Source organism: Hyperolius riggenbachi, chromosome 1 (assembly GCF_040937935.1).
Source record: "Hyperolius riggenbachi isolate aHypRig1 chromosome 1, aHypRig1.pri, whole genome shotgun sequence".
Lineage (NCBI taxonomy): Eukaryota > Metazoa > Chordata > Amphibia > Anura > Hyperoliidae > Hyperolius > Hyperolius riggenbachi.
Genome location: NC_090646.1, coordinates 184,131,119 through 184,275,297, shown reverse-complemented (window position 1 = coordinate 184,275,297; position 144,179 = coordinate 184,131,119).

Below are 144,179 nucleotides of genomic sequence, written 5' to 3'. Positions count from 1 at the left end.
GAAATGAGATTGCTGCCGTTGTCACACACCACGTTGCCGATCTCCAGTTGGTGCGGGGTTAACCACTGATCCACCTATTTGTTCAGAGCAGCCAGGAGAGCTGCTCCAGTGTGACTCTCCACCTTGAGGCAAGACATGTCTAAGATGGTGTGACACCGTCGTACCTGGCATGCAGCATAGGCCCTGGGAAGCTGGGGCTGTGTAGCTGGAGAGGAGATCTCAGCACCAGTAGAGTTGAACTGCCACTCAGCCAAGGAGGAGGACGACAACGACAGCGAAGAGGATGTAGCAGCAGGAGAGGAGGTGGCAGCAGGCCTGCCTGCAAGCCGTGGAGGTGTCACTAGGTCCGCTGCACAGCCACGTACTCCCTGCTTGCCATTGGTCACCTCCTCAAGCAGTCATTTCTCACAATAGGGCTGCGACCACAGGCTGGGTGCGGGCCCTCAGCTGCATAGCTAGGGGCTGGCCATAGCAATGTGGGCTTGTCTGTCAAGCCTTTGGAAAATCTGCCACAATGCTTTTGCTGACTGGAATGCAGGCTTTATACTTCATGGTGGCTGGATAGTGTACTGGTTAAGGCAGAGCTGGGACAAGGTCCTCCAGCACCCAAGGCTGAGACACCAAAGTGTGCCCCTCCATCCCTGCCACCCCAGCCATCACACACTAATTACTATTAGACTAAGAAGCGCCACAGGGCCCACAACCTCCTCAACACCTTACTATCTAGTTATCTGGCTTGCAGTCACTGCCATGTATCCCCTTTTCTTGTTTCTTTCTGCTTCAAACACAATTAGGAATGAAAGCTGAATGAAATGTGCGCCCCCTCCTACACTGCGCCCTGAGGCTGGAGCCTCTCCAGCCTATCTCGGCCCGGCCCTGGGTTAAGGGCTCTGTCTATGACACAGGGGACCTGCGTTTTTAATCTTGGCTCTCCCTGTTTAGTAATCCATTCAGTAAGAGACCTTGGGCAAGACTCCCTAATACTGCTACTGCCTAAGGGCACAGCCTTGTGGCTGCAGCTCTGGCACTTTGAGTCCACCAGAAGAAAAGCAAGGTATACTGTAAGGCAGGGGTCACACTTGTCTTTCAGTTTTCTACACTTTGCAGAAAACTGAAAGACAAGTGTGACCCCTGCCTTACAGTAGCTAATGTAATTTACAGAGAAAACTGACACATTGCGCAAGATGTCAGTTTTTTTTCTGCATGCGAAATCTGCATTAAAGTGTGACCTTGCTTATTGATTAACATGAGTTCTCAGTTGAAGTCAGTTTTTCTGTGCAGAAAACGCGTACGAAAGCTGATAAGTGTGACCCCTGCCTAAATGTTATTAGTCTTGTCTTGTATTGACATATGGCTGGTAAACAAATACAATTTCTGGATTGTGAATTATTTATCTTTCAGAACGTTGCTTTCTATAGACGTATTGTTTATCACACTTCAGGTGCTCTTTATTGCACAGCAAATACAATCTTAATACTGCTAACTGTGAACTAAATAAGCCAAATAAACTGTTTTTTAAATTTCATTGTGGCGTGTAGTAATATATTTCTTTTTTTTTAAGTTGTATTGTAAATTAGAGGCTATTATTGCACATTTTAAATTAATGTACTATTGAGCCCAAAACAATGTGTAGTTCACTGTTAACAATTGTTTAAACAGTTTCCTTTTATTCATTTATTGTATTTTCATGCTGTGCATTTTTCTTGTCTAATGAAGGTAATTAGTCCTTGTCCTTTTTTCCTTTAGACCTTTCTCTGCAATCAATATGTAGCAACCCAGGGTCTCTTAACAATCCTTTGTGTTTTGTGTATTAAATTGGTGTGTAGGAACACCTATCACTTGGAACTGTACAGTATTCACAGAGAAATAACTTCAGCAAGTTAGTATTATTATTATAAATTTATACAATTCCCCTGTAATTTATACAGAAGCGTGAAAAGGGTGGCATATTTCCAATTCAATCCAATCCAAAAAAGCTTTATTGGCAGGACCAAATACATTTAGCATTGCCAAAGCAAAACAAAGCATTAACATGGGGGGGGGGGGGGGGGGATAAGGTAAGGGTATGGGGGTTGGGGTATGTAATCCCTAGGGTGTGGGGGATGTAAGGGACAATATGGGGGCTGGGATATACAGTCCATGGGGGGTATTGCGGGTATACAGTCCATGTGGTATCATGTTCCTCTCAGTTGGTAGCAGGCTGTGACATATCGGGCAGCTATTTGCACGGTTGTTTCCTCCTCCCCCAGTAGGATGTAGAGTTTCCTCTCCTCAACTGTGGAGGTAAAATCCTAGATGTGGGCGGAGAGTCTCTGGAAGTGGGCGGTCCTCACAGGTGCGTATTTGCTGCAGTGTAGCAGGAAGTGGGCCTCATCCTCCAAGACCTCCTGGTCACATTGTGTGCACAGTCTCTTCTCCCAGTGCTTCCATGTCTGTCTGTGTCACCCTGTCTCTACCTCCAGTCTGTGGGCACTCAGGTGGTACAGACTCAGGGTCTGTCTGTCTTTGTGATGGTGAGCCTAGGAGTCCAGGCAATAACTCATGAAAATTGAAATCAGTCATTATTTTTGGTATTCATTGTCTTTGAGTGTTTAGGGTATGTCTCAAATATGAATCCTGGTCTGTACACATCACTGCTGCTCCATCCAATGGTAATAAACACTGGGCCCCCAGTAATCCCAGCCCTGGGACTGTGGCACTGTAAGGTGCAAGAGGTGGCATGTGTTAAGTGCATGATATTTCTTGGTCTTCTATCTCTGTGTGGTTCTCCCCTCCCCCACCCAACTAGCATCCTTACTGCTCTATCAACTTCCATTTGGTTTGCTTGAAAAAAAGGAAGGTTTTCCATAAAGTGCACCAGAAGTGACATGATAAGATAAACATTTACACATATAATACTATCCCTACTAAGAAATGATCAGAAGTCCCCTTCTGTTTTCCAGTACAGCAAAAGTTAAAAAAAAAAACTTGCGTTGTTATCCATGCAGAAGCTTGTCAGTCACTTCATGAACTTGGTCTGGTTTCCTGAACATTGAATAGAAGCCAAAACAGCTGAGAAGTAATGAGATAAGGATTTGAAAGAGGTTTTACTCATTAGCTTTGTATTCTTTTCAGCTGAAAAAGCAGTACATCCAAATCCAAATCCAAAAAAGCTTTATTGGCAGGACCAAATACATTTAGCATTGCCAAAGCAAAACAAAACATTAACATGGGGGGGAGGGGGGGGATTTGGGGAATAAGGGAAGGATATAGGTAAACAGTCCATAGGAGTGTGGAAGATGTAATGGATGGTATGGTAGGATGAGATATATAGTCCATAGGTGAGGGGGGTATAGGTATACAGTCCATAGGGGAGGGGAGTATGGGGTTATACAGTCCATGTGGTATCATGTTCCTCTCAGTTGGTGGCAGGCAGTGATATATCGGGCTGCTATTTGCACAGTTTTTTCCTCTTCCCTCAGTAGGATACAGAGTTTCCTCTCCTCATCTGTGGAGGTGAAATCTGGGATGTGGCCGGAGAGTCTCTGGAAGTGGGCAATCCTCAGCGGGGTGTATATTTGCTGCAGTGTAGCAGGAAGTGTGCCTCATCCTCCAGGACCCCCTGGTCACATTGTCTGCACAGTCTCTCCTCCCAGGGCTTTCATGTCTGTCTTTGTCGCCCTGTCTCTATCTCCAGGTTGTGGGCGCTCAGACGGTACAGGCTCAAGGCCTGTCTGTCTTTGTGGTGGTGTAGCCTCTCCAGATATGGAGCCATTGTGTACTCCCTCTGTAGTGATTGATAGACAGCGAGTTTCTGGGAGTTCTTTATGTCCCTTCTCCATTCCTCTAGGTATCGGTCCTTGCAGCTTTCTATCGTTCCTTTTATTTGGGCTTTTGTCAGCCTGTGTTGGTGGTCTTGGCTGGGCTGGCTGTTGACGCTTTGTTTCAAAGCGCGTGATATGGCCTCGCCACCCTGGCTCAGTGAGGCTTTATGGTGGTAAGTTCTGGGGCTTCTGCTCTGTATATGCGCCCAGTATGAGAGCGCCCTCTGCTGGATAATCAGCCATAGTTACATTCTAAGCAGCAACAGTTGACAGTCTGATGCAGTCTTTAAAAAAGAGACTCTTAAGCTCAACACACACCATACAATCTTGGTTGTACAATCAAACCACTTTCATGTAGTATAAGAGTTTATCCAATCAATCATTCCAGGTATTTTCAATCTGTTGGCCCTTATACTACATAGATTTGGTAAATCTGTACAACCAAGATTGTATGGTGTGTGTTGAGCTTTATCTATACTACTTATGCTCTGTTTATCATCCATACTACACGTAATGGCCCATATGCAATTCACTTTTTCTCCTGGGTTTTTTCCTAGGTGATATTTTCAAACTTATCAATAAAATGCCTTTTAAATCACCAGTAAGCAAAAAAATACTTAAAATAGTTTTGATAGTATTTTCCCACCTACTTTTTTTAATGGCAAAGTACTGAAAAGTGATTCCAAATAAAAGATGAATAACTATATCCTAGAAGAAAAAGTGAATAGTATATGTGCCAAGTTGTAAAAATATCACCTAGGAGGTGAACATTTTAATTGCATATGGGCCATTATCTCAAAAGTTTATTTTTGAAGGTACTTTAATGAATTTTTACCTACTTTATTTTTACTAGAAACTTTATTGAATACAGCTTAATGAATTAAATTGCATATTTTAAAAATATTACTTTTTAAATGACCCCATTGTAAAATCTTTTCTCTCTGTTTCCTTCTTAAATTTATCACATTTATTTACTGCTGATGGGCACATCACTGCGGAATGTTTGTTTACTCTGGTTTGGAAGTCTGTAGAAAGGACACCTAGGTCCTTATTCAATTCACTTTTCTCCTTAGTTAAGATACCAAAAAAGTAGGTGAAAAAGTACAGTCAAAGTTCTGCCTTGCTGGTGGCTTAAAAGACATTTCATTGATAAAGTGTAAAAATATCATCTAGAAAAAAACATGAATTGAATAAGGGCCCTGGGCCCAAATGCAATGAACTTTTTCTCCTGAGTGTTCCAAATGCGGCCCACTAAGCCTTTTCCATTGGCCCCAAAGCTCTTTTGAGATTTTCATTGCATGTACCATGCAGTCCATTGCTGCGGTGCCGCATGCACCAATGTTTAGGGCCAACCATTGTCATTATTCTGCCTTCGCTCTCCTGCAGTTCCATAGGAATTAGTATAGAACTACAGAGAAATGGCGGTTGGCGTGTATACTCAGTATACACTGGAAAATGTCAGCCATTTTTTGAATTCCTATAGTGATTTATATGAGACAACAAAAAATGGCCACAGAAGTCTCGTTGGAGGGGGAGGAAGAACAGGTGCCTGGACTTGCTGATTGAAGGGTAGCCACTTATGCCAGCAGCAGCCACTCATTAGCAATAGTCACTATGTCAGCAGCAGCAGACGCTTATTAGCAGCCGCCACTGCACATTGAAGGATACATGTTGACAGCACACAGGGTATATGGTTTATTTCCCATATAAATATTTTATTTAGCAAAACTATAACAGACATTCTGTACCAGGGCAATCATAAAATATTATGTTTAATTTTGCTAGTTCAGCACCTAGTTATCTTAAAGGGAACCTTAACTGTAGATAGGAAAAAAAGTTTAACTTACCTGGGGCTTTCCCAAGCCCCCTGCAGCCGTCCTGTGCCCACGCAGCTCATCAAGTGTCATCCTGTCCCCCGCTGCGACTTTGTTTCGTTTTCAGCGACTGCCAGTCAGCTCCCGGCAACGCGTCCTATTGTTTGCCTTCCCCGCTGTGAAGCGTGTCATGTGCAGGCGAAGTACGCTTGCGTAACGCGCTTCACAGCAGGGAAGGCGAACAATAGGACGCGTTGCCGGGAGCCGACTGGCAGTCGCCGAAAATGAAACTAAGTCGCAGCGGGGGACCGGATGACACTTGAGGAGCTGTGAGGGCACAGGAGGGCTGCAGGGGGCTTGCGAAAGCCCCAGGTAAGTGAAACTTTTTTTCCTATTAACAGTTAAGGTTCCCTTTAAGACTGGTGATATGGCCCTTGGTCCAAAGAGTTTGAGGAATATTTTCACACTTTGAATAAAAGTCCTTTTAAACCACCAGCAAGTGGGAAAATACTCAAAATAATTTTGATAGTACTTTTTCACCTAATTTTTGGTACTCTTTCAATAGCAAAATGCTAAAAAGTTATTTTAAAAAGAAGTTGAAAAATGATCTCCTTGGAGAAAATTCATGAGAAAAAGTGAATTGCATTTGGGCCCTGGTGTGTCAGAATACTCTGTGAGGAGAATTCTGCATGGCTAAATGTCACTGGGAAGACGGGGTTACATGCCTACATACAGCTATATATAGATATAGGAAGTGTATCTGATGCCAAAACCAGGATAATTAATGTAAAAGTGGGTAGTCTGAATAATTTACTACATTCTACGCTATGTCTCTATGGTGCCTCTTTAAAGGGACAACATTGCTTGAAGAATGTGGAAAGCTGGCACTGTTGTAAAACACTGTATTTATTCAAACATGCTGTACATCGCTGGTGCATAAATAGGCATAAATCAGCAATGTAAAAAGGTGAACATACTAGATAGGTGAAGAGAGGCACACTAGATAACAGTGGGTGCAGGGTACAAACGCCTGGCAGCCGTTTTGCGCACTGCTGCACTTCTACAGAGGCTGCCACTTTAAGTGTTGAATGTTTATAAAATGGGATGCCCTCCAAGAGGGTTGAGCACATTATTTATTATTTAGTACAGTAATGCTAAACCAGACCTGGGTCCCATAAAGCTGAGTGGACAGTGTAAGTAAAAATGTAAACCGTTTTCTTTTTTTTTTCTTTTTTTTTTTTACAAATGTACCACAAACGTAAATTGAAAATGTAGTACTAAAACTGCACCCCTACCCCCATTTCCTTTTCTTCTTCTAACATTGATTCTACTTATTTGTGTGCTTGGCACTGTACATACACATGTTTATCTCGTCATGTCACATGTTACCTCATGTATCCTTTAAGCAATAGCAGCGCCCCCATCCATGAAGCCAGATACTCGTTGCCTCACTTCAGCTGCTTGTAGTCATGTGTTCCAATTTTTAAGGCAGAATTTTTCTTTTTAATCTTGTTACACACCAAATACACTTAATTGAATCACTTTGACTACTAAGCTAGTGGATGGGATATTCAAATCTCTGATTGTGGATAGGATTTAAAGCACACCTGAAGTGAGAGGGATATGGAGGCTGACATATTTATTTCCTTTAAAACAATGAAAATTGCCTGGCTGCCCTGCTGACCCTCTGCCTCTTAAAGGGAACCTGAAGCGAGTAAACTTATTTAAAATAAACACATAGCTGCAAATGAATATTATACACTTACCACGCCGTCAGTTCCTCTCAGAATCTCACCATTTTCTTATTACTGTGATCCCTTCCAATTCTGACAAGATTTTATCAGAACAGAAATATACCAGTTGCTGTGAGTTATATATCAGCAGCTGTCAGTTACAACTGAATGTGCAAGGTAATGTCTGTCATGGATGGTTTCTCTGCCGCAGACGGCGTCCTTAAAGAGGAGCTGTTAGGTATAAGGTCTCAGAGAAAATAAACACATATATCAGTAGCTAAATATAGGCTGTACTTACATTACATATGCATTTCACTGTCCACGTTTGGATTTCACAGAATTTTTATATAGTATATGCAGAGAATGATGCTCCTGACAGCTCATGGCAGGCTCCATGTTTGTCTGTCTCCTATGAAGCCAAATGTGTCGTCATGTCCTCCCTGCTTCCTGATCACAGAAAAGCTCGTACTGAATAACACTAGTTTGGGGGGGCGTGACCGGAAGCCGACTAGAATGGCTGCTTAGAAGGAGAGCTCCGGGGAGACAGGCGCCTTTCGGTGAAATATCGTAGCCTAAACTGATTGGAGGCGATGGTAAAGGAGAAGGACAAGCAGGGGAAGCAGGCTGGAGGTCAGAAAGACACCTCTCCTAAACAGACACAAAGAGGCATCCCGGAAATTTTCAAGCCGCAGAAGGCCGCTGCTGGGGCGAACACAAGAAGCAAGATGGCGCCTGAGCCTGAAAACACGCCCAAGGATATGGTAGCGGTGGCGGAGAAAATAAGGGGAGATAGTGGAGGATCGCAACCTCCTACTAAGGTACTGACCCTGGGAGATCTGACCGCGGTTGCAGGAGAACTTAAATCAGCGTTTCAAGTGGCGGTAGATTCCGTGAGGGGCGATATCCAGACGCTCACCACAAAGGTGGAAGCAATATCCAATACCACTAAGGCCCAAGCGGATGATATTAAGAGGTTGAAAAAACAATCCTCCAAGCAAGACTTCCAGATGCAGCAAGCCTTTCGCATCATGGAAGACTTAGATAACCGGGGTAGAAGGAATAACCTTAGAATAAAGGGACTGCCCGAATCAATTCAACCAACGCAGCTCATGGAAGCTCTTCAATCGCTTTTCAACAATCTCCTCGAGAAGGAAGCGGATGCCGCTATAGAATTCGTACGCTTACATAGGGCATTGAAGCAGAGAGGCAGTGAATCAGACCCTCCGAGAGATGTTATCTGCTGCCTGGCTTCTTTCCCATTAAAGGAAGAAATTGTGAAGGCAGCAAGGTCCCAAGAGAAGATTTTCTTTAATGAAGCGGAGGTGACCATATTTCAAGACCTATCGCCTATCACTTTAAGGCAGAGATGGACTCTCAAACCACTTTTAAAGCTATTACGGGATAAAGGAATCATATACAAATGGCGGTTCCCTTTTGGCCTAAGTGCCTTGTACCAAGAGAGGTGGCACACGCTGCAAACTCCAGAGGAACTGGAATCCTTCTGTGACGCACTACAAATTAAAGCTCCCACCCTGAAAGAATGGAAGTCGGAATTTGGCATTTCTTCACCATGGCCGAGATCTGGAGAGTCTAGCCGATTCGGAAATACAAATAAGCAAAGAGGCAGCCGGGAAAACGAAAAGAGAAAGTCTTACAGACAAGAGAGACAAAGAAGCCCCCGCACCTCGGATGATTCGTCGGCAAACTCTTCACAAGAGGACAGCTAAGTATAAGGGGGATTTCCACATTTTTGATTATCTCACTTTGACTGGCCCTATTCGCTGATAGTATATGTATACCACCCCCCAATTTTTTGTCTAACCCGGAGAGCCTGTTTTTGATGGGAGGGAGAGGGCTGTTCTGGGTATGCTGTTATTGACACCCCTACATGTTAAGATATTGGATTTGCACGGATCACCCCAGAGTAGTGGGAAGCGGAGGTCGTTTCATGGTCACCCTCAGGACACCGGTACATAACAAAACCTTAAGTACAAACTGTACCATCAAAGGGCTCTATGACTGTTATGCTTCTGAAGTTTTTTGGATGTTTTTGATGTTTTGAAGTTATTTTTGCTTTTGTTTTCATTTTTTGGTGTTACCTGGATTTTTGGGGCCTAACTTAATGGCTGCTGCTGGAGCTATCATAGATAAACTCCATAATGCACGTAAACCCAGTAATTACACAAAGCACAGACTCGCGGCCGTTAGGATGTTAGTTTTTTCAAAAGTGCTCTCTAGGTTTACATCCCGCTGGGGGGAAAAGTATAATTAGCTAAAGTTTATGCTATGCCTAACCTATTCTTAAGCTTTAGAAGTATCTTAGATATTATACTGCTTTTTATGTTATTTCCACAGCTGTTACTGGGTAACCGGATCCCTCTCGCCTCTTAATAAGGATATAAGGGCGCGATATTGCTGCATAGGGGATTACGGGGAAAAAAAAAAAAAAAAAAAAAAAAAAAAAAGGAAAAAAAAGGGAGGCCGCATAATTTACAATCCGTATGCAGCAATGTCAAAAAGCGAATCTCGCCCCCAAATAGATCCCACAGGGGAGCTCTTGCTACACCCGGGGGCCTCACATACTCACACCAGTAAGAGCCATAGGACTTTAATATCTACTGCCCTAAACCATATAATACCCCCCTCCCCCATATAGCCCGCTACCTCTTAAGAATCTTGCCTAAAACGACTAACGGTCAGTAAGCAAGCTACATTAATATAAATTAATAAAAAGGCTCTTGTCTCCCCAATGTGCTACATTTAAAACCAGTTTTCACATCTATATACCAGAGCATTGTATTTTAACTCCTACACAGTTAGTAGGAGTAGATATATCTCTTCTCCTCACCCCCCAACCCAAGACACGTCACAATTTAGTGACGTTGACACATCTTAACAGATTAGTTGTAGAGGTGTTTGATCTCCTCTACTCTGTATCAACACCAATAAGAGGTTGCATAGCGGTTAAAAACCTGCAAGAGAACTTCTTCTCCACATTGTTCAGAATCTTTAGAAGAGCGCACAAGCGCTGAGTGCCTCAGTATATACACACGACCCCTACCGGAGTCACAAAACCACTCCAAGGGACATGGCCAAAAACAAGATATCAATAATGTCCCTAAACACACAAGGACTGAATTCCCCCTACAAAAGAAAGTGGGTGTTATCAGAAGCGCATAGACTCCGCTGCGAGATACTATTGTTGCAAGAGACGCATTTTCAGAGGTCCAAAACTCCTAACTTAAGAGATCACAAATTTCCCATAGCATACAATGCAACAGCCCCTGAGGGAAAAGTTAAAGGTGTTTCCATACTGCTGTCAAGGAAAGTTTCCTGGATACCGCAGGACAGTAGAGCTGATGAAGAAGGGAGGTACATTTTTATCAAAGGTCTCCTTAACAACACCCCAGTCACAATCGGGAACATTTACGCCCCAAATAAAGGACAAGCCACATTCATAACGGGAGTTACTGATATTCTGCTATCATTTGGGCAAGGAATGCTTATATTGGGAGGAGACTTTAATGTGGCATTGAATCCATCTTTGGACACCTCAGATGGCAGATCTTCCACGAGATACAAAGTCCTGAACAGGATCAAACAGAATTTGGCACTGTTGAGGCTTGTTGACACGTGGAGATCTAGCCATCCCTCTGAACGGGATTTTACTTTTTGGTCTGCCTTACATGAGAAATCGACCAGGATCGATTATATATTCCTTTCCCAGCAAGATCTGACAAAATTTGTGAGTGCACGGATTGACACACGTACTAGATCAGATCATGCACCTGTGACACTTACAATTGAAATAGGCATTAAACAGGACAAAACCTTCATATGGAGATTCCCATCATACTTACTAGCGGACCTAGAGGTCACTGCAAAAATTAAGAGGGAACTGGCAGCATTCTTTGTTACTAATAAGACACCAGAAGTCAGCACAGCAGCGGTGTGGCTGGCACATAAATGTACAATAAGGGGGATTCTGCTTGGAGAGCAGGCTAGGCTCAGAAAGGAAAAGGGGAAAGAGACAGAAGCACTTTTTGAAGAGCTGCGTAAATTGGAACTACTCACAAAAACCAACGCTTCACAGACGAACATAGCCAAACTGAAGGACGTTAGAGCTCGGATTAACAAGGTAATGGACAGACGTTTCCAGACGGAATTTACCTTAAGAACAGGTATCTTTTATGAGGCAGGTAACAAACCGGGAAAATACCTAGCTAGAGCACTTAGAGAAAAACAAATAGGAGGAGACATCAGAGCTATTCGCACTAAAACAGGGACATTACTACACAAAACAACCGACATAGCAGATAGATTTGTAGACTTTTATTCAGAACTTTACTCCCTACAATCAGAAAGTAGTCAACCCGGAACTGTAGCGGATAGACTTCAAAAAATACGTCACTTTTTGTCCACCTCAGGATTGCCTAAAATTGACCCTAAAGTGATTGAGGAGTGGGGAGACTCTTTTCAGGAAGATGAGATATTAACAGCCATAAAGTCTCTCAAACCAAATAAAAGCCCGGGACCTGATGGATTCTCAGGGGCATATTATAAGGCGTTTAAGACTGAATTAGTATCACATCTGACTGATCTATTTAATGAAATCTCAAACGATAAACCTCTTCCGACAGAAATGCAGGAGGCACATATTACGATTATACCCAAAAAAGGGAAAGATGACACGAATTGTTCCAATTATAGACCGATTTCCTTGCTGAACGTAGACACAAAGCTCTTCAGCAAGGTTATCGCAAACAGAATAATTCAAATCATACCTTCATTGATAGGAAAGGATCAGGTGGGATTTGTCCCTGGAAGAGAAGCCAGGGACAATACTACAAAAGCCATCACCCTGATAGAGTTCATGTCAAAGCGAAAAGTCGAGGGCCTTCTCCTCTCGGTTGACGCGGAGAAGGCCTTCGACAGAGTAGCATGGGACTTCATGGAGGAGGTTTTAGATTTTATTGAGGTGGGGGACCACTTAAAACAGAAAATTATGTCACTATATTCTAAACCAAAGGCACAAATAAAAGTAAATGGGACCCTGTCCAACCCTTTTCCACTTAAAAATGGCACACGCCAAGGCTGCCCATTATCGCCTTTGATATTTATTATAACTTTGGAGCCCTTCATTAGACATATTAATAAGGATTCCGCCATCCAGGGAGTGACAGTAGGCAACTTGTCCTTTAAAATTGCAGCATATGCAGATGATGTTCTCTTATTTTTAACAAACCCTGAACCCTCCATAAAAGCTGTTTTAGAGGTCTTTAAAACTTATGAAATACTGTCCAATTTTAAAATGAACTTGACCAAATCAGAGATTCTTAACATTACAGTTCCAAATGAAGAGGCCTTGAGACTTGAACATTCTATGCCCTTTAAATGGAATAAGGAAGCGATTACATATTTGGGCATTAAACTCTCCAGAGATACTGGCTTGCTCTTCAGGCAGAACTTTTTAGGCATTCAAACGAAGATTTTTGCTGACCTTAAGAAGTGGGAAGGGCTCACTATGTCCTGGTTTGGGCGGATAGCCGTAGTCAAAATGAATGTACTCCCACGTTTATTATACCTGCTGCAAGCTATACCAATTCTCCTGCCCAAACAATTCTTGAAAGAAATCCAATATAGGGTGGGAATCTTCATATGGAACAAAGCTGCTCCACGAATAAATAGGCACATACTATTCCTTCCCAAACAAAAAGGGGGAGTGGCACTACCAAATTTTGAGAGATACCATATGGCCTGCATCCTTACCAGGATCATTGATTGGTCGTGCCACAAAGGGGCGAAATTTTGGGTGGATCTTGATGAACAAATCTTAGGCCAACCTGTCAGATGCATTCCATGGATTCCCAATCCTGTAGCCAAAAAGATTATATGTGAATTTACGCTTATTAATAGTATGATAACAACCTTCCAGATGGCCTGCAGAAGGCTCAAACTATCATCCATAAAGAGCCCATTGACCAGTCTAACCTACAATTTAGACTTTGGACCCGGAATTCTAGGCCCATTTCTTAAAACACAGGAAATTAACGCGGAATACAAGGTATGTCAATTCGTGGTCAAGGGGAAGATCAGTGACAGGCAGCAGAATTTCACGATCCCTCCATGGCCCTTACGTCAGATCCATTCATACATCAGCAATAGCGCCAATAAACAGCAATTCTGTAGACCCTTGTCAGGTTTTGAAGAAATATGCCAGGTAGGAAATGAAGTACCTCATACAGTATCTCTAATGTATAAGGCTCTAGAAAACCTAAACCAGGAAACGCCCTTGCCATTCACTGACAAATGGGAAAAAGGGGAGGGAGATGAAGTGGGAGAGGTGGATTGGGAAAACATTTTTATACTCACCCATAAATGCTCAGTCAATTCTTCAGTTCAAGAAGCCAATTACAAGATTCTCACCAGATGGCATAAGACGCCAGTGGCTCTGAATAAAATAATCCCAGATTACTCCACAAAATGCTGGCGATGTGACTCATTACAGGCTACATACGAGCATATTTGGTGGGACTGTCCCAAAATTTTGAGATTTTGGAAATTGGTGCATGAGTGGGCAGGGAAAATCTCTTCCTTTCATGTACCATTCAATAAATTGGCCCTACTCCTTCACCATAATGACATGGCTCTTAAGACGTATAGAAATTCCCTCCTGATCCACCTTCTCAACGCAGCTAAAACCCTTGTCCCCAGGTGGTGGAAATCGGATAGAATACCATCCATGAAGGAATGGCTAGCGAAAGTGGATTTCATATATTATATGGAAGAACTCAGAGCAACTAAATTGGATAGAATCCATAAATTTGCCATCACCTGGGCACAATGGGTAGATTTCAAGACCACAGAAGAATACCTGTCCCTCCAGGCGCTTTTATAAAGAGTCTGAAGATGGAATAGATATAGAGGCAATATCACCCTCAATACCAAATCTACTGAGCAAATTAAACTGTAACATGTGCATCTTTGATGGCACTGTGGAGATGTACCTTCTGTAACACCTAGCTTGCAACCTCACATGTTGGTGTTATATACTAACTCATTATATGCTTTTATAGGCAGCTGTTTCTAGCTATGTTTTAAGTAAACGATTGTAGTTGATGCTGGCACAAACAATAGAATCCTCCAGAGTTTGACTTATAAAATGAAGCTTTATACCAGAGATGATGTTATGATAAGTTTGCTGTTTAATATTGCGAGAGGAACAATGTTCTGTTGCCAATTTCCTTGTGATGATGATACCAAAGATGTATATGCTTGTACTGTTATACCTTTTTTTTTTTCAATTTTGCAAAATAAAGATCTCTTTGGGAAAAAAAAAAAAAAATAACACTAGTTTGTAGTGAATATTAATTAGCCATGTGGCTAGGAACAATAGCGGACTCCTGCAGTGTACTCTGCCGGGAGATTTATCAGTGCTGTGCGCTGGACTGAGTTACATGCTATTGTTACTTGACCCTGTAACTTCTCATTAGCAGCCGAGGGGAGGGCCCCAGAATGCTTTGCAGTATGGTTTGCGGCTTGCATGCTCTTAAGAGCTTGGGTCTAACAGCTTTGCTGATAAGCACACATCAAATGAAAGAGAGATTTTTATCTTCACTATTGCCTTTTTGGCTTCCGTCTAAACTGTTTAACACAGGAGAATAGAGGTTTAAATTAGCTTCTGCAGCCTGACAGTTACTCTTTAAAGAGACTCTTCAACCTCAAAAACATCCCCTGGGGGTAGTCACCTCGGGTGGGGGAAGCCTCCGGATCCTAATGAGGCTTCCCACGCCGTCCTCTGTCCCACGGGGGTCTCGCTGCAGCCCTCCGAACAGCCGGCGACAGACCCGACTGTAAAATCAATATTTACCTTTGCTGGCTCCAGCGGGGGCGCTGTGGCTGCTTTCTGCTCCGAACTACACGGAAATACCCGATCTCAGTCGGGTCCGCTCTACTGCGCAGGCGCCGGAAACTTGCGCCTGCGCAGTAGAGCAGACCCAACGACGATCGGGTATTTCCGCGTAGTTCGGAGCCGACAGCCGTCAGAGCGCCTGCGCAAGAGTCGGGAAGGTAAATAATGACGTCATCTTGTACGGAGAGCTGCAGCGAGACCCTCGTGGGACAGAGGACGGCGTGGGAAGCCTCATTAGGATCCGGAGGCTTCTCCCACCCGAGGTGAGTACCCCCCAGGGGATCTTTTGATGTTACAGATCCTCTTTAAAGCCGCCCCGAAAGGAATGTGATCGCAATCGATTTTCTGCACCGATTGCGATTGACGATAGAATCTGGATTGAATTTGAAGGGGCTGCCTGCAGCCCAGCCTGGGGTCTCTCCCTCTCTCGGGGTAAGAGACCTAGCTCATTAACCTAAGTGCAGGATGACTCTGTTGATTTGGTAATTAACTAAGAACAAACTCTTATGTCCAAGAGGCTAGTGTTTATTTTTAATTACCTGAGAACAAAGGTTCTGCTCTCTGGCAGACCCTCAGATATGTGTCAATTGCTTCTGCCATATGGTTGCCCTGCAATTAAAGGGTAGCAGTAGCCAGTGCGGCACCACTGGAGAGCAGATTTAAATGCAAGTGTTTTATGATTTCTGTTTGTTAAATGAAAACCGTGTATAGCACAGCTATGAAATTAATATAGTCTTATTCGTTAAAATCTGCCCAATATGCTGATATAAAATTCATAACAATAGCCCATCCGGTTATTGGTGTACGACCCTTCTCGGTGACAAGACCTGATACAGCCTTCATGAAATATGTCATAGGAATTGGTATTTTCTGAGGAATATGAATCCGTGACTGTTATGTGTGTCCAGGAAGCGTAAGCCGAGTGTAACGATTGTGGAATTCTCTCTGTGATCAGCGCACAAGACGTGCGCTGACACTGCGTAAATCCTCCACAAGCGTATAATTTGAGGGAACCCAGCAGCAAAAGGTGCAATGCACCTGTAGAGGGAAATTCCTGTCGGCAGGTGGAGCTGTGGAGTGCAGAGGAACAGCTCCTCTGCCCTGCCACACATGCCAGACAGGAATTGCACGAAGGGAAGAAACGCAGGGCAAGATAGCCCTGAAATAGAGAGATCAAAGCGACAGAGGGTATGTGTGTTTACCAAACTAGTCGCCACCCTGCGACGATGAACATACAACCAGGAAGATAAAGTGAGAAGGCAATCGCCGGAGATGGCGGTTGCTAACAGCGACACAAGACCGAATAAGCACAGATGAGGAATGTATGTATGTCCACCAATCTAGCCGCCAACCTGCGACGGCGGACACACAACAAAGGAAACTGAGTGAGAACGCAATCGCCTGAGAAGAGATTGCGAATGAGATTGAGCAAAGGGACAGATTGTATGTGTGTGCACCAAACTAGTCGCCAACCCGCGACGGTGCATACACAACAGCAGATATGAAGTAGGAACGCAATCGCGAGAGAGGCGATTGCCAGAGGTGACACAAGGCTACAGCAAGGCAGAGCACGAGAGTAGCAAAGGCACAGCAAATATACAATGAGAAGATAAGGAAAATAACAAACGCTAACTAAATGCGAACACCGCACTCATTCGCAACAGTGCACGCGTTTATGCGCGGTCTCCGCGTGTTAAGCACAACAGAGACAAGCACGCCTAACTAGCCACCGACAGACAAACATAAAACAGAGGACGCGAGCGCTTGCTTAACGGTTACCTCACCGAGCCTCCAGCAAGCGTTCGTAGCAGACAAGACAGATACACGAAAACAGGAATAAGTGAGAGAGACGGATCCACAGCACTAGCGCCAGGCGAGTGCGATCCAGTTAAGACAGATTAGATGAGATAGCTGGTAGCAACCGCTGCTCCAGCTATACTCCAAGAACAAAGATCAGAACGACTTCCTGTCGACCACCGCTGGAACAGGACAATCGCAACAGACAAAACAAACAGATATGCAATCCTAACTGCACTAGGGAATCTGCCTAGTGCAGTCCCAGGAATTACTCTAAGCTAATCTTTAAACAATGAGCAAGGCTGACACTCCACGAGTGTTTCACAGGACTAACCCTTATGACCAGCCCAGATCTGTGATATCACATGGTATATATAGAGCAAGCCTACAAAGGATGTGGCTAGGCAATCTGCATGACAAACGTATGCAAATTCCTCAGCAGCAAGCTGCCAAACTGACAAAAGGTCTCTCTTCCAGAGACCTGCAGAATGCAGACCTGAACAGTGGTCAAAAAACTGCCTGCCTGCGCAGGCAGCCGAGCGGATCCTCACACCGAGATATCAAAACTGTCATATTTGTTGGGCATTTGAAACCCACCCAGGAGGTTAACCGCACCCTGTCCAGCCCCTGGGCTGAACCTGAGAGTCCACCCAAAATTGTGGTTTATTCAAAAGTGTTTGCCAGGGCCTCCTCCTTCATTCCTCCAATTCTATCTCCATGTGAGCCTGCTGCTGCCTTGAGGACGGACAGTGGCCATCTTGTCTGAACTTTGGCTCCTGAACTGAAACAAATAACTGCACATGTTTTCCCAGAAAGGACATATTTCCACAAACTTAAGTATTTTCTCCCTTTTCATTTTTATACTGCACTACGATTGTCTCCATACTGTAATTGTTGATTTTAATGATTTTCTGTATATATTAATTATTTATATTGCATTAATAATAAACGACTAAAAAGTTGTTTTATTTGTTCAGCTACACCTGCTATTCAGCCACCCAGAAATAATTCTAGCTTCTGAAGAGTCGCTACTATTGTTGATAGCTAGATAAACTAGAGTGTGTTTTAACTGTTTTTATTTGCAGGTATTAGTTAGGTCTCCTATCGTTCTGTAGGAGTGGCGGCAGTTATACCCTGAAATATTGTGTAATTTGTATTATCGTAACTCACAAGCTCCCTTATAGTCGATCTGCTGCCAAAATCCCAGCGGTTTCTGCGCACCGATTGTGACCACAGATTGCATGGTCTGTGTGCTGAAACCGATTGGAAGGCATTGTGCAGTCCGGCCAGTAGGGGGCTTGTGATAATGTCCATGTTTCCCTATGGCTCAAGTGGGTGATATTACAGTTTAACAGTGTGCTGACCAGGAAGCTGTTATGGGGCAATGACCATTTTTAAAATGGAGGATGGGGAATTCCATTGATCACAGTGGACAAATGGGACGCAGGAGAGGAGAAAGAGATTGGGGAGTAGACTACACAGGAGGTAAGTATGACCCGTGATTATTTTGACTTTTTATTTTCACTTCAGGTTCTCTTTAAGTCACTTGCATCAAATAATGACATTTTTGGAAAAAGTGGGCTCAAACTAAATATAAACCTTTGCCTTTTGACATTCATAAGCACTCAATTTAAAATGGCAACTTAAGCCTGAATCTATATATTCTGGCAGAAAGGAGCATCTGGATTTATTATCTCCTATGTCTCGAAGATCCCAACAGTAACACAACCTTGCTTGTATATTACCGCTGGATATATTGAAAATGTCTTCTGAGGAAACTGCTGACTGATTATGCTGTGAATTTCAAGTAAAGGCGTATGAGACCAACATAAACATTTGTGCAAGTTATTGCTGCACTGAGGTATTACAATTATTGCTATAATATTTACTATTGTTCTGACGCACCTCTGTTAAAGAAGATATTTTGTAGGTGAAATAAAAGATTTATGATAGAAGACTGGGCAAGTCTATGCAGTCAAGCAAGTAAATATCATCAAAACAAATATAAACATGAATAATGATATAAATAATGCAAAGAGATATGCACTTAAATGCGATTGTAGTGTATATTTGTATTTCTCAACTGGGATTTACGAATGCTGCGTATTTAGTAAACGTTCCATATTTCACCAGTAAGAGGGTTTTTGTTTCATGAAGATCAAAAGTTTATACAGTTTCTGTTTTCAATCAAAATTCTTATAATGTTATACTTGCTAGCTTTATTCACATGAGGAAAGCAATGCTGTGGGGATGGGCAGGCAGAATACTTTGGGAGCAGCAGGCAATGCAGTTTGTTAGGAGCAGACAGCATCCCACTGCCAATAATACTGATGATGGAACTTTGTATGGGGTGTCCACATGGCTGTGTGCAGTGCTGCCACAGGAAATAGTGCTGTAAATGCAATGCTACAAAACACCCCAGGACAGCCACAGCAGTCACCATAGAGAGTATGGAGAGGAACTAAGGTGCATCATGTCAGAAGGTGCAAACGTGCATCAGCGCTCTTTCCATTCATTTGCCAATAACTTCATCATTACTTATCACTCGGAAATTATCGATATCTTGTTTTTTTTCACCACCAATTAGGCTTTCTTTGGGTGGTACTTTTTGCTAAGAATTATTTTATTTGAAATGCATTTTAAGGGGAATATTAATAAAAAAAAACTGGAAAAAAATCATAGTTTCTCAGTTTTTGGCCTTTATAATTTTAAAAATAAACGTGCTTTTATCCACATAAAACGGTGACAAACTTTTTTTGCCCATTTGTTCCATTTGTCCCAGTTACTACAACGTTTAAATTATGTCCCTAATGTATGGTGAAAATATTTTATTAGGAAGGATGTATTCTATCAGTTTTTACTTCATTTAGACTATGTCACTAATTACAAGCCCTTATTTGCAAGAATGATAGTAATATACCCTAATCAGGTCACAAGTAGATATGTCTACTTACTAGTGACCAGTTGCTGATCCAGGAAGAAGCAGGGACCAGGAGAACACACAGGCCGACTCCTCCATGGGTGCAGCGCACTGACAGCCTGCAGTACCGCTACAGGACATCAGGTGTCATCACGCAGTGGTGACGTGATGATGACTTGACGTCTGACACAGGCAGCCTAGGAGGAGTCAAGGAAGGTTATTCGAACTGGGAATCTTCTTCCATTTGGTTGCACCGCACATCACCAGCTTCCTAGCGGTTATGTCCTTCTGCCTGCGCCCCCTTCTTCTACTTACCCACACTGCACAAGATACGGCCCTGAGGCTGATGCTTGTGGTAAACGCACATTAAAAATGCGGGGAGGGTGGAGGTGACCAACAATATAAAACAATTAAAGACAGCTTGAAATGAAAAGGAAGTGGTGAAACTCAAGTACCAAATGGTTGAGTAGAGAACAATACAAGTGCCTCCAAGGAGTACTTGGGTACTTGCTTTTGGGTATCATTGACCTGAGGAAGCAGGTAAAGCTTGCAATACACATTGTATTACCCCTATTTTGGTATAAATAAATTGTCTAAATCAAGTCGCTATCGGCTTTTTTCTTCAGGAGAGGTGGGTCTTACCCCTGCCTCTTCATTTTAAGCTGTTTTTAATTGTTGTATGTTGTTGGGTGCCTCCACCCTCTTCCCATAATCATTTACAACTCCATTGGAGTTTGTTGTTTTAATCAGCTAGGTCTCCTCTCAGGGACTTGTGTCATAACCAGAAGTGCGACCTGTGAGGATCTTCTCATACCCAAGAGGTGGCAGGAATTCCACTGTATGCCCAATTGGTGGTTGCAATCTGCTTGCAACCTGAAAAGTGTGAGTAAATCTCCTTATGCAGATCATTACCAGATGCTTTGACATATTGCACTATTGGCTCCTGTTTTTCTCTTTTCTGTTTCCTTTTTTTGCTCTGAGAGCAGACATTGCATTTTATTCATTACTGGTTTATTCATATTGTAATGTGGGCAGAAATGCTTTCTGAGTATCTGTCTGTGTTCTGGAGTGTCTGAATTGCCAGAGAATACTTAATTGTATCAAGTGAGGAATGTAAACAAACACAAGATGAGTCCAGATTTATGTGCATGGAGCTTGTAAGTCCTGTGCTTAACTAGTTGAATGTTGTTCTAGTAAAAAAAAATGGTGGTAGTATATAATATGCTGTAAATAATCTTTTAGAGCAAAGAAGAAATGTTGGGTTTCATACCATTTTAAAGAAAACCAGAGATGACAGATATTTACCTTTTATACATACCTGGGGCTTCCTCCAGTCCATGGGCAAGGTTTCGCTCCCACACCGCTGTTCTCCGGTTGCCTGCAGCTCCGGTGCCGGGTCCCATAACTTCCTCCAGTCGCGGCCAGTCTGTGCAAGAGGAAGTGCGCTCTTTACGCATCTATCCAGCAGCTGCGGGTACGATACGTAAATAGCACACTTCACTTGCATCAGACTGGCTGCAACTGGAGGAAGTTATGGGACCCGGTACTGGAGCTGCAGGCAGCCGGAGGATGGCGGCATGGGAATGATCCGTGCCCATGGGGCTGAAAGAAGCCCCAGGTATGTATAAAAAGGTAAGTGTCTGTCGTCTCTGGTACACTTTAAGTTTATTTTACCAACACAAAGTGATAAAAGGTGCCTACTTAACCTTGAATGCACTATTCAAAGGTAAAAATATTGTATTGTTTTGTGAGGAGATAAGTAAACTAAACAGACAAAACCCATCCATATTGATTTGCTGCAGTATGGCTGGATGGTGTTATGGTTAAGGCCTCTGCCTCTGACACAGGAGACTAGGGTTCGAATCTCAGCACTGCCTGTTCAGTAAGCCAGCACCTATTCAGTAGACCTTAGGCATGTCTCCCTAACACTGCTAGTACTGCCTATAGAGCGCGTCCTTGTGGCTGCAGCTCTGGCGCTTTGAGTCTGCCAGGAGAAAAGTGCGCTATAAATGTTATTTGTCTATTTGTGTGTGTCAGTAGAATAGCACCTTCCTTTATTGTCCTTGCAGAAAGCTTAAAATACATTTTTTTACAGTGCTCTATTGCAAGCCTTGGAATGTGACCAATGATGTTTTTATAACAAGTGCTGTGAGATAATAATGCTGTATTTCTCCCGGAGCTGCAGATGTGTGAATCTCAGGACTCAACAAATGAAGTTGTTTACAGTGTTTACAGTGTTTGTCTCAAGCAGTGATAAATAGATGTGAATGGCTAATTAGAAATCTATTACCTCTATCTTGCTGGTAGTCACGCTCTGAGCACAATTGGAAGTGAAAAAGATTACCAGGTTTTACTCCACAGAAAAAGGTGTCACCTCCCGCATAATACATCTTAATGTGTCTGTCACGCAGTGCGAGGAAGATAGCATAAAGCCAAGCTGCTGTCATGTCACTTTTCCCAGGATATTTTCTGCTTTCAAAATATTCACAGCTTAAAGAGGAAAACTATATTGGTGTGGAAATTACATTTTGTTTAAAGGAAGCACATCAGGTCACAGTTTCATTTGTTCTAGATAAATGAAAAGTCACCTCACTGTGCTGAAGCAGGTATACTGCTTTATTAAATATACCCGTCTCTGTTCCCACTACGCTTCAGATTGTTAATGCTACTGAATTGATAAAGCATGTGACAGATGCGAAGCAAAATGCAGGATCATTATTGATGTCATGGGAAGGGAGCTCCTCTCTGTCGTGCTGCTGTCATTCCTCTTGAAAAGCCGTGGCTGGGATTATTTGCACCTACGGCACAAGCTCTGCCCTGTATGCACACCTCCTCGGTCGCTGCCATGCGTCCATGCATGGCAGCAGTGGCAGGGAGCATTCTACAAATGTGCAATTCAGAAATAATTGGAATCGCGCATGTGCACAATACTCGTGGAGCACGATTGAGGAGGTACGGGCTGATGTAGCAGAGTGTCAGTTATACGCAGATAGGCACCAAGTGTAACAAGGTAAAACTCTTTACTGAAGAAAACATGCATAGGTAAATCATACACAACCATCAGGTAATGCAGCTTACTTAGAACAGAGAGGAACACAGAAGGAATACAGGAAATCACAATACCATAAGGCAGTGTTCCCCAACTCTGTCCTCAAGGCCCACCAACAGTGCATGTTTTGTGGAAAACCACAGAGGTAGTTAATCAGCTCTGCTAAGACACTGATTACCCCACCTGTGCATGTGTGTGGTTTCCTGCAAAACATGTACTGTTGGTGGGCCTTGATGACAGGGTTGGGGATCTCTGCCATAGAGATCATTGCAGCATCATTTACAGACAGTGACATGTTGTGGTAGATTTACAATACTGAAGTTTAAAGAGAACCTGAAGCGAGTAAAATTATTTAAAATAAACACATGACGTAGCTGCAAATGAATATGACATACTAACCTCACTGTCTGTTCCTCTCAGAAGCTCACTATTTTCTTCTTACAGTGATCCCTTACAGTTCTGACAATATTTTGTCAGAACTGAAATATACCAGTTGCTGTCAGTTATATATCAGCAGCTGTCAGTTACAACTGAATGTGCAAGGTAATGTCCATGTTTCCCTATGGCTCAGGTGAGCGATATTACAGTTTAACAGTGTGCTGACCAGGAAGCTGTTATGGGGTAATGGCCATTTTTAGAATGGAGGACGGAGAATTCCATTGATCACAGTGGAGAAATGGGACGCAGGAGAGGAGAAAGAGATTGAGGCGTTGACTACACAGGAGGTAAGTATGACCTGTGTATGGTTATTTTGACTTTTTGTTTTCAGTTCAGGTTCTCTTTAAGTAATAATGTTGCTAAATCCAACGCGGATAAGGATAAGCATGTGTTGTAGCTGTGACTTTCCGTGACTGAGTCCAGCCAAAGCTTTTTAAGAGCAGCAGGATGGAGGAGAGTCCAAAGTTACTGAGGGGCCAGGAACACTGTGGGGGCTGGAAGAAGCCTAAAGTATGTAAAAATCCTGTTTTATTTTTTAGTTCAGATTTCATTAAAGTAATCGCAAAAGAAGAGAAAAAGTTCTATCCAAAAACCACTGATAATGGAATTATTTTTGTCATCCATGCGATATAATAATTGTATTTATTTAGGACATATCATCTAAATAAAAAAACAACTTAACATTATTAATGTAAAAGGGGTTAAGCCCTGCAAGTACAAAATATATGTTACAATCAATAATTATTGATTGTACAAATACATCGTTATTTGCATTGTAAAATAGCATCATGTGAAAATTTCAAATACAGTATAAAATAAAATCAACCAGCCTCCATTTGATTGCCATAAAAAGTAGTAGATAGTGTTTTACATTAATGCAAATTGTAAGCTGCATGCAAAATACAGTGCAAGAAAAAAGTGTTAATGCAAAAAAATAAATAAAATATGTATATTTATGTAATTCTCCAATTAATCCAATAAGGTCCTCGAAGGAAATAGCTGATGGGGTAGTATCTATGCATCAGTGAAAAAGCGAAAAAGATATGTTCTCATATAGATTATATAACTGTCCCCTGATGAAGCCCCCAGATCAGTTTCTTTCTATCATGGGGAAGCGGTGAGAGTGGCTATAACATCTAAGGCACCAAGCTGTTCTGAAATGGCTCTGCTACCGGTCTTCACATCCAGTACAGACAGTGCTGTTATTTTTGCATACCACAGGTTCACTGAGTGGGTGAAGGAGCAGGGAAATGATAGCCGCATGGCATTAACATGCATTGAGCAGTACAGATCTAGCAGAGGCAGTGGTTTAGTTGATTTTCAAATATATTTCATCTGATCTGATTGAGTAGCACAATGTGGTAAATTGATTGCTTGTGGTGTTAAATTAAGCATCAGTGTTAGTTTATAGACACTGTGAATTATGACAGGTTTCATGAAAAGAAGAACAGAAATTTTTGCATCATTATTACTGAAATAGTTGCTTGAGAGTCACTATAAGGGCCCTTTTCCACCTCAATTATGGAGTACTCACATATTGCCGATTGCAAGGGCACCATGGTCCCTTTTTCCAAAGGTGTGCTTCATTTTTTGGCCAATCGCAAATGTTCTGCATAAACATTGCGATCAACATTTGCAGAATAGTCTCAGTCAGTAACACAGTGGTTGATTAGAAGAACAAGCAAGTATGGATACACAGATGTCTACAGATAGAAATTTGGGGGACTTTTTCAGGAGAAGACAGTTGTCCATTCTGTCACTGGTGCCCTTTGGCCAATACTAAAGCACCTGAGGCATCATCTTAAACCTTGGCATTGACCAAATCCCCAATAATTAGCTGCATAAGGCAGCATTGCTAGGAACAGCTTACATCATTTGATGACGCATATACTGTAAATATCTTCATAGCCTGGGAACAGTGGGAAGTTCTTGATTTTTTGATTTGTGCCAGATCCAATCACAACATCTGACTGACTACATAAAATGTCAGTGTGTGTGTGAACATTTTTATGATTGTTATCCTTAAATATTGCTATAGACCGCAATGTATAAAGCCTTGAAATGTAGTCATCATAATGTAACATTAGGCAGGTTTCAGTATCAAAGCTAATCAGCCCGTAAAAATCTGCCTGTACTTGTCAGTAAACTTGCAATTTAATTTTTGAGATCATGTCTGTTTACTTGTAAGGTATGAACTGCGTCATTTCAGTGTGATATTTTCTTTTCATCTGAGGTTAAACGCATGTGTTATCATCAGTGGCATGATGTTTCAGCAAGTAACATGATTGATGGCACTATTTGTAGTTTCATGTTTAGAAACAATGACATTTCTAAGGTTATCAGTCTGCTGCAGACATAGAACAAAAAAGAAAGGATTTTTTACAGCATATCCACTTTTACTGTAGTAAATGCTAAATGAACTCACGAATATAAGTTCATGTGACCTTTTGTCCCATAGGAATGATCAGAGAACTCATGGGTAGCATCTATGTCCATGCTTTTGATTCGGGTGAATCCGATTTTTCCTTTTTCCCTGCTAGGCACCTTTTAAAGTAGTCCAAAGAAACCTTATGCCCCCATCTACTGACACAGCAGGTGATGTAGTCTTGCTGATAAGGCTTCCGGCATCAACTCCTGCCCCTTAGTCTACATTTGCATCTACTTAGTAAAAAAAAAAAAAATCTGTCTCTGTAAATACAGTATGTCTTTTCAGTTGTTCATAGATTATTACATTTTATTGTTAAAACAAATCATTTCAAAGACCTAAGTTTTCTCCTAGGAGATAATTTTTCATCTGTTTTAAAATAACTTGTTAGCACTCTGCAATTTAAAAAAAAGTAGGTGAAAAGTGCTGTGAAATTTATTCTGGGTATTTTCTGGCTTTCTGGTGACTTAAAAAGCATTTTATTGACAAGGGCCCATATGCTATTAAGTTTTTCTCCTAGGAGATAATGTTTCATCATGTAGATGTTTAACCACTTAACGACCGCCCCCAGCCGATGGGCGGCGGCAAAGACCAGGCCCAAACGACCGCAATACGCCCATCGGCGGGGGCGGCTGCGGGAGTGGCTGTGCGGCGATCGCGTCATTCGTGACGCGATCAGCCGCCGGGGACTGGCTCCGCCCACCGTTCGTTGTAACCCGCCGGCCGTTCGGAAGTGCCGGCGGGTTACTAGCACCCGGATCGCCGCATGTAACAAGTATAATAGGCTTTGTAATGTATACAAAGCCTATTATACTGGCTGCCTCCTGCCCTGGTGGTCCCAGTGTCCGAGGGACCACCAGGGCAGGCTGCAGCCACCCTAGTCTGCACCCAAGCACACTGATTTCCCCCTCCCCTGCCCCCTGATCGCCCACAGCACCCCTCAGCCCCCCCCTGCCCACTCCCCAGACCACTGTTTGCACCCAGTCACCCCCCTAATCACCCATCAATCACTCCCTGTCACTATCTGTCAACGCTATTTTATTTTTAAGTCCCTAATCTGCCCCCTACTCCCTCCTGATCACCCCCCCACCCCTCAGATTCTCCCCAGACCCCCCCCCCCCCCCCAGACCCCCCCCCCCGTGTACTGTATGCATCTATCCCCCCTGATCACCTGTCAATCACCTGTCAATCACCCGTCAATCACCCGTCAATCACCCCCTGTCACTGCCACCCATCAATCAGCCACCCATCAATCAGCCCCTAACCTGCCCCTTGCGGGCAATCTGATCACCCACCCACACCAATAGATCGCCCGCAGATCCGACATCAGATCACCTCCCAAATCCATTGTTTACATCTCTTATCTCCTCTAAACACCCACTAATTACCCATCAATCACCCCCTATCACCACCTGTCACTGTTACCCATCAGATTTGACCCTAATCTGCCCCTTGCGGGCACCCAATCACCCGCCCACACGCTCAGATTGCCCTCAGACCCCCCTTATCAATTCGCCCGTGCAATATTTACATCTGTTATTCCCTGTAATAACCCACTGATCACCTGTCAATCACCCATCAATCACCCCCTGTCACTGCCACCCATCAATCACCCCCTGTCACTGCCACCCATCAAACAGCCCCTAACCTGCCCCTTGCGGGCAATCTGATCACCCACCCACACCAATAGATCGCCCGCAGATCCGACATCAGATCACCTCCCAAATCCATTGTTTACATCTCTTATCTCCTCTAAACACCCACTAATTACCCATCAATCACCCCCTATCACCACCTGTCACTGTTACCCATCAGATTAGACCCTAATCTGCCCCTTGCGGGCACCCAATCACCCGCCCACACGCTCAGATTGCCCTCAGACCCCCCCTTATCAATTCGCCCGTGCAATATTTACATCTGTTATTCCCTGTAATAACCCACTGATCACCTGTCAATCACCCATCAATCACCCCCTGTCACTGCCACCCATCAATCACCCCCTGTCACTGCCACCCATCAAACAGCCCCTAACCTGCCCCTTGCGGGCAATCTGATCACCCACCCACACCAATAGATCGCCCGCAGATCTTCTCTCCTCTAAACACCCACTAATTACCCATCAATCACCCCCTATCACCACCTGTCACTGTTACCCATCAGATTAGACCCTAATCTGCCCCTTGCGGGCACCCAATCACCCGCCCACACCTCAGAACGCCCTCAGACCCCAGCCCTGATCACCTCGCCAGTGCATTGCTTGCATCTATTTCCCCCCTCTAATCACACCTTGAGACACCCATCAATCACCTCCTGTCACCCCCTAGCACACCTACCCATCAGATCAGGCCCTAATTTGCCCCGTGTGGGCTCCTGATCACTCGGCCAAACCCTCAGATCCCCCTCAGACCCCCTTCCGATCACGTCCCCAGTGCATTGATTGCATCTATTTTCCCCTCTAACCGCCCCCTGAGACACCCATCAATCACCTCCTGTCACCCCCCTAGCACTCCTATCCATCAGATCAGGCCCAATACATCCTGTCATCTAAGAGGCCACCCTGCTTATGACCGCTTCCACAAAATTTGCCCCCTCATAGACCACCTGTCATCAAAATTTGCAGATGCTTATACCCCTGAACAGTCATTTTGAGAAATTTGGTTTCCAGACTACTCACAGTTTTGGGCCCGTAAAATGCCAGGGCAGTATAGGAACCCCACAAGTGACCCCATTTTAGAAAGAAGACACCCCAAGGTATTCTGTTAGGTGTATGATGAGTTCATAGAATATTTTATTTTTTGTCAAAAGTTAGAGGAAATTGGATTTTTATTGTTTTTTTCACAAAGTGTCATTTTTCACTAACTTGTGACAAAAAATAAAATCTTCTATGAACTCACCATACCCCTAACGGAATACCTTGGGGTGTCTTCTTTCTAAAATGGGGTCACTTGTGGGGTTCCTATACTGCCCTGGCATTTTAGGGGCCCTAAACCGTGAGGAGTAGTCTAGAATCCAAATGCCTCAAAATGACCTGTGAATAGGACGTTAGGCCCCTTAGCGCACCTAGGTTGCAAAAAAGTGTCACACATGTGGTATCGCCGTACTCAGAAGAAGTAGTATAATGTGTTTTGCGGTGTATTTTTATACATACCCATGCTGGGTGGGAGAAATCTCTCTGTAAATGGACAATTGTGTGTAAAAAAAATCAAATAATTGTCATTTACAGAGATATTTCTCCCACCCAGCATCTGTATGTGTAAAAATACACCCCAAAACACATTATACTACTTCTCCTGAGTACGGCGGTACCACATGTGTGGCACTTTTTTTGCACCCTAAGTGCGCTAAGGGGCCCAAAGTCCAATGAGTACCTTTAGGATTTCACAGGTCATTTTGCGACATTTGGTTTCAAGACTACTCCTCACGGTTTAGGGCCCCTAAAATGCCAGGGCAGTATAGGAACCCCACAAATGACCCCATTTTAGAAAGAAGACACCCCAAGGTATTCCGTTAGGAGTATGGTGAGTTCATAGAAGATTTTATTTTTTGTCACAAGTTAGCGGAAAATGACACTTTGTGAAAAAAAAACAATTAACATCAATTTCCGCTAACTTGTGACAAAAAAAAAAAATCTTCTATGAACTCACCATACTCCTAATGGAATACCTTGGGGTGTCTTCTTTCTAAAATGGGGTAATTTGTGGGGTTCCTATACTGTCCTGGCATTTTAGGGGCCCTAAACCGTGAGGAGTAGTCTTGAAACGAAATTTCTCAAAATGACCTGTGAAATCCTAAAGGTACTCATTGGACTTTGGGCCCCTTAGCGCAGTTAGGGTGCAAAAAAGTGCCACACATGTGGTATCGCCGTACTCAGGAGAAGTAGTATAATGTGTTTTTGGGTGTATTTTTCCACATACCCATGCTGAGTGGGAGAAATATCTCTATAAATAGACAATTGTGTGTAAAAAAAATAAAAAAATTGTCATTTACGGAGATATTTCTCCCACCCAGCATGGGTATGTGTAAAAATACACCCCAAAACACATTATACTACTTTTCCTGAGTACGGCAATACCACATGTGTGGCACTTTTTTGCAGCCTAACTGCGCTAAGGGGCCCAAAGTCCAATGAGCATCTTTAGGCTTTACAGGGGTGCTTACAATTAGGCACCCCCCAAAATGCCAGGACAGTGAACACACCCCACAAATGACCCCATTTTGGAAAGTAGACACTTCAAGGTATTCAGAGAGGAGCATAGTGAGTCCGTGGCAGATTTCATTTTTTTTTTGTCGCAAGTTAGAAGAAATGGAAACTTTTTTTTTTTGTTGTTGTTGTCACAAAGTGTCATTTTCTGCTAACTTGTGACAAAAAATAAAATCTTCTATGAACTCACCATGCCTCTCACTGAATACTTTGGGATGTCTTCTTTCCAAAATGGGGTCATTTGGGGGGTATTTGTACTATCCTGGAATTTTAGCCCCTCATGAAACCTGACAGGTGCGCAGAAAAGTCAGAGATGCTTGAAAATGGGAAAATTCACTTTTGGCACCATAGTTTGTAAACGCTATAACTTTTACCCAATCCAATAAATATACACTGAATGGTTTTTTTTTTTTATCAAAGACATGTAGCAGAATAACTTTCGCGCTCAAATGTATAGGAAATTTTACTTTATTTGAAAAATGTCAGCACAGAAAGTTAAAAAAGTCATTTTTTTGACAAAATTCATGTCTTTTTTGATGAATATAATAAAAAGTAAAACTCGCAGCAGCAATCAAATATCATCAAAAGAAAGCTGTATTAGTGACAAGAAAAGGAGGTAAAATTCATTTAGGTGGTAGGTTGTATGACCGAGCATTAAACCGTGAAAGCTGCAGTGGTCTGAATGGAGAAAAAGGCTCTGGTCCTTAAGGGGCGAAAAGACTGTGGTCCTGAAGTGGTTAAAGAGGAGCTGTTAGGTAACACATATATCAGTAGCTAAACATTGGCTGTACTTACATTACATATGCATTTCACTGTCCACGTTTGGATTTCACAGAATTTTTATAAAGTATTTGCAAAGATTGATGCTCCTGACAGCTCATGGCAGGTTCCATGTTTGTCTGTCTCCTATGAAGCCAATTGTGATGTCATATCCTCCCTCACCCTGCTTCCTGATGGTTCGACTCACAAAAAAGATCCAGATTAAAGATCCTAAATGGTTCATGATCCGGACAACACAGAAGTGCAGTGAATATTAATTAGCCATGTGGCTAGGAACAATACCGGACTGGTGCAGTATACTCTAACGGAACATGTGCTCTGTGAACAGCACTTGATTTTTCAGAGCTTTGAGCTTGGCTGCAAGATACAGGCTGCTGTAACATGAGTCCGTAACTTCTCACTGTGAAAACAGCCTTAGGGCGGGGTAGTCAAATGAAGGGGAGGACCAGGGAGAAGAAGCGGCCCCAGAATGCTTTGCAGTATCATGCGGCCTGAAGACCTGTGGCCTCCTTAGGAGCTTGGGAATAAAGAGGCTTGCTATTAATCCAACAACAAAGTAAGAGAGATTTTTAACTTCAGTACTGCCTTTGTGGCTTCCTTCTAAACTGTTTAACACAGGAGAATAGAGGTTTAAATTAGCTTTTTTAGCCTGACAGGTACTCTTTAAGTGGATAATCCATTTTGCAGAATGATTTCTGATGATTTCTGGCCTTGCAATGCTTTTTGTCAATCAGGCTTAAAGTGTACCAGAGACGACATGTGATATGATGAATTAGACATGTGTGCATACACAGTGGCAAGCATACAGACACTTATGTTGTGATCCTTTTCATTTTTTCCTGCCTGAAAGAGTTTATGATTATCTATGGAACTGAATTTTTCTCCAGTCAGGACTCAGTCAGCTCACTGATAACAAATGACAGCAATACAACACTTTCCTAAGCAGATACCTGGGCTTTTTACTGTGAGAGGAATATATAAAAAAGTCAATAGTTCATGTATTTTAACTCTGGGACTCTTGGGACACTGCAATTGAGCAGAGACTATGAAACATTAAAGGGAACCTTAACTGAACGGGGGGTAAAGAGTTTCACTTACCTGAGGCTATTACCAGCCCCCTGCAGCAGTCCTGTCCCCTCGAAGCCGCTCTGGAATCCTCCGGTCCTCCGCTGTCACTTAGCTTCGTTTTGACGACTCACCATTCGGCCGGCCACCATGCATATTATTGGACGCATTCCCTACTGCAATTAGCGCTGTTGCGGACTGCAATGCGTACAAAGATAGATTGCCGCATATCTACGCGTGCGGAATGTGACAACGTGTATTTTTTTACACGTTGCGGTCCGCAACAGCTCTAATTGCAGTAGAGAATGCGTCCAATAATACGCAAGGCGGCCGGCCGACTGCTGAGTCGTCAAAAACCAAACTAAGTGACAGCGGGGGACCGGAGGATTCCAGAGCGGCTCCGAGGGCACAGGACTGCTGCAGGGGGCTGGTAGTAGCCCCAGGTAAGTGAAACTCTTTACCCCCCCCCCCCCCCCCCCCGTTCAGTTAAGGTTCCCTTTAAATCTGCTTTGTAAATGTTTATACATAAAATAAAACCTTGAAATATCTAAAAGAGTCATTTTTAGGAGTAGAAGGATAGATCCAATTGTTTATCTCATTAGTTTTTTTTCATCTCTGGTTCACTTTAAAGCAGTAGGATTAGCCATACTATGCCAGGGAAAAAAACATGTATAATTGGATAAATACTTAATCTACTTACATAACACATGTATTGTACTGTCCACGTTTTGATTTCAGTGAATTTTATATAGTAAATGAAGAGAATTCTGTTCCTGGTGGGAACCACGTCTTTTGCCCACAGTTTGAGGCTAAATACTGATGTAATTTCTTCCCTTAACTTTTTTTATTTTTTTCTCTAATCGCTTAGTCACCTCAGTCTTGCTTGTAAACACAAGTGAGCAGAAGATCATGTTTCAGCTAGGCAGCTAGGCAGGGAAATAAAGGGAGGAGGAGGAATATATTATAGATAAAAAGAACCAGCATGCAACTGAATGGCAATGGCTATTACAGGGCCAGTGCTCCTTAAGTATCTGATACCTCCAAATCATAACAGCAGAAAAAGTTTTGAAAGTTTTGAATGCAGGATTAGCATCTTTGTCTCTTAATACACTCAGACCAGTTGCTGTTGAAATTTGATTTTTATGGTGACACTCCCACATAGGATAACATTAGCAAGAGCTTTTAAAATCACAAAGCGCTCAGAAAAGCTCTTGTTGTGTGAATGATCCCTTATACTGTAATTGTGATAAATGTTTTTCAGATATTCCTTTGATTTTAAGCCCCTAATAAAACATATTCAGGTTTGTTTATGCATGATTTACCACTTTTTTTTTTAAAGAGAACCCGAGGTGTGTTTAAAGAATGTTATCTGCATACAGAGGCTGGATCTGCCTATACAGCCCAGCCTCTGTTGCTATCCCAAACCCCACTAAGGTCCCCCTGCACTCTGCAATTCCTCATAAATCACAGCCGTGCTGTGAGGCTGTGTTTACATCTGTAGTGTCAGTCTCAGCTGCTCCCCCGCCTCCTGCATAGCTCCGGTCCCTGCCCCCGTCCCTTCCCTCCAATCAGCAGGGAGGGAAGGGATGCAGGCGGGAACTGGAGTTCTGCAGGAGGCGGGGAGAGCAGCAGACTGACACTATAGAGATAAACACAGCCAGCTCTGACAAGCTGTTTGTCAGCAGCGTGGCTGTGATTTATGAGGGATTGCAGAGTGCAGGTGGACCTTAGGGGGGTTTGGGATAGCAACAGAGGCTGGGCTGTATAGGCAGATCCAGCCTCTGTATGCAGATAATATTCTTCAAACCCACCTCGGATTCTCTTTAAATCTCAAAACTTAATATAATGAGTTCACAATGACAAGTTCAAGTTCTTCCTAAGCCTAGCTAAAGTACCCCCCTTAGTATGCATATCAAGTGTTGAGAACCTAAGGTCTATATAAATCTTACTTCAGAGTCTTTTTGAATAGCTACTGCTGAACAGGCCATGTAACCTATCCTGATACCTGCTCTTTTCCACCACCATTATGTTTATCCATAGGCCTCTATCTTACATCATAATGTGCACTTATAATGGTTTAATTACATGTGGACTATACAAGGATTCAGAGGCATAACAAAGGAGCTTAGGGCCTCAGTGCAATTTTTACATGGAGCCCAAAGCACTGTATTGCAGAGTGTGAGAGGGGTAATCAGAGTAGGAAAGCACTTTAAGTTAAGGATTGCCACTATTCATTGCACATATAGAGGTGTTCCCTACAAATAAAGCACCAATGAAACGCTAATAAGATGGATGAAGGCGGGCCCCTAGTTGGCCCCTACAGTCCAGGGGCCCGGTGAAGTTACGACCTCTGCATCCTCTATTGCTACACCACTGCAGGGAGATTGATCAAATGAAAGTGTGACCACTGTGAAGAATATGCCCAACTTATCACATTTTACAACATGGATCTCAGGATCCCTATTTTTACTTTGCACTACCGATGAATGTTTCAGGCTATGTTACTATGTAAAGATTTAATTATTCAAAAGAATGTGAAACGCCAGCATTTAGCTTCTGACAGAGCAGTACTGTTTTTGATTCATTTTTATAAATGATGCCCTTAGTAATGTGTTCTGTTTGAAGCTTATCAGAGAAATTTATTAGCCTTTCCAAATACATAAATCTTAAGTATTCATAACAATTTACCTCTCTAGGTGGGATATGCACACCTTTGTTTTCAATCTTTTCTGCCAGTGTTTTATGAAATTACAAATGCATTTCCTGCATGTCAGAATATGGCTACAGGGATGTTCGTATCGGGTTTATTCAACCTCGATATAATGGAATCAAAATACCAAGTCAGTTCTGTGGAGTGGATAATTACATCTGCTTCTATGAGCTGTACATGTCCCCCCCAAAGCATATAAACAGAATAGATCTGTCCTTATGGTGGATAATTTACTGTTTTAATTTTCATAGTCAATCGTGATTGATATTTGCTATATGCTGTACAAAACAGGTGAAACAGTAATAATACAGTTAAACGCAATATTTTCAGTGTGGGTAATATTGGTGTAGGTGGGTTCTTGTCTTTTGTGTAATTATAACCACAGTAGGAAACCTGTTATGTTCAAAGTTGTATATGTCCACCTGGAATTAGATTCATGTCAAGCTGTCATCATATTCATAGTGTCACTCTTAGGAATGGCTTTTACTATTGTCTCCAAATCTTTGCTGTCTGTCAAAAGAGAGGCTAAAGAATATTGAACAGAAAATGCCTGTAACATGCACAGTGGGCACAAGTCTCATAGTATGACTTGCACTGTTTCAAGACTGAAAAAAAGCTTTATTTCAGGCACAGATAGAAATATACACCTGATACCTTAAAGCACACCCTAACTGACAAGGATATATATGGAGGCTGATCTATTTAAAATTGCCTGGCTGTCCTGATCCTCTGCCTCTAATACTTTTAGCCATAAACCCTGAATAAGCGTTCAGATCAGGTATTTCTACCTGAAGTCTGATTAAATTAGCTGCATACTTTTCTCAGGTGTGGGCTTCAGACACTACTACAGCCAAACAGATTAGTCACACTGCCAGGCAACTGGTATTGTTTAAAGGGAACCCGAAGTGAGAAGGAAATAGAGACTGCCATATTTATTTCCTTCTTAACAATGGCAGTTGCCTGGCCACCCTGTTGATCTTCTGGCATAGGTAGTGTCTGAGTCAAACCCTGGAACAAGCATATGGATAATCCAGTAAAACCTGAGATAGTGGAGTCCCTGATCAGCATATGCTTGTTCAGGGTCTATTGCTAAAAGTATTAGAGACACAGGATCAGGAGGACTGCCAGGCAACTGGTATTATTTTAAAGAAAATACATATGGTAACCTCCATATCCATCTCACCTCGGGTTCCCTTTAAAAGGAAATCAATATGTCAGCCTCCATCTACCTCTCTCTTCAAGTGTACGTTTATAGCTGGATTGTAAAGAAATCATTTGAGGTGGCAAATGAGGTTTTTGTAGCATCAAAATTCATTCTGTTTTTAAAATTTGGCAGTGTGTTTTCATAGAATTCAAGAACTCTTTCAGCATTCCATATAATCCCTCACTTCTCCACAAGAAATGCTCTGTCGATGTCTGGCATTGTGAATTATTTAGCAGTATTTACAGCACTTTATTTAAAGACATTCCAGTCTAATGATGCAGAATTGGTGCGGTTTCAGGGTTAATTACTTATCTGATCGTCTGTAATTCACTAATTCATGTAAGTGCTCCACCCCCCTTGGAAATGCAGCCAAGGCTGTTTTTTTTTCAAACTTTTGCATAGGTATTGGCCACTCCCGCTTGCGTTGCCATTGCCAGACCCCAGCTAGCCCTAATTGGTGGCTGGCGAGCTTATGGCAGTCTGCGGCAATGCAGGCAGAGTTTCCCAAAGGGCTTCAGAATACTTTGGAAACATAGCTGTGACTGCATTGCTGAGGAGGAAGTGTGTGTGTGTGTGGGGGGGGGGGGTCTGGTGGTGGTGTCATCTGCGACTGAACTACAGTCGATCAAGTAAGTAATTAACCCTGAGAATTCCCTCCAATCTTGCATCATTAATGGGGTTCTGTAGCGCATTATAAAAACAAAAACTGTCACTTACATGGAGCTTCTACCAGCCTCCTGCAGATAGCCTGCCCCGCCCCATCACTCATGAATCCCCTGTTCCCCGCCGCAGGTCACATCCAATTATTCATCTCACTAGACGAATGTCAATGTGGCTTCGTCTAGTTAGTAAGTAACTGCGCAGTAAGCTCCTGCGGGAGCGGGAGTGAGGATGCCATAGCTGCTCAGCCGCAGTGACATTCGTCTAGTTAGATGAATAATTGGATGTGACCCGCGGCGGGGAACGGAGGATTCTTGAGTGACAGCGCCGGGACAGGCTATCTGCAGGGAGCCGGTAGAAGCCCTAGGTAAGTGACAGTTTTTGTTTTTATAATGCGCTACAGAACCCCTTTAAGACAGGCAGACTTCAGTCAGAAACAACTGATCTGCATGCTTGTTCAGGGTTTACAGCTAAGAGGATTAAAGGCAGAGGATCAACAGCAGGGGAGGACTGGCCAGGGGGGGAGGGGGGAGATTTCCCCCCAGGCTGCCTCTCATTTAATGATTTAGGGCTGGCCGATCCACCAATCTTTTCGATAATTATTATTGAATCAGATGAAAACTTGTGCTGCCACAAACTTACCCAATCGACGATTTGACTGATTTCAGGTGGAAATTAGTTGAATGTATTGATCTGAGATGCTGGGAAATCTCAGGTCGATGTGGTCGATCAAGTGCAGCAGTCACGAACGATGAATGTGACGGAAACCCGGGCCATTGTCCCTCAAAATATATTATGTGCCCCCTGATGCCTGTGCATTATACTTTACCTGTCACACTGTCCCTCAAGTGTCCTTGCTGTATTTCTGCATTGGCGCCCACGTGACCGTCGGCATATAGCACGTGGGGCGCATGTGTGACATCATTTGGGCTGGGGCTGCGGTGAAAACGGGCCTCTAGTTTGTACTTTCCCTACAGGCCAAAAGGCCCCAGTCCTCCCCTGATCAACAGGACAGTCCCGCAACTGCTATCACTTAAAAGGAAATTAATATGTCAGCTTCCATATCCCGCTTCCCTCAGGTGCCCTTTATGCCTGCTTTTCTGGCTCCATTCTTTTACAAATAATGAAACTTTTTTTTAACAAAATGGGGTTGATTCACTTAACCGTGCTATGACAAATAGCACACCTTATCAGAGATAACACGCCTTATCAAAGTTAACACGCCTTATCAAAGCTAACATGCCTTATCAGAGTAGCACAGTGAGCGCTACGAACCCACAGGGTTCCAATTAGCAGGCATAAGTTTGTAGCGCTTGCTATGCCTCTCTGATAAGGAGTGTTAACTTTGATAAGGCACTCTAAATACATACAGGGTGCATTTCTCTATGTTTTCCTTCTGTCGTGTGCAAGCGTTCAGGTCCACTTTAAGTCTCATCAGAAAAAGCTGCATTACATAGCCTATTTCCTTTAACTGCAGTTGTGAACCGCTACTTTTAAAAATGGCAATCCAATGCAAAGTGGCAAACAGGGTGTTTGAAGTAAATGCCATCATCTTCCAATGTGTCCCATGATGTTTGTCACATTAAAAAAGTGATTGATGCCATTTGACTATCATAAAGAGGCTATTATTCTGACCGAGGTATTATAAATAAGGTAATCATCATAGTGTTGTTAACAGTAAAGTGGTGAATGAAGAAAAGCGGATGTCTCACACGTAACTAGCAGTCATTCAGGTTGATGGCCGCTTCCATAAATCTGGCGATCTGGAAAGTGCTTTAGAATAGAAAAAATAATGGCACTTTTTCTGGTTAGCATGCAGGTTGCCTCTTTACACATAGGCCTGCATCATTTTAAAAGCCAGCATTATGTTGTTTTTTTGTAGGTAGCCGTTAAAAAATATTCATTTGTATTATTTTTTGTGTTTTTACTGCTTACAGAGTCCTGTTAGTAAACTGCTCCATACTCACATTCCCTTCTACAGAAATAATTTTCTTCTTATTAGCAAAGTACCATGAGGAAATCTTTCTGTTCTTGAAATCTTGCTCTGCAATAACTTTTCAAACGGAAAGAATAATTGTAATTCGAAATTCTATGTGGTGGTTTTTCAGCTTATCAGTTCTTTTTGTTGACGGTTTATTGCATAGTAATGGCATTGATTGTGTTAGTAGCACAGTTTCTCTCATTATGATGAGCAGTTCTGAGTGCACATATCCACGATAATGAACCAGTTTCTGCACACAGGTGCAAAAATGATATTATTTTGTACAATTATGTCTTCTAATGTGTTCTGCTAGCTGCTATCTCAGTGGGTGATTTAACAGGAGTCAGCAGAGCTTTTTCTCAGAGACAAGAAGCAAAGCCTTTTTTTCAACTACCAATGGCATTGGTTTAAAAAGGATATAGTTAAAATTGGCTTGAGCAGTTTTTATAGTCTGTGTGCAGACAGATTTATAAAATTAGCATTGCTAAATCTGTTTCAAATTGTAAGTGGGAGTCCATCACTTCCATGTTGATGATAGAGATGGCTCGAACCTCCGATTTTCGGTTCGTGAACCTCGAACGCGAACCTCCGCAAAAAACTCGGTTCGCGCAAACTTTCCGAACCGCAATAGACTTCAATGAGGAGGCGAACTTCGAAAACTAGAAACATTTATGCTGGCCACAAAAGTGATGGAAAAGATGTTTCAAGGGGTCTAACATCTGAGTTTTTGCATGGAGGCGTGGGATACACGCCAAAAGTCCTGAGGAAAAATCTGGATTTGACGCACAGCAGCGTTTTAAGTGCATAAATCAGATTGAATGCTTAATTGGAGGCCTAAAGTGCTTTAAAACATCTTGCATGTGTATACATCAATCAGGTATTTTAATTAGTGTACTGGTTCACACTGACAGACCAAACTCACTGTGTATCGCACCGCAAACAGCTGTTTGTGTAGTGATGGACGTGCTGGACTGGTGCGCACCATGGCGAGAGTGCAGGCGATGGCGGCTTTCCAGCCCATATGGTTGCCGGGCTGAGGTAGCTCAATGACAGAACAGTGACTGTCCAGCTGATCAAATTTGGTCTGTCCACAATGAAACAATGACCTTATTATCTTGGGTGTGTACCCCCTCCTCCCCCCCCCCCCCCCCGAGACAGTAATATAGCCGTCAGTCATTGCTTCATTGTGATACGCCAGCCCCTTCACTGCGGCAAGGTAACAATCCCAAAGGGGAATTGACACATGTACATGCCTTTTGTTTTGTTGTTGCAGCTGCAGTGCAGCCAGAAAAATTAGGCAGGCATGTACACGCACCAGGAAAATTATTATAGCGGCCGCTGCTAAATTCAGGAATCCGCCTGGAGACCTGGACCCTGTTGGTAGTGGCAGAGAAGGCAGTCAAGCGGCCTGCAGGCAGAGATGCTGTGTGGGGAGTGGCTTAGTCTTGGAGCAGGCAGTCACACGGTGTACAGGCAGAGATGCTGTGTGTGAGGACTGACTTAGTCTTAGGGCAGGCCTGACTGTGCTTTGCATACCACATGGTCAGATGGACCCTTGACCCAACGCTGTGTGCCAAAGATGACACCACTTGCCTTTCAACATCACGGTACAGTTTGGGTATCACCTTTTTTGAGAAATAAATGCGGCCTGGTATCTTCCACTGCGGTGTGTGGCTTTTTTTGTGTGCTGCTTTTCCTCAGGTGGTCATCCCATTGCAGTTTGTGCTCCTTCCATTCATTCGCCTGTATCGTAATTACTACTTATCACAATGAAATGATCTATAGCTTGTTTTTTTGCCACTAATTAGGTTTCTTTGGATGGTACAGTTTGCTAAGAATTATTTTATTCTAAATGCATTTTAATGGGAAAAATAAGATTTTTTTTTTGTTAAATACATTCTTTCTCAGTTTTCGCCCATTGTATTTTTAAAATAATACATGTAACCATAATTAAAACCCACTCATTTTATTTGCAAATTTGTCCCAGTTATTAAAGCGTTTATAATATTTTCCTAGTACAATGTATTGCGCCATTATTTTATATGGAAATAAATATGCATTTTTTCAATTTTGCGTCCATCACTAATTACAAGCCCATCATTTCATAAATAACATTAATATACCCTTTTGACATACATATTAACCACTTTAGCCTTATGCAACTTTGACATCTCTTTCATTCGCCAATAACTTTATCACTACTTATCACACTGAAATGATCGATATCTTGTTTTTTCCGCCACCATTTAGGTTTTCTTTGGGTGGTATATTTTGCAAATAATTATTTTATTCGAAATCCATTTTAACAGGAAGATTAAAAAGTAACTGTCGGGCATGAAATCAAAAATAATTTTTTTATTTTTATCTGGTAATAAGGATGCTAACCAGGCAATCCAAAAGTTAAAATCTCTATTATTTTTCTTGTTGATAAATAATCATTCCCCAGTGTACCTGACTCATATTGGGTACACACAAAATTTGGTACACAAAAAGTTGCAGGGCATGCTGGGTTGTCCTTTTTTGCTTCTGTACTTCATCTCAGACTTAACTAATGCAGCCTGATTGGCTGAAGCCTCTTTCCCTGCTGTTTTCCCCTCTCACACCTCTTTCTCTCTGATTGGCCAATATTTCTCATGCTGAGACAATGCACTTTCTACAGTGAAGGGAAGGCAAATCAGGCAGAGGAGACTAAGGGTGGAAATTACATCAGAATTGGCTTCAAAATAGCCACACTTAAAATGGGAAATACTAAGAAGGATTTTTTCTTTTTTCACTGTAGAAAAATCACTAAAATGAAAATGTGGACAGTGCAATACATATGTTATGTAAGGAGAGTATTTAAGTATTTATCTACTTATATATGTGGGGTTTCTTTTCTGAAATAGTATGGCTGACAGTTCCTCTTTAAGAAAAAAATGGAAAAAATTCAATATCTCTCAGTTGTGTAGCTATTGGGGAGTGTGGGAGGTAAGGGACTAATTTTAAAATAAAAAAAATATGTCATTATCTGGACATTTTTATTTCCAGATGTAATTTTACTATTTGGCCACAAGATGCCCTCGCAGCTCACTTCTGCATGCGTAGTATTACTACGCAAAGTGGAAGTAATGAGTGGATGGGACATAAGGGGATTTGTGAAAGACGGAGCCGTCTCGTTGACGGCGTCGGTGTTTCATACGGGGACTTAGATCAATGAATGGGAACATTGTTCCCATTCATTTATCTCCGGGCTATCGGAAGGCGGCGGGAGCGAATGCGGCAGCGCATGCGATTGCGCGCCTGGCTCAGCGGCAGCAGTGCAGACTATCTTGATGGATATTTAAGTGGTTTAATTAATTGGTTAAAAAAGTTCAGTCCCTAAGGTAACTGTATTTTTTTTAATTGTCATTTTTTAATATGCATATAATTTAATTAGGTTCCTGAGAGAGGGTGGGAGGTAAGTGGTTCATTTTAAATGTATATATGGGTCTTTTTATTAAAATAAATGAATGTAGGTATAATTTTACTATTTGGCCAGAAGATGTCCTCGCACATTATTTCCTATTAGTGTACTATAAGTTTGCTAAGAGAAAGTAATGCGTGGATGTGTTACTCCGGTGTCATTGATGCCGGCGATCATTGACATGAGGACTTAGATCAATGAATAGGGGTGGACTGCGTTCCCATTCACTAATCCCCCCTCTAATGGGCGTCAACGAGTACTCGTGCAGGAGCGACTGTGGGAGCGAACGGCGGCCATCTGCTGCTGCAATAGATGAATATCTACATCCCTGTGCAGGAACTGAAGTCCGTCTTAACCACTTGAGGACCGTAGGCTTTACCCCCCCCCCCCTTAAGGACCAGACCCTTTTTTCCCATTCAGACCACTGCAGCTTTCACGGTTTATTGCTCGCTCATACAACCTACCACCTAAATGAATTTTGGCTCCTTTTCTTGTCACTAATAAAGCTTGTTTTGGTGCTATTTGATTGCTGCTGCAATTTTTACTTTTTATTATATTCATCAAAAAAGACATGAATTTTGTCAAAAAATTATTTTTTTAACTTTCTGTGCTGACATTTTTCAAATAAAGTAAAATTTCTGTATACATGCAGCACGAAAAATGTGGACAAACATGTTTTTGATAAAAAAAAAACCCATTCAGCCTATATTTATTGGTTTGGGTAAAAGTTATAGAGTTTAAAAACTATGGTGCAAAAAGTGAATTTTCCCATTTTGTAGCATCTATGACTTTTCTGACCACCTGTCATGTTTCATGAGGGGCTAGAATTCCAGGATAGTATAAATACCCCCCAAATGACCCCATTTTGGAAAGAAGACATCTCAAAGTTTCACTGAGAGGCATAGTGAGTTCATAGAAGATATTCTTTTTTGTCACAAGTTAGCGGAAAATGACAGTTTGTGACAAGAAAAAAAAAAGTTTCCATTTCTGCTAACTTGTGACAAAAAAAATGAAATCTGCCACGGACTCACCATGCCCCTCACTGAATACCTTGAAATGTCTACTTTCCAAAATGGGGTCATTTGTGGGGTGTGTTTACTGTCCTGGCATTTTGGGGGGTGCTAATTTGTAAGCACCCCTGTAAAGCCTAAAGGTGCTCATTGGACTTTGGGCCCCTTAGCGCAGTTAGGCTGCAAAAAAGTGCCACACATGTGGTATTGCCGTACTCAGGAGAAGTAGTATAATGTGTTTTGGGGTGTATTTTTACACATACCGATGCTGGGTGGGAGAAATATCTCTGTAAATGACAATTGTTTGATTTTTTTTCTACACACAATTGTCCATTTACAGAGATATTTCTCCCACTCAGCATAGGTATGTGTAAAAATACACCCCAAAACACATTATACTACTTCTCCTGAGTACGGCGATACCACATGTGTGGCACTTTTTTGCACCCTAACTGCGCTAAGGGGCCCAAAGTCCAAGGGGCCCAAGAGTACCTTTAGGATTTCACAGGTCATTTTTGTTTCAAGACTACTCCTCACGGTTTAGGGCCCCTAAAATGCCAGGGCAGTATAGGAACCCCACTAATGACCCAATTTTAGAAAGAAGACACCCCAAGGTATTCCGTTAGGAGTATGGTGAGTTCATAGAAGATTTTATTTTTTGTCACAAGTTAGTGGAAATTGATTTTAATAGTTTTTTTCACAAAGTGTCATTTTCCCCTAACTTGTGACAAAAAAATAAAATCTTCTATGAACTCACCATACCAGTGTTGCCAAGCATCCATCAATTCACGGACAGTCAGTAAAAAATTAGGCAAAATTGCCCTGTCCGTACTGCCCGTATATTTTTCCCTTGTGTCCGTTCAATATAGTATCTGTTGCCGCATCTGCAGCTCCTCCTCCCTCTCTTTCTATGAAACATCGGGCATCAGCCTTCACTGTCTGCTTGCCGCCAGATCCTTTCTTCCCCTTCAAGACTCCTCTTCCTCTAGCTTGTCAGGCTCCAGCTCCAGCTGCTTACACCCCCATGTAACGTTATAATAGTTGGGAGGCATGGACACCTAGCGAGTGAGAAAAAGACACAAGCTTGCTGAACGCCATGGCAGCAGCATTCCGGTTGTCCCTCATCTAGTATATCAGATCTCATCTCGCTCTGGTCTGACAGTTGGCCGTTTGTGACCACTAGCCAGGTCACAAAGTTCATTCATGCATCATGCCTGTATTCAGCAGGCGATGCAGAAGGAGGGAGTACCTCAGTTTTCTACTACACTGTGAGGTGAGGATGGCAACATAGTTCTTTCATTCCTAAAAGTCTTTGTGTGACCGGACAGGACAAAAGGGAAGTATGGAGAAATGCACCCTACATGTATTTAGAGAATTTTGCCTGTTTAATTCCTCCTCATTTGTGTCTATTTATTATTATTTATATAACGTGACATATGCAGTAAAGAGTACATAGTCATGTTACTTAACTGTCCCTCAGAGGGGCTCACAATCGAATCCCTACTGTAGTCATGTGTCCTCCATCATATATGTATGTATCTAGGGCCAATTTTAGGGTGAAGCCAATTTAGTTATCTGTATGTTTTTGGGATGTGGGAGGAAACTGCAGGGCCCGGAGGAAACCCATACAGACACACTGAGAACATACAAACTCTGTGCCCTGGCTGGGAATCAAACCAGAGACTCAGCGCTGCAACCACTATGCCACCATGCTGTCCACAAGTTGTAATTTGATCTCTCCCTGTGTTACCTGACTGCCATGACAGATAAGCTCATTTGAAAGCACAGGATGTTAACAATATGTCTGCTTCCATGAAATCAGGAAGTAGACACACTGCAGATTTATTGCAGGATTTGTGTCAGCTGTAACAAAAATGTTTTTTCTTAAAAAGTTATTATGCTGTTGCTTATCTTTTAGAGCAGAGAGGAAGTTCGGAGTTCAGGTCTGCTTGAAAGGGATACTAAAGTGATTTTAAAAAAAGCAAGAGTAACTTATCTGGGGCTTCTACCGGCCCCCTCCCTCCAGCTGCCCTGTGTCCGACTCACTTCACGCGGTGACAAACAGATCCTCTGGTCCCCTGCAGCTCCCCACTTTTGGTTCCAGCGACTCAGCGAGTAAATGGGCCACTGCGCCTGTGCAGCCAGACAGGGTCGCACAGGTGCAGTGGCTATTAACTTGCCGATTGGCGGAACCAAAAGTGGGGTGCTGCAGGGGACCAGAGGATCTGACATGTTCTGCAGCATTTTTCAGAGTACATAGTCATGTCACTGACTGTCCTCAGAGGAGTTCACAATCTAGTCCTTCCATAGTCATAGCCCAATCTCTTACCATATTAATATTATTATGTATTTATATTGTACTGACATGCTTCTTTTACCGGGAAACATGTCTTCTCAGTTCAGGAGGGCTGTTTCACATGAGCCGTATGCAGTAATCACCTGCTTCAGCTACAGTGTGTTTCTTTCCTCCCAAAATTCACAAGAAATTTCCTAAAAAGCCCGCTAATGACTCTGCCCCTGACTCCACCCCCTGTCCGTCCAAAACTTGGGGTGTCCAGATTTTTTTAGCATTTTGTCCAGGAAAAATTAGAAATTGGGTTGGCAACCCTGCACCATACTCCTAACAGAATACCTTTGGGTGTCTTCTTTCTAGAATGGGGTCACTTGTGGGGTTCCTAGACTGCCCTGGCATTTTAGGGGCCCTAAACCGTGAGGAGTAGTCTTGAAACCAAATGTCGCAAAATTACCTGTGAAATCCTAAAGGTACTCATTGGACTTTGGGCCCCTTAGCGTACTTAGGGTGTAAAAAAGTGCCACACATGTGGTACCGCCGTACTCAGGAGAAGTAGTATAATGTGTTTTGGGGTGTATTTTTACACATACCCATGCTGGGTGGGAGAAATATTTCTGTAAATGACAATTGTTTGATTTTTTTTACACACAATTGTCCATTTACAGAGAGATTTCTCCCACCCAGCATGGGTATGTGTAAAAATACACCCCAAAACACATTATACTACTTCTCCTGAGTACGGCGATACCACATATGTGACACTTTTTTGCAGCTTAGGTGCGCTATGGGGCCCAACGTCCTATTCACAGGTCTTTTTGAGGCATTTGTTTTCTAAAATACTCCTCACGGTTTAGGGCCCCTAAAATGCCAGGGCAGTATAGGAACCCCACAAGTGACCCCATTTTAGAAAGAAGACACCCCAAGGTATTCCGTTAGGTGTATGGCGAGTTCATAGAAGATTTTATTTTTTGTCACAAGGAAGTGAAAAATGACACTTTGTGAAAAAAAAACAATAAAAATCAATTTCCGCTAACTTTTGACAAAAAATAAAATCTTCTATGAACTCATCATACACCTAACAGAATACCTTGGGGTGTCTTTTTTCTAAAATGGGTTCACTTGTGGGGTTCCTATACCGCCCTGGCATTTTACGGGCCCAAAACCGTGAGTAGTCTGGAAACCAAATGTCTCAAAATGACTGTTCAGGGGTATAAGCATCTGCAAATTTTGATGACAGGTGGTCTATGAGGGGGCGAATTTTGTGGAACCGGTCATAAGCAGGGTGGCCTTTTAAATGACAGGTTGTATTGGGCCTGATCTGATGGATAGGAGTGCTAGGGGGGTGACAGGAGGTGATTGATGGGTGTCTCAGGGGGTGGTTAGAGGGGAAAATAGATGCAATCAATGCACTGGGGAGGTGATCGGAAGGGGGTCTGAGGGGGATCTGAGGGTTTGGCCGAGTGATCAGGAGCCCACCCGGGGCAAATTAGGGCCTGATCTGATGGGTAGGTGTGCTAGGGGGTGACAGGAGGTGATTGATGGGTGTCTCAAGGTGTGATTAGAGGGGGGAATAGATGCAAGCAATGCACTGGCGAGGTGATCAGGGCTGGGGTCTGAGGGCGTGAGCGGGTGATTGAGTGCCCTAGGGGCAGATAGGGGTCTAATCTGATGGGTAGCAGTGACAGGGGGTGATTGATGGGTAATTAGTGGGTGTTTAGGGTAGAGAACAGATGTAAACAATGCACTTGGGAGGTGATCTGACGTCGGATCTGCGGGCGATCTATTGGTGTGGGTAGGTGATCAGATTGCCCGCAAGGGGCAGGTTAGGGGCTGATTGATGGGTGGCAGTGACAGGGGGTGATTGATGGGTGATTGATGGGTAATTGACAGGTGATCAGGGGGGATAGATGCATACAGTACACAGGGGGGGGGTCTGGGGGGAGGGGTCTGGGGAGAATCTGAGGGGTCGGAGTTATCAGGAGGGAGCAGGGGGCAGTTTAGGGCATAATAAAAAAATATCGTTTACAGATAGTGACAGGCAGTGATTGATGGGTGATTGGGTGCAAACAGTGTTCTGGGGGGTGGGCAGGGGGGGGGTCTGAGGGGTGCTGTGGGCGATCAGGGGGCAGGGGGGGGGAAATCAGTGTGCTTGGGTGCAGACTAGGGTGGCTGCAGCCTGCCCTGGTGGTCCCTCGGACACTGGGACCATCAGGGCAGGAGGCAGCCTGTATAATACACTTTGTATACATTACAAAGTGTATTATAGACTTTGTATGCGGCGATCCGGGTGCTAGTAACCCGCCGGTGCTTCCGAACGGCCGGCGGGTTAAAGCGCGAGGTGGGCGGAGCCAGTCGCCGGTGGCTGATCGCGTCACGAATGACGCGATCGCTCCGCCCATGCCTGTACGAGGACCGCCGCCAATTGTACATGCGGCGGTCCTTGCGGGATCCACTTGCCGGCCGCCTCTCTGCAGTGGGTGGTCGGCAAGTGGATAAACCACATAAGTGTTTAAATAATTACTGGCTTCATGGTTGAATTATCACAGGAAAGAGCAATCAGATTTTGTAAATGTGTTTTAGTGGTTGGGAATTGTTGAAACCCTATTTCACACTTATGTTTTGAATGTACATTACATAAAATATATATTGATTTGCAGTGTACAAGGTTTGGTGCATAGAGATGTCGCGAACCTCCGATTTTTGGTTCGCAAACCCTGTTCGCGAACCTCCGCGAAAGGTCCGGTTCGCGAAAAAGTTCGTGAATCGCAATAGACTTCAATGGGGAGGTGAACTTTGAAAATTTGAAAAAATTGTATTGGCTGGAAAAATGATAGAAAACATGTTTCAAGGGCTCTAATACCTGGAGGCCCACCTTCCACCCTCCTGGGTTCGATTTCCAGCCAATGTGAGTTGGCTTTTATGCTACAAATCCTTAAAGGGAACCTAAACGGAGAAGGATATGGATTTTTCCTTTTAAAATAATACCAGTTGCCTGAATCGCCTGCTGATCCTGTGTCTCTAATACTTTTAGCCACAGCCCCTGAACAAGCATGCAGATCAGGTGCTCTGACTGAAGTCAGACTGGATTAGCTGCATGCTTGTTTCAGGGTGTGATTCAGCCACTATTGCAGTCACAGAGATCAGCTGGACTGCCAGGCAACTGGTATTGTTTACAGGAAACATCCATATCACTCTCAGTTAAGGTTCCCTTTAAGCAACCTAATGTTTCTATTGCATTGAGCATAAATAGTAAATGCTAGGCCAGCTTCAGTTAGTACTGTTGTGGTACAGCAGTTAGTTTGCTTGCCCACCACACAGTTAGACCTGGGTTCGATTCCCAGCTATGGTATGTAAACTGGTTTTTGAAATAGTATAATTCCCTGGCAGATGAGACCCTCCTCCCTCCAGTAGAAGGGAGGAGGGAATAAGTAGAAGGGTGGGAGGAGGGAGGAAAGCAGCTGTCCCTTAACTAATTAGTGTAGGCAGACAAGTGAGTGAAATGGCATAAGGACCTTGCTTGGAGGATGGAGGGGGGGCGAGCCTACAGCAGTGAGAGCAGTGTGTTTGGCAATAATGTGACTGCTGACTGTGATGTAGAGGGTCAAAGTTTTGCTCAATAGAGTATTATCGGGCGAAGCAAACTTCCGTAAAAGTTCGCCTGGTGCAGGCGAACCCCCAAAAATCTTTTTACCTGACTGGCTGGTTAACAAATCTGTCTTCAGCCTGGGACACACCAAAAATCGCAAATTGCAATTGCAAGCACTTTGTGTGAGCATTTTGGTAGCGACTTGAACTGCATTTTCCGGTGACTAACCTAACTCATATACTACAGTATGTATTGGAGGCCAAACGCTCACAAAATGCTGCATGTCCTGCGTTTGCGATTTCCAAAATCGCAAGTCCTCTAGTGTGCTCAATAACATAGACTTACACTAGCAAAGCATTTTTGAAAGCACCAGCAATTGGCAGAGCTTCAACAATACGCCCAAAATGGCTCTAGTGTGTCCCAGGCCTTCTTGTGTGAATGTCAGATGCTGCTTGTATGCAGCAATACGTGAGCCATCCAGGCTCCACTCCCTATCTCATCATCATTTCCTGTCTAGCCCAACGATGTTCTGGCAGTTACTTAAAGAGGATCTGTAACCTCAAAAAATCCCCTGGGGGGTACTCACCTCGGGTGGGGGAAGCCTCCGGATCCTAATGAGGCTTCCCACGCCATCCTCTGTCCCACGGGGGTCTCGCTGCAGCCCTCCGTGCAGCCGTGACGTAATATTTACTTTCCTGGCTCCTGCGCAGGCGCTCTGACGGCTGTCGGCTCGGAACTACACGGAAATACCCGATCGCCGTCGGGTCTGCTCTACTGCGCAGGCGCAAGTTTCCGGCGCCTGCGCAGTAGAGCGGACCGACTGAGATCGGGTATTTTCGTGTAGTTCAGAGAGGAAAGCAGCCACAGCGCCCCGCGCTGGAGCCAGCAAAGGTAAATATTGAAATTACAGTCGGGCCTGTCGCCGGCTGTTCAGAGGGCTGCAGCGAGACCCCCGTGGGACAGAGGACGGCGTGGGAAGCCTCATTAGGATCCGGAGGCTTCCACCACCCGAGGTGAGTACCCCCCAGGGGATCTTTTTCATGTTACAGAGTCTCTTTAAGCAAATGACCAAAGAATTGTTCACTATCAATTGCCTTCATAAACGGCAAATTTTCTATACAATTCAATCATAGGAATCGCATTGAAAGATTGCATTTAGTGAAAAAATGTTACCGTTAATGGGTACCTTTAAAAGGATAGACAGCTGTGTCTGCTGACAGACTGCCATAGGACACCTGCTGGTGGAAGTCCAAGATAGTGCACAAACCTGGCATTGCAGGCAGGTGAAGCAAGGCATTTCAGGCAAGTTGAGATGGGAGGACAGTCATCTGCTGGTGAACATGGAAAATGTAACGATTTTCTGTCAAATTCCCAGGTCTCCTGTGTCAGAGGCAGAACCCTTAAAGTGAACCTCCGGACTAAAAATCTACTCAGCAGAACTGAAAAGGCTTGGTGTTTCTTTAACAGTTTCACAGCATCAGAACTTTGTTTTTCTTACCAAAGCATCATTTTTAGCTGCATTTTTATCTAAGCTCCACCCATCGAAGAAAAAGAGCCCGGGCTTTTTCCCCCTGATGCTGTGCAGAACATGATGGGATTTCCTATGTTGTTATTCACGTTGCCTAGCAACTGGGAGAGGTGCTCAGGACACAGGACAGTTGGAACTGTGTCTCATGCTCCCTGTCACCTCATTTCAACCAAAAAGATGGCTGCCATCATGAAATCAAACATTTGCCTGTTCTTTCAAAACAGTGTGGGTAAGAGATTATATTACCTATCTATTTTAATTAACATAACTAATATAACTTAATGACAGTATATTTGTTTAGGCTGAAGTACCTCTTTAACCATTACACTATCCAGTGTAGGATGTGCTTGGCAATGGAAGACTGGAGGATGGTGTCCTTACGTAAATATTTAACTTTTGACCCAAGGTTCGCCTCGAGGACTCATCGAATGGGAATCTAAGGTGAGAGGGATATGAAGGTCGACATATTTATTGCCTTTTAAACAATACAAATTAAAATAAAAAACTGTAAAAACCTGCCTGCGTAGACTATAATGAGCAGCTGATAAATAGGTTTGTCCAGGGTTTTAAATCTCAAATACATAAAAACAAGCAGCGCTTAAAGTTCATCAGTAAGGTAGTATGTCACTCTGAGTCAGTACGCTTTACTGACCAGTCACCAATATCGAATACGTAAATTGAAGGCTTACCAGCCCATAACAGCCTGAATTACAAAGCTATATTTGGCTCTGCTGAGATATCCTAAAAAACTGCAACTGCCAAATGCAGTTCCCGTCAGAATCTTCATATGAGGGAAGCAGTCTCCCACTGGAGAATACTCAGACCAGGATAACAGTGGGGAAATGAAAGCAAGCAAACAAACCAGTCTACGCGAAGACTATTGAATGCTGAGTATTCAGATAAAATCAGAAAAAGAAGAATAACTTACAGATGGGCGGTACTACTATTTGAGCCTGTTGTAACCTGATTACAGAGGCCACTTTACTTCTGGGGTTCTGTATTTTGGATAGGGCCCCTTATGTAAGTTGTTTTGTTCTTCCTTTTATAGTTTTATCTGAATACTCAGCATGCTGATCCTGTGCCGCTAATACATTTAACTATAGACCCTGAACAAGCATGTAGATCAGGTGCTCTGACTGAAGTCTGACTAGATTAGCCATATGCTTGTTTCAGGTGTGTGATTGAGACACTACTGATGCCAGAAACCTCAGCAGGACTGCCAAGCAGCTGGTATTGTATAAACAGAAATACAGGTTCCCTTTAATGGATACCTTGGTGCATCTGAACATTTAAAAACGAGGGGAGCAGGCATATGTAAGAGGCTCTCTGCATGCCCACTGTTCCCCCTTTCTCCTCTGCCCCCCTCCATTATAGTGTACTGACCCCCCAAAGCTACTTCCTGGTTGGGAGGGTCAGTGAAGACTGCGCAGGCACTGTCCGGTGATGCGCGTCCTTGATTACGCGCCCATGGCTGGGAGCGCTTTGCGCAAGCGCCCTACATAGTTGTGACCTACTGCGCATGCACAGAGTACTCCCGGCTGCGGGTGCGCAATCAAAGGACTCGCGTCGCCAGACAGACGTGCGCAGTTTTCACCAACCCTCCCGACCAGGAAGTAGCTCCGGTGGGTTGATGCACAACAAAGCGAAGGAGAATGGGGACATTGGTGGGCATGGGAAGAGCCTCTTTCACATGCCATCTCCCTGCGGTTTTACATTTTCAGATTCACTAAGGTATCCTGACTGAAAGACTCCTAGCCACTAAACTAAAATTACAGTAAACGCTTTTGAAAGGTTTGTAAAAGAATGGTCACATGACCGCAACTGGCCACTTCTGCCTGGAATAGACAGAGGAAAAGCCCAAACATACTCATGTGACTCCCCCTCCTTTTTTAAACATACATTTAGTGGCCACTGACCATCAGGCTAGGGGGTGGCCTAAAGGTTCTTTTCTCTTTAAGTCCTGGGCTTCAAAAAGAACCTCTTTACGTAATACCCAAGTATACGATTGGATGTCTGGTTATTGAAACAAACAAAGGCCCATTTGATGTCCTTGCTTTTCACTCTGCAGTAAACCTGACCCTATTGGCATATAACTATGTTTTTTGACCTGTCCGGAAATGAAGGAGCTGGGCAGATGCACATGATGGAGCAATTTCAACTTCAAAATGTATTTTATTAACCTAACCTACTTTCCCTGAATCATTTTCTTAGGCTTCGGTTTTATGTGTGTGTGATGGAGCTACTAGATGAACTTCACTTTTAATAATAACACACTATAATGGTTAATAGTGTAAGTAAATTGTCTAAAAGGAAAATGATTTCTTTTTGGGTCAGTGCTTGCTGTGTCTGCAGCAGGCATCAAGCTGTATGGGTTTTATGCCTGTGGATATGCAGACTAGTAATTGAATATATTGCAGATCTGAATGGAGGTTTTCTCCACTATGTCAGATTCTGCATATACATCCTCTCCTAACTCAATGAAAACAATCATAAAAGTAAACAAAAACAATTTCTTGTTTGGATCTTTAAAGTGAACCCAAATTGAAAATATAGAAATGAGATAAATAATTGTATCCAGAGAACTGATCCTAAATATGACTTTCCTGGAGTCCCATATTCTCACTTTGCTTTTAAAGTGAACATGAATTGAAAATAAACTTATGAGGTAATTAATTTTAGGTGTAATATGATAAATGAAACATTAGTAACATGGATATGAGTCTCATATATTTCTTTTCATTTCAATTACTTTTTAAGATGGCATCAGACCGTCACAGTTGCTGTTAAGAATCCACACTCTGTCTTGTTAAGCTGAAAGAGAGGTCATGAAATTTTCTGTACTTGCACCGCATTATGAACTATTATTTCACAGCTTCTCAGCTGTTGTAGCCTCTTTTTACTTTTCAGGAAATTGGACTGAATTCAACAAGCTGTAGACAAGCTCTTTTGCATAGGTAACACTTTTTTGTAACCCTTGCTGTACTGGAACACGGAAAGGGACTTCAAAGTATTTCTTACTAGTGCTATGGTAATTTTAGAAAGTACTTACACTGTTTACGTAGCATGCATTGCACAATTAGGGCAACCTGCATTAATTCGGTAATACGTACATTGTTAGGGTAATTCGGGCTGCGGTGTAAATACTGTAAGCACAGTACACAGCAATTTTACTGTCAGTTTGTGAATATGCCCCTAGATTTGAAGTCTTCACTGTTTCTTTAGCTCCCATACAGAGATATGATTAACTTTTTTTCCTCTTTTCTGCCAGTTTCCTTTGACCTTTATTACACTAAAGAGGAACTTTATAGTAGATAGCTTAATTAATAAACCTAAATAAATTCCTCAGCCAATGTTTGTCCATTATAAAATCTTACCTCAAACCAGTTAACATTATTATATTTTTCAGAGGTACTGGCATATTTACTGGTTGCAAGGTGGTAATGCCCCCAACAACCCCTTAATACCCCCCAGCTGAAACGAGCTGGACCATCACATGGTGCTTTGGGTTAGAAAGCTGCATGACATAATAGCCTAGGCTAAACTTCACTGGCAGGGTGATAGAGCAGGGTTACTTATCAATATACAGCAATATACTGTATACTTATAAGAAGCATTTCTAATGCTGAAACCAGGCTAATTTAGGTGGATATCCTGAATAATTTATTACATTTTGACTATATTTAATTATGGTTCCTCTACTTTTTGAAGCAGAGAACCTTATGGAGAGACACTGAGGGATGTGTCTTACAGCTTATCTTTACACCATGCCATAGAAAACAAAATAACATGAAACAAGAGAACACCGGACTGTGTACCTAAATAATAAATCACAGTTAATGTTAAAAATGACCAAAGGCCACAAAGTAACATTTGTTTCTCTGCTGCACAATTGCGTCTGTTGTGCTTGGACTTCTGATAAAGACAGAGCTGCTAAATATCTAATTCCCAGCCTTTAGGTCCCAGGAGGCACAGCTTTCCTGAAGAGAAGATGAACAGAAACATGATTTGAAGGTTAACTAAAATAACACGGCTAGGCTAAGACATTGAAAATGAGTGTGAACACCTGTTCCAGGTCAGCCAGGACAGCAATATCAGCAAAGTAGAAAACAGCAATAAAGATCATTTGATCATTTTAGTTTAGACATATTGGCCCATATGCAATTCACTTTTTCACCGGAGTTTTCTCCTAGGAGATAACTTTTCATCTTCAATTTAAAATAACTTTTTAGTACTTTGCAATGGAAAAAGTACCAAAAAGTAGGTCAACAATTACTGTAAAAGTTATTTTGAGTATTTGTTTGCTTGCTGGTGGCGTAAAAGGCATTTTATTTTAAGTTGTAAAAATATCACCTTGGAGAAAACTCAGGTGAAAAAGTGAATTGCATATGGCCCATTGTTACTTCAAGAGCCTGTAAAAACAAGAGCAGATATTTTTTTTTTGTGCCATGTAATTACACCGTCCTGGCTATGAAATGCAAAAAATTCAGAGTTGACACAGGATTATGCAAAATTTTCATGCAAGTATATTCAGTTTGAAAGTGGACCAATCAAGATTTTCCTTGGTGGGGTCAATATTCAAGCTACATAAATGTGCATTCAGAATCAACATTGACCATCCATAGTCTTAGCATATTATGTAGCACTTTACAAATTACTTTGAACCATTGAGATCTGCCCTGACTGGAGTGTTACCCTGGGCTTAATTTACAATTTTACTACTCTGAGATTGTTGGCAAACCTAAGGCCTATTTCACATGTCAGCCTGAAGGTGGTAACAGACAGATCAACAAACAAGGACAGACAAATCCAAAATAGCTTTATTGGCATGACCAAGGTAAATACAGGCATTGCCAAAGCAAGGAGCAATGGGAGATATGAAAGGGGCTGTATCCTGGGGTGTGGGGGTAAGACATTGATTTAATAAGTAAGTGGTCTTTGGAAATGTTAGGTTTAAGTTCATTTATGCTCCTCTCAGTTTGTGGCATGCTGTGACATAGTGTGTAGAATTGTCAATGTGGATTCCTCCTCTCCTGGTAACATGAGTTAAAGTCTGTAATTAAGTCCGTCGATTTCTTAAAGATGGTGTCTTCAAGGGCCTTCTGCTCACAAAGTTGGCACGGCCTGTTCTTTGGGTTTGTACATCTGTACAAAATTATCAATGTGGAGAGGAAACTGGTTTATATTTAGAGGTGTTTACAATCTCTCCCTTAGATCTGCAATATGTGGGTGTGCTAATTAGAGATGGCCCGAACCCCCAATTTTAGGTTTGCAATAGACTTTAATGGGGAGGCGAACTTTGAAAACTAGAAACATTTATGCTGGCCACAAAAGTGATGGAAAAAATGTTTCAAGGGGTCTAACACCTGGAGGGGGGCATGGCGGAGTGGGATAGATGCCAAAAGTCCCGGGGAAAAATCTGGATTGGACGCAAAGCAGCGTTTCAAGGGCAGATATCGCATCGAATGCTAAATTGCAGGCCTAAAGTGCTTTAAAACATCTTGCATGTGTATACATCAATCAGGGAGTGTAATTAGAGTACTGCTTCACACTGACACACCAAACTCACTGTGTAATGCACCGCAAACAGCTGTTTGCATTATGACGGCTGTGCTGGACTGGTGCCCACCATGGCGAGATTGCTCTTCCTCACTCAGTGATGTCAGGTAATGTCTGACTGCCTTATCAACTTTCAATGGTTCTTTCTCTACCATTGTTAAAGCTTACATCTATATTTTTAAATACTTTTTCTGCTTGCTGTTCAGTACCTGCATCGAGAATCTTTTAAGGAGGGCAATTCTGCCATTGAGAGTGACCACGGGTAATGGCTGGCGAATCCTGGTTCGATTCTGGTCCGAAGTGGGAACCTAAGAAATGGCTATCACCACCACACATCCAAGGAAGGCAGCAGGCACGCTGTGGGCAAAGGAGCAGGAACGGCTTCTACACATCCAAGGAAGGCAGCAGGCATGGCATGCACGTCCCGAGGTAGTAACCAAAAATAACAATACAGGAGGACCTTCGAGACCCTGCTGTAGATGACACTGATAGACTGTACTACCTGTAACGAGAATCTGTTATGGAGGGCAAGTCTGCCATTGCGAGTGACCACAGGTAATGGCCGGAGAATCCTGGTTCAATTCCAGTCCGGAGTGGGAGCCTAAGAAACGGCTACCACCACCACACATCCAAGGAAGGCAGCAGGCATGCTGTGGGCAAAGGAGCAGGAACGGCTACCACACACATCCAAGGAAGGCAGCAGGCATGGCATGCACGTCCTGAGGTAGTGACCAAAAATAACAATACAGGAGGACTTTTGAGGCCCTGCTGTATATGTGAGATGAATCACTTTAAATCCTTTAAAGAGAATCTGTTATGAAGGGAAATTCTGCCATCCATTCAAGTGAAAGGTATGCACTGACTGCCAGGTATAATACAATGTGCAGTCAAAGATGCAGTAAAAGGTATGCAGTGACTGCAAGCAGCTGTTTGTGTAGTGACGGACGTGCTGAACTGGTGCGCACCATGACGAGAGTGCAGGTGATGGCCCATATGGTCACTGGGCTGAGGTAACTGAATGACAGAACAGTGACAGTCCAGCTGATCAAGTTTTGTCTGTCCACAATGAAGCAACGACCTTATTATCTTTGGTGTGCCAACCTCCGAGACACTCATATAGCCGGTGGTCATTGCTTCATTGTGATATGCAAACCCCTTCACCGCGGCAAGGTAATGATCACGAAGGGGAATGGGCACATGTACATGCCTTTTGTTTTGTTGTTGCAGCTGCAGTGCAGCCCAAAAAATTAGGCAGGCATGTACACGCACCAGAAAAATTATTATAGCGGCCGCTGCTAGCAGTGGCCTACAAAATTCAGGAATCCGCCTGGAGTCCTGGACCCTGTTGGTGGCGGAGAAGGCAGTCAAGTGGCCTGCGGGAAGAGGTGCTGTGCTGTGTGGGGAGTGACTTAGTCTTGGGGTAGGCAGCCAATCACACGGCGTGCAGGCAGAGATGCTGTGTGTGGGGACTGACTTAGTCTTCGGGCGGGCAGTAGCCCTCCGGGATCCATGCCTCATTCATTTTGATAAATGTGAGGTACTAAACACTTTTGTGACTTAGGTGACTTCTCTTCTCAGTGACAATGCCTCCAGCTGCGCTGAATGTCCTTTCTGACAGGACGCTTGAGGCAGAGCAAGACAGAAGTTGGATGGCAAATTGGGACAGCTCTGGCCACAGGTCAAGCCTGCGCACCCAGTAGTCCAAGGGTTCATTGCTGCTCACAGTGTCTACATCCACACTTAAGGCCAGGTAGTCGGCTACCTGCCTGTCCAGGCATTGGTGGAGGGTGGATCCGGAAGCGCTAAGGTTGGACTAAAGAATGTCCGCATGTCCAACATCACCATGAGATCGCTGGAGCGTCCTGTCCTTGCCTGCGTGGACATGAGAGAAGGATTACTGGCAGTGGTACCTTTATTGCGTTGTGCTGTGACATCACCCTTAAACGCATTGTAAGGTATAGTTGCCAGCTTGTTCTGCATGTGCTGCATCCTTTCTGCCTTCTAGTGAGTTGGTGGTAACATGTCCACCACTTTGTGCCTATACCGAGGGTCTAGTAGCATGGCCACCCAGTACAGCTCATTCCCCTTGAGGTTTTTTTATACGGGGGTCCCTCAACAGGCTGGACAGCATGAAAGACGCCATCTGCACAAAGTTGGATGCAGGCATACTATCCATCTCCTCTTGCTCTTTTTCAGTGACGTCAGGTAAGTCCTCCTCCTCCCCCCAGCCACGAACAATACCACGGGAACGTCAAGCAGCACAAGCCCCCTGCGATGCCTGCTGCGGTTGTTCTGCCGCCGCCGCCTCCTCCTCCTCCAAAGAAACACCTTCCTCATCATCCGAGTCTGACTCCTCTTCCTCACACGACTTTTCCTCCTCCTCCCCCCTCTGTGCTGCCACAGGTGTTGAGGAAACATCTGAATCTGATGAAAATTGCTTCCATGACTGTTCCTGCCATAACTGTTCCTCTTCACGCTCCTCCACAGCTTGATCCACCACTCTATGCATGGCACGCTCCAGGAAGTAAGTGTATGGGATCAAGTCGCTGATGGTGCCTTCACTGCGACTCAAAAGGTTGGTCACCTCCTCAAATGGCCGCATGAGCCTGCATGCATTTCGCATCAGTGTCCAGTTGTTGGGCCACAACATCCCCATCTCCCCAGATTGTGTCCTTTTACTGTAATTGTACATGTACTGGGTGACGGCTTTTTTTTCCTGTTCTAGCAGGCGAGAGAACATGACCAGGGTCGATTTCCAGCGAGTCGGGCTATCACATATCAAGCGTCTCACCGGCAAGTTTTTTTTCCGCTGAATGTCCGCAAAGCGTGCCATGGCCGCGTAAGACCACCTGGAATGCCCACACAACTTCCTGGTCTGCTTCAGGACATCCTCTAAGCCTGGGTACTTTGACACAAATCATTGAATGACTAGATTCAGCACATGTGCCATGCAGGGTACATGTGTCAGCTTTCACAAAGCCACATACTCCCTACTTGCCATCGATCACCAGGTTGACCCAATGGGCTGTGTAAGTTATGTACCTGCCCTGATCGTGCTTGACAGACCAGGCAGCCGTGGTCTGGTGGACCCTTGACCCAACGCTGTGTGCCAGAGATGACACCACTTGCCTCTCCACTTTATGGCACAGTTTGGATATCGCCTTTTTAGAGAAATAATTGCAGCCCGGTATCTTCCCCTGTTATGTCCCAATGGCCACAAATTTACGGAAGGCTTCATAGTCTACCAGCTGGTATGGTAACAGCTGGCGAGCTAACAGTTCCAACACGCCAGCTGTCAGACGCCAGGCAAGGGGGTGACTGGCAGAAATTTGCTTCTTCCGCTCAAAGATTTCCTTCACGGACACCTGGCTGCTGTGGGCAGAGGAGCAGGAACCGCTCAAGGGCAGAGGTGGAGTGGAGGAGGGTGGCTGTGAAGGTGCAAGGGAGAAAGTGGCTGAAGATGCTGCACCTGAAAGAGGAAAAGGAGAAGGAGGGTGGCTTTTCTTTTGTGTGCTGCTTTTGCTCAGGTGTTCTTCCTATTGCAGTTTGTGCCTTTTCTCCATGTGCCTTCGTAAGGCACTTGTTCCTACGTGAGTGTTGGCCTTTCCACGGCTCAATTTTTGGAGGCTGAGAGAATAGATGGCATTGCTCCGATCTGAGGCAGACAAACCGCTGAGCCCCCCTGGGGTGATGGCACTACGATGGCCTCAGCAGCTGATGCTGCTGATGCTGAAGGGCATGTTGGCTGGTTGTACATAGGTGGCGATATATGGCGCCGGACACTGCCACCAGCTGTTTCTGATGACGAGCTCCCCCTGCTTCTTTCAGCAACTTGTTTCCTCCTACTCCTCTCTGACTCCCCCTCTGAACCGTCCCCTGTTCATCATCTCTATTTGCAACATATGTGGGATCCGTATCATCGTCATCATCATAATCATCCTGCCCAGCTTCGCTTGCCTCAGACACCTCATAAACTGGACCAACAGGAGGTACTCATCTTCACACGTCGATAGTGTTGCCGCCTAACTCAGACATATGAGGTGGTGTAACTTGCTTAGCGCCTTCATCTGGTTGTAACAATAATTGCTGTGAATCAGTTAATTCCCCACCAATTAACTCCTGCGAAGTGTCAAATGCAACGGATGTGGTGCTTGTAGTAGCGCTGGTGGCTGCGGAAGATGAGGTGTTCTGTGTTAAATAGTCAATCACGTCCTGCCAATCTTGGGAGTTGATGGGACGTGCCTTCTTCTGTGCACTGTTCTTTGGGCCAGGGCCGCATGAAATCACATCAACACGACCTCGCACAGACCTGCCGGGTGGCCTTCCTCTGGGTCTGCCTCTACCTGTGCCTGTTTTGTCCATTGTGTCCATCTCGGGGGGAGGGGGGGGGATGAAGTGAAAGGTATGCATTGACTTGACTAATACAATGTGCAGTCACACAGGTGCAGTTAACAGGTATGCACGGAGTGGTATATCACACTACGTGCACTCATGTAGGTAAGTGGGTGCACTGAACACAACAGGTAGGTATATGCAGTGATGAGGTGGGTGCACTGAACACAACAGGTAGGTATATGCAATGATGGATATTAATATGTGCACCTGTCACACACAGACAGGTAGCGGACAGGCACAGTGACACTGCCTGCGCTCACGTACCTAGGTGTGTGCACTGTGAACAACAGGTAGGTAGGTATATGCAGTGATGGGTATTACAATGTGCACCTGTCACACACAGACAGGTTGCGGACAGGCACAGTGACACTGCGTGCACTCAACTCACGTAGGTAGGTGGGTGCACTGTGAACAACAGGTAGGTAGGTATATGCAGTAATGGGTATTACAATGTGCACCTGTCACACACACAGGTAGTCACTGAATGTGCTGGGCCTGGCAGTGGCACACACACAGTATGAATTAGCAAGGCTGTCTATGCAACACAAGTGTCAGTGGGACACACAGAAAAAAAGAAATAGATCACAAGAACAAGATTAGCTCTCAAAAGAGCTGTTGTGGGGTGCTATTTTAGCAATTAGAATCAGCAAGGAGCAAGCTAAGAAGCCTACAAGAGCCTAACTAATCTTTCCCTATGAGAGTCTGCAGCAGCTGTCCCTTCTCTATTTACTGCAGGCACACGAGTGAGTAAAATGGTCAGCGGTGCCTGCCTTTTATAAGGGTCCCCCCCAGGAGGTAGTGTTGCCTGATTGGCTACAATGGGCCTGCTGACTGTGATGTAGAGGGTCAAAGTTGACCTTAATGGTGCATTATGGGGGCGAACCGAACTTCCGGAAAAGCTCGTGTTCGCTGGTGAACGAGAACCACCAAAGTTTGCCGGGAACCGTTCGCCGGCGAACGGTTCGGGCCATCTCTATGCTTATTGTGGTGCCATTTTGCACCCCATTGCGGTACCTATGAAATGGAAGTACGTGCCATTATTAAAAGCAAAGTAACTGTGTAGGAAATTCAAGTGGATAATCGGGAGTGGAAGTTTCTTCATCCTCACAGAACCATCACATGATCTCCACCTTTTCCTCGCTCTTTTCTTACTGTAAAGCTCATGGAGGAGATTGGCACTGTCAGCTCTATGTTCTCAGGAAAATACTGGCTGGTGCTGCCTAAAGCTTCTTCTCGACTATTTTGTATGGGTGATGGCTGGAGAGTGGGAGATATTTGGATAGCTCACAAATTGCTGTTTAGACTATCCAAGCATCATCTGACATTCACACGCAAAGTCAGTTTTGCAGTCCTAGCAAGCAGGGCTGTCTGGCCATTTTGGTTCCCCGGAGCAGCCACCTCTACACTTGCACCCCCATCCCCAATCTTTTGATTACAACACACACCTCTCTCTCAAGTGGGCTTATGTGTTACCTGTTGCTGTTTTAAGGTGATTAAATAAATGATAGTTTTATTGATGGTTGCGCGCTACTGATGGGATACAATTTACTACTGGATTTCTGGTAAGTTCTAGTAAGTTGCACTCCTACTTGTTTGGAGCAGTCTTGGTTGTCTTTTTTACTCAACTAATAAACTTTTGAATACAAAGATTGTAGGCTACATTAATTTGTTTTCTGGCAACAATTACAAATGTATTTATACAGAAATTATTTTGTTTTATGAAATAGGTCTATAAAGGATACAAGGATACACACGTGATTACTAGACCATTTACATTTCACTGGCACAGATTAACTGAACCCGTGTGAAAATTTCTTCCTATATTTATTATGCCGCTGCGTAATGTGTAGCTACTTTTTAAAAACGTTATACTTATACATTACAGCAAAATAGCCGCAGTCACTATTTAAAAAAAATATATATTTTTTCAAATACTTTAAGTTAGTACATACAAGAAAGAGGAGAAATACATATGACACAATTTTAGTGCTATGACATCCATTAGAGTTGCATAACAAACATATGGTATTAATATGATAGGTGCAACATCAGATCAACAGGAGCAAAGTCATGAGGACTTGCCGGGTTTTACTGTGATTTTAATGTAAGTAAATGAAAGTGCTTTCTTTTATAAATTTAAATGACCCGCAAAACACTCTCTGGTGTGTCAGGGCCCATAAACATCACCTGCCATATTACTGTTAGGCTATTCAGTTCCCTATGTTATAGCACTATATATTTAGTTATGAAAAGAACCATTCATACAGATGTCACCCTAGGTAATCACCATGTTTGCCTATGCTTAAAAACTTCTCTGCCATCAAGCTAGGTAATAACCCTGAATAATGTAAAAGTGGCTTATAATGTTTCACAAAGCGTACACCTTGTGTATTGCAAATCCTGACAAATCCCCAATGATAAGAATTAAAAATAAGCATTAAAAATATCAGTTTGAACTAGGGCTTTAAAGGATTCCAGAGCCGAAGTGAGTAGGAGAAACGGATGGAGCAGGCATATATGGGCAGCTGTCCTGATGCCCACTGCTGCTCCTTTCTCTTCCGCCTCCCCCCTTCTATTGCTAGCTAAATGCCCCCGACAGCCTCTTCCGGGTTGGGCATTAGTGTGCAGGTGCTGACCGGGCTGCGCACGTTCTGCATTACACTCCCATCATGCTTATGATGTAGTCAGGACATCACGCTCAAAGTACTCCTGCCGTGCACACGCAATGTAGGACACACGCAGACAGACCAGCGCCTGCACACTAATGCCCGACACGGCTGACCCGGAAAAGGCTGCCAGACATGCCCGCTCCCTCCGTTTCTCCTCACTTCAGCTCTGGTATCCCTCAAGTCATAAGAAGCTTTACTGAACTGTAGTAAACTATTGAATTGTGTGCAAAGATGATGATTACAGCATCTCCAAACAGTGCAGTGGACCATTGCTGACAACAAGCGTAACATTGCAGTTGTTGAGTAATTTTGGATGAAATGCAGGCCTGTCTATAAGACTGCTATGAAAACAAGCAGTATGGGCTGTGTTATCTATATACTTATTTATTCATTTTTTATGAAACGGATACCATGAGTGGAATTGTTTTTGAGATAGAAAGGCTCCTTGTATAAAAAAGTGCATTCAGACATTGTCTCAGTTTTTCTTCTAACCCTAAACCTGGGACCAAGCACTTCCATTTATCTGAAATAAGGTGCACTAAAACCATTAGTGCTGTCAATACAGTTGTGTGATTAGAATTCCTGTCACTTTCCTCACTGTTAGATTGCTGTCCTGTCAATCAAGCAGAATAATTTGTCGCTGTAATGGTTCTGAGTTCCAATCTTCAAAGCTGTCCAAAAAACATGTTCTGCAATGTAGCAAAATTAGTGACATTTCCAGGGCGCATTTGTAGTATATTAAAGAAAGTTAGGAACATCTTCAGAGTAAGAAAACTTAAACCTGGCATGTCAGTTCAGAAACAGGAAATGTTCCCTAATGTGTTATATATTGCTTTGCTATTGATATTGCTTTCCTTTGTTAGTTATTTACACCTTTTAATACACTTACTACATTTCAATTAGTGTGTGGAGGAGAATTAAAAGGTAGTTGCTTATGGAACCTTTTTAAAGGTAACCTGAAGTGAAAGGAATATGGAGGCTGCCCTCTTTACTCTCTGATACTCAATGACAATTGCCTGGTTATCATGCTGAGCTTTTGGCTTTAGAAGCTGTAACAGGGCATTGATTGTAGAGCATGAGAAGACATGTCTGGCTAACAAAATATACAGTCCTTTATTGGGACCAATACAAATCAGCAATAACAAGCATATATCATCTGGTTGTGCAGCAGCAGAGCTGAGTCTGTAGCAGCATCAAGTCCAAACAGCATGAAAGTTGGGGTGAATCACAAGTACCAGGGTGGACTCTGTCCAGGCTTGAGAACGTCCACGTGTCCTTCTCCCAACTGTTGTTCTGTTCAGGTATTTAAAGTGGACTTGAACTCGGAAAGTCCTCTCTGCACTAAAAGATACACAGCAGCATATTAACCAAACAAAAACATTTATTTATTACAGCTGATACAAAGCTATCTACTTCCTGATTCATGGAAGCAGACATATTGTTTACAGCCTGAGCTTTCAATTGAGCTTATCTGCCATCTCTGCAGTGGCAGTCATGTGACACAGAGGAGAGATCAAATTACAACTTGTGACTAGACACAAATGAGGGGGAATTAAGCAGGCTAAACTCTCTAAATACATACAGTGTTCGTTTCTCTCTGTTTTCCTTCTGTCCTGAGCAAGAGTTCAGGTCCACTTTAAAACCTCTGGCAAGCCTCTTCCCCCAGCTAAATTGTGAGAACTTTGCCCTTATTCAATTTAATTTTTCTCTTAAGTTTTCTCCTAGGTAATATTTTCTATCAAAATAATTTTGAGTATATTCTTGCTTGCTGGTGGTTTAACCATTTCCCCTCCCCCGGGACGAGTAACTACGTCCCTGCAAACTGCCATAACTCTGTGCAGGGACGTAGGTACTACTTCCCTCCCGCCACGCCCCCCCGCGTGTGAATGGCTGCAGCCGTCTATACAGACGGCTCGGCCATTCATTCATTCCGTATGCGTAGTGCTTCCATTTCCGTACAAACAGTATGGAGCTGAAGTCACTACTGAGGTGTCACGATTGTGGAACTTTCCCCGTGATCAGCGCACAACGCGTGCGCTGACACAGCGGAGATCCTCCACAAGCGTATAATTTGCAGGAACCCAGCAAAAGGTGCTACGCACCTGTAGAGGGAAATTCCTGTCAGCAGATGGCGCTGGGGAGTGCAGAGGAACCAATCCTCTGTACCTCCACAAGTGCCAGACAGGAATTGTACGAAGCGCAGAACGCAATCGCAAGAGAGGCGATTGCGAATGAGATTGAGCAAAAGGGATAGGTTGTATGTGTGTGCGCCAATCCAGTCGCCACTCCACGACCGCGCACACACAACAGCAGATACGAAATAGGAACGCGATCGCGAGAGGTGCGATCGCGAGACGTGACACAAGGCAGAACAGAATAGAATACGAGGGTAGCAAAGGCACAGCAAATACAATAAGGAGATATGGAAAATAACAACGCTAGCTAACCGCGAACACCGCACTCATTCGCAACAGTGCACGCGGTTATGCGCGATCTCCACGTGATAAGCACAATAGAGACAAGCACGCCTAACTAACCATAAACAGACAAACATGAAACAGGGGATGCGAGCGCTTGCTTAACGGTTACCTCACCGAGTCTGTAGCAAGTGCAGCGGACAAGACAGACACACGAAAAACAAGAACTAGGCAGGAAGGATCCACCGCTCTTCCGCCAGAGCAAGTGTGATCCAAGCAGGAACACAGATCAGAAAGATCCACAGCCGCTAACGCTAGCGGCTAGTGCGATCTCAGCAAGACAGAACGATTCGCTATCAACCACCGCTGGTGACCGCGCAATCGCGACCGACAAGACAGAACAGAAGGATCCCCAGCGCTCGCACAAAGTAGCTAGCGCGATCCCAGGAGACAGAACAGAAGGATCCCCAGCGCTAGCACAAAGTAGCTAGCGCGATCCCAGAAAACAGAACAGAAGAGATAGCTGGTAGCAACCGCTGCACCAGCTATACTCCAAGAACATAGATCAGAACCATTTCCTGTCAACCACCATAGGGACAGGACAATGGCAAACAGGCAAGACAAGACAGAACAGGCAATACAGATAATACAACCTGACTGGGCTAGAAGGGGAGCCTAAAGCAACCCCCAGGAATTAACTATACTAGATAGCAATGGCTGACACTCCAGCAGTGTCCATCAGGAACTGAGCATGGAAGGGAAATGACCAGCAAAGCATTCTGGGAAACATAAAGCTCTTATAGTGCCAGTCATCAAAGAAGGCAGGTAGGGGATTTGCATAACGAATGTATGCAAATTCCCCAGCAAGAGAACAGAACAGAAACTTGCAATGAAAAGACAGGTCTCTGTTCCAGAGACCTGCAGCCCACAGACTAGAGGAATGGACAAACAGCTGTCTGCCTGTGCAGCCAGCTGAGCGGATCATCACATGAGGACATCTTGTGGCCAAATTGTAATATTACACCCCCCCTTTTTTTTCAGTTTATTATCCCTAGTTATAATTTTTATTATTATTATTATTAACCCCTGACCTCCCACACTCCCCTAAAGTTACCATTTTTTTTATTTATTTTTTTTAATAAAAAAAAATTACAAAATTAAAAAAAAATACATAAATAGTTACCTTAGGGACTGAACTTTTTTAATATGTATACAAAAACTGTATACTACAATTACTTTATAAATTATGGGCCTGTAATTGGGGATAGACGCAAAACTTAAAAAATGCACCTTTATTTCCAAATGAAATATTGGCGCCATACATTGTACTAGGGAGAAAGTTTAAACGTTGCAATAAACGATACAAACGGGAAAATAAAATGTGTGGGTTTTAATTATGGTAGCATGTTTCATTTTGAAAATATAATGGCTGAAAACTGAGAAATAATGTTTTTTTTCAATTTTTTTCTTATTCTTCTTATTAAAACTGAGTTAGAAGAAAATAATTTTTAGCAAAAAGTACCCCCCAAAGAAAGCCTATACAGTGGCAAAAAAAAAACAAGATATAGGTTGTTTCGCTGTAATAAGTAGTAATAAAGTTATAGGTGAATGAATGGAAGGAGCGCTGACGGGTGAAAAATCTGTTTTTTTGAGCAGAAAAACCCTTTGAGGTGAAGAGGTTAAAAGTCATTTATTGACAAATTTAAAATGATCTCCTAGGAGAAAACTAAGGAGCATATGGGCCAAGGGCCCTTATGCAATTCACTTTTTCTCTAGAGTTTTCTCCTAGGTAATATTTTTACAACATTTCATAAAATGCCTTTTAAGTCACCAGCAAGCAAGAAAATACTCAAAGTAAATTTGATAGTACTTTTTCATCAACTTTTTGGTACTTCAATTGTAAAATGCTGAAAATTTAGTTTACAAAGAAGATGAAAATTATCTCCTAGGAGAAAACTCAGGAGAAAAAGTGAATTGCATATAGGCTAAGAGGTGTGATAATATTACCTAGGAGAAAAATTTTGAGAGTTTAGCCTGCTTAATTCCCCCTCATTTGTGAAGTTGTAATTTGATCTCTCCTCTGTGTCACATGACACAGCACTTGTTCACCTACTTCTTGGTACTTTTTCAGTTGCACAGTGCTGAAAATGTATTTTAAATAGAAGATGTACAATTATCACCTAGCAGAAAACTCAGGAGAAAAATTGAATTGCATATGGGACATTATCAATAAAATGCCTTTTAAGCCCACAGCAAGCAAAAAAATGCTCAGGATAATTTTGAAATTACATTTCCACTTCCACCTACTTTTTAAATTGCAGAGTACTGAAGTTATTTTAAACTAAAGATGAAAATGTTTTCATCTTCTGTTTCAAATAACTTTTCAGCACTCTGCAATTAAAAAGTACCAAAAAGTAGGTGAAAAAGTACTCTCAAAATTATTCTGAATATTTTCTAATCAAGAAGCAATCAGCTGGAGGCTTAAAATTCATTTTATTGATAAGGTGTGAAAATATCACCTGGGGAAAAAGTGAATTGAATAAGGGCCTATGTATTATAGATTGACACCAATTTCATCCAAATGCATCAAAATGTTAAGAATTTTCAGTTTGACAATCAGATTGCCATCAACAAAAAATTATCACATTTTATCAATTTATCTTTTTTTAATCGAAATGCTTTGATTATTACAGATGCAATATTTTTTGTCTAAGTATGGTTACATTTTAATGTGTAGAATAAGCATACTTCCCAGTATGGGAATGTTAAGAGAAAATGTTCACAGTTATATAATAATAATAATCTGAACATTTGTATAGCGCTTTTCTCCTGTCGGACTCAAAGCGCTCAAGAGCTGCAGCCACTGGGACGCGCTCAGGAGGCCACCCTGCAGTGTTAGGGAGTCTTGCCTTGAACTCCTTACTGAATAGGTACTTGACCTAGCCAGGATTCGAACCCTGGTCTCCCATGTCAAAGGCGGAACCCTTAACCAGTACACTATCCAGCCACCCAGTTATCGGACTGGGTACAGTATATCTACGCCCCTTGAGACTTCAACTTAGCTCCAGGGGCGTAGATATATGTACATTGTGCAGGCAATCTTGGCGATTTTTGGTATCATTGGTGAATGATACCAAAAATCACAGGTCTGATACTAATATCTGCTGTCTGAAAGAACAATTTAACTTCAGTATACCCTGTGTAAGTGTTGTTTTGCACTTAGCATCATCATAATTTGTATTAAGTTTGTGTCTGCAATAATTAAGTTACATAAATGTTTAATTTTATATTAGGACTACAATTAAATTTTCTTTTAAAGAGGAACATTAACCCAGGATTGAACGTCATCCCAATCAGTAGCCAATACTGTCTTTCTCACGAGAAATCTTTACATTTTCTCAAATAGATCATAAGGGACATTTGTATGGCTAATACTTTGATAAAAAAACCCATTCCATAGTGTGATGTCAGAGCTATGGCCCTAACAGTTTTCTGTTGGAGAACCTTGTTACATTGTAGGAATTAACAGCTTTTTCCAACTGCCAAGCAAGCAGTATCTCCCTCTGTGCATAGAACTCTCAGTAAACAAACTTTCCACAGAGATCACCTGCTGGGACTAAAGGTGTCATCACTAGTGATACATTTTGGAATGTAAACAAGGGATTTTGGAATGTAAACCAGTGTGGACATATTTTACAATAGGCAAACACTGAGTAGATAACTTATAAAATAATATTGTAGAAAAATAAGGAATTTGATTAATTATTTTATTTTTCTACAGTTCCTCTTTAAACCAGTTGTTACGTTGTTACAAGGTTCAAGCAAGTATACACAGTTAAGAACCTCCTCTGACTTTACCATAAAATGTAAAATCCAGTAACATATTTCCCAAACCTTTAATTAAAAAGAAATAACTTTGATAATTTTTTTTCTTTTAAAGGTTAATGGCCCAGTTTTCCTCAGGCGCCTTTCTTTTCATGAGTGATATTCAAAATGATGATGTATTTCTCAAGTTGGCTGTAGCATTAAACATTTTTAAACGGTCATTTGATGAGCCGGGCTGTGTTGAGTGTGTTAAATTGTTCTTTTCATAGCTTGTATGTTTATTTATATCATCTTATTTGGCAGAAATATATGGATTTATGTTTCTCTGAAAGTGCAGAGTCTGGTGAAGTGAAAATGATTTAGACTTAATGTTAGCATTTTACTCACTAATGATGCCATTGTTTGATTTACTGTATTTTCTAGTGTTGCTGTTCAGATTCTGGTCAGAGTGAAAGATTGGTCATTTGGTCTTGGAATAGCCGAACCGAATGAGAGAGATATTCAGGCATGAAATCAACAAGCAATCCCATAATAGCCTGAGACATAGCAGCAGCCAATCAGGTAGGAGATGGGCAGAAGATTTTGGCAACCATGTTCGTGAAGGTGGACAGCTGTGATCACCTGGTATGTGGTCCTATCCAAGCCCTATTTCTTAAAAAGCAATGCTAAATATTATTTTGCTATCTTAAAATACCTTCTGTTTTAAGAAGGCAAATTATATTTAGTCTAATATACTGTAATTATAAAGAGTCCCATAGCAAAAGCAATGTCAGCGATGCTGAACAGTAATAGGACAATTGGGGCTATACTGTGCACATACCAGTTTATTAGAGGTATGCAAGAACAACTGCAAACCATCTCTTGGTCAGGTCACAAGACCTGTGTTTGCATTTAATAGTTTATTTGAAGGTTTCAAGGCCCTGTCCATGGTGGAGAAGATGTGGAAGAGAGTTCAAGTGAAACTTCTGAGAAGTCCTGAATGTGAGACTGAGAGGAGGTGACTAATTTGCAGGATAGAAGAGTTTCATGTGAGCAACTAAGGTTGTGGGTGGGATAATATCTGTAAATTTGTATGGAAATGTATGGCAGAGACACCTTACACTTTGTGAGAAGAGAGGGTTAAAGAGAACCCGAGGTGTGTTTAAAGAATGTTTTCTGCATACAGAGGCTGGATCTGCCTATACAGCCCAGCCTCTGTTGCTATCCCAAACCCCACTAAGGTCCCCCCTGCACTCTGCAATCCCTCATAAATCACAGCTGTGCTGTGAGGCTGTGTTTACAACTGTGGTGTCAGTCTCAGCTGCTCCCCCGCCTCCTGCATAGCTCCGGTCCCTGCCCCCGTCCCTTCCCTCCAATCAGCAGGGAGGGAAGGGATGCAGGCGGGGACTGGAGTTCTGCAGGAGGCGGGGAGAGCAGCAGACTGACACTATAGAGATAAACACAGCCAGCTCTGACAAGCTGTTTGTCAGCAGCATGGCTGTGATTTATGAGGGATTGCAGAGTGCAGGGGGACCTTAGGGGGGTTTGGGATAGCAACAGAGGCTGGGCTGTATAGGCAGATCCAGCCTCTGTATGCAGATAATATTCTTCAAACCCACCTCGGGTTCTCTTTAAGAGCTTATCTAGATCCTTTGGCAGCCAATGATGGGGATGGGTAGGAGGAGTAGCATCAGTGGAGTGGGAAGACAGGAAGATGACATGAGCTGCAATATTCAGAAGGGATTGAAGAGGTGCCAATCTGTTTTTTTATAGGCATGCACATACATACATACATACATACATGTTTGCCAGTTCTGTGTAAGCATATGGCCTCCCAGAACACTGTTAAATAACACATACACCTTCCATGACTTTGGTTAGACTGAGCAACATTACTATTTTGTCCAGCACTGGAAATGTCAGCTTTTTTTAATTAGCACACTTTTAACCTCAGTCAGGCATGGCTGCACATGGGCCCTTTGAGTTTTAATGTAGGACTTATCTGTACAACAGTAAACTGTCAGTATATGTGTATCTTAACATCCATAGGGATTTCACATTTCTTCGTCGATTCCTCATCAGTAGTGTCATATAGCTATGTTAAAACTGAATTGTTGCAAATACCTTCTGTTGTAAGAGGGCTTTTTAGTCTCTTTTATCTCCTCTTCTAGTAGTTTTGGGACACCATGAGCTATCTGGGTACATTATAGCTAATTGTGCGTGCCTTTGGTTTTGTCTTAAACTAAACCTGTGACTTTAAAAGGAGAGACTTACCTCAGCAGAAGGTGGCCCTGGATCCTCCAGAGGCTTCTCACGTCCTCCTTAAGAGCACCGATTCAGCCCTGGGACTGTCTGTACCCATTAATGAATGAGTGCTGCCACACTGCGCAGGTGCAAGATGCCTCGCACCTGCACAGTAGCATGGAGCCACTCAGGCTCCGCAGAAAAAGACATGGACAGATGTGCAGCTGCCTGCACTCTTCAACAAGCCCTTGTCGAAAAACGTTTGGAGGTTTCAGCACTGAAACGGTGAGGTGGAGGGAGACTGGGAAGGCATACATGTAAAAAAGGCTCCTGGAAAAAGGGCACTGGGATGGCCACTAGTAGTTGGATTATTGTAGATTTTGAGCCCCTCTGAGGGACAGTTAAGAGACAAGACAATATACTCTGTATAGCGCTGCGGAAGATGTCATTGCTATATATGAATACAAAATAATAATAATAGTACCATATGAGTAAAATTACAGATATTCTACTACTTAATTCCAATAGTAGAATATTGGTAATCTTCACCGATATATTACTATGTCTTAACCTAACCCTGCTCTCACACTGAACTCTCCCTCTACCAATGCATAACCCTAAAAGTCCCTCTACCGATGCCTAACCCTAAGACCTCCCTTTACTAATGCCTAAACCTAATACCTCCCTCTACTGATGCATAACCCTAAGAACTTCCTCTATCGATGCCTAACCTTAATACCTCCCTCTACCGATGCCTAACCCTAAGACCTCCTTCTACTGATGCATACCTCCTTGCACCGATGCCTAACTTTAAGAACTTACTCTACAGATGCCTAAACTTAAGACCTCCCTCTACCAATGCCTAACCCTATGACCTCTCTCCACCTATGCCTAACCCTAAGACCTCCCTCTTCCTAACACTTAACTACACCCCCCTCCTAACCTTAAGCTCCCCTGCCGCAAAGCCTCAATTTTCGACAAAGAAGGTACATTTCAGTGTTCGATAGAATTGTGGGTGCGAGTCATCCTTTCCTCTTTGCCATCCGGTCAAGCACCTCTGGGCTCTGAAATGTACCTTCTTTGCTACAAATTGCGGCCCAGAGGTGGGATTTGTGGCAAAGAGGGTAACTTTTGGCTCCTGGAGGACCCCAATAGTGGGCTGCTGCACCCTTTTATACTGATTACTGGGGGAAGCCCTTGCATTATCCAGAGGCTTTCTTCTACTGAGGTAAGTATCTAAATGGGGCTCATTTTCCCCTAGGTACACTTTAAGGTCCATTTCTACCTATTATACACTGTGTAAGAGCTGTGTTCTGCAATTTACAACTCACAGGAATGGTTATTTAGACTATCATTCCTGAAAAAATTGTGTAGAAAACTTTGAGAGCCAGTAGAACTGCCTGGATAGCGTTTATGTAGTTACTGAATCCTGTTTAGTGACACAGAGGAAGTAAAGTCTCTGATGTTTGCGAAAGGCAGAACAGTATGAATAATTTATTCTAAGTGTGTTTGCTATGTTGTATTGAACAGACAGAGATAGGAGAAGAGGCCGAGCGGAGAGAAAATAGAGGAGATTTAATTTTGGATAAATGTAGGCTTTCCTTTGAAGTGAACAGTTAAACATGCATTTTCAATTTCCTGCTAGTAAGTCTTTCTGCTATTCATAGTTATTAAATCATATTAAGTAAAAAGATTGATTCTTGCTGCAAAAGTAATGGCATTTAATAAAAACATCTCTTTTATTATCACTTTTCCAAGCATGCCTATTTGACAGTACAGTGTATGGTTTATCAAAAAAGCCCTTTATTTGCAACATCTACCAGTGTTTTAATTAATCATAATTTATGTTACTCTCTTGGCTTACATGAAGTGTGTGCCGCCTGTTAAATATGCATGTACAGCCCTCATTTGTAAGGATCTTGTAAGGACTAAATTTGAGTACATTATTAAAAGCCACTTATAAAATAGATGGCCAGAAAAGGCAATGCAGTTATGATAGATAAAGTCTTGTAATGTTTCCTTAATGAAGGCAGGATCTATGTACAACATGATAATTAAGCATGTGCCCTTTTTGTGATGCACTAATGAGGAACTGGAACTACCAACACAGGGATGGGGAGCTGTTCATAGACCTCAGAGAGCAGCCAGAGACTAGAGAATGATCCGAGTGCTCAATTGTCCTCCTCATAAGAGATTTTCCCACAAATATGCATGTTGGGATTACCAAATGTGTATGTTTGTGTTCATGGAAGAGGGGTGAAAACAGGAAAATTTGCTTTACTTACATTATTATTATTATTGATTTATCAAGTGCCAACTTATTCCGAGGAGCTGCACAGAGTAAGAAAAACAAACATGGGGTGCATAATAATACAGACAATGGTATACACCAAATATGGACACTGGTACAAAATACGGAATTGGTCATTACTGTGACAGATGTAGCATGATGAATAAAATGTGTAACACAGTGCGAGCTATGAAATAATTAACAATTTTCAAGGCACAAAGGGGTTAGAGAGCCCTGCCCTTATGAGCTTACAATCTAAAGGAATGGGGGAGGGGGGGATTACCATTAGGGGAAATTATGATGACAGGCCAAAAAACAGTTTTTCCTAAGATTAGTCATCATTATTATTATCATCAACAACAGCGTTAGTCATTAGCCAGTTGTTTGCAAATATCCATAAACATAACTTGATTATTTGATCCAGCTACATCTAACCAATGTGGGCAATGATTGTGTTTGTATGCATTTTGATTGAGCCCACCTCATCAAATGGATTGGATTGTCCACTGATAGGAAGTGAGTTCTGCAGTGGACCCATCAGAAACAATAAACAATTGTTCCCTCATATTTTGCTTTGGTATGTAGGTAAATTGATCGGTACTGCATATGTTGCACCATTAAATGTAGAGCCTACCAAAAAACATATAAAAAAAACTGTGGGAGCTTGTTGAGAACAAAGCAGGAAACGCTACTGCACATGTCTTGTGTGTGGTGTTTTGTCTTTTCGGACATATTTTAAAATGTTAGAAAATCAATCAGAACCATTGGTTACTTGAAAGATACCGACAGATCCCCTCATGTAGGGTCAACAAATGCTAACAAACGTTTACTTATCTTCAAAAATAGTAGCTCTATCACACTCCCTAATTATATTTTGGGAAACTTCTGCCTGATTGTGTGTTGGGGACAGGCCAGCCAATTATGTTTTGGAAACATTCTGCGTATTTATGTTGTGTGAAGAGACCCTCTGTCTTGTATTATGCTGCAGAATTTGAGCATTCAGTACATTCTGCCTAGTGATGATGAGTCCAAGTGACGAAACTAGTCGGGCGGCGCTGTAGGAGCCGGTCAGACGCTGAACTACCTCGAGGAGTGTTTTACATGCGCATTTTAAATGGATGTTTGTAAGTGCACTTGCTTTTTTAATACTTTTTAATAAATGGAATTACGCTATGTTACACCTGTTTGAGTCCTAGATCATTTTGCTGATACAAGAAAAAAGTTATTCAACAAGCTAAAGCTGCTGGTCTGTGAGGGGTCGGCCAAACTATCTGGTGAGAGGCTTGATCGCTTAGCTGGTGGAGGCACTTAGGGTGACCTGCGAGTGGAGTGGGAGCACTGGTGATACTGGATATTGTGTGCATTGAAACGGTATCACACTATTGCTGTGTCTCTCATTATATGATATGTACATGCACGTCTGAGGAGCCTTGAACCACTGGAGGAATTCGTTCCAGTGGAGTGCTGGCATGATCTAAAAAAATGTGAATGCTAATCTTTGTTGGTTGGCCTATTGTTCCGGTGAGAATATATCATTATTGCTATGAACTGTATGTGAAGATGTCATAGGTTGGACTATCTGCTGGAAACCTCTTGATCACACCTATTGAGGGTGTTGTGGACTTTTAGTGTGGAACTTCTTTGCATATCATATTGTTTGGTTGTTGAGCGCTGTTTCTATATAATATATATTTTGTATGTAGTGTGACACAGTTTTTGGAATAGCGATCCGACTGCACGCAAATTGTACCAATTTCAATATTAATTATAAAACGTTTTTATTGAGGAGCGCACTGATCAAAAATATATATAGTGATGATCATAATTAGCTAATTACGAGTACGCAAATGTTTACATAAATTTTCACAATTACGCCTATACATAATTACGATTTTTAAATTCAATTGATTTTGCATAGTCATTTGTAATTTTGCATAAAATGTCACGTAAAGGTAGCCCCCATACATGCTACTGACACCAAAATTGCGACATATGTTGGGGAAAATAGGGGGTACAAGTCAAAAAAAGTTCCAAAAAGACCATGTAGTTTTTGAGAAAATCGATTTTAAAAATGCAAAGAAAAAGTGTTTTAAACTCAGAAAATGACAGTTTCAAAACCATTTTTCTTTAAATTTTTAAAATTGATTTTCTCAAAAACTACAAGGCTTTTTTGAAAAAAAAATGTTTTGACTTGTACCCATTATTTTCTTTAACGTATGTAGCAATTTTGGTAGCAATAGCACGTATGGGGGCTTTGCTACTAACCACTAAATTTGGCACAAATTTATGCAAAATGTTGCGAAAATTATGTGAAATTATGAAATATTACTATTACATACAAAATTAATTACGATTGTCTCTGAAATTGTGTGTTATGATTACAACGCGTAATTGCAAATTTCGATGCAAAATTTTGCATTTGCAAAATTTCGGCCCATCACTGATTCTGCCTAATTATGTTGTTTGGCGGGAACATGCTGTTGTAACGATTGGTGCTAGCAAGAACAGAGTTCTGATTATCAGGTGATCTGCAGTATCACCTATAATGCAGATATATACCTGATTATATGATGATCTGCAGAATCACCAATAATACAGATATATAGATACTGAGGTGTTAGCTAACAATACTAATAGCCACCGTGTAGTAAGGTGACCTAATCACACTTTAATGCACTGAGTGTAGTGATTGGTGCAACAGTAAATACTGATAGTATTAACAATACCTCACCAGAGGAGCTGGTGGGTACTACCAGTACTGCACCTCTCACCAGAGACAAGGGCTCCCTGGTGAGAGTAGAGTGGTCAGACAGAACGGTTCGGCAACAGATAGACAGGTCAGGTACAGAATTGACAGACAGAGGCAGAACGTATTTCAGGCAGGGTTGACAGCAAGGTCAGATGGGCAGAGGTACAAAATCAGGAGACAGAGACAGAACGATAATCAAGCTGAGTTGGCAACAGGATCAGATAGGCAAAGGTACAGAATCACTAAGAGCAAAATTGGTCAGAACTAGCCAGAGTCATACACAGATAATAAACAGTATTTAGTAATATTAACCAGTTCAGCACAGCAGTCCGAAAATCTCATGCATCCGAGCAACGTTCACCTCCCACTCATTCGCCTATAACTTTATTACTACTTATCACAATTAATTGATCTATATCTTGTTTTTTCTGCCACTAATTAGGCTTTCTTTGGGTGCTACATTTTGCTAAGAATTATTTTTTTCTAAATCTATTTTAACAGGAAGATTAAGAAAGAAATGAAAAAAATTCATTATTTCTCAGTTTTTGGCCATTATAGTTTGAAATTAATATACGCTACCGTAATTAAAACTCATGTATTTTATTTGCCCATCTGTCCCGGTTATTACACCATTTAAACGATGTCCCTATCACAATTTATGGTGCCGATATTTCATTTACAAATAAAGGTGCATTTTTTCAATTTGCGTCCATCACTATTTATAAGCTTATAATTTTAAATAATATAATAACATATTCTCTTGACATGCATATTTAAAAAGTTCAGACCCTTGGGTAACTATTTATGTTGTTGTTTTTTTTTAATTGTATTTTTTATTTTTATTTTTAATAAAAAAGTGTATGTGGGTAATTTTTGGTGTGGGAGGGAAACTGTTAATTTTAAATGTAAAATAATTTTTTTTTTAATTAAAAATGTATTGTGGTGCAGTTTACTATTCGGCCACAAGATGGCCACAGTGAAAAAAGTCCTGGATGCGAACGATCTCGCATCCAGGAACTTAAAAGCAGGGGAGATGTTTCCTGGGGGCAGAAATACCGCGCTCTCTGGAGAGAAAGCGTCGAATTATATTCCCATTCACTGATCGGGGGGCTAGTGGCGGGCAGCGGGAGCGCGCGCGGGGGCGCGCCCGATCGCGCGCACGAGGCGGCGGCAGCAGCAGTGCCTATCTGGATTAGGAAGCTCATCCAGATAGGCTGAACTGGTTAAGCTATGAAGTCGATTCTAACTTAGTGTGAATTCCCAGCTCCTGTTGGTTCTAACACACTAGGGAACTGACTAAGGTCTGAGCGCTAACACGAAGTATTCACGACAGCAGACACATTGCAAGTGAAGCCGAGAGGCTTAAGAAGCGGGGAAGACCCCCAAGGCAGGCCCACCACCCTCGACCAATCGGAATCGGTGAGCGTGTCCAGTGACGTCAGCCGACCGGCCGGTCAGCTGACGCGCCTCCTTCTGGCATAAAGATCCTGACGATGAGCGCGCGCACGTGCTAATGTCCCCCTGAGAGCAGCAGAGACACCCGTCCTCGGCGTGCTAGACGCCCGAGGCACGGAGAAACCGACAGGCAGGGAACGAGCATTGACCGCGGTGGAGCCACCATCCACCATGGCTGACATGTGACTACTCCCCACACACGTCCTCGGCGTGCTAGGCACCCGAGGTGCAGGGAGACTGGCAGGCAGAGAACCAGAAGCAGCTGCTGTAATGTCAGTATTCATTACAGCTGTCCAATTGTTGCTTGTTGAATATGTCTACTTACCTGTGATTTTTAGATTGTGAAGTGATTGTTGTGGAGAACTGTACATACATCATATATTTTATATTGTTTCATATGCCTTTCTGTATTGAAGTTACAGCCTTATTTTTAATTTGGGAAGAGGCTCCTGTGGTGAGGGTTTGAGAGGCAGCGTTGATTTCTAGTAGCATCCCTGCCATGTCCACATAAATTATTTGCCCATATCTCAAAATTATCATGGCCATTCCCACATTTTGGTATACAATTCTCACTCAATTTGGGCTCAGAGGTGCCCCAGACCTTCAGGTATCCTAGCATTACCTCTGCTAAGTGTTAAACCCTGTGATAACTGTGAGCGAATCACAGTGATCACTGCTCGTATTTGAAGAAAAAAAGTCTCAGGTCCTTAAAGGGAACCAGAGATGAACATTCATACAAAATAAACATATCTGTTGATAGCTTGTAAAGAATAAATGCTCTACCTGATAATTTCGCCACTCTGGTGTGCCTTTTTGAGTGTTTTTTTATCCATTATTGCTCCAGGAAATATCCAATATGGCCGCCGGCTCATACCTGTTCTGCTTCCGGGTTATAAGTTGTTCTGGATGTGCTGTCTATCCTCTATGAGACTATAGACAAGCAGGGCTGCTGCAGCCTTTCATCTGTCTGCTTTCAACTATTATTCTGGAATGCTGTGTGGCTGCCTGTAGGAAGTGTCTCTCATAGAAATGAAACTGCATACAGTAGATAATGACAGGCTGCACACTGCACACAGATACACTGTTTCAGAGCTTCTTTCTCGGCAGCAGCAGCCCCTCCCATGTCAACAGCTCTGAGTATGAAATCTGAGCCAGGAGGGGGAAGGCTTGGGCTTGAAAAGACACCACAGAAGAGTGACTCAGCTATAATGATTCCAGTTCAAACCTCGACTGAATAGTCGGTGGATTCTTATCACAATTGATAACAGATAGATTAGACTGAGAAGAATAAAACTAAAAGCAGGGTAGGTGTTTACTGTCATGTTCCCACTGATAAATGTAATAAAATACATAAGGGTGCTTCGTCTCTGGTTCTCTTTAAGGGCCCAGAGCCATGCGGTACAGAAGAGATAAAGCACAAACATTAAGTACGTTTGCCAACACTAGTTAATGATGAATGAAGAAGGCGGACTCCGGCACTCCAAAGCAAGAGGTAGTTTATTTAAGCAGGGTTACATGAGCAACGAGTACAAGCCGCCTGTGTCAACAGCTTTTTCGCGTGTAGTCACGCCTCCTCAGGACACCAAGGCTCACCCCTTCCTCCCTCTAGCCCACCTATATACCTGGCCCAGAGGGCAGGCACATTCCACAACAAATACACGGAACATTAACCCATTAATGGAGGGGTATCCAATACACATACAATTCTATACAGATAAAACCCATACAATTATTTTAAAAAGGCTGAAATTTCGTTTCTATCGTTGAATCCTAAGTTACCCAGCGCATTGGTCATTGAAATAATCGAGGCCTCCTTACGTAATAACAGTTCCTCCCTTGAACCCCCCCTAGATATATCTGGGATTTTTAATAGGCCTGCCACTTCCAAACAGTCTGCATCACCCCCATGGCAAGAATTAATATGGTCAATCATGCGGCATGAACCCACCCCACTTCTGATTGACCTTTTATGTTGCAAAAATCTGTTCTTGAGTGGCTGAGTGGTCTCCCCAATGTAGAATCTCCCACAGGGGCACCAGACGCAATATACCACATAACGGGACCTGCAATTAATAAATTCTTTAATATGCCATGAGGTGGCTCCTATCTGGACTACCTTGCCCTTCCTCACAAATTTACACGCTGAACAGTGGCTACACGGGAAGTTGCCCTCCCATTTTTTCTCCGTCAGCCAATTAGTTGATTTGGGTTTAATTGGTTTAAACTCACTCTGGACCAACATTTGTTTGATGGTGTTTCCTCGTCTAAAACTCACTCTGGGCGGTTTACCGACAACCTCTTTTAGATGCTCATCTAAAGACAACATGTGCCAATGGCTCCGTATCACCTGTTGGTTCTGATTTGACATGGGAGTATAATCAAAAATAAAATTGAACCTCTTCTCCCCCACATCCCTTCTGTTCCTTCTGCTAAGTAACTGGGACCGGGGCATAGATCTAGCTTTTTCCAAAGCCTGTTCAATGGACCTACTTTGATACCTTCTTTTTAGGAGGCGATTGGTGAGCTCTATAGCCTGTATTTCGAATTCTTTCATGTCTGAATTATTCCTCTTAAGTCTGAGGAATTGGCCGTACGGGATGGCATCCTTTACATGTCTGGGGTGGTAGCTATCAAAATGTAGGAGACTCTTGGTGGCAGTGGCCTTCCTGTACCCTCTGGTGGTGAGACCCTCGTTACCCACCTCTATCATGAGGTCCAGGAACTCTATTTTAGTGTCACCAAAATTAGCAGTGAACTCCATGTTGATATCATTAGAGTTAATCCACTTAATGAATTCATCAAATTCTCCTTGGCTACCACCCCAGACGATCAGGATGTCATCCACGTAACGTCGCCAAAGTTTTAAGGAATGTCTGAAAGGGTTAGTGGGTGCCCAGATTTTCTCGTTCTCCCAAACTGACAGAAACAGGTTGGAATATGTGGGGGCCACCGGGGTCCCCATTGCTGTCCCTGATACCTGTCTATACCAGTCCCCATTAAATTTGAACGTGTTGTGCTCCAATACAAACTTGAGACACTCACACATGAACTCTACGTATTCTTCACTTTTGCCAAAATCATTCAAGATGTGGTGAATAGCGTCCAGCCCCTTCCCGTGGGGGATCCTACTATATAAACTGACAATGTCAATAGTAGCAAGGTGGAGACCACTCTGCCACCCAAAGGACTCTATGACCTGCAAAACGTCCACTGTGTCCTGTAACAAGGACCTAACAGACCGAAGGCAAGGTCTCAATCTCAAGTCCAAAAATTTAGACAACATTTCAGTAAGTGAACCCACCCCGGAGACAATCGGTCTCCCGGGGGGGGCTCACCAAGGTTTTATGCACCTTCGGCAGATAGTACCAAACAGGCAGCCTGGGGAACTCCACAAATAATTCACCACACGTCTTTTTGGACAAAAAACCTATTCAGGAGGTCCTGGAGCTCAGTCTTGTCCTTTTCAATGGGGTTCCCCCTTAATTTAACATATGTGGAAGCGTCCCCAAGCTGCCTGCCGGCCTCCGCCAAATACATGGTAGTCGGTATCACCACAATATTGCCCCCCTTGTCCGCGGGTTTGCACACAAGGTCTCCACGAGACTTCAACCAGTTGAGGGCACATTTTTCTTTTTCAGTGATGTTTGGTCGATCCTCGGGATAGAGGCAAGACCTGACCCCATTCAAAACCTCTTTCTGGAAAATATCCAAGGGGCTCCCAGGGGAGACCGGGGGGGAGAAGGTAGACCTGCGCAGGCGCACAACATTGCTACCCGCACAGGTCTCCTCCCCCCCCTCCGCCCCCCCGCTTTCCATGAGCAACTCCCTGAGTATGGTCAGAGTCTCCTCGTCCCGTTCATCGAGTCCAGACACCTGGGTGGTCACTACCCCCCCAAAATTAGCCCCAACATTCCCACTGGTTTCCACGTTCCTGCAGGAAAAAAACCTGTGCACGTTCATCTTGCGTATTGCCTCATTGAGATCTGCTTCAAAAGTATTTATTCGAAATTTGCTGGTGAGACAAAAATTTAAACCCTTGGACAAAACAGAAACACAATCCTGAGATAACATCACATCTGACAAATTAATAACTTTAAAGTCCTTCACGTCATGAGGGTCAGTCTGGACTGGAGATGCGGGAATTCCCAAAGGAACTAGGGGGCCCCCTACTTCCTTACTCCTTTCCAATGCACCTGTTTCCTTTTCTTGGGATTGCTTGGACCTGCGCCCCCTCCTCCTCCCTCTCCTCTTCCTACGTCTAAAGGGCGCTGCCCCCCTCTTCCCGGGCCAGGAACCCCTCCTGCCCCCATATGACCTTCATCCTCAGTAAGTCCATTTTCTGACCCCGAATCCAAGTTGGTAACAGGTCCCCTAGGTTTGGGACTTCTAGGTTGTGGTTTACGCCATTGTGGTTTTCTAGGTGTGATGTTCCCTTTATTCCAGGTAAACACTCTATTTGCAAGATAGTCCTCTTTATCTCGCAAAAATTTCCTTTGTTTCCTATCTTTAATTTCATTCTGTATAGGGATCAACCTTTTCTCAATTTTATCCAACATTTTTTGATACAACTCCTGATTGACTCGGGACTTAAGTTCATCTTTCAACACCATCAATTTACTCTCAACCAAACCATATTCCTTCTGGTTGCGAGCCAAGACAATAGCCATCTTGCGTTTAGCATGCTCGATATGTTCCTCTTGCCAAATTTTGACAAAGTCAAGATCATCACTATACTGGGCAGGTTCTGAGTACATACGGAAGCCCCTAGTTACATAACCAAGTTCTTTGTACCGGGACAACGTTTGGACTGTCCAATATAATTTCACTTCCTGTTCAGACAATCGAATAAGGTTTTCTCTAACGATTTGGTACTGTACATCTTAAACTCAGTTGCTATAGAGTTACCAGCCGGTAACAGGAGAGACATGTCGCCTCTAGCTGATAACAAGAGTCCTTTATCTGGAGTCTCTTCCATAATTGCTGTCATTAGCTCTTCTGCTGAACTGGCAGCAGAGCCACATTCCATCTTGACAGTTTGCAGGGGTATATGGCGTGCACACTCGCTCCACACAATAAAGATGCCGTCAGGCCAGTTCATGCAGTCAGAGAAAAGAAGAAACTGAGCGGAGCACCGCACTCACCCCTAATGTAATGGATACGCCGTGCTCTACATCTGCATTGAAGCGATAACTGGAGCTTGATTTTCCTCGTGGACACGCTTAGGCTTTGTGTAGGGACGAATCTCTCCGCGTCCTCTTCCCCAGCCGTAGCGCTTACAGCGTACTTCCGTGCTGCGGCATCTCTCCGCCCACCTGCAGCGTCACTCGCTGTTGGTCTTTCCCCACTGACTGTGGGAGCGAGGCTTGGGGCGCGTCTCCGCAATTGGCCTGCGCCCAACCAGGAAGTTCAGTACAGGTCTATTCCACGCTGTCCTCCGAGATCATTTACCCAAACTGGGGCTCCATCGCGGTGCCAGGAATCCAAAGATGAGAGAGTCCATGCATATGATGAATAAAGAAGGCGGACTCCGGCACTCCAAAGCAAGAGGTAGTTTATTTAAGCAGGGTTACATGAGCAATGAGTACAAGCCGCCTGTGTCAACAGCTGTTTCGCGTGTAGTCACGCCTCCTCAGGACACCAAGGCTCACCCCTTCCTCCCTCTAGCCCACCTATATACCTGGCCCAGAGGGCGGGCACATTCCACAACAAATACATGGAACATTAACCCATTAATGGAGGGGTATCCAATACACATACAATTCTATACAGATAAAACCCATACAATTATTTTAAAAAGGCTGAAATTAACACTAGTTAACATCAGTCCGGCTCCGACTCCTCGACTCCCACTCCTCTAATTTGCATATTACAATATTGTTGATTGAAAGTATGTAACATGAAATTCGTCTCTTAACTGCCAAGGCTTAGGAATTTTAAAAGACAACTAAAGTGAGAAGGATATGGAGACTGCCATATTTATTCCCTTTAGTCATAGACTAAAACTAGTCCTTGGTAAGAGTACTTGTAAAAGGTACAGACCGGAACAAAGAACATCCCAGGCAATGTAACTAGGTACATGTAAGAGTGATGTGCAGGTACTCTGCAGGGGAATAATGAGATTCTTCCTCTATTACACATTCTTCATGCACAATCTGAACCAGGTTTATGGGTGATAGACAACACCTCTGTGTTCAATGTGCACAACATTCTCAGCTGTGGAGAGTGCATATGTAGAGTATGGTACTACTAGAAAACAAAGTAAACCTGAGACAGATAAAATTAAAGTTTTATACATACCTGGGGCTTCCTCCAGCGCCCTTCAGGCTAATCAGTCCCTCGCTGTCCTCCTCCTCCACCTGGATCTTCTGCTATGAGTCCAGGTACTTGAGCCAGTCTGGCGTAGTGCGCATGCACACACTCCGCCGCCGGGAGCGTACTACACCTGCGCAGCACTATTGCGCAGGTGCAGAACGCTCCTGGCTGTGGAAGCGGCATGCAGCCGGACTGCGCTGACTGGCTGAATTACCAGGACTCATAGCAGAAGATCCAGATGATGGAGGGGGACAGCGAGGGACTGATTAGCCTGAAGGGGGCTGGAAGAAGCTGCAGGTATGTATACAACTTTTCTTTTCATCCTTCTCAGGTACCATTTAATTCGTAGTCACTAAACCAAATTTTAACAACATATCAAATTACTTGATTTCACAAGCAAAGAGAGTGCGCACATTTGAATTTGCATAAATCAGCATCAGTGCAGAATTATTTCCATCTCATTGACCATCTCGATTAGTGACACGGCTACACATCAGGCTTTATACTTACAGCATAGATGTTCTTTAGTATATATAAGAGATTCCTGTGTACACATCATATATACAGTCACAATCAGATGTGTATATCTGACTTTAAAAATATGGGGACTGCTTTATTGAAGCAGCACAAGTCATTAATTTTGATTGGTTTATTTTATTGTTGTGGACTAAGCACAGCTATTACTGTGTATATAAATTATTTATGATGACTATTATCTGATAAATAGAAAATTTTATCATACTTTCTATTTTAATTACAGTTTAAATTCATTAGGAGTCGGAGTCGGTGCATTTTTTCCCGACTCCAGGCACCCAAAATTGCCCCGACTCCGACTCCACGACTCCGACTCCACAGCCCTGGTTAACATAATAGATTTTTCAGGCATAGCAAAGAAGCAGAAGGGTTTTTGAAAGCTTTACATTTACAGTGCCATGGAATATAATGGTGCTTTATAAATCAATAATAGTAATTTTCAAGATGCGAAGGCGCCAATAGAAGATTAAAACATTCCTACAAAGTTTTTAGTTTACATATAATATTTAAATGCCAATCTGAAGTAATATGGAATATGGAATTTGCCATTGCTGTCTTGATTTTTTATAACCCCTCAGTGTTTGCCTTTTGTGCTAACCTCATCTTCAGAGTGGGTATGCAGGTCAGGTGTTTTGACTTCAATCCTACTTTAAGGCTACTTACACACCAGGACGTTGCGTTTAGGGGACGTTATAGGGAACATAATGTGCCCCTAACGCAACGCCTGGTGCTCTCTGATGTGGACGTCAGAGTGAGCCGCGTTGTGCAGCTCACTCTGGCGTCCGTGATGCCGTGATGCGTACTCTTGGACGCATGCGGCATCACGTGGTCCAGCCCGGCCAATCGCCGCACAGAGCGGCCGCTCCAGGAAGTAAACACTGCACGTCACACCGTGCAGTGAATATTAATTAGCCATGTGCCTGGCCGCTCTCCACTCCTTCCCAACACTACTGAGCATGTGCAAACAGTCTAACGCGGCTTAGCCGTGCATAACGCACAGCATGCAGCACTCTCAACGGATGTTCTGCGTTACAATGTAAGGCAACATGGGCACTGTGAACAGCCCATTGATTTTTCATTACTGTGCGGTGGGGCTGCGTTACAGGCTGCACTAACGTGCGCCTGCAACGTCTTAATGTGAAAGCAGCCTGAGTCTAGGAACACACTAGGCAGAATTGCATATGCGTTTTCCATAGCACATAGTGGAAAATCGCATATGCGATCCTACTAATCAAAAATTGTGGCAGTGGCAGGATAAATGATAGGGCATGCACTCCCAACAAACAAGGCAGATCACTTGTCAGTTTTCAAAAAGCATATCAAAATTTATTGTTGCCAAAATATTTGCTCATAAAATATTAAAAATCCATGGGATAGCCACCCCGTCACACCATACCCACTCAGACACCAGACATACAACCAGCCACACGCCGGCATCTAACCTAATGTAAATGGGAGATGTATAAATCAAATCTGGATGCATGCAATCAGCATGCCATGTCCATTTGTAACCAGGAACACTGAACAAGGGGCACAGGTTAGGTGCAAAAGCAGTCCAGCAATGGTTGGCATAGGCTTCAGTTGTTAGTATTGCAGATATGCCAGCAAGCAGTTCATCCCTTGGTCATAGCAAAGCAAGCAGTGACAACACACTTGTTAGTCTCTAAAGTATAGCCTCACCAGGGTATGTCCGCAGTTGCTCATATACACTCCAAATGAAAAAGACATATAGGGCATCTCACCATGGCATGATGGAAATATACTGCATAGATCAATTCATCTCACCATACACCTGGACGGAGGCTGTGCGTCATTCTGTGCTTCCCAGCAATCCATAAAGTGTGATCACCACAATGGAGGATGTATATTCACCATGAGTCCTTGCATGCAATGTGAATTGCTGTCCAGCTGCAGGCCGAAATCAGCGCTGGTTCTTTCCCATCTGGATGGCAATGTGGCTGGAGGAGGCTTGCTGGTAGTGCCTCACTGTGCTGCCTGAGTGGAGGTCGGGACGGCGTGGCGTCCCATGCAGGCGGGTAGTTTCCCCGACGTTTCGCCGGCTTCCGGATTTCTCAAGGGGCGTGACTACCCTCACCTATAACTTCCTCCCTATATCTCCCATGCGATCATGCCTAAGGTGTTCCTATCCTGAAGGCTGCGTGTTTGTTAGAAGAGTGAAACTCGGGCACTAATAATTCTAAACAATTAGCAGGGCAGCTAGGTTATTGCTATGCTTAGAGGGCAACACAACAACATATAGCAGAATGTAGTAAACTGTTCAGGATACCCAATTTTACGTTATTTATCCTGGTTTCAGCATCAGAAACACTTCCTGCATGTGTAGGTTGCTGGTATGCAACCCTGCCCTCCCAGTGATGTTTAGCCTAGGCTATTTAGTTATGCAGCCTTCTCCCCCCAGTGCACACTGGGAGACCAGGTGGTGTTTCTGCTTAGTTTGAAATACAAATCAAATAAACATTGTGAAGTGATGCTGCACCTTACAAGCATTACAGGTGTAATTACCTGTAAGAAATGTAAGAATGTAAAGTCACCTTTTTTTAAGGTGACTTTGTACCATAATTTTAATGTTGCACGCCACATTCACTACCTCAAATAGAGCTTTTTTTTATGAACTGAAATGCAGTGTACTGCAGCAGAATGAGTTATGATTTGCAAAAATATAAATAGTTATCTAAGTGATTAAGGATTTTGGATTAGTTCCGTTTAATTTGTTTCTTTTCAGAGTATTTGAAATACAATGAATTTACATAGAAAAAAAAAAGGAATAATCTTTTTGCAGCCCTCTGTAATAAAGATTTACTAATGCAAAGGCATTAAACTTTGCTTAACCGACATGCTCCAAAAAACATTACTGTCTGCAGGTGCTTTTTTTTTTCGATAAGCCATGTGTTGAATTGTGTGGGATTTGCAAAGTACACTAAGGACAATTATAGTCATCTTTCTTTTTTAAATATTTAAAGGTGACCATCACAGGTCGATTCTTCTGGCAGATTCAATCACTTTGATAAAATCCACCAGTGACTTGTTGACGTCAGTATGGGGTATAGGCGCTGAACTGCGTTAAGCAGAATAACGTGCGTTTAAAGGCTACATGAGGTAATCAAACTGAGTAAAATCTTTTACCTGCATCTATCCAGCTTGTCATGTAGCAGCGGACCGTGACCTCCATTTCATACACTGTTCTGTTTGTTAAAAATATGCTCCGTAATAGGTCCCGACCCGGGCGGTCAGGACCTTTGAACTGTAAGTTCTCCAGCTTGTGCTTGTGAAGTTGTGGCTCTCCTTTCGCCCGACGCCTGTGCATTCATCCAGTAAAAATTAGCGGGCATGCTCCCAAAACCCTCCTCCCCGCAGCTTGCACGGTCACAGCACTCAGAGCAGTGCTAGGACAGTTTCATCTCTGGGACCCCCGAAAAACAGCTTGCCAATGTCTGTCGACAGTTCGCGCATGCGTACTAGCATGAATCCAATCACCTTTCTTCAGCACTGGTTGTTTTCCTAGAACTGCACAAAGCATTTTGTGAAATACCCCCAGCATTCCTGTGCATTCTGTGTGTTTGCTTGAGCCTAAGGGCCTTTTCACCCTGTGGCGATGCGGCAAATTGCCACACTGCTACCGCAGTCTAATGAAAGTCTATGGGGAAGTTCATATTGATTTAACGCTAGCGCATACCTATATTACCGTTATAGTCATGTTAGTCCATGGCGACGCAGTTTTTTAAACACGTTGGCGTAGCAACATCATGGCACGCATGAGTGGAAGTGTATTTTTACAATACGCTTCTGTGCACTATCGCATACCAAAAACAGGAAGTGACCGCAAGCGGGCGTCACTTCCTGTTTCGACTGATGCCAGCCAGGGAACACCGTGTACTAATGCAGTGTTCCGTGAAGGTCTGTTTTTGGCGGTGCGATACGGTGCAGTGGCCGCCACACCGCAACACTAATGCCATTTAGCAGAACTTAGGCCTCTTTTCCATGGGCAGCTGAGGGTGTTGAATTCACTGCCTATCAGCTGCTCCTGCTCACCATTCCATTCTCCTTACGGGGAAACTCCAGTTGCTCACTTGAAGCTGAATTATCGCAAATACCTTCTGTTTTTTGAAGGCAAAATTATATTCAGCTTCTCTTTGTAGTTAGAGGGCTTTTCAGTCTCTATTAGCCCCTTATACTTTCCTAGTGGTTCTGTTCTGATTTCGCGTGTTCTGTTGCTGTGGCAACTGTATTGTTGAACTGTGGCATGTGGGCATGATGTGGGCATGTGAGTGCAAGGTGTGCGGTTGGCCATGGTAAGCGTGCAGTGTTTTTGGAGGACAGCAGCTGCACATTGTGTTTTGTGTCTGTGGGTGACGCTGGAAGTGTGTGTTTTGTAACTTTGTGTGTGTGTGTTTTGTAAGTGTGTGTGTGCACAGTGTGTGTGTACGTGTATACAGTGTGTGTGTTTTAATGTTAAGGCAATACTGAAGTGAATTTAAAATAAAAAAAATGCATACTTACCTATGGGGAGGGAAGGCTCTGGGACCTATATACAGTCCCGAAGCCTTCCGTGGCCTCTAACGGGGGTGACAGCGCTGCAACGAGGGGATCACGAAAGGAACAGGAAATCTCTATAGGTCCCAGAGCCTTCCATCTCCATAGGCAAGTATGTTTAAATTAATTTCAGTATTGATTTAAATGACTATTAATGTGGCCAGTTACTTACCTGGGTCTTCTTTTAGCCCCTGAAGTCCCTCTGCTCCCTCATCATCATTCCACGTTGCTCCGTTCCTCTACTGTCCCCCTCTGTAAGCTGGGTAACTCAGCCAGTTGCAGGCTGCATGGCCGTGCACCTCTTTGATTGCACTCCTGTTGCTGGAGCTTTCTGTGCATGCGCAGTAGCAATTTTTACTTGCAGAAGAGCAGAACGCTCCTGGCAGAGGGAGCAGGATACAGAGCTTGGAAGGCGTGGGGCCACTTATGCAGCAGTTGGAGGGGGACAGCGGTGGAACAGAGCAGCACAGAATGAGAGCGAGGACCATTATGGATCAGGGGCAGGAAAAACCCCATGTAAGTTACTGGCCACAATAATATTCACGTAATATTTCCTTTAGTGTCTGGGGAAGAGGGATGATGTATAATTTACTGTGTGGGGGAAACAAAAGTTGCTATGGGGCCCATTACTTCTAGCTACGCCCCTGCCACTCTCTGTAAAACTATACAAAAACTTATATTATTGGACACAAACAGTGGTGCTCATCTGGATTCTGGATATCCGGGTAACCCGGATATCGGACCTTTTTTCAGCTATCCGATTTGTATTTGGATTCCGGATTTCTGTGCAAATCCGGATAGCTATCTGCAGATAGTTGGCTGGCAATCCGGATATCCGCAGAAATCCGACTATTGAGATACTGTAACTAAGTAGATGACGTCCAGGACGTCATTGAGCCAATCAGAGGGCTCCCAGCAGAAGCCCAAGCAACCAATCACAGAGGGGAACACTGGCCAGCTCCACCTGACCTCATTGAGCCAATCAGAGGGCTCCCAGCCTAAGCCCTGGCACCCAATCACAGAAAGGAACCCTGGCCAGCCCCCCTGTATAATAAAGAGGGCTGCCATGATGAGAAATCTCGTCCTTGCTTGCGAATGCTCACTGAGAGACATGCTCCAGTGCTGCTGGCCTAGCAAGTGCTGTACACAGTGATAAACGTAAAGCTGTTCAGTGATTAACCCCTTCACTATCACTACACTATTGTTATATTGTTAATTAGCTTGATTTCTTTGTGTGACAGTCAGAGTGTGTGCTGCAGGGCTGCTGCGGCTGCTATGTGTGTGTGCTGTGCATAGACCAGGCCAGCTGCTGCCTGCTGGCCAGCTTTTAGCCTTAGCTAGCTACAGTATAGGTTAGGTTAGGGATTAGGGAATAGGATTACTGTGATATTGTGTAGTTAGTACTGTAGTACTGCAGTCAGTGCTAGTAGTTGTTAGAGTAGCAGTACTACTGTGTTAGCTTACTACAGAGCTGCTGTGCTGCTGAGCAGTGCCAGTGTGACAGTTAATGTCTTCTCCTCTGCTGTCTGACTGTCACTAGGCACTTGGCACATGGCCCTTGGCACTTGGCACGTGTAACATGGCATGTGACACTTGGCACTTTGCATGTGGCACATGGCACGTGGCCCTTGGCACTTGGCATGTGTAATGTGGCACGTGGCACTTGGCACTTTGCATGTGGCACTTGGCACGTGGCACTAGGCACGTGGCACTTTGCATGTGGCACTTTGCACTTGGCACATGGCACTTTGCACGTGGCAGGTGGCACTTTGTACTTTGCACGTGGCACTTTGCACGTGGCACTTTGCACGTGGCACGTGCAAAGTGCCACATGCAAAGTGCCACGTGCAAAGTGCCACCTGCCAAGTGCAAAGTGCTACGTCCCAAGTGCAAAGTGCCACGTGCCAAGTGCCACATGCCAAGTGCCATGTGCCACTGCCAAGTGCCATGTCCGGCATGCTCCTGGCAGACATTACACCTGCTGCATTGCCTTGCTCCTGCTGCCTTTGCTGCTCCCACCGCCAGGGTGCCACAGGCCACTGCTGCTGTGCTGATACCACCTATATTTAACTCAAAACACAATTGCTGCGTAATTTTTTGGAGGTGTCTGGGCTGAAAACTGCCATGACCCAGTTGTGCGGTTGGACTTTGGACACAATGTGGGCTGCACGACCGCTGTCTGGAACCTAGTCCTGATGTTGATTGACAGCCATTTTTTTTTTTGGGGGGGGGGGGGATTTTTTAAGTCCCCACATCATCAATTAGTGTTTCCCTTTAAAAAAAATAATGATGCTACATGCCTCATTTACCCTAAAAAATGTTTTAAAGCAATTAAAGGCCACTTCCAGACAGTTCTTCTATCCAGATATCCGAATCCGCCCGGATATCCCGGATACTGGGGTCGGATATCCAATTCTATTCGGATATCCAAAAGTTCGGATCCGGATATCCGATCCGGATCTGGATATCTGAGTATCTGGATCCGGGTCAATTCGGATTTTGAAAAGGGGTATCCGAGCACCCCTGGATACAAACACTGATAATATTCTAAATCTTAATTCAAATAAAAAAACGGTGCCAAAGCTGTTTCACATCCTAGATATAGAAAGCTTTGGTGACATTTATCAGATACTTAAATAGATTGAAACATGAGCATTTGAATCCCTTTAGGTTTTTCTTCAGACATGATACAGAACTGAATGTGAAATGCACATATTTATACATCAGACATCAAAAGAAATGCAGAGATTACTCTCTTGGCACACATGAATGACATCAGCTGTAAAGTTATATGACAGTCAGATAATGATAAGAATCAGCCCTATTGAGGAACTGACCAGACAAACCTCTCAACTAACTGTAACCCGGTGCCAGAGAAAATGATTGCAGTCTCACTTTGATCACTGCATTCAAAGGATCATGCTGCAAACCAGAGCACATATCATGTTTTGATGGAAAGAAAATGAATTCAATTAAAACTATACTTATACTGGCAAGTAAAACTGGTGTTTGTTTTTAGATTGTAGTCAGGAGTTCTGAAACTTTGTATACATTTTGTCTTCCATTTTGCTAATTTGGAAGCTTTAAATATGTATTTGTTGACAAAGATATGCATTTCCTTCCTGTATGTAAAGTCCTGTGAGGCATTTAGCACACATGGATCAGATGATCTTACAGGATAGAACCTTTGACTTTGTCAGGGCTGGATTTGTACCTTTTACCGCTTAAGGCCTACTGCCAACAGCTGGCCCCAACTAACAGCATGCTCACCGAACCCCTAATCTCTACACAAACGCACACACACGCACGCACGCACGCACGCACGCACGCACACACACACACACACACCAATACGCAGACGCAAAACACAAACATTCCCCCAGCAATTGCAGAACTGAAACAACTAAAGAAAACCTACAACCCACTGTTCCGGTGCTGGGTCTCTCTCTGGTTGAATAGGTTTCTCCAGTGTGTGAGTGCAGCCATGCACAAGCATGTCCATCCTGTGCATGCATTAATAAGGTCCACACATGCCCAGTATAACCGGGGCACTTGTGCAAGGCTTTTTTCCTCTGTACACGAGCACTTACTTCTACTTGACATGGGAAGCCTTACTTGTGCACGTCCAGTACAGATATGCTCATCCAAAGCTGCAGGTGCACACTAAAGAAACCTAATTGACCAGAGAGGGAACAGCACTCGGATTATCTAGCTGCCTGCAGCGTGGAGCCACTCTACTCCCCAACCCCACTCAGTGAGCTGACATTGGAAGCTGGGGGAGGGGCAGGAAGGCTTCTGAAGGCAAGGGAGGAAAAGTACTCAACTCAGCTGTGTAATAAGAACTCCTACAGCAATAAAAAAAGTTACCGTATTTTTCGGACCATAAGACGCTCCGGACCATAAGACGCACCTAGGTTTAGAGGACAAAAACCAGGAAAAAAAAAACTAAACCTGGTGCATCCATTGTCCAGGGGCATCTTGTGGATCTTCTCCCCTCCCCAATTTATATGTCCCCCTTGTAACTCTTGTGTCCCTGTGTCCCATTTGTACCTTTAGTGTCTCCCTTGTGAGTCGTGACCTCCTCTGTCCCCTTGTGTCCTCTTAAATGCCCCCCCTTGTCCTCTTAGGTGGCCCCTTTGTCCTCTAAAGTGCCCCCCTGTGTTGTCTTAAGTGCCCTCTGTGTCCTTTAAAGTGCCTCCTGTATTCTCTAAAGTGTCCCCTGTGTCTTTCAAAGAGCCCCCTGAGTCCTTTAAGTGCCCACCGTGTGCTTTTAGATGCCACCCATGTACTTTTAACTGTCCCGTGTCCTTTAAAATGCCCTGTGTGGTATTAAGTCACCCCTGTACTAGTCTGTCCTGTGTCTTCTTTGTCACCCGTCTGTCTAAGGTATCTGTGTATGGTTTATATCTTGTAATACATAATCCGCAATGAGTGTTCGTGTCCCCGAGACTGTCCCGTCCCGCCCCTCTATACCTGTGTGTTCCCGCCCCTGTCCTCGGTTGTCCCATCCCCTCTAACTACGTTCTCCGGCTCTCTAAGGGTTACTTGAGGAGTGTGAAGGCATAGGCTTACCGCTGGATGAGTGTTTGTGTCCCCGGGGCTGTCCCGTCCCGCTCCTCTTTACCGGTGTGTTCCCGCCCCTGTCCTCGGCTGTCCCGTCCCCTCTAACTACCTTCCCCGGCTCTCTAAGGGTTACTTGAGGCATAGGCTTACCGCTGGATGCTAGCGACGATCAGCGGTAAACCTCCGTGCTAAAGCCGCCGGGTGGTCCGTTCGCGCTGCCAATGCCTTCCTCCATTCACTTCCGCATTGGTGATGAAAGCGGAAGTGAATGGAGGAAGGCATTGGCAGCGCGCACGGACCACCCGGCGGCTTTAGCACGGAGGTTTACCGCTGATCGTCGCTAGCATCCAGCGGTAAGCCTATGCCTTAAGTAACCCTTAGAGAGCCGGGGAAGGTAGTTAGAGGGGACGGGACAGCCGAGGACAGGGGCGGGAACACACCGGTAAAGAGGAGCGGGACGGGACAGCCCCGGGGACACGAACACTCATTGTGGATCATGTATTACAGGATATAAACCATACACAGATACCTATAAACAGACGGGAGGTCTGGACAGTCGCGGGGACACAGGATTTAAAGGGGGTGACAACTGGCGAGGGGTAGAAATTGCAGCATCCGGACCATAAGACGCAGGCACTTTTCCCCCCCATGTTTGGGGGAGGAAAAGTGCGTCTTATGGTCCGAAAAATACGGTAACTTCAAGCTTTTGTGTTTCATGTAAATATCTAGCTACAGCTGCTAGGAAAGCCACCTTATTGTGAACTGTGCTGAGCTGTCAAAATGTTTTTTTCCTATAGCATTCAATATTTATTTGGTTGCATACAAACCTCAAGAGTTTAACCTCTTTGACCAAAGTGCAGTGACCAAGACCGCAGATGAGCAACTCTAATGATAATGTAGAATGGTTACTCAAATTAGTTTTCACTATCAAAGAAACTTTTTCTGTAAATCCCACATACCTATAGGGCTTTTCAGAGGTTTCTCAGCACAGCCTGTGTGAAAAGAAAAGCAGTGTTTACCAGCTGTTTGTAACAATTTGTGTCGACATCGGGGGAGGGAAAGGCAGAGCTGAACTGTAACCTGGCTGTAAACTGTTTACTTTGCACTGCTAGGCAGAGAGGGACATACACAGACAGAAACACAGAGCTTCAACTAATGATTATTTGCACACATTTGAAGCTATATTTCTGCTTCCTATCATTCTGAACAGATTCAATGAATCTGGGAACCAGTGAAGGTTGTTTCTGTATGCTGGATGTGCTGGGCACAGTCCTGCATAGTAATACCTACAGTGAGAACTGTGAAAAGATGAAAAATAGCCTTTGTATTGCTATGGGCTAGTAATTACTGGAAACATATGTGGCATTTAGAATTTTAATTAACTTAGTTGTCCTTTAAAGAGGAACTGCAAAGACATATAGTAGAATGCAGTAAATGATCCAGGATACCCATCTTTATGATGTTCTACAGCTATATATTGCTGTATATTGGTATGTAGTCCCGCCCTCCAATTAGGCTGAGCCTAGGCTGTTTATTATGCAAAATTCTGCCCCCCCCCCCCAGCATTCTGGGAGAGCAGCTACACAGGTGAAATTCAAAATATTACAATGTTGTGCAAAAGTATATTTAATTCAGTAATTCAACTTCAATATATAAACTTCAAAAATGTATATATTGACAAGACTCATTACATGCAAAGCAAGATATTTCAAGCCTTTATTTGTTATAATATTGATGATTATGGCTTACAGGACAGAAGAGCACGAAGTGTGCAGAATCCGTCCATTTTTAAAATTCAAACCCTCTTTTGGTGAAAAGCCTTTGATAAGCAAAAGTGTCCCCTGAAACCATCAAAATTCCCCTCTGAGAGCCTGGGATGTGCAGCAGCCAATTCAGCCAGGTCTTTATGGTTATATAGTTGAACCCCACAAAAGGATAGGCTTTTAGGGTAGGAACATACTAGGCATACTAGGCGTAAAACGCTAGAGCTAACGCACATAATGTAAGTTAATGGGCAGTATGAAAAAACGCATTTGTTTGCATTCTGCAATATGCCTTTTTGAAAAGGCTGAACTTGCTGCATATTTTTCCAAAATGCATCTAAAACGCACATAATGTACTGTATGTTAATGACACAAAGGTATAGCATTTTATTGTGTTTTTAATGCGTTTTGATGATATATTTCTGCTTCCTGTTGACTTTATAGCGATGAGCATAAAACACATATAAAAATGCATACAAATCATAGATAAAACTCACAAAAAGGCACCTGCAATTCATATGAGTAAAATGCAAACCCATTAAAATGCCAGCAAAACACATGTGCGAAACGCACTCAAAACGCACTTAAAACACACAAACGCATATGCAGCAAAACGCAACCTTTCACGCAATGCCTACTGTGTTCCCTGCCTCAGTAACCTCATATGGCCCTTCAGTTCTATGAGTGTTTGCTAGCATTCAGCTTTATTCAAAAAAAGTTTTAGAATAATGTAATACAGAAAATAATTGCAAATATACAGTGAGGAGTAGCTGGCAATTTTAATTTCCTGTTATCAGTAACAGCTGTAAATCAGTTTTGAGCTGTTATTTATTGCTCGTCTAAATAACAGCGGATTCGGGACTGAAGGAAATCAGGAGTCATGTCACTGTGTCTGAGTAATGGGTAATTTACGGCAAAATCATTTCATAGCATCTGTGTTCACATTCATTTTTTAAGAAGGAAACGTGCTACAAGTTGTATTACATAAAATGCAATTACTTCTGACAAGTTAATTAATGCACACTGTCCAACAAAACTATTTTGCTAGTATGTTTTTCAAGTCAAAACAAAGTTTTTGGTCTGCAGTTATAACATTTCTTCAAACAATGGGAGAATAAAGTTAATAATATATGTGGCTGAACTACCTGACCCTACAAGGCTGTGTTACAGTAGCCATTAGGGCTGGTTCACAATGGGTGCCTTACCGCGATCACGTCTGCATCCGCGATTGCGATTCGGCCGACCAAATTTGCTGCGATTCTGCACGATTTGCACTTGTGATTCCCATTCAATAGAACAAGAATCACAGCGTGATCGCGCCCAAAACGCTGCATGCAGCGGGTTTGCGATTGATCGCAAATGCAGCAGTGTGAATGTATCCATAGGGATACATTAGTAGTAGCGCTTTGTTGATTGCCAGAGATCAGCAAAGCGTTGAAAAAGCACCCGGTGTGAACTAGCCCTAAAGGTGCGTACACACATGCGACTATAGTCGTTTGTAACGATCGTTCCCCGATCTTTACCAACGACGATCGTTACAAAAAACGAACCACCGACTATTAAGGCAAACGGCGAACGAGCCAAATCGCTACAAAAGAAAGTTTTGTCTCGCCGGATTTTAACCAACGACGATCGTTTGCAAAAGTAGTACATCGTTGGAAACGATCGTTCGTACTAGGCTTGACATGCGCATTTCACTATTTCTCCATGGAACTTCTCATTTTTATGCGCAGGCGCAATAGTTGCTTTCTGTGATGTAACGTTCGTTCTAACGATCAGATCGTTACACACATTTTAAAACTACCTTTACTTAGGTCATTCTTTCATCAATTAAAAGTTCGTTCGTCGTTCTTAACGAACGATCGTTGTCGCATGTGTGTACGTAGCATAAGTCTTTAAAAGGAACCCGAGGTGAGAGACCTATGGAAGCTGCCATATTTATTTCCTTTTAAACAATACAAGTTACCTGGGAGTCCTGCTGATTATCTTTGGCTGCAGTAGTGTCTGAATCACACACCTGAAATAAGCATGCAGCTAATCTGGTAAGATAGTTTTATCAGAAACACCTGATCTTAAAGTATTATGTGCATTATTTAAAAAGGATATAAACATGTCAGCCTCCATATGTCTCTCACCTTGGGTTCCCTTTAAAGGACAACTGAAGTGAGAGTGATATGGAGGCTGCCATATTTATTTCCTTTTAAGTAATACCAATTGCCTGGCTGTCCTGCTGATCCTCTGCCTCTAATACTTTTACCCATAGACCCTGAAAAAGCATGCAGCAGATCAGGTCAGGTGTTTCTGATATTATTGCCGGATTTGATAAGATTAGCTGCGTGCTTGTTTCTGGGGTGATTCAGACACCACTGCAGCAAAATTGATCAGCAGGGCTGGCAGGCAACTGGTATTGTTTAACTACCTCCTGACCACGTCATGCCCAGGACCGCCTAACGGCGATCGGCGTAAAGTCCTGGGACTCTGTTTTGCAGGAGATCGCGCGCATCTCTGAGCGGCAATCCCCGTCTAATAGGGCTGTACAGCTCTGCGATCTGCATCAGGGCTGTACTGGGGACAGCCGTGTGACACGGCTGTCCCCCTGGGGGACACAAAAGCGATCCACTGTGATAGGCTGAAGCCTATCACAGCCGATCGCTGTGATAAGCAGACGGGATTAGGGAGGGAGGGTAATTTAAATTATAAAAAAACAACAGAAATGTAATAAAAAATAATCAAATAAATATTTATAAAATAAAAACAAACAAACCTGGGGGGCGATCAGACCCCACCAACAGAGAGCTCTGTTGGTGGGGAAAAAAGGGGGGGGGGGGATCACTTGTGTGCTGTGTCGTGCAGCCCTGCAGCTTGGCCTTAAAGCTGCAGTGGCCTATTTAATGAAAAATGGACGGGTGTTTAGGGGGGTTTAACACTGTGGTCCTCAAGTGGTTAAAAAGATATAAACATGTCAGCCTCCATATGTCTCTTATATTGGGTTCCCTTTAATGTCTGTGGGGGCATCTGCAAGTATAAGGCCAGCTGAAGATCTTTTCCAGCCAACTGTTGAGTTTAAGATGTGTTAGTACCTCAATGGAAACTTATTCTTTCAGCATTCTTCAAATAAATACAATATATATATTTTTTTACTCATATTTGATTTTGGCTTTCCATATTTGTTCCCTGCATGAGAACTGCAATCTTATGTGTTATGCAAGCACTTTGTAGAAACATAGAGCACCCACAGCAATTCCAGGTCTCCTGTGGTTTGTACCACTCCAGTATGTCAGCAGAAAGCAGGGCTGTGTCACACCGAACAGTGCTAGTGATTAGCTATTTTGGAGTGAATTTATAGTGATTTTTTGGAAGCGATTTCCACAGCGCTTTTCCTTTACTATTGGTCCAAAAATACTACATGCAGCACTTTTTGCGGTTTAATTAAAACTAATCTGTCTGGTGTAAATCCTATGTAATAATTTACAAGTGTCCCTGCGTCCTGTCCGTGTGTCAGTGCTTTTTGCGCTATTGCGCATGTCAAGCACTGACGGCCGTTGGGACAGGCCGCACTGCGGACGAGTGCGCGCACGTGTGGTGGGTGCTTGCACGCGTGTGCACTGACTGACAGCGTGAAGGGACCTACAGCCCTTTTTAAACGGGCTTAGGTCAACTAGTAAAGTCCATAAGATTTCATTGTCATTGACTTTTCCGAACACTGGAAAGCTCAGACTATCAGAAAAGCTCTTTGTGCTCTTGGTGTGAAACAGCTCTGAATAATCAGAGAGAATTAGATTCTATGAATTGTTTAGCTTGTAGAAGGTGCACTGAAACTGTCCTCACAATTTCAACAGTAATGAGAAAATAGCTCTATGACTGATTAGCTCATCACCACTGTAATTGCACTGATAAGATAATGAGCATTTGAGTTCGCTGTGCAGTGTTATTTAAAGCTCCGTACACAAGTTAGATGAAACTCAGCCAAGGCGACCGATAACGACCGACACTGCTGAGAACCCACCATGTATACAGGACAGTGATAAGTGAAAATGCAGATATTCTTTTCCAAAACATTTTTGTAAAAATAAATTTTGTAAATTCGACTTTTGAGCGAAAATGCTATCAAAAATCATTTTGTGACTGCTCACATTTTTTTACGAATTTTCAGGCTAAAAGTAAATTTTTTTTGCAGTTTGGCACTAAAATAAATGGGTTTTTGAGGTAAAAAATAAAAATGTTTTCGCCATTTTGCAACAATACAATGTATTATTGCTAACATTCCGATGCAAAAATTACTTTGGCGAAAATGTGCAAGCAATACTGGTATGGAAGTCCCCAAACCTTCTTGACCATCCGCTCAGACAGCTACACAACCTGACAGATCACTTCAGCTAGGGCCGGATTTACCATACGGCACTGTAGGCACATGCCTTCAGGCGCCTTATGTAAGAGGCAGCTCGCCTCCCTGAATGACTTTCACTTGATGTAGAGAGGGCCGCTGCTGTTATCTCTCTTCTCTCCAAAGAAGAAGTGCCTAGGAACTGAGGTGCTCTCTTAAGCTCCCCCCGCCCTATTCTGCCCCACTTGTGTAAAAGACGGGCGACTTACCGATGGTGCAGGGCAAGAAGTCTTTGAGAAAAAACTGTTCTGGCGGGGGGAGGAAATTCCTATGCAGCTTCCAGCCGCACCACCATCAGTGAGCAGGAGGACGCCTACAACCCAGCCCAGGACAAAGTTTCCTCCTGCCGACAAGCGGTCCCCTCCCTCACCACCACTAGTTATGACAACGCTTTCCCCTGTTCCCCATCTCAGAAGTCCCACGGCCTGACTGGGCTGAAGAACCAGATCACGTGGATATCAACTACTTCCTGAATTCCGTGCAGACTGCAGCGCCTCAGCAATATTGATCCGTTTGCTGAGTTCCTGAATCAGCAGAAGGAGGAGGGCAGCCCCTACCCAGGCGCTGTCCCTGGGAGAGGTCACTAAGCAGCTGGCCAAACTATTGCACTGACTTTCTCTGGACACTGGAGTACACAGCCCTCAGCACAGCCACAAATGTAAGGCGATCCCAGCTCAAGGGCTTCACTGCTCTCTCCTTCTAATCATCCTTCACTGCTCTTGTCCTCCTCATCCTTTAGTTTCACTGCTCAATGCTCCTGCTTCATTGTTCTCTCTCCTCCTCATCCCCAAACTTCATTGCTCTTTCCTCCTCATCCCAAACTTCACTGCTCTGTCCTCCTCATCCCAAACTTCACTGCTCTGTCCTCCTAATCCCAAACTTTACTGGTCTGTCCTCCTCATCCCAAACTTCACTGCTCTGTCCTCCTCATCCCAAACTTCACTGCTCTGTCGTCCTCATCCCAAACTTCACTGCTCTGTCGTCCTCATCCCAAACTTCACTGCTCTGTCCTCCTAATCCCAAACTTCACTGCTCTGTCCTCCTCATCCCAAACTTCACTGGTCTGTCGTCCTCATCCCAAACTTCACTGGTCTGTCCTCCTCATCCCAAACTTCACTGGTCTGTCCTCCTCATCCCAAACTTCACTGCTCTGTCCTCCTCATCCCCAATCTTTACTGCTCTGTCCTCCTTATCCCCAATCTTCACTGCTCTGTCCTCCTCATCCCCAATATTTACTGCTATGTCCTCCTTATCATCCAACTTCACAGCAAAGCACAAAAAGCCACCAGAAAGTGCCAGAGTGTGAACAAGCCTAACTGTCCTTAGGATCTTACACTTTAATTACTGTCTTATGTCATCTTAATAACATGAGACAGTGATTCGATTGTAAGTTCCTAAAGACTGTGACAGTATCCAGGGATTGGAGTTCAGAATATTTTACTTGGGGGTGTGGCCTGTGTTGAGGGGCGGAGTTTAGGGCAGAAGAATGTCTGTGCCTACAGGCTCTTGAGTTGTAAATCCGGCCCTTACTTCATCCGAATGACAGCCGAGAGCATTGTTCTCCCCACTTACCTCAGAATGTCACTTCTGTGCCACTCTGTCCCCACCCCTCACTCCTACCCCCGTATAGAGCAGAACATGCCCCTCACTTGCAAGCAAGTTATGTCTCTGCACAGCCTTGGCCCTGCAATATTGCCCGAGGAATCGCTTCCCGATCCCCGTCCAGAGACTTTGAATTAGTATGTTTAGGTGCTTTAATTCTTTGTATAAGGGACCATTCCCACTTGGGTTCTCTACACCCGGCAATCAGCAAAGCGCTGCACAAGTAATCCTATTGGATTACGCTCAATGCAGCGATTCTGGTACATTTGCGATTATCACTGATCGCAGATGTGCTACATGGAGCATTTTCCTGGCAATGGAATGAGAATCGCTAATTGCAACTGCCAAAAAAATGCAGAATAGCACAACGCAAAATTGCAATCACATTGCGATTTTGCATTGCCGAGTGTGAACGGGGCCTTATAAGATCTGATTATTATCTGTGCGCACAGTCTGAAATAACTAGTCCTTATAATAAGCAGTTGGTGCATGAGAAGTAAACAAGTATCCTTCCCAGCTCTGCTCCATTTAAAAACACTTAACAATCTGCTGAATGTGGTTATAACTAGAGGTTATAAATGAGCTGGCAATCTTCCAAGTGTGTTGTAAATGGCAGGCAACTTGAAAAAGAGCAAATCATTGCGAGTAACCGCTGACTTTTATCATCTCCGTTTCAAGTTGCATCTTATTTCAATAAATTTGCAAAAAACTTCAAAACATTAGGATTTTGCTGATCATTCCTACTTATAACCTGTTAGTGCAACGCGTACAGCGGTAAAGACATGGGGCAAGACCTGGAGAAGGTTCTCCAGTACTACAGGCAGAGATTCTAAAGTGCGACGCCCAAATTGTGCCTGCCCCAGTATAGGTAACAAATGTGCCCCCATTATTAGGAAGACACCCTGCCCAATATAGTCAGATGTGCACCTAGTATTATGTAGCCCCCCTTCCCACGTGTGAGCATTCCTGTAAGTGGGAGCACACATGACTTGTACTGTCACTTCAAGAATTGATTATAAGGTCCCTGACTCTTGCTACACAGAGCTTTATGTTCAAGGCAAGGACGGTAGTAATCACCAGCGAATAGCTAACCATGCTACTTTGTGAGCAAGGACTTTGTCAGGGAACATGTTTATGAGAACATCAGGGAGGCACAGAGAATATTATATCAACATTTTTATTTTTTTATGTTTTAAGAACATTTTATTTTGAAAATCATCCACCATTAATGTTAAAATGGGGAAGAAGGCAGAGCCAGCGACTAACACTAACTCACAGATCTTTACCGTCAATACTGGTACCTTTTTCCAAAGCACACTTGTTAAGGACAATGTATTCTTCCCTACTTCTGTATGCTGCAAAAAGAAACTGGGTGTAATGGTATGGGTGAGCTGTTGGCTCTATCTATTCCTCATCATAATGAGTGTGTAACTCATATTTATGTTATGTTAACCCATGAAGACCCTTGCAGTTCTTTGTTAACTTCAGGTACTACATGCGATCTCATGCACTCCTGTGTACTGTCTTGATCCTGTGCAATCCTTATATCTGTCCCTGAGATCTAAGTTCCTGCTTCTCAACTTGATCCTGTTTTCTGAACTCTGTCTACATGTTTGCTTAACTGGGGCTTTAGGTTGCCCCTGCTACCCCCCCCCCCCCCCCCCACACCTGATTTTATTCTATGTCATTACTTTGGTACTATAATTCTACCATGCCTCTGTTATTGGACTCATTGATTAGCTGACTGGCTTAAAGAGAACCTGTACTGAGTAAAACTATTTAAAATAAATACATGAGGTAACTTCAAATGAACATTACATAGTTACCTTGCCATCAGTTCCTCTCAGAAGCTCACCATTTTCTTCTGACAATAATCCCTTCCAGTTCTGACAATATTTTGTCAGATCTGAAACATATCAGTTGCTGTCAGTAAAATATCAGTTGCTGTCAGTTATAGCTGAGAGGAAAACTGATGTACCAGGTAATGTCCATGTTTCCCTATGGCTCAAGTGGGCGATGTTACAGTTTACCTGTGTGCTGACCAGAAAGCTGTTATGGGTAATGGCCATTTTCAAAATGGAGGATGGAAAATTCCCTTGATCACAGTGAACAAACAAGATGCGGGACAGGAGAAAGACACTGAGGAGTAGATTACATGGAAGGTAAGTATGACTTGTGTATGCTTATTTTGACTTTTAATTTTCAGTACAGGTTTTCTTTAAAAAAGGGTGTCATGCCTAAAACAGTGGGTCGTTGCTAGTATTAGCTTCACGTCTATTTGATGATTTATTTAATAATAAGCTAAGTATCCTGTGGTGCCGACCCCTTGGATTGTTTGCTGTTGATAGCCCAGTAGGTACTAGACCTCCGTCTTTGATTATTAGAGTGCTCCTCCATCTTGCTTTTTTCTTTGGTCTATCATCAGGCTCTGCATAGCCCAGACGCTCCCTGATCCCAGTCCTAGCCAGCTGGGCTCCTGTCACACAATTCACAGTCCAAGGGTGATATAGACCTGAAATATATAGTGCTCAGTGTTGCTCGGATACCCCCGATCACGGATTCGAATAAGTCCGGCCACGGCAGTCCCAAAATCTGGATTAGCCGTGATTGTGATCCGGATTTGAAACTGACTGACGAATTTGACTCTGATTTTATCCATGATTGCCTGTAAAATCCGTGATCATGGGTTCGTGATCCGGATTTGACTTTAACGTTAATAGCAAAGCTCCCATACATGCTACAATCACCAACATTGCATGAATTATAAAGGAGATCAGTGGCTACAACTTCACTCCCCTCCTCCCCTCAGCCTCTGAAATCTCTGGCTAGTAACCTCCACAAAGTGAAACTCAGTGTATGATATCATCAAGTATATCCAAGCATGGCTTATCAGATCCAAAGTTCCTAGTTAATGAAACTGCTATTTATCCATTAGCTCTTGAATCTGATTAGCATATTCTGCTTTAGCCATTGAGTTTACTTGAACAAAACACTCATCTACAGCAGGGATTGCTGCAGAACAGAGAAGCATCTGAGATATGGAAGATATGGCTTGTAAGCCAGCACCTATTCAGTGAGGAGACCTTGGGCAAGACTCCCTAACACTGCTACTGCCTATAGAGCGTGTCCTAGTGGCTGTAGCTCTGGCGCTTTGAGTCTTCCAGGAGAAAACACAAAATAAATGTTCTGTGTCTTGTCTCGTCTTGTGCTTGAAGTGGACCTGAACTGTTACACAGGACAGAAGGAAAACATAATTAAATGCACACTGTATGTATAGAGAGTTTAACCTGTCTAATTCCCCCTCATCTGTGCCTAATCACAAGTTGTAATTTGATCGCTCAGCTGTATCAGCTGATTGCCATGACAGAGAAGCTAACTGGTAAACACAAGATGTGAACAATATGTCTGTTTCCATGAAAGCAGGAAGTAGACACAATGCAGATTTACTGCCGGATCTGTATCAAAGGTTATTATGCTGTTGTGTATCTTTTAGAGCAGAGAGGCAGTTCTGAATTCAGGTCCGCTTTAAGGTGCCATACCTGTAGAACTATGAGGGATGCCGTTGTCACAGCTTAATATATCCCACCCCTTGAAAAGTGCCATTATAATGAATTATCAGTTATTCACATTGTGGATTTAGTGTTGTGGCTGGTTGTGTGAATTCTTGCCAAAGCTGTATTAAAAATGTCTTGTTCACAAATTGTACTGACAATGAAAACAAACACTGCTAGATATTAAAAAATCCTTTTGCATCTACCTTGCATTTCTCCTGTAGGATTCATGATACAATTATACAATGTTCTTGAATTTTACTTTGTGCTTCTGCAGCACAGGTACTGTATCTGTACTTCTAGATAGTTTCCTTTGGCTACAGAAGAAACTTGGAATTTGTATCCCTAGGCATTTCCTGTACAGAGTAGTATGTCAAGTTTAAAAATAAAAAATGCCACCGTTTAATTAAAATACACAGACACCATAACCTGGGGCCACTGTTGAGAAATGGACTGAGGGTATTGTCGAATGCTGTTTATTAATTTATAGAAACTAATATATGTGCAAAATCCCATACTTTTTAGGAGTTGTTAAGCATTTTTATGTTGACTTTACAGGAAACTATTGTTTTGGATAATTAGTGTTAGTCACCATACTGACCACCAAAATACCCCCATGATCTGGCTTATTCTGGACATGGGAATAGCTATCATCACCAATGGGTGGGCCTTCCAAAGTACTTGAGTTCAGAAGATCAGTCAAGGACACTACTTAAGAACATCAGAAAACCTACAGTGGTAAAGCAAGTCTGAGGTTTTTGTTTTTTTTCCTTTCTTAATTGTCTGCTGTTAAAGGTTTACTATCACAGAAAATACAGTATGTCATTTTAAATACATACATACAAATAAGAGGTGCGTTTGTCACAGAGTAAATTGCATAATAATTTACTTGCTTGCAGTGCTTAATATTAGTCTGACAGTTTTAAAATAGTATATCTACTCCCCACTAATCATCTCAAAATAGACTGGGACAATATAGAAAGGCTACTTAACATTCCAATTTAACCCCAAAAGAATGAATACTCATCTAGAGTGTTGGTCTCACATAACAGGTTTAGATCCAGTCTTCCCCCACCCTTCCTCCTTTATTTCCCCTCCCTTTCCCTATCCCACTGATTTAGCAGGTCTTTGTTAGAATTTAAGTATTATATGATTGAATCCATAGGCCTCAGTTACGTTAACTGAGTTTAGTTAAAAGACTTGATTTGCAGAGTCTCCCTTTAAGCAGCATTTCTAGAAACACTGGAACATGGTTTTGTGTCTTACACAAAACCAGCCAAGGTTAAAGAGCTTATCGAGGCCCTATGGGCAGACATTGAGGCAGTCTTTTCTGTAAACATCGAGTGTTTGCATATGTCGTGAAGGAAAACAACAGTCCAGTACATTAAACAATATTCTTTTTAGAACTAGGTGATAGTTCGTGCATGCGCTGTAAAGACTGTGCCTGTCATTATATCACAAGGTTTTATCAGCCAATAGCAGGCGATGAGTTATTGATACGTCCCTGTTCAGATGATGTCGCATTTAACTCTTTAGAGGTTGGTATTAAAGCAGCTGACGGGCTCCAGAGGGGCTACTTCTTCTGCTGCTTCTGACTTCTGGCTGATGACTTCCACCCTTTACTCTTTTTGTAATGTATTGTCATATTATCTAACTGTATGCTGTATATAGTCCTAAGTGCCTCGTAGTATAGATGTAACATAAGAGAAAACCTGGTTGCCATGCAATGGAACCAAGAGCTGTAACACAAAGAGGACTTACTACAGAACAATTGCTAAGCTGTGTAGAGATAAGCGTCTGTATATCTGTTTACTGAATAGACTCCTGAGACTTTGATGTCTAAGAAGTTCTATCTCCTATGCTGCTTGCTGTGATGAGAGTCAAGTTATCACACTTCCTGTGATATGGTGCTGAACGAAGGTGTAGTGTTGTTGCCCATAGCAACCAACATATAGATTCTTACAATTGGTGCAGTGAAACCCAGTGCTGTCTCGCAGAAAAAGGCAGAAAAGGTCCGGGACCATAGATGTCAGTCTATCAAGGACTTTCACAGCAAACCAAGAGGAGAAGACGCGGAGAGGCTTATCAAGTAAGATAAGTGTGTGTGAGGCTGCAAGGAGCCCGGAGCACGGAATGAAGTTCGAGTAAATACAGCGTCGAATCTCTTGAGCGTCAGGAACTGTGCTGGACACACAGTTAATGCCAAAATGAGATCCAGAGAAGGAGCAATCCGGGGCAGCGGCTGGGCAAATTGCCGTAAGGGGAGCAAATGGATCAGCTGAAAAGAGGTCTCAGAAGCTCCAAGGGTGTCCAGAAATTTGTGAGAAAATTTGCCACGACTGTACGAACTGTCATTTGATTTGAGGAGCGTCTAACGGAACAGGCAAGTGGAGTTTAGTTGTTATAGAGTATGATCTGTATTGTATTTGGTGATATACAATAAGTTTGATAATGCCTTCTGTGTGTTATGTTTTGTGGCCGCGAAATCCTCACCCCATCCCGTGGGTTTTTAGGGAGGAGGTGGAGGGGGAGGGGGGGGCTGGCACGGCAGCAGATGCTCAGCTCACATGTGATTTGTGTGAAATTACTTGTGATTTAAGAGTTCTGTGTAGTATGTCGGGAAGGCAGTGTTATGGTTGAGTTATGTGTGTTTTCAAAGCCATGGGTGAATGATTTCAGTTTGTAACATATAGATTCTTACAGTCTTTAGTAACCTCTAACTTTCCTGATCAAAGACAATAATTGTCTTGAGGAATTGGAGTAGGTTAGGGTTTCCATATAATAAATACATAGCCTTAAGTAATAATTGCTACGATACTCAAGTAACTATGTTTGTTTCTTCTTTCTGTCAAGTCGAAATGTTTTTCTGTTGGTAAACTACACCTGCTCCATGTCACTTGGGCTTACTTAAACCAAAATATGCTTATGTTTATGTAACTTGTTATCCTTATCACCATGATAGTATTTTGGCAATTCACCTGCCTCATCTTATTGTGACGGTCGGCCTACCGCGTGTCACTTATGGCACCACCTCCTGCCCTACTAGCTGCGGGAGGACAGTTGGCAGCCTGATACCGGCTGGGGTAATGTGAGTCAGTAGCCAAGGTACAAAAGGGCGAGGCAGAGAATGGTCTAAACAATCTGGGTCATACACGGGTATCAGATGGCTGCGGTACAAGGGACTAGACAGAGCGTGGTCTTAATACAATCCGGGTCATACACTGGTATCAGATGGCTGCGGTACAAGGGACTAGACAGAGAGTGGTCTTAATACAATCCGGGTCATACACTGGTATCAGATGGCTGCGGTACAAGGGACTAGACAGAGAGTGGTCTTAATACAATCCGGGTCATACACTGGTATCAGATGGCTGCGGTACAAGGGGCTAGACCGAGAGTGGTCTTAATGCAATCCGGGTCATACACTGGTATCAGATAGGCAGATATACGGACCAGGCCTGGGACTGGGTCAGCAACCAGAGCCAAGGCTGAACAAGCCACACGCCTCACTGACCCTAGACCCCAGTGACTAGATAGGTACAGTACGAACAATGGAGCAAGGCTACCACTACAAGACAGGTACAGTACAAACACAGAAGTATGGCTAACACTACCTACAAGCGGCAAAATACACGCTATAACAGGCGTGCAGCCGCGTCCCGGAAACCCTTATAAGGCCTCCGCATGCGTAATTTCCGCCGCGTCAGACGCGACATTCCGTCGCGTCACTTCCGGAACACCCGCCGCCTGTTCCCATAGGTCGGACGCGTATGTCCCGCGCGTCCTCTGGAACGCATACCTCTGCCTGTTGCTGCAGGCTGAGGCGGCGTGGCACGCAAGCCGGAAGCGCCCGACTCATAGCAGGCATGAGAGGCCGGCAGTATTGTTACACTACCCCCCCCCTGAGGAGTGCCCTCCGGGCACTCTACCCCTGGTTTGCTGGGGAAATTAGCATGAAATTCCCGAACCAAATCTTGGGCATGTACCTGCCTTGCCGGAATCCAGCACCTCTCCTCCGGTCCGTACCCTTTCCAGTCGATCAGGTACTGCAGCGAGTTTCTAACCCTTCTTGAATCCAAGATTCTCTCCACTTCGTATTCTGTCTCCCCTAACACTGACACGGGAGGTGGCGGGGACGCGGTGGTCTGAGACCCTTTTACTGGTTTCAGTAAGGATACGTGAAACGAATTCCCGACTTTGAGAGAGTCAGGTAACTTGACCTTATAGGCCACTTCATTCAACTTCCTAATGACAGGGAACGGTCCGATAAATCGTGGACCTAACTTGGGCGTGGGTTGCCGCAATGGGATGTTCTTGGTGGACACCCAAACCAGATCCCCAGGAGACAAGTCCGGTTCCCGTGACCGACGCTTGTCAAAGGCGCGTTTCTGTTTGTCTACCGCCTTGCTCAAGTTTCCCCGAACCTGTTCCCATACCTCCGCCATGTGAGTGACCCAATTCTCAACCGCGGGAAGATTCGAAGGAACTCCTGAAAGTGGAGAAAACCTGGGACTCAGTCCCGTAACCACCTGAAATGGGGACATGCCCGCAGAAGAACCCACCTGGTTGTTCAGGGCAAATTCCGCGAACGGGAGGTATGCCGCCCATTCTTCCTGATTGCCAGCTACATAGCACCGCAGGTACTGTTCTACCGACTGGTTTAGTCTCTCGGTCTGGCCATTAGTTTCGGGGTGAAATCCCGATGAAAAGGATAAGGTAACCCCCAGTCGAGAACAAAAGGCATGCCAGAACCGAGAGACGAATTGAACTCCCCTGTCGGAGACAATTCGATCTGGTGCTCTATGAAGCCTGAACACATGGAAAATAAAAAGCTCAGCCAACTCTTTTGCTGAAGGTAATTTAATCAACGGAACAAGATGGGCCATCTTGCTAAAACGGTCTACAGTGACCCAAACAACGGTGTACCCATTGGAGGCAGGAAGATCCACAATAAAGTCCATGGAAATTTCAGACCAAGGTCGAGATGGAATGGGTAAGGGCCGCAAAAGCCCACTGGGCGCAGTCCGAGAGGCTTTACTGCGGGCACAAGTGGCACATTCCCTCACAAACGCCTTAGAATCCCGAGTCAACGATGGCCACCATACCCAACGTGACAGTAGTTCCCTGGTCTTGCTTTCCCCTGGGTGACCGGCCGCCTTGTCTTCATGGAACTGCTGTAAGACCTTGAGCCTCCACTGGGGTGAAACGTACATCCGACCGGCAGGTTTTCCCAACGGAGCTTCACCTTGACAGGAAGAAAGAAGGTTCATTAAGTCTGTCTCTGGTACGGAAGTAGTCAGAGTAGCAACAAAACATTGGGGGGACACTATCGGTTCAGGAACCCGGGTCTCAACTGTACTAGGCCTAAATGCACGTGACAAGGCGTCGGCTTTCACATTCTTTGGGCCTGGTTTGTAAGTGATAGTGAAACGAAACCGGGAGAAAAATAGTGCCCACCTGGCCTGTCTGGGGGTCAACCTCTTAGCGGACTCGATGTATTCCAGATTCTTATGATCTGTATACACGGTGATAGGGTGAGTAGCCCCCTCTAGCCATTGCCTCCACTCCTCAAATGCCCACTTAATTCCCAATAACTCCCTGTTCCCGATGTCGTAGTTCCGCTCCGCCGGGGAAAATTTCTTAGACAGATAGGCACAAGGGTGTAGTTTTTCGGGGCTCCCCGAGTACTGAGAGAGGACCGCTCCCACTCCAACCTCAGAGGCATCCACCTCCACTATGAAGGGACGGGTGACATCTGGATGCGTGAGAATGGGAGCAGAGCAAAAGGCTTCTTTAAGGCTCTTGAAAGCCAACTGAGCTTGAGGTGACCACTGACTGGGATCAGCTCCCTTTTTAGTCAGATCGGTCAATGGGGCCACCTTCAATGAGTATCCCTGGATAAACCTCCTATAGTAGTTGGCGAATCCCAAGAACCTCTGGAGAGCCTTGAGATTGCCGGGTTGTGGCCAGTTGAGGACTGCGGACACCTTAGCCGCGTCCATGGTCAGCCCAGAATCCGATACCACGTACCCCAGAAACGGTACCTGGTTGACCTCGAAAATACATTTCTCAAGCTTGGCGTACAAGCGATTTTCCCTCAACTTCTGTAGCACCCTGCGAACATGGTGTCGATGTTCCGCGACAGTTGGGGAATAGATGAGGATGTCATCTAAATAGACGATGACGAATTTCCTGAGGAAGTCCCGAAAAATGTCGTTCACGAATTCTTGGAAGACTGCGGGGGCGTTACAGAGCCCAAATGGCATCACCAAATACTCATAATGCCCATCGTGAGTATTGAACGCAGTCTTCCATTCGTCCCCCTGCCGAATGCGAATGAGGTTGTACGCCCCTCTCAGATCCAGTTTCGTGAACACCCGGGCCCCGGCCACCTGGCCAAACAGATCCTCTATTAGTGGAAGAGGATAGCGGTTTTTTATGGTGATAGCGTTCAGACCCCTATAATCGATACAGGGTCTGAGCCCGCCATCCTTCTTCTCTACGAAGAAAAAACCCGCCCCTGCCGGAGAGCTAGAGGGCTGGATGAACCCCTTTTCCAGGTTCTCTCGAATATACTCCCGCATCGCTGTGCGCTCAGGGCCTGACAAGCTGTACAGATGACCCCGAGGAGGCATGGTTCCCGGTAACAGATCTACCGGGCAGTCGTAGGGGCGATGCGGCGGCAGCTTCTCCGCAGCCTGGGGTGAGAATACGTCGGCGAATTCCTTGTAGTGCCCGGGCACCTGCGACGAAATCACCTGGGTGCTAAGGATAGGGAGTGTCGAAAGGCAATTCTGGTGACAGAACCCTGACCAACTAACGAGTTGCCCCATGCGCCAATCCAACACCGGGTTGTGTTGCCTCAGCCACGGCAACCCGAGTACCAGGGGTGTGGATGGCATGTTCAACAGGAAGAACGTTATCTTCTCTGCATGCAGAGCCCCGACTTTTAGGTGCAACTCTGGGGTCCTTGCCACAGGAGTGACTAACTCCAACGGCGAGTCGTCGATGGCCGTGACTCGTAAGGGGCTTTGGAGAGGCAACGAGGGAATATTTAGCCGTGCGGCCACAGATAGATCAAGAAAGTTCCCAGCAGCCCCGCTGTCAATGAAAGCCTGCCCGGTCACCCCTTTTCCCTTCCAGTCCAGACTAAAGGGTACAAGAAAACGTTGTTCTTTCAGAGGAATTACCTGCCCGCCTGGATGAACTTCCTCCAACTCATCTAGGCGCTGGCGTTTCCCGACTTCTTCTCGGGGCAGGTACGGACCATGTGACCGGCACCCCCACAGTAAAGGCACAGCCCTTGGGTTCGCCTGCGTGTCTTCTCCGCGGCGGACAGCTTGGAAGCTCCGATCTGCATGGGTTCCTCGGGGGACATTGATGGGCTGAGCAAGCCCGCCACCACGGGTGCAACACTTCCCGCGCCTGACCGCTCTGAGCGTCTCTGCCGAATCCGGCGATCCACCCTGATGGCAAGGGTGATAGCCTCGTCCAGTGTCTCGGCCGGAGGGTAGTTGATCAGGTGGTCTTTAACTGTTTCAGACAACCCAAAGTTGAACTGATCCACCAATGCTGGATCGTTCCATCTGGAGGCCACTGACCACCTCCTAAATTCTGACGCGTACACCTCCGCCGTGTTTTTCCCTTGTTTTAAGGCCCTGATCTTATGAGAAGCGGTGGTGGTGATGTCAGGGTCTGAGTACAGCACGCCCATTGCCTGGAATTCTTCCACCGAGGCGAGAGCGGGATGCCCCTGAGGAAGGCTATAGGCCCATGCCTGTGGATCCCCTTGTAGCAGCGAGATCACCAGGGCCACCCTCTGAGTCTCCGTCCCCGTGGCCTGCGGCCTTACAAAGAAATACATCATACAAGAATTCATAAAATTGCTAAATGTGCTCCGGTCTCCGGAGAACTTCTCCGGGAGTGGAAGTTTAGGTTCAGCCACGGATGCAACTGGGACAACCGGTACGACCGGTAAGACAGGCGGTGGAACCGGCGGAACCGGAGGGGGGTCAGCAGCATCCTCTGGCTCATCTCCCAGAGGAATGGCCGCGGCCGCGGCCTGTGCTAATGGGGTCACCATGTCGGCGAGACCCTTGACCATAGCAGACAGCTGGTCTATCTGCCTCTGCAAATCCTCCATGGTGGAGTGTAAATATATATCCCCTAAGGATAAAATGTGGCCTGTTATAATGTGACGGTCGGCCTACCGCGTGTCACTTATGGCACCACCTCCTGCCCTACTAGCTGCGGGAGGACAGTTGGCAGCCTAATACCGGCTGGGGTAATGTGAGTCAGTAGCCAAGGTACAAAAGGGCGAGGCAGAGAATGGTCTAAACAATCTGGGTCATACACGGGTATCAGATGGCTGCGGTACAAGGGACTAGACAGAGCGTGGTCTTAATACAATCCGGGTCATACACTGGTATCAGATGGCTGCGGTACAAGGGACTAGACAGAGAGTGGTCTTAATACAATCCGGGTCATACACTGGTATCAGATGGCTGCGGTACAAGGGACTAGACAGAGAGTGGTCTTAATACAATCCGGGTCATACACTGGTATCAGATGGCTGCGGTACAAGGGGCTAGACCGAGAGTGGTCTTAATGCAATCCGGGTCATACACTGGTATCAGATAGGCAGATATACGGACCAGGCCTGGGACTGGGTCAGCAACCAGAGCCAAGGCTGAACAAGCCACACGCCTCACTGACCCTAGACCCCAGTGACTAGATAGGTACAGTACGAACAATGGAGCAAGGCTACCACTACAAGACAGGTACAGTACAAACACAGAAGTATAGCTAACACTACCTACAAGCGGCAAAATACACGCTATAACAGGCGTGCAGCCGCGTCCCGGAAACCCTTATAAGGCCTCCGCATGCGTAATTTCCGCCGCGTCAGACGCGACATTCCGTCGCGTCACTTCCGGAACACCCGCCGCCTGTTCCCATAGGTCGGACGCGTATGTCCCGCGCGTCCTCTGGAACGCATACCTCTGCCTGTTGCTGCAGGCTGAGGCGGCGTGGCACGCAAGCCGGAAGCGCCCGACTCATAGCAGGCATGAGAGGCCGGCAGTATTGTTACACTTATATGTTGCTGTTAAGATGGTATGGTTCTGCTAACTTATACTTGTATAACTCCTCTTGTTTAAAAAAAAACAATACAGCAATATTGAAAGAAACGAGTACATCTACTCATGGGAGATTCTTAAAGTATCTTTTATTTTTTTCAAAACCACTCTCTGGAAATGACCTCTACAAAATTCCTGGCCAGCCTCTCTACTCTGGTAGTTAAACTGTCACTTCCACCCAAGAGCTTTTTAAAATAAAGGATTTCCTGATAATCAGAACTGTCAAATTAATACAAGGTAGTGTAAGTGACAGTTATTCAGGAAAGGTAATTTAAAGTGCATTTTGCTCTGGGACAAATGCACGTCTTATATGTTTGTGCACACATGTATGTTACAGTTTACAATTTTGCGATATTGGGCCTTCTGGTGACCAGAGTATACAAAGCCTTTTCTGTTTTATAAGACCATAACGGGTTTGCTTAAAGGTTTAGAAATTAGAACTTGAGGGAATGCAGGCCTTAGTATCTTTTAATAAATCCAGGCTGTCTTAGATTTATTGAAGATAAGTTTTCTCTGTTGACATGTGCATTGGGCCACAAAGGCACAAATTGAAATTCACTAACTTTTTTCAGTGATGCTCATCATATTGAACTTCTGCAAACATTTACCGCCTAACAGCAGGATTAAAAAAAAATGCAGTCCAGATTTGATAACTTATTTTCTGCTGTGCTTTCAAACTTTAAAAACAATCCTTGAGAGCATAGTGGTTCTGTGTTCTCCCCATCCACATCCTGGTTTGCCCTGGTTTCCCTCCATGCTTTAAGAGTTTAATTGGCAGCTGATGATGATTAGAGATGTCAATGAGATGCTAATAATTTCAGCTTTCTTATACATTTCATGTAAACTGTATGCAGCTTGGAATTGAGCCAATCAAATTAACTCCCTGCCGATTTTGATTGGTCTAGTTCCAAGCTGCATACAGTTGGCATTAAATGTTTGTGCAAGCCGGAATTAACCGCTTGTCCCTAGCTTGTGTGTATAGCGGGATGTTACATTGTGAGCTCCTTTGGAGACTGGGCCAGATGTGATTAGTTCTAAGAACCCTGTGTTAATTGCCTTACATAAATAAGATAGATGCAGATGTATCCCAATAACTAAACCTAATAAATAACACCAGGTAAGTACAATAGTTATGTCAAAGAAGTGTGACTGATGATGAACCCATAAACGCTCACCCTGTCTTTAAAGGAATACTGTAGGGGGGGTCAGGGGAAAATGAGTTGAATTTACCTGGGGCTTCTAATGGTCCCCCGCAGACATCCTGTGCCCGCGCAGCCGCTCACCGATGCTCCGGCCCCGCCTCCGGTTCACTTCTGGAATTTCCGACTTTAAAGTACTGGGCCTGCGCAATACACTCCTGGTGACGGTAGCGGGAGGGAGGACACAGTCATGCAGGCGCAGTGGTTTTCTGACTTTAAAGTCAGAATTTCCAGAGTGAACCAGACGCGGGTCCCAGAGCATCGGTGAGTGGCTGCGCAATCACAGGACATCTGCAGGGGACCATTAGAAGCCCTGGGTAAGTTCAACTCATTTCCCCCCGACCCCCATACAGTATTCCTTTAAAAATAGTATGTTTTACACAAAGTTATTGGTGGACTGCACTGTTACTGGATGTAGTACCCCAAGCGGGAGTATATGTATACCGTACATAAGAAAAGAAAGTGGGGAAGGGAGTGGTGAACATCCAAATCAATATAAAGAAATGAGGCATATTTTAAAAGTACAAGTTGTTTTATTATTATGAATCTTATCCAATATCACAAAATGTAAATCGATGCATTTTCAGACAATGATCTTCTAGAATAGTTGTATTGCATACAGTAAGATGCGAAAGTTTGGGCAACCTTGATAATCGTCATGATTTTCCTGTATAAATCGTTGGTTGTTGTGTTGTGACACACACAGTGATATTTGAGAAGTGAAATGAAGTTTATTGGATTTACAGAAAGTGTGCAATAATTGTTTAACCTTTTCAGGACCGGCCGCCTACCCCCCCTTAAGGACCAGGCATTTTGCGCGGGAGGGGGGGTGCGCGCGTTTGGGGGGTCAGGCGGCCGGATCCCGCCTGTGGCTGGCTGGATTTGTGTCCCCCCATAGTGGCCTGTGCCCCCCCTTCTGCAAGCAGCCTTCACTTACCTTCCAGGCTCCAGCGATGAGCCGCACGGGACCCTCTTCTCCGGCCGGAAGCTCCGTTCTGTCTGATGATCAGTTACGGGTCGCGGCTTGATGACGTCATCAAGCCGGGACCCAGGGCTGACGTCAGACGGAGCGGAGATGCCGGCCAGAGCGGAGGGGGGCGCCGATCGTCGCGAGAACGGCAGGGAGGGGAGTGGATCCTCTTCTTTTCCCCCCTGCCGCCGCAGCTGTCAAACTGATCACTATGATCGGACGGCGATCGTAGTGATCATGTGATCAGAAGCCATACGCGATGGCTGCTGATCACTCGGGGGAGATGTCGACTGTATTATGACAGCTTAATCTCACGATCGCATCGGGAGTGGAAACTGCGGGCCGGCGTAGATTCTACGCCGCATCAGGCTAGAACAGCCACAAATGCGGCGTAGAATCTAATGCACGCGGTCCCGAAAAGGTTAAATAAAATTAGGCAGGTGCATACATTTGGGCACTGTTGTCATTTTATTGATTAAAAAACCTTTAGAACTAATTATTGGAACTCAAATTGGCTTGGTAAGCTCAGTGACCCCTGACCTACACACACAGGTGAATCCGATTATGAGAAAAAGTATTTAAGGGGGGGTCAATTGTAAGTTTTCCTCCTCTGAAGAGTAGCAATATGGGGGTCTCAAAACAACTCTCAAATGACCTGAAAACAAAGATTGTTCAACATCATGGTTTAGGGGAAGGATACAAGAAAGCTGTCTCCAAGATTTCAGCTGTCACAGTTAGGAACATATTGAGGAAACGGAAGACCACAGGCTCAGTTCAAGTTAAGGGCAGGCTAGAAGTGACAGACCAAGAAAAATCTTGGATAGACAGTAGTGACGAATGGTGGGAACAGTCAGAGTCAACCCACAGACCAGCACCAAAGACCTACAACATAATCTTGCTGCAGATAGTCACTGTGCATCGTTTAACCAATCAGCACACTTTACGCAAGGAGATGCTGTATGTGAGAGTGATGCAGAGGAAGCCTTTTCTCTGCACACAGCACAAACAGAGCTGCATAAGATATGCTAAAGCACATTTGGACAATCCAGCTTTATTTTGGAATAAGGTGCTGTGGACTGTCAATCTAAAATTGAGTTATTTGGGCATGACAAGTGGCGTTATGCATGGAGGAAAAACACAGCATTCCAAGAAAAACACCTGCTACCTACAGTAAAATATGGTGGTGTTTTCATCATGCTATGGAGCTGTGTGGCCAGTGCAGGGACTGGGAATCTTGTCAAAGTTGAGGGACGCATGGATTCCACTCAGTATCAGCAGATTCTGGAGACCAATGTCCAGGAATCAGTGACAAAGCTGAAGCTGCGCTGGGGCTGGATATTTCAACAAGACAACGACCTTAAACACTGCTCAAAATCTACTAAGGCATTCATGCAGAGGAACAAGTACAACGTTCTGGAATGGCCATCTCAGTCCCCAGACCTGAATATGATTTAAAATCTGTGGTGTGAGTTAAAGAGAGCTGTCCATGCTCGGAAGCCATCAAACCTAAATTAACTAGAGATGTTTTGTTAAGAGGAATGGTCCAAAATACCCTCATCCAGAATCTAGACTCTCATTGGAACCTACAGGAAGTGTTTAGAGGCTGTAATTTCTGCAAAGGAAGGATCTACTAACTTTTTTGTGGTGCCCAAATTTATGCCCCTACCTATTTTAGTTTAAACAATTATTGCACACTTTCTGTAAATCCAATAAACTTCATTTCGCTTCTCAAATATCACTGTGTGTGTCTACTAAATGATATATTTAACTGACATTTTTTATCGTAACAGCCAACAATTTATACAGGAAAATCATGACGATTATCAAGGTTGCCCAAATTTTCGCATCCCACTGTATCTGTTCTACAGCTATCAGCTTAAGGGATTTGCATTTAGTTCAAGCTGAAAATTACATTGAGGGTTCTGGATCCGTGTTTCATTTATACAATATAAAATACAATAACATTTGTAAAGTGCTTTTCTCCTATAAGATTCAAAGTATACAGATATTTCTCAGTGTCATAGCAATAGAGGGTGCAGTATTAGCACTTTATTGGTTCCTGCTGGTAATTATCACTTCTATAGATGCTTTGAATAGTAGTGATCATTAACAATTTGTTGGACACTGTGGTTGTTCTTGGCAGGTTTTGGTGTGCTGTATCAATTGTTATGTATAGATTGCTTGAGGATCCCAATGTAAAACTTGCAATGTGGCCTATAGCTCCTTAGCTACGCCACTGGTTCCAGATGTCAGATCAATGTTTGGTTACAGGGTGGACTGTGTTAGAGAGGAAATACGTTTTCGTAAATGCCAAACTAAACAGTTGGCTTTTCAGTTTGGACTTAAATGCTTCCAGGGATGGAGATGTCTTGATTGGGTGTGGCAGGGAGTTCCAAAGTGTACTGGCAACATGACAGAAGGCTCTGGCTCAAAAGGTTTGGAGATGGGGTTGACCAAGTTATTATATACTTTAGATGTAAGATTGTGGGAAGTGTAATGCGGTTGCAACAAATCCTTCACGTTTTCAGGGCCCAGATTGTGCATGGATTTGAATGTCAATAAGTCAATCTTAAAATGATCAGCATTCTGTAGCAATGGCGGGGTTAACAGCTTGTTAACCGGCCGCCTTGTAGCGGCATTTTGTATTAATTGCAGAGTCGGAAAGTCTGCTGGAGGTATGGGGTGCTTCATTTTTGCAATGTTCTTTTGGTAAAAGAAGGAAAGTTTCACTTTTGCTTAGATTTGATTCCTGAAGCTTAATTCACCATCAATCAATATACCCAGGCTGTGCATAAAGTCTGAACTGTTTAGGTCTGAACTCCCTATCCCCTAGTGGTGCTGGTTGAGAATGGAGCTTTATAAAGACTTCCTGTTTTTTAATATTTATATTTCGTGGACTTAAATAAGATTTATACTAATAAATGTGTATTTTTAAATATAAACATAATTTTCTTGTATGAACTTGGATGTAGACTATTTCCCTCCTTCTTTTCTTATATACATTTGGAAATAGAATACTTATTGACCGCTTTCCCTCTTTCCAGTCATGCTAGACAATTCCCAGCCAATAATTCAGTGAAGTGGGTTTTGCTAGCTGAGATCCAGCATTCACTGCTAAAGAATATTGTATGGATTCAGCAGCAATAAAAACACTTGTGCTGGGTGTACTGAAATGCAAGAATGAAAAATAAGCTCTATATAAAAGTAAAGGTATTCAGCTGTGATTGAATGAAATGCATATATACATTACAAGGGAATAATAAACCCCTAGACCTCACAAAAGGCCCCCGCCTCACTGCTTGAGACCTTATTACAGATCCGCAACTGTTAAACCCTGTTTAGGTTTCCCCCTCACTTCAGAACACTTCCTAGTGCTCCCTGGGCTTACAAACCACACCTACTTATATTAACCCTTTGTAGGCCATAATTGACTCACTTCAATTATACTCCAGCTACTGGAATGAGACTGAAAAATATGCCATGGATTCCATAAAGGGGCAGAGATGTAGATGATCCTACTCCAATCAAGGATGGGGTTTAGTGAAGTAAAATTGCAGTGAACTCAAAGTAATATAAGAACCATATGCCAACTATCTTAATTGAAGTGAAAATAAACTTTTAATATAATGAATTGTATGTGTAGTACGGATAATGAATAGAACATTAGTAGCAAAGTAAAGTCGCATATTTTTATTTTCAGTTATATTGCCTTTTTTTTATAACATTGCATCAGGCTGCCATATTTGCAGTTTAGTAACCACACACTGTCTTTTAAGCTATAAAACAAAGCAGAAATAGTGACCCTTTGAGCTTCCCTGCAGTAAAACCTTATCTGAAGCTGTCTCTGGGCTGGTGCACACCAGAGCGGTTCTGAAACGGTTTTTAAAATGCTTGCAGGGAGAAAACCGCTTAGCTAATGAAAGTGAATGGGATGGTGCACACCAGAGCAGTTCGTTTTTTCCACAAACGCAAACTCAGGGGCTGCAGCATTTTTTTTAGATTTCTGAGGCGTTTCTGCCTCAATGTTAAAGTATAGGAAAGTGGAAAACTGCTCTGAAAAACGCTAGATCAGAGCGGTTTTCCAGGCGTTTTTGTTACAGAAGCTGTTCAGTAACAGCTTTACTGTAACAATATTTGTAATCTGCTACACAAAAACGCAACAACAAAAAAAAGGCTAGGCATGTGTAGAAAACATGCCTAGAATCGCCCTGAAATCTGCTTCAAAAACTCTAGCGTTTTGCAGATCTGCTAGAGGTTTTTGGTGTGCACTGGGCCTCTCACTGTTTCTTGGCTATCTAAGTGATTCCAAAAACAGGACTTTAGCTCAGAGAAGCTCTTCCGCATAGGTAACAACTGAAGTTTTTTTTTAACTCTTCCTGTACTGGAAAACATGAGACTTTTTTCTTTGCTACTAATATTCTATTTCTTACCTGTACTACACATTCAATTAATTATTTCATACGTTTATTTTTGCTTCGCTTAAAGGGATCTTTAACAGTAATAGGTTGGAAAGCAAGACTGTAAAGATGTTATTGCTGGAAAAAGTGACAAAGTTGAATTAAAAAAATTCAGTATGGTTTCAGTTACTAACAAGGAGAAACCCAAAGAGCAAAAGACACAGTAGAGAAATATACTGTAGGATCAATGCAAGGTATCCAGTTAAAAGTGATCTAGGTAATGCATAAACATTGCATGTAAAGAACAACACATGTAACAGACAAATATAACTTGACATGCTTTTTGTGACCAAAGTACACTTACCGTACTCAGAGGCCTTTTACATAAAGGGAAATTATGGGCTCAAAGTCACGCTGAGTGTATAGGGATGGGCAATGAGATGCAAATTATTTTGAGGTAATGTAAATATGTGAATCTTTTGCAAATGTATACATCTTAGAAATGAACCAATCAAAAGCAATAGCTGATGATTTATTTTTGGTCCGGTTCCAAGCTGCATTAATTAGCTTAAAATTAATAAAACAATCTGTGGAATGACTGTTGTATTATGGTATAAATATGGAATCTTGCTAGGTAAGGCTCTGCAAACATTAAATGCAGCTAGAAGTCAGATGTCAGTCTCATGTAAAATGTAAATGACAGTATTTGCGTAATGATTTCAATGTAGATTGCGTAAAGCCCGGTAAACTTTACGTGCGTTCCTTGCACCCATGGATTTTATTCAGGTTCTGTGAATATACCCCACACAACTCTACAATTAAGAGGCTTTTCACTGTTTAATGATCCATGCTGTGAGATGTGCCTGGTACAGATAATTGTTATCACAACTCTTCTTTGTAGTAGAGATTTCTTCAGTAGCCCTTGCTACACTCAGTGATACAGCCTTGTCTTCTTGTAGGCTTGAAGCTAGCTACACAAAGCTACAATACACCCATCATCACCACTATCTTAAAGAGACTCTGTAACAAAAATGTCAGCCTTATTTCTTCTATCCTATAAGTTCCTATACCTGTTCTAATGTGGTCTGGATTACTGCAGCCTTTTCTAGTTGCACTGTCTCTGTAATAAATCTAATCTTCTTTCCTTTGTCAAGCCTTGTCAAGGCGGAGAGGAATGCACTACTCTGTTGTGATAGGGAGAAGTTATACACACCTCCTCCAGGCTCTGTGTGTGTGCTGTGTGTATGAGTAAGACAAGGTCTCTGCTCACAGCCAGCTTCTGCAGGCGCAGGAGCTGTGACTTTGTGAACAGCTGTGAGTGCAGAACGATCAGTGCAGAGCTCAGACAAGCAGCTAATACAACAAGTGGAGTAACATTCCAGCAATCAAATCACGTTTGAGAGGAGCCTCTGCAAACAGGCACCTGCTCTGATGATGTATTTCCTATTCGGCGGCCATCTTCATTGTTTACAAAAACAATAAATAAAACAGTGATTTTATCACCAAGAAAACAGCGGGAGCGGCGAAAATGTCATAGAGGGGGCTAGGAGAAGACAACAAACAGGCTGGTACGTTTATTTATGTAAGATGTTCACAGTACAGATTCTCTTTAAGTAGAAATAGCAATACAAGCTGAATAACACAGTAGCTTACATTGTAACTTAGGCCATTCACCTTTCGACCTCATGTCTACTTTTACTCTTTACTAAATAACCTAATCATGCACTGCCTGTATGTATACTGTATACTTCCCCACCTCCTGTTTCCCCTCATTCCTTTAGATTGAAAGCTTGTAAGGGCAGGGCTCTCTCACCCTTTTGTGTCTTGGAATTTTATTTATTTAATTGCTTTCTCTCTGTTATACATTTTATTCATCATGTTACATCTTCCATTGTAATCACCAGTTCTGTATTTTGTACCAGTGTCCATATTTGATGTATATCATTATGTACCCCTTGTGTGTTTTCCTATTTTGTGCAGCGCCCCGGAATATGTTGGTGCTTTATAAATAAATAATAACAATAATAATTTTAAGGACAACAAAAGCAAGGGTGATATGGAGGCTGTCATATTTATTTCCTTTTGAACAATACAAGTTGCCTGGCTATCCTGTTTATCCTCTTCCTCTAATTCTTTTAGCCATAGACCCTGAACAAGCATGCAGCAAATCAGGTGTGTCTTACATTATTGTCAGATCTGGCAAGATGAGCTACATACTTGTTTCAGGTGTTATTCAGACACTACTGCAGCCAAAAAATAGATCAGCCAGGCTGCCATGCAACTTGTATTGTTTAAAAGAAAATAAATATGGCAGCCTCCATGTTCTCCTCACTTCAGTTGTCCTTTAAATACACTGCACAATAAACATACCGTATTTCATGAGCCTTAAACTGAACAAAAAACATTTTCACTCATTTTAATCTCGAATGTAAAATACATCTTATTGGCAAGTACATTTCTGCATTCCTAAAACATAAGGCATTTGCAATTATTCAACTTCATTTGAACAAGAAATAATCACCATAATGCAGCGCTGCTTCACAACAGAGAGTGAATGTGGAAATGATTCATTTTGTGTTTTTGTAAAACCAGGCATACATCCTGGTTTATAGCACATGGCCCAAAAGCCTATTCATTTTGGCTTAACATCAGTAGCTGCTATTGCTGATGCTTCCTAACATCAAATTAACTTTAACCATCTAACACTATCAAATCTAACCTCCCCATACCCTTTGCCCTAACACTAACCCTCCTATGCCTAACACCAACACTCCTATAATTAAGCAAACATTAACCTCTAACGCTATCCACTAATACTAACCCTCCTATAACTATGCCTAACACTAGCCCTCCTCTAACTATGCCTAACCCTAACTCTCCTATAACTAAGCAAGCACTAACCTCTAACACTATCCCCTAATACTAACCCTCCTATAACTATGCCAAACGCTATCCCTCCTATAACTATGCCTAACACTAACTCTCCTATAACTAAGCCAACAGTAACTATTCCCTAACACTAACCCTCCTATAAGTAAGCCTATTACTAACCTCTATACCCAGGGGCACATAGCCAATAACATTCCATCGCTGCAAATAACTGTACTCAACTATATCTACAGCTGATTATGGTTCTCAGCTATGGCTGCGCCAAAGCCAATGTAGAGTTTGGCTATAGAACCGAACCCCAGGGCTGATTGCGCATGTCAAACACATGCTCCCCTGACAGCTGGAGTTTGGCTATATAATACATTACATTGCTGTCTATGGCAGTGCCTAATTTAACGAATGAACTGGGTGCACAAATTATTTAACTGAACCAGTGACACCAAGCAATTTTGCTCTGTGGTGCAGTCTCCAGATTAGAAAGGGGCGGGGAGAGGCGGAGATCGGCAGAGATTGACTGGACAAGAGGCAGAGCTACTGTGCAAAGCTCTGCCTCTACCAGGAAGCAAAATCCTGGAAAGTATGGAACTTTCCTAGGCTAATTCTGGGGCATAAATCACTCATTCTGCTGAGGGGATGCAGCGAATCAGCTTTGAATTTAATGCTGAAGACGGCTGGAGACAAAACTAAGGTAGAAAAAGACACTTCAGTGTTTCTTTAAATAGCGTTAGAAAATGATTTTTGTTAAACTATTTGAAAATCTATTTACTTACAATCACTTCTGTGGAATCCCTTGTATTTAGGCTGATGCGTATGCATATGTATTCATAGGAATGTACAATATCCTTTATTGGCAGGAAGCATGTGATCCAAGCTCGAATAGACATTTTGCTTCATGTGCTTCAGAATTTTGGCAGTTTAGTGTAATTTGCTTGTTATGGGCAGTTTAATGTAATAAGTCTTGTCATGGCACTTGATAAGCTTTAAAATAGGACACAGTTCTAAAGAAAAGGTTTGCCTGCCAATTCATTTATGTCTTTTTAACCACTGCAGTTAGTTTAATTTGAGTCTGCAGTGGGCTGATTCATGGGCAGTAATACAGTACTATAAAAATTGTACATTTTATTACCCATGTTACGTCGCTTCTCTCTATTATTGTTTATTGCTTTCTAACCTCTTAAAACAACTGTAAATTTAAGCTGCTGTTATATGCGCATTTTTAATTTGTTTTCTATATTGCTTGTAAGAAATAATGCTTGCTCACAAGGTATAGTGCAAAAATATGCAAAATGGCTCCAGCCAGAAGGAAATGTAGAAGTATAAATTATTTGTTGCATAATCTTGCGTTCAATCATCAAACCTATGTATTCTTTCCTCCTTAGAGAACAGAAAAGAGGGAAAAGGGAAAAAATCCTGATGAATTTACAGGGGCAATGAGCGCTAAATTAAAACGTGGCTTATTTCATATGATTTATGAATCTCATTAAGAATATAAAACCTATTTTAGGCTTCAACAATCAAACCTTTTACATTCTAAATTATTACAGTGAAATAAATAAATCTTCAAGATCAACTTCAATTCTGCCCACCTATTTCTTTGTGTTAAATGAATTGACTGCCTAAGCTTGATTTTGCTCTGAAAGAAATGTGTAATGAATCAGGCAGACTGAAGATGAGTTTTCAGACCCGTTGTCAGATTATAAACTCCCCCTACCTGCAGGGATAGGTTCTGCTTCCTGATCCTTTCAAACCTCAGATAATGCTTAGTAAAGTTTATCTTAAAAATAAAATATTGTGTTTCTAATATGAACTTCCAGATTGTAGAGAACCATTGCCAGTTAACTATACAGATTCCAAAATGCAAACTGTGCTTGTGAGCAAAAGCCCCTAGAGTTTGGGATGCATTTGCCCCTTTCTTGGTTTCCTTGTTGCCTTTTTAAAGAGAGATTGTCAGCCATACAATTAAATTCCTATTACCCACTGCTCTGTGTTTATTATGCAGTTTACATCCTGACCATGCATTGCAAGCATTCCAATATAATTATAAATGTGTCTGCTGTAATGAATCTTATCTCAGTCAGCCTGGCTCTTTTCTAATACATTGCCAGGGAGATCGAAGCTTAAAAAAACCTTATCTTCCCTTGCTCCTTGCTTATTGGCTGAGGGCAGTTCAGTGTGCCATGAGGCTGAGAAAAGAAATAGAATATGGCGTGTCATCGGCATGCCTAAAAACATGCTTGCAGCATTTAGCTCCTGTCCTCACCTCCATCTATGCCAAGTCCTTACAGAAGGGCAAAGTCCCAGAGTGCTTCAAGAGGTCCACAATTATGTCTGTCCCCAAAAAGCAGGGCATATACAACCTCAATAACTATAGGCCTGTGGCCCTTACCTCTGTCATCATGAATACCTTAGAAAGGGTGATTCTGTCTGACCTCAAGCACTCCGCGATGCCCTGACTGGATCCTTTCCAGTTCGCGTACAGAGCAAACATGTCCACTGATGATGCTATCAACATCTACCTAGAGCTCATCAGTGAACACCTGCATAAACCTGATTTGTACGCCATAATCCACCTACTTGACTTCAGCTCGGTGCATAATACAGTCTGTCCTCGCATCCTTCAGAATGACCTGGCGGCACTCGAAGTCCACCCGACTCTATGACATTGGATCATGGACTTCCTGACCAACAGCTCCCAAGTCTTTAAGTTGGGTAAGATCTCCTCTGAAACAAAGGTTACCAACACCGATGCCCCACAGGGCTGCGTCCTGTCCCCAATCCTGTTTTCTCTCTACACCAGTAACTGCAGGTCCACAGCAGACTCGGTCAAGGTCATCAAGTTCGCTTATTACACCACTATTGTTGGTCTTGTAACCAAGAATGATGAGCAGGCCTATCGTTAGCAGATTGACAGAATTTGCCTATGGAGCAAGGAAAACAGGCTGGTCCTCAACATGGCCAAAACCGTCAAGATGATCATAGACTTTAGGAAACATGCCCCTACCCCACCTCTAATCTTCATTGGCGGCACTGAGGTTGAAAGAGTATCCTGCGTCCGCCTCCTAGGAACTCACATCTCCAGCAACCTGAGCTGGAAGGCTCAAACTGCCACCACACAGAGGAAGGTCAAACAAAGACTTTTCTTCCTTCGCCAACTGAGGAAGTTCAGGATGGCCCAGGAGTTTCTGTCAAGCTTTTATACTGCCACCATAAAATCTGTCATATGCTCATCCATTCTGGTATGGTATGCTGGCTCCTCGAACAGGGAAAGATACATGCTACAGAGGTTTTCGGGCCATCTTCACCAAGACAGCAGGGCATAAGAACTCCTTCTTCCCCTACGCTGTCAACCTCTTGAACTCTATACAGTGGCTTCCCCCAGGACTGTAGCTGGAGCAAATTGTCCCGATAAAATGGTGAACTGGAACAGCTGCTGCTTTTTTGTGTTCCAGTCTCCAGTCCAGTGTCACACACTGTTTAAAGCTGCATTTATTATTGTATTGACAATCACTACTTATTCATGGTTCTTTTAGTTCTTTGTTTTGTTATGTTGTTTACGGTTGCTCTATTGTCATCAATTGCCTTAACGATTATTGTCTTCCGAACCGAGCTGTTTTTATGTTCCAAATCCAATTCCGAGCATGACCCAGTCATGCTTAGCGAATAAACTGTTTCTGACTCTAAAGGTGGCCATACACTGCTAGATTTGCAGCAGATTCGACCATTAGATAGATTTCTGTCAGGTCGAATCTGACAGGAATCTATCTGATGTGTGCCACACACTAGGATCAGATTTCCAATAGATTCAGAATGAAATCTATTGGAAATTGATCTAAATGCATTCTTGGACCATTAGATCCAATGCAACTCTATGGGCCATCGATCTGCTGCCAGCAGCAGATTGACCTAGATTCCATCCAGTCAAATAAATCAAATTGATGGAAATCAGCCACAAATCGATTGATTGGCTGAATTGATAGAATCGATTTCTGATTGATTCTGTAGAATTGCTGAAATCGACCAGTGTATGGGCCCCTTAAAGAGAATCTGTACTCTAATATTCTTACAATAAAAAGCATACCATTCTATTCATTATTTTCTCCTGTGCCCCTCTGTGCTGTTTCTGCCACTCTCTGCTGCAATCCTGGCTTGTAATTAATAGTTTTAGGCAGTGTTTACAAACAAACTAACCAGCTTCTAATAGGCTCAGCTAAGCGTAGAGTGTGAGTCATTCAGAGTATGCAGGGGGCCTGCAGAGGGTGTGTATCGCTTCTACCAATCACAAGCAGCCCTGCACATTCCACACAATCAAGCTTTAGCCCGACAAACAGGACAGAGGAAAGATACATTGATTTATTACAGAGACAGTGCAGTTAGGAAAGACTGCAGTAAGCCAGAGCAGATTAGAACAGGCATAGGAACTTATAGGATAGAAGAACTAAGGCTGAAAAATTTGTTACAGAGTCTCTTTAAGATAAATCACCTCTCCCCTCTGCAGAAGCTGCTGAAATTCAATCTATGTTCTGCTCACATGTGTTTACAAAGCAAACTAGATATGATAGTGCAACTCTGCATACACCATTTCAAGCAGAGGAGAGAAAAAAGAGTAAGGGAAGAAATTAAATCAGGATTGGCTTTAGTTAGAGGCAGTAAAGATGGAAATTGTCTGGGATAGTTTTCTCTTTATTTACTATATAGAATTCACAGAAATCAAAATGTGAACAATACAAATATGGTATGTAAGTAGAAGAATTATTTATCTACTTATATATGTGTTTTGTTCCCTTGAATAGTATGGCTGACCCTGGTGTTTAAAATGAGAGAACAGATGATTACTTACTCCCTTGTTGATCAGAAACGATCATGAGGTATTTGCTCACACTAGGTAATCTTCAGTGGCCAAGGGTATGTCCTTGCAAAGATCAACCATTGATGGAGAAAGATGAAGAAGAGTGATAACAGGTCAGAACGGGACAGTTTAAAGGGAACCAAGCACCACTTTTTTCCTGGTTTCTAAAAGCTATAGGAGCTGCCATGTTCCCCCCTCCCCTTCTATCTGCCCATTATTTATCCATGATAAGGTGTGAAGATAGCATCTGTGACTTCTGTAAACTCTTTGAAGAACAGTGTACAATCTAACCCCCACCCCTCCCCCCATGAAAAACTTCTTGTTTGCTCTTTGCTAATGATTGCAATAAAGTAATTACATCAGTCCTTATCTGCCTGGAACATCTGTGGTCAGACAGGCCATGGAAATAGGATAATAAAGGCCTCTGCTAAACTTTTAAAAGTAAAAAGGTAAAATTGAAGTTTTATTATTAATGAGTCACATTGTTGCCATGTATATTAAATTTGCTATTGAGATGCCATGGGTGCTAAAAATGGTGCTTGATCATTATAGCGGATCTGCTTTCTATGAGCCCTTTACAGATGCACTTCTCAGCTTAGCGTAGAATCATGTACTGTTCAATGGAGGAGTGCAGATAGGGCATTGCACAAGAGAGCAACTTTTGGTAATGTGTGTGTGTTTGGGGGGGGGGGGGGGGTTAATATAAACCAGATTAACTTGTTTGTTCATCTGTGGTGTTTCATCATAGTATTCAAGTGCACTAAATATAGTCTCAGCCGAGACTTCACAGAACAAGCTTCTTAGCTGAGTTTTTTTCTAGCATTTGTTCCACTGTTTCTGCTGGGCATACACGGAGCGTTTGCTCCTTATCAATCGAGCCGCTGATGGCTCGATTGATAATATCTGACAGGTCCGATGACCCGCCGGATAGATTCCCCGCTCGATCTCTGCGGGCGGACAATAACGGGGAATCAAGCGGAAGATAAGGAGTGCCCGCGGGGATGAGGGGGGATCAATCCAGGTGCCGGTGGGGTCGAGCGGGGATGCGCCAGGATCGAGCCAGCGGCTCAATCCGGCGCATAATCTATGACGTGTATGCCCATTTGACTCAGTTGTCTGCCTCTGACACAGGAGACCAGAGTTCGAATCTCGTCTCTGTCTGTTCAGTAAGCCAGCACCTATTCAGTAGGAGACCTTAGGCAAGTCTTCCTAACACTGCTGTCTTGTCTAATTTTTCTCTTGACAACTGTTGAACACAAAATACAAGGCCATGTCTGGCTACATATCTGTGCTACTGCCTATAGAGTGTGCCCTAGTGGCTGCAGCTCTGGTGCTTTGAGTCTGCCAGGAGAAAAGTGTGATATAAATGTTATTTGTCTTGTCTAATATTTCTCTTGCATTAAGCATAAATGGTACATGCTAGGCTACTTTCAGCTACTTTCAGCTACTTTCAGCTACTTTCAGCTAGTAGTGTTGGTGGTACAATGGATATGTTATTTGCCTACCATACACTGAGGCCTGGGTTCAAATCCCTATCATGGTATATAAGCTGGTTTTTGCAATACTGGAATTCCCTGGCAGATGAGACCCTCCTCCCTCCGGTAGGAGGGAGGAGGGAGTCCACAAACAGGCTAATTAAAATCTCCCTAGCAGAGTGTGTAGCAGCTGTCTCTTAACTAATTAGTGTAGGCAGTATAAGGACCTTACTTGGAGGAGGGAGGGGGGGGTGGGCCTCCAGCATTGAGAGCAGTGTGTATGGCAATAATGTGTCTGCTGGCTGTGATATAGAGAGTCAAAGTTTTGCTCAATAGAGCTTTATGGGGCGAATCGAACTTCCGGGAAAATTCGCGTTTGGTAGGCGAACGCGAACCCCCGAAGTTCGCCTGGAACCGTTCGCCGGCGAACAGTTCGCGACATCTCTACCCATGAATACCTAACCCTAACCACCCTGCCTCCCCAAGATGTATAACCCTAACCCACCCCCCATCCATAGATTACTCTAACCGTCCCCTCTCCCATGCCTTACCCTAACTGCCCCCCAGCCATAAACCTGCTAATATCTGCACCTCCTTTGCCGCTATATACAATACGATTTCCATTTGTATCCACTATTAACATGGGCACCTATGGGGCAATCAAAGTTCCACACCGCCTGATATTTATTGTGATTCTTTTTCAATTATATGACCATTTATATACAGTATTATAACTGCTCATGGGTTGTGCAAATGCATTGTTTCTTGGCCTTTTAGAGCTAGCAGCAGGAGTTATATATATTATACGGATATATATGTATGATTTGTTTATATGTTAGAAGGGGAAAAAATGCATGCAGTTAGCTTTGTTTTTGTTTACTGAAAATTGGCATCATGGCTATATGACTCAAGATGCAAATAAGCACACCACTTATTATTATCATTGTTGTTATTATTGCTATTATTATTATTATTTATTTATATAATGCTGACATATTTTGCAGCACTTTACAAAGTTCATGGTCATATTGTCTCAGAGAAGCTCACAATCTAATCCCTGCTTTAGTTATATATGATTAATTCTGATACCAATTGCCTAAAAAGATATGCATATAAATTGTATATTACATTCAAGAAATATTATTCACACAGAAACAAGTCAGACCTTAGTTCATCCATAAAATATAACCGTTTCGTAATTCTTTCTCATACGTCCCTCTCAGGCAAAGTAAAATGAGACCTGGATTATGCAAGTCACTTGAATAATACAAAACTAGGCATTCATCTGCAGTACATTTTATTGTAAAACAAATCTAAGGATTTAGTTATCACTATGCATAACTACAGTACATGGACTATATAATTAATACATTTTCTGAATAAGTGTATACATTTTTTATCATGGGAATTGATTACAAAAGGGCCACCTTAAAATAGCTAAAAAAACTTAATTTTTCAGATTATCAGGATTAAAAGTGATAATGAAATGATGGGATCGCTATTTTTAGCCTAAATGTTGCTGTTATATAATTGAAATTTGGTAGGAATCTGCCAAACACTTGCAATTGCTGTATTTATACGGTTGGTAGTCTCAAAGAAACAAATTACATATGGTGGCTGGTCAGGGCAATGGCTAGAGGTGTTACTTTGGACAGTTTTGTGTATGTGATTTGTAGCCTCTTTTCACCCAAGCAGGCTAGTATTCTCCAGGGAATTTAGCCATTAGCCTAAAGGTGCACATGCATGGTACAATTCTTCATTTTCTTTCGATTAGATAATTTAGTTTGATTATTCCGTTAGATCAAATATAAAGATTTTTTTCAACATGTCTGATCGGAATTTTATAGAAAAATCGGGATAATCGTTTGTTTTTCTTCATTGGAAAAGATTATTTTCAACTTTCACTCGATTCGATTGTTTTGGTTGAAAAAAAAAACCCGGGAAAATCAGACGTTTATATTGTACCGTGTATGGGTACCATAAGTCTTCCCCCTAGAAATACTTTCCCAAATGGTTCAGGGTATTGGGGGGGGGGGGGAACTCTTCAAAAGGTGGAAAACAAAAGCTCCTCCCCATGCAGAGTACGCTTGTCCAATATTATGGATGAGAGCTCATCACTACCCTCTTGTGGGGTCACTACTAACTCGCTTGTGCAGCCAGGCCTAGGGGGTGAAACTTACAGTGGTGTTTGGGAGCCCCCTTTTAATTTTAATGAGTACCCCAGATGCCCCCCCCCCCCCCTATCCAAAGTAAATAGGTACAAGGGGTCTGAGGGGTCTTCCTACCTATTTGTAGAAAAGTGTTAAAAATTGTTTTACATTTTATGGGAAATAAATACAGTTTAAATGCATACTATCCTCTATAATAAAATCTAACTGTCCCTGCGTCATCCTTCCTGTCCCTGGCTGTGTCCGTGGGTTTTTTGTACTGCACATGTGCGCAGTACAGACAGCCGTTGGGACAGAAGAATGGGCCAGGGAGCCGCGCGAACGGGTGCACGCGCGGTGGACGGGTGGACGGGTGAACGTGTGCGGCGGGTGCACACACGCACGCACGCACGCACTGACTGGCGGCAGTGGCATGAAGAAACCTAGAGTCCATTTTTAAACAGGCTTAGGTCAACTAGCATTAAGATAAATGTACTGAAAAACATTAAAACCATGCTCTACTGTATTTTTCTTTTTTTTATCTACAGACTTCTTTCTTTACAGCTGTATAATTCATGTTTCACCACTGCTCTGGAATTTTAATCTGCATGCTTAGTTTTTCAATGTTAAACTTGTCTTTAATTCTTCTGTCCGTACTACAGTGGAAAAGGACAGCAAATGGGGGTCTCCTAGCAAGATTACAGAAGAAGAATAAGAGAAGAAAACAAAAAAATTACAGATTTATATCATGTATTTAATATACACATACAAATGCCAGATAAAGATAACCCCTTTTGTCTGTATACCTGTGAGATAGCAGATCTCTGGGGGTCCCCTAATTACTGAAGGAGGCTTCCAGATCCCACCATAAGCCCCCATCTTCATTGTCTACTCTTGGACAAGAACATAGTGGGTTAGATCACAGGTCTTAAAATCAATGATAGCTGAAAGTGAGGGGGCAAAGGATAGCGGAAGATGATGCCTGGAGCAGAAGACTGTCTAATTTTTGCAGGTGGCTTAAGTTCCCATTAAAGCAGTGTTCCACCACCTTTGCTCTGTAATATGTAGGGGACACACACATTTCTAGCTCCAGCCTGAAAAAGCCAAGTAACCAGTTAGCAAATGCTGCTATGCATCATGATACCACCTATTTATAAATGACTAGCCAGACCAACACTAGAACCAGCAGCCAGTACTCAGTGCTCAGTTAGCCTAATAAATCCAGTTATGCTTGTTGCTTAAAACTGATTGTGAGAATTTTACAGGTACTACATGTAAAACGTGATGATTTCTATTGAGTTCCATCTTGTTTTATTATGACTTTAAAGGGAGTCTGAGATGTAAATAAAAAAAAAAAAACCAACAGATACTCACCTAAGGAGAAGGAAGTCTTTGGGTCCTAAAGGCCCGTCACTCCGTACCGCACATGCGCAAGCACGAATACTTGCGCATGTGCAATACGGAGTGGCCTGTCTTTGAATCGGGAGCATTTGGGTTCCCAAAGCGTGCAGTCTCTGACCCATCAGTGGGAGACTGCTAACGGGGGTTCCAGCGCTGGAATGCAGGGACCGTAGGTGGAACGGGAAGGCTCTATAGGACCCAGAGCCTTCCCTCTCCTTAGGTGAGTATCTGTTTTTTTTTTTAATTTACACTTCACTCACTTTAACCGATTCCGGCCCGACGCAGTACAAATCTACGGCGGGCAGGGGGCGCTGTGGTCCTGACCGGACGTATCTTCTACGTCCCATTGACCGCACACTCCCGCCATTCCCATCGCTCCCGTCGCGTTCAACCCGCCGAAATTCGCATGCTCTGCCGCCTCTATGATGGCAGAGCACTGTGAGCTGGGCAGGAGCCGTTTTCATTGGCTCCTGGCCCTGTCTTTCATGTAAGCAGCTCCCATTGGCTTACATGGGAAAACAGGGTCAGGAGCCAATGAGAGCGGCTCCTGACCCGCTCACATGACTCTTCCGTCATAGAGGCTGAAGAGTCTGTATCCTGGGGGTCCCGGCGAGCGGCGATGACGGCGGTTGCGGCGATTCGTCGGGAATCCGTCGGGATTGGACCAGCGGTCTCTGTATTTAAGGAAAACATTCTGTAGGGTATATAGTCACCCAAAGTTCCTCCATAACTCAAAACCATCTAAAAAAGTCACAAGCTGCGTATGTGTTTTATTTCATCCTTGGGATTGTGATGTTATCTGTGCAGTCTTCTTGTTATAATTCAATGCCCAAAGACCATAAAACCGAGTGTATGATATGCCTATCCTACCCGGACTGTGGATGCCTTTAGAGATCATTTCAATATGACTTTGAGTAACTTGTATAATAAAAGCTAATTCTCAGTTTTATATAACGTTGTGCAGTTCACAATAATACTATTTATTTGTGACACCATGATATTATACAGTTAGGGAATGATAGGAAAAGAAACTTGGAAAAATGGAAGCTTTTCTCATTGAGAAGTGGAGAATCAGATTAAGATAATAGTCTTTATCTTGTGCGTATGTGTTAAGCCAATGTGAGAAAACAATAGATAAGTGTTAAAATCTAATGGGAATTTCCTGACTGGAAACCAAGTGCTTTGAGCTCAGTTCATTCCTTGTTTTGTAGATTGCAATAACTTTCTCTCCTGTCACTTATTTTGAGGGGAAAAAAGAAGAATAAAAAACAGCAAAATGTGTCTCACTGTAAGAAATAAATGTTTCCAGTTAAAGCGAAAATAGTACCAGTTTCTTCTGTGAGAAAATCTTACTTTGACTTGACATGCGAACGCTGTATGTTCAAGTATAAGTTCCACACTTAATTGTCATTGTGTAACACAAGAAAATTACTTTAAAAGCTCAAAGGTGCATTTTAAGAACATACTTTACAAAGATAGAACAAAAGAGATCATACAGAATATGCCACATACAGTAGGGTGTCGGTTATCCAGCACAGACAGAGCTCTTTCGCCCACTAATTCAGAGGAAACCACTTCCCAAAACTCCGGGCTCCCGTCTTCTTCACTGAAGCTGTTGGCTGCTTTGCTGCATCGTCTGTATGGCTCCCGATGCGTCACGTGACACAATGCTAGTCAGGTGTCACGTTGGCAGCCTACGGAGGATGCAGCTCTTACCTCCCAGCTAGCCATTCTGTATGTTAGTCTAAATGGATAACAGAGCTTCCTAAAACCATCATTTTACTTAGTATGCTAATATTTTTTTTAGTAAATGAAGTACCCTGCTTTCAAGACACCAAAACAGTGCAATTTCTGGTGCTGAATGGGGAAATGTACAAACATACTTTGTTTTTTATTCTTTCACTAGCTGGTCACCCGGCGTTGCCCGGGTATGTAATTGGCTAGTGTTAGCTCTGCCCACTTTTTCTAATCCTAACACACAATTACTCAAGGATGACCTAGTTTGTGAGCTTTGCGGTCTTTGGCATCAATAATTGGCATTGAAATGAAATAAATCTAATTGGTTTGTGAGCTTTGCGGTCTTTGGCATCAATAACCTGCATTAAAATGAAACAAATCAGATTGGCTGTTTGGGGCTCCACCCCCTTATATAAATTTAAACCCCAGTCACGCAATGATCAACTGTACCAGGTTTGAGTCTTGTGCCATTAACAGTGCAAGAATGGCAGCAATGAAATATTCCCCTGAAAAATCAAAAGGTAATTTTTGATTGTTTTTTGTAGGCGCCACCCACTTTTATGAATATTAATCCCAGTCACCCAGTAACCAACTGTGCAAAGTTTGAGAACCCTACCATTAACAGTGTAAGAATGGCTGCTGTTTACATTTTCCCAGTAAAATTTGTATTTGTCTCTGCCCACTTATGACCCTGCGTTTCCCGGTTATGTATTTGGCTGGTGCTGGCTGTGCCCACTTTCCTAACCCTAACACACAATTAATCAATTACTCAATTACCAAGTTTGTGAGCTTTGCGGTGTTTGGAAACAATAATTTGCATTGGAATGAAACAAATCTGATTGTCTATTTGTGGCTCCACCCCCTTTCTGAAATTGAACCCCAGTCACCCAATGATCAACTATACCAGGTTTGAGGCTTGTGCCATTAACAGTGCAAGAATGGCAGAAATATTCCCCTTGAAAATCGACCAACTGTGCAAAGTTTGAGAACCCTACCCTTAACAGTGTAAGAAAAACAAAAGTTTGCTTTCTTACCACAGAAAGAATTTGCGATAATTCAGGTTGGAGTGAGCTTGAGATGTCTCCCAGGGCATCACTGCTGAATATATGCAAATTAACCATTGTTACCCTTAAAAGCTAAACACACTTCCAGAACTGCTGGAATGCAATGATGTGTCATTTTGTTAATTTCTACAGAGCCATAATAATCCAACATGCATACAGACTGTTTTGGATTGTTTGATCCTCATCAGTGCATGGCATGGATTAATTTGGCTCTATGCAGTAGGGCTTGTAACACCGAGAGGTACAGACTAACCAGCAAGCTCATGGTGACCCAGAACTCATTAGAGTGTGTAAGGGACTACAATGGTCTTAAAAGCCCCCTTACTAAGATGTTAAGAAAAACGAAAGTTTGCTTTCTTAAAACAGAAAGAATTTGCGATTATTCAGGTTGGAGTGAGCTTGAGATGTCTCCCAGGGCATCACTGCTGAATATATGCAAATTAACCATTGTGCCCTTAGAAGCTAAACACACCTCCAGTGTAACAGTGTAAGAATGTCTGCAGTTTACATTTTCCAGTGAAATTTATATTTGTCTCCGCCCCCTTTTTGGTTATGGGAATAAAAAGTATGCTATACTTTATTCCAGGTAATGTACTATGTGTGTGCCAAATTTCAGTTTACATTCTAGCAGTGAAATTTGTATTTTTCTCCACCCACTGATGTCCTAATGTTTCCCGGGTATGCATTTGGCTGCTGTTGGCTGTGGCCACTTTTTCCAACCCTAACACACAATTGTCAATAGTCAATTACCAAGTTTGTGAGATTTGTGGTCTTTGGCATGAATAATTTTCATTGAAATGAAACACATCTGATTCGCTGTTTGTGGCCCCACCCCTTTTCTAAATATTTAACCCCAGTCACCCAATGATCAACTGTACCAGGTTTGAGGCTTGTGCCATTAACAGTGCAAAAATGGCAGCAATTAAATATTTGCCTTGAAAATCAATAGGTGAATTGTGATTGGTTTTTGTAGGCTCCACCCCCTTTTTTGAATATTAATCCCAGTCACCCAGTGACCAACTGTGCAAAGTTTTAGAACCCTACAATTAATAGTGTAAGAATGGTTGCAGTTTACATTTTCCCAGTGAAATTTGTGTTTGTCTCCACCCACTGATGACTTGGTATTGCCCAGGTATGTATTTGGCTGGTGTTGGCTCCGCCCACTTTTTCTAACCCTAACACAAAATTACTTAATGACCAAGTTTGTGAGCTTTGCAGTCTTTGGCATCAATAATTTGCATTGAAATAAAATAAATCTGATTGGCTGAGGCTCCACCCCTTTTCTGAATTTAAACCCCAATCACCCAATGGCCAACTGTACCAGGTACAGGTGATTAACAGTGCAAGAGGCTTGTGCCATTAACAGTGCAAAAATGGCATCAATTAAATATTCCCCTTAAAGATTAATAGGTGGATTTTGATTGGCTTTTGTAGGCTCCACCCACTTTTCTGAATATTAATCTCAGTCACCCAGTGACCAACTGTGCAAAGTTTGAGAACCCTACCATTAATAGTGTAAGAATTGCTGCAGTTTACATTTTCTCAGTGAAATTTGTATTTGTCTCCACCTACTGATGACCTGGCATTGCCCGGTTATGTATTTGGCTGGTGTTGGCTGCGCCCACTTTTCCTAACCCTAACACACAATTACTCAATTACTCAATGACCAAGTTTGTGAGCTTTGCGGTCTTTGGCATCAATAACCTGCATTAAAATGAAATAAATCAGATTGGCTGTTTGGGGCTCCACTCCCTTATATAAATTTAAACCCCAGTCACGCAATGATCAACTGTACCAGGTTTGAGTCTTGTGCCATTAACAGTGCAAGAATGGCAGCAATGAAATATTCCCCTGAAAAATCAAAAGGTAATTTTTGATTGTTTTTGTAGGCTCCACCCACTTTTATGAATATTAATCCCAGTCACCCAGTAACCAACTGTGCAAAGTTTGAGAACCCTACCATTAACAGTGTAAGAATGGCTGCTGTTTACATTTTCTCAGTAAAATTTGTATTTGTCTCCGCCCACTTATGACCCTGCGTTGCCCGCTTATGTATTTGGCTGGTGTTGGCTGTGCCCACTTTCCTAACCCTAATACACAATTAATCAATTACTCAATTACCAAGTTTGTGAGCTTTGCGGTGTTTGGCAACAATCATTTGCATTGGAATGAAACAAATCTGATTGTCTCTTTGTGGCTCCACCCCCTTTCTGAAATTGAACCCCAGTCACCCAATGATCAACTATACCAGGTTTGAGGCTTTTGCCATTAACAATGCAAGAATGGCAGGTTTGAGGCTTGTGCCATTAACAGTGCAAGAATTGCAGGTTTGAGGCTTGTGCCATTAACAGTGCAAGAATGGCAGAAATATTCCCCTTGAAAATCGACCAACTGTGCAAAGTTTGAGAACCCTACCATTAACAGTGTAAGAAAAACAAAAGTTTGCTTTCTTAACACAGAAAGAATTTGCAATAATTCAGGTTGGAGTGAGCTTGAGATATCTCCCAGTGAACCACTGCTGAATACATGCAAATTAACCATTGTTACCCTTAGAAGCTAAACACACCTCCAGAACCACTGGAATGCAATGATGTGTCAGCTTGTTAACTTGTACAGAGCCATAATAATCCAACACGCATGCAGACTGTTTTGGATTGTTTGATCCTCATCAGTGCATAGCATGGATTAATTTGGCTCTATGCAGTAGGGCTTCTAATACCGAGAGGTACAGACTAACCAGCAAGCTCATGGTGACCCAGAACTCATTAGAGTGTGTAAGGGACTACAATGGTCTTAAAAGCCCCCTTACTAAGATGTTAAGAAAAACAAAAGTTTGCTTTTTTAAAACAGAAAGAATTTGCGATAATTCAGGTTGGAGTGAGCTTGAGATGTCTCCCAGAGCATCACTGCTGAATATATGCAAATTAACCATTATACCCTTAGAAGCTAGACACACCTCCAGAACCATTGGAATGCAATGATGTGTCAGCTTGTTAACTTGTACAGAGCCATAATAATCCAACATGCATACAGACTGTTTTGGATTGTTTGATCCTCATCAGTGCATAGCATGGATTAATTTGGCTCTATGCAGTAGGGCTTCTAAGGCCTCTTGCACACTGCAAGTGATTCAGATTCAGATTCCGCTTTTTAATCTGTTTTTACTTCCGATTCCAATTCAGATTTGCAGTTTGCTCCTTGCACACTGCAAATCGGAATCTGAATCGGAGGTAAAAACTGATTAAAAAGCGGAATCTGAATCGGAATCGCTTGCAGTGTGCAAGAAGCCTAACACCGAGAGGTACAGACTAACCAGCAAGCTCATGGTGACCCAGAACTCATTAGAGTGTGTAATGGACTACAATGGTCCTAAAAGCCCCCTTACTAAGATGTTAAGAAAAACAAAAGTTTGCTTTCTTAAAACAGAAAGAATTTGCGATAATTCAGGTTGGAGTGAGCTTGAGATGTCTCCCAGTGCATCACTGCTGAATATATGCAAATTAACCATTCTACCCTTAGAAGCTAAACACACCTCCAGTGTAACAGTGTAAGAAGGGCTGCAGTTTACATTTTCCAGTGAAATTTGTATTTGTCTCTTTTTGGTTATGGGAATAAAAAGTATCCTATACTTTATTCCAGGTAATGTACTATGTGTGTGCCAAATGTCATTCAAATCCATTTAGCCGTTTATGCGTGATCGAGTAACAAACATCCAAACATCCGAACTTTCCCATTTATTATATTAGTAGGATTAGGGTCAGTTATGGATCCTGATGTGTTGAGAGTTGTGGGAGTCTGTGATTCCCTGCACTGCATGGCTGCATCATGGCAGACGCATGATGTAATCACAATCGGTTTAGGCCTTGTTTACATTAGGCAATGCATATAGCCGTGCGCTCGAGATGGAAGCGCACCCAATCTCACGCCATCTGCATTTCCGCGCATTGCACTGCTGATCCCATTCATTACAGTGAATGGGATCAGGGATGCGTTTTGCCAAAAATGCGCATGGCACTGCTGCACAGAGCACATAGTCTGAATGTCAGAAGTGCTGTCTATGCACTTCTGATGTTCTTGCTGATCGCATACCATACACGCTGCCGAAATGCGCACGTATAGTGTGCACGAGGCCTTAGTGATAGCAACCACAGTGGTGTGCTACTAGGCCTCTGCTTGAAAAAATTAAAGCGTATGTTAGAATGTTTTATGTTACATTATTGCTGTGAATAAATAAAATACTCTGAACAGAAAGCTATATCAAAGTATAAAAAAAAATCATAGGTTTATTAAAGTTTATTGCAAACCTTTCCTTAGTTATACTTATGTGCTTAGTCACTTGCCTTTGTCTGTCTATAAGCTCTTTTAATGAGGATTTAATCTAAAACGACAAATAAACCTGGAGTAAACTTTCATTAGTTTTTTTTCTTCTGTCATATTCTACTTTAAACAACGTTGTTTTACTAATGCACATTGTCACAAAATAAAGAAATCAATAACTTTGAAAATATTGCTTCAACAATCAGATATTCATAAATACAACAATATCTATTTCCTGTATGTTCTAAGTGGCCATTGGCAAAAGAAGTACACACCAACAAGAGTATAAATAAAGTTTATATTGCATGTGGGATTTACAATTCATGTACAAATCAGTGGTGCTCAGCAGAGCTCGAATATTCGAGGAGCTCGAATATTCGAGCTCTTTTTCAGCTATTCGAGCTCGAATACCGAGCTCGAATAGCTGCAGCTATTCGAATGGGCTATTCGAGTGAACTCGAATAGCCCACTCACTATTCGAGCTATTCGAGCAAACAGCGCTATTCGAGCTCGAATACCGAGCTCGAATAGCGTCATAGCCCAGATTGATGTCCTTAGAGCCAATCAGAGGGCTCCCAGGCCCTCTGACGGCAGCCAATCACAGAGGGGGACCCTGGCCAGCCCCTACCCTATAAATAGCGGCCGCCATGTTCGGTTTTTCCGTCCTTGCCTGACTTTGTACAGAGAGAGATCTGCTCCTTTGTGCTTTGGCTTAGCAAGTGCTCTATAGTGGTCAACTACCTAGCGTTTTTGCTCACATACACCTGCTCTATACACCTATATTGTTGTTAGCTAGATAGAGATTGTATTTTAGTTAGTAGCTTGTGTGTTACATAGAGACAGGCAGCTGCTGCAGGCAAGCTTACACAGCTTTAGGCCTCAGGGCCTTGCCTGTGTTGGCAGCTGTCCTCCTGTCCTCTGTTAGTTTATTTCTGATCTATACCTAACCAGTGTTTCTGCTGTTTATTCTACCCTGTCTTGTCCTTTACTTACTGATTGATTATTGTATTTTGTATACTGTACTAGGGACACTCACTGTTACTGTTCATAGCTCCTGCGTGTGTGTGTGCATGCACTGTCTGTACAGTACACACACAGTATTCCCTTCTACTGAATCATCTGATTACTACTGAATCTGATTATTGTATTTTCTAGTTCTTACTGTACTAGGGAGGGACACTCAGTCACTGTTCATAGGCTAGCTCCTGCGTGTGTGTGTGCGTGCACTGTCTGTACTGTACACACACTCTATTTCCTTCTACTGAATCTGATTACTACTGATTATTGTATTTTCTAGTTAGTGTACTAGGGGACACACTCACTGTTCACTGTTCACACTTACTGATTCCTAATTATTGTATTTTGTATTTGTACTGTACTAGTAATCACTTAGCGATCTAATCACTTAGTGATTAGTGTCACCTCACCCACCAACCCACTCCATTAAAGTACCCCACTTTTTCACCTGCCCTTTTAAAAAACTTTTTTGTTTACGCCCAAAACATCTAAGATGTCTGGAAGTGGCAGCCAGCGCGGTTTGGGCAAGGGGAAGGGCAGCAAGGGAATCAGGAGGAGAGGGAGCAGCATTGTGGCAAGCCGCAGCCGCGCCACCATGCACAGTTCCGCAGCAGCAGCAGCTGCGTCAGTGGCTAACATTCCGCCTATAGCCACTGGCCGTGGACGCCTTGGGCGCCGCCCAGCAGGAGCAACTCACGCTGCAGAGACACAGCAGCAGCAGCAGCAGCGTGTAGTACCTGCTCCTATTTTCCTCCAGCCGGGTCGGAAACGTTCCATTGAGGAAAAGGATGCAGCCACTGTGGTGCAACTGATGACGGAGGATGAGCAGCCCGCCATCAGCTCTGCATCCGAGGCCTCCACCCTCACCACCACCACCACCACACCCCTGTTCGCAGCAGCCCCAGCAGGGCCTGGGGAGGAGGCCAGTTCACCGTCAGTTGACGATCTGTCATTCAGCAGTCTTTTGACCCCAGGCATCATGAGTCAATTGTCTGCTGTTGTTGGCGATTTGGAGGAGGAGATGCTGATGGGCACTTTGGGGGATGAGGGATTGGACAGCAAGACTGTGGCGACAGTCAAGCAGCCCATCCATGCATCAGGAGAGGAGTTTGGGTGGTCATCATCCCAGCAGGACATGTTTCAGGAGGGGGAGGATGATGATGATGACGTGGTGACAGACAAAGACTGGGTGCCGCCACCACCAGCACCTGGGGATGTCATCATCAGCAGCTCTGAGGAGGAGGAGGAGGATGCGCTTGTGGGCCTTGCAAGGAGGCGCATCATTGCAAGCATTGGCAGCAGTAGGCAGGTCCCACAGCCTGCTGGTGTCTCAGGCTCAGCAGCAGCAGCAGCAGCATCTGCCAGTACCCCCCCCCCCAACCACCACAGGGAGACAGGCATCAGCGACTCCAGGCCGTAGGGGGCTTTTCTTGTCACCAATCTGGCAATTTTTCACCATGCCCACAGTTGACAGCAAGTACGCCACTTGCAAACACTGTCAGCGGAAGTTGAGCAGAGATGCAGACCCCTTAAAGTTCAGCACCAGCTCTCTCATCAACCATCTTGCTGCTAAACATTACCACCAGCATGAGGAGTTCCAGAGGCTGAAGGCATCTGGTGCTGGCAGTGGCACCACACCCATCACTGCACAGCCTTCAGCAGCAGCAGCAGCAACAGCAGCCACCCGCCTCCAGCTACTCCAGCAGCACCAGCAGGAGTGAGGAAACGCACTGCTCCTCCCCTCTCTGCAACTCCTGCCGCCGACACTGAGGCCTGTTCTGGCAGCCAGTCCTCAGTGGCCTCCTCTGCTGTCTCCGCTGGTTCCCGTGCTAGCAAAAGGCAACGCCAGAGCCTTTTGAGCAAATCCTTCCAGGGGGTGGTTAGGGCTCTGCCTCCCAGCAGCCGTCACGTGTGTCAGCTGAACGGCTTGCTGGCACGGGCCATGTGCTCCCAACTCCTGCCGTACACGCTCGTGCAGGAGGGGAGCGACATGCGTGCGTTGCTTGCTTGTGCAGCCCCAGACTGGCAGCTCCCCAGCAGACACTTCTTCGCCCGCCAGGTCATGCCTGCACTGCACCGCTTTGTCATGGCCAATGTGGAGCGAGGGCTGGAGCACGCGGTTGGTGAAAGGGTCCACGTCACCATGGACTCCTGGAGCAGCCGCTTCGGGACAGGCCGCTACCTGTCCTTCACTGTCCACTGGGTCAGCTTGGTGGAAGGGGGTGAGGATGGGAGAGCAGCAGCGGGCACAGCAGCAGCAGCAACACAGTGGGTGGTGCCACCCCGCAGGGTCAGGGGAACTGCAGCAGGTTCCTCCGATCCTCTGCCATCCTCCGGCACACCTGGCCAAACCCCCCGCCTCAGCAGCAGCGTGAAGCCACGCCACTGCCAAG